Source organism: Sus scrofa, chromosome 6, assembly GCF_000003025.6.
Source record: "Sus scrofa isolate TJ Tabasco breed Duroc chromosome 6, Sscrofa11.1, whole genome shotgun sequence".
In the NCBI taxonomy this organism is placed as follows: domain Eukaryota; kingdom Metazoa; phylum Chordata; class Mammalia; order Artiodactyla; family Suidae; genus Sus; species Sus scrofa.
In genome coordinates, this window is record NC_010448.4 from 127,771,103 (window position 1) to 127,892,998 (window position 121,896).

Below are 121,896 nucleotides of genomic sequence, written 5' to 3' on the forward strand. Positions count from 1 at the left end.
GTGTTTTTCTTTTCATTTTTTGTGAATATAATGTTTGGTTTTGATTTCTGGTTGCCCTGTTTTTAAGTATGTTAACTCTTCCTATAATTGTGTGTTTTAGCTTGATAGTCCTATAGGTTCAAACACTTCATTACCATACTAAAATTTTTAAAAAAATAAAAAGAAAATTTAAAAAATAATCTATTTATTTCCTTACTTCCCTTGTCCACATTGTGTGATTTTGATGTCTCTTTTTTCTTTTTAATTTTATTTTGTTTTAAGCATGTGCATGATTAGATCTGTATGCTGGCTTATTTGAGTGACTGCTCTATGATTATGGTTTCCTCCATCCTAGTTCTTCCTCTTACTTTTTTTTTATTTAGAGAAGCCCTTTCAATATTTCTTTTAGAATGTGTTTTGTATTGCTGTATTCTTTTAGCTCTTGTTTGTTGGAAAAAAAATTTATTTCCCCTTCTATTTCCAATGATATTCTTGCTTGATAGAGTATTCTAGGTTGCAAATTTTTTTCCTTTCAGTGCTTTAACTATCTCTTACCATTCCCTCCTTGCCTGTAGTGTTTCTGTAGAGAAATCAGATGATAGCCATATGGGGATTCCCTTATAAGCAACTTTTTACTTTTCTCTTGCTGCCTTTAGGATCCTCTCTTTATCATTAACTTTTTCCATTTTTTATTATAGTGTGTCTTGGTGTGGGTCTATTGGGGTTCAACTTGTTTGGGGCCCTCTGTGCTTCCTGTATCTTGAAATCAGTATCCTTTAGATTTGGGAAGTTTCCAATGATAATTTCTTAAAATATATTTTCCATCCCCTTATCGTTTTCTACTCCTTCTGGAACTCCTATTATGCATAGATTGGCCCACTTTGTATTATCCCATAGGTCTCTTATATTGCTTTCATGTTTTTTCATTTGATTTTCTGTCTGCTGTCCTGTTTGGGTGATTTTCATTATTCTATCTTCCATATCACTAATTTGTTCTTCTGCATTATTCATTCTGGATTTTACTGCCCTTAGTTCAGTTTGTATCTCTGCAAATGAATTTTCTAGTTTTTCTTGATTCCTCCTTATATTTTCTAGTTCCTTTCTGAGGGAGTCTGCACTACTGTTCATATCTTCTCTTAATTCCTTCAGTATTTTCACTATCTCCCTTTGAACTCCACGTCTGTCAGACTGCAGAGTTCTGTTTCATTGTTGACTGCTTTAGGTGAGTTCTCCTGTTGGTTTAACTGGGAGTGGTTTCTGAGCTTATTCATCTTGCTTGTTATTTTCTTTTTCTTAGTGGGGGTGTTCTCCCTGTGGCCAGGCAGTGTCTGCCCTGTCACTGCTATGGAGTGTTTCCTGAGAGCTGGTGGTGTTGGCCAGTCTTCTTTGAGGCAGGGGGTTATTTCCTGAGGGTGGGAGGGGCTAGCAGGGTCACTCTGAAGCAAAGGAGGACTTCCTGAGGGCAGGCAGGACTGGCAGGTCTACACCACAATGGATGCAGACTTCCTGTGGCCAGATAGAGCTTGCTCTGGCATTTCTGGGCTGTGGAGGTCTTCCAGGGGGCAGGCACTGGATGGCTGCTCTGTGTGAATGCAGCACCTCCCAAGGGTGGGAGCAGATGGCTGGGCCCCTGGGAGACAAAGGGGCACTTCCCCAGGGCAGCCAGAACTGGCAGGACCACCCCACAATGGAGGCAAATTTCCCTCAGCCAGGCAGAGCTTGCTCTGGCATTTCTGGGCTACAGAGTTCTTCCAGGGGGCTGGCAGTGCTGGTGCTGCTCCAGGAGGGTGTAGCCCCTCCAGAGGACAGGCAGGCAAGGGCAGGGAGAGGTGGTTGGCTACTGAAAGTGGTGAAGCCAGCCCTCCTGGATGGCAGGTGGCCTCAGGTCAGGCTTGTGGGGGGGTAGGGGGAGGGGGGATGCACTGAGAAGCACTTCTCTCTGCTAGCTGGCAGGCAAGCATGCTCACTGTAGCACAAGGAGTTTTCTGTTGTGGCCTACCACTCCTCCTCTCCCCTCCTCAACACTGGCTCCTCATCTCTCCTGTGGATCCAGCTCTTCTCCCAGGTTCCCTCTGTTGTGGCTTTCCACTCCCCAGCCCTTAGCATATTGCTCACTCCATCTGCAACACACTGCTTCCTAATCCCTCAGGCTGTCTCCGCACAGCCAACCCAAGCCAGTTCCCAGGGACTAACCTCCAGAGCCAAGGTCTCAGTGCCCAGCTCCCACCTGAGCATCTCAGTTTTTGATGACTCTGCCAGTAGTTCAGATGATGTGTTTGGCTTTCACTCTGCTTTTCATATCTCAGACCTACTGCTGTGCTCTTCTTGGCACCTGGAGATCCCTCCAACTCGGTTGATCTTTCTGTCAATTAAGTGACTTTTCAGGGTGTCAGTTCCCTTTCTCCTTCACAGTTCCCTTTTGGGAGCACCTGTCCAGTCCCAATTCCCCTTCTCTCACTCTCCTCTTTTCTCTTGTTTTACCCAGTTATGTCACGAGATTCTTGCAGTTATTGGAAGTTTAAGTTCTTCTGCCAATGTTTACTTGCTGTTCTGTGTGAGTCATTTAACACGTAGATATGGGGGGGTTGTTGTGTTTGTGGGAGAGGGTGAGTGCATCCCCCTACTCTTCTGACATCCTGCCTTCCTCTCTACAATAAGATTTGCAAAAAGAAGAATTTTTATGCCCATTCTGAATTCTCCACAAAGGGAACATGTTGGGAGTGGGTTTCAAGTTAGGGAAACCCTCAGCAAACAACCAGGGCACAGATAGCCTTACACAGTACCGGGGCACTGTGGCCCTTGGTCAGGAGAGGCTTAGGTGGGAAAAAGGCAAGGATTGCTCTCCACAGCAAATGCACATTGGGGTCATGTCCCTTCACAGAGTAGAATCTATATTGCAAGGAGGAAGCTCCCAGCTTCTTGCATTGTGGAGTAGGTGAGATTGCCATCAAGGGCTGAGTGCCATAGCTCACTAAGTGCTGATTTCCTCATTTGTGACTAGAAGGCATTTTCATGGGAAATCAGGCATCTCCACAAAGGAGAACATGTAGGGAGAAGGTTTAAAGCTAGGGAAGCCCCCTGCAAACAAGTAGAGTACAAGGAGCATTGGGATATACAGCTGCTCTTTCACTATAGTTGTAGGATAGGCCTAGGTGAGAAAAAGGCAAGGATTGCTTTCCAGAGCAAATGCACATTAGGACTGCTGTTCTTTTATATAGTATACAGTCTGCAGTGCCTGGAGGAAGCTCCCAGCTTCTTGTTTTGTGGAGTTTGTGAGATTGCCCTCAGGTGGGAAAAAGGCAAGGGTTGCTATCCAGTGCAAACTACCATTGAGGCTTGTGTCCGTTCACTGAGTACAATATACTTTGCAAGTAGGAAGCTTCCAGCATCTTATTTTTTGGAGTTGGTGAGATTGCCATCAGGTAACTTTGGCCTTTGCTGCTAGGTGCTGCTCTTCCCCAGTTGTGAAAAGAAGGCATTTTCATGCCAAATCAGATTTCTGCACAAGGAGAATGCCTTTTGAGTGGTTTTTAAGCTACTGAAGCCCCCTGACACAGGCAATGCACACAGGGCATTTGTCAATTTGGGGGCTCATTGGCCCTTGGTATAATACAAGCCCAGGTGGGCAAAAGGCAAGTGTTGCCCTCTGCAGCAAACCACTATTGGGACTGGTGTGCATTGACTAAGTACAATATACTTTGTGAGTAGGAAGCTTCCAGTATCTTGTTTTCTGGATATGGTAAGATTGCCATCAGGAGATTATTGCCCCTGATCACAAGGTGCTGAGGCAGGACCATCCACACAGGAAATCTCCCTGCCATCCCCAACCCCAGGTGGCCTCGTGATGGGACTTAGTGCTGTCTGTCAGTGGTACCATCTTGTCTGAAGACAAGGCTTAGTAAGACCACAGCCCTAAATGTCCAAGGCCACAGAGAATTATGCTATATTCTCTGACCCCTAAAAGCACATTGTGAGCCAAGCTGCCCAGCACACCTCCTGCTCTCCCACAGGTCCTGAGAATCCATTGCCATAGTAATGCCCAGAGACCCCACCACTGATCCACTGGCCTAGACAGTCTCCCCTTGGCAGATGAGTGTGTGTTTTAATGCCAGGCACTTGGGGGAGGGGTTGTTGCAGAAACCACAAAAAAAACATGGCAGCAGAAGGAGACAAATGGCACTAGGAGATATGGAAAAGCAAGGTTTATTCAGCACTGGTGCAGGCTCAGAGGAGTCACCTCCAGAGTCTGAGCACCAGGTCTTTGTTCTCAGCAACTTTTATACATTACAGGGTCTTGTTTTTCCATGTAAGCATCCCGGACCTCCCCCCTTCCCCAAGCAGACAGTGTACCTCCCTAAGAAACTAAGCAAGTGAGGTTACAGAAGCAGAATGGATAAGCAATGCTGGGAACACCATTAGCCAGGTGGCTGGCTTGGACATAGGGTGCATAATTGCTACATTATAACGAGAATGGTAGTACCAGGTGAGCAGAGCTGAAAAGGCTTGGAGCTGCCTTTTAGCCAAGAGGGGATTGTTCCTTAATTAAAACTCTTATTTCATTCCCCCCTATTGATGTTGAGATCACCCTTCAGAGATCATCATCAGTCATTACCTGTTGGTAACCTCTGATAAGTAGCAGGTGGGAGGCTATTTTTTTAACCATGGTTTTTATAAAACCTTTTATAATATTTACCAGGAGAGGTATAAGGTAGGGAATAAGTAGGCACCCTGAAAGTATGACCATGATTATTCCTACCATTGTCTTACTTCCTCTCAACCAAGAGAACCGAACCATCCACCAAAGAGACTGTCTGTGTCCCATCTCTTCCAAGTTTGTACAGGCACAGGGGCAATTTCAGTCATGTGGTCAGCAATTTCATCTATCACTTTTGTGGTGGCATCTATTTGTAGACAACAATTACTCAAGTTACATTTTTTACAAACCCCTCCTTCAGAAGCAAGTAAATAATCCAAGGCCAAGTGGTTTGGGTAGATGACATTGTGCATTTTAGTTTGCTGTTGGGCTAATAAATCAGGGCTCTGGCAGTGTCATTTGATATAAGTTCCAAAACTGCCTATAGTCTGATGATGTGGTTCAGCATATAGATAGGGGTGCGATATCCCCCAAAGCCATCTTCTGAACAGGTGGCAGGCCCATTATATTGAATCCATTCTGGGGGCCATTCATCATCTTTCCAGCCTCCAATCTGGAGAGCCCTCTGGTCTCTTTGAGTGCCTTGTGCCCTATATATAGGAATGCCCGGTTGCTCCTCCAGTGACAGTGGGAGCAGGAAGAAGGATGGTCCAATTATTTCCAGTACACATGCCCTGGCCTAGTTGGGGGGGGGGGGCGGGGGTACAGAATATGCTGTTTTTCCACAAATCCAATATAATCCCTTTGGTGCCCGCCATTGGACATCAACACTGATATCATCCCATGTCTGCCAGAGGTGGGAAAAATTAGACAAGGGATTAGGCTTGGGCTTTGAGAGGTTAGAGGATGACCACCAATGAGTCTTTGGGGCAGTTAGGTTATAAAACCTTAGGGCTAAACATGTTATGCTTCTGACTGAGACATTGAACTGTCCTCCCTGCCTCACAAGACAATTTCTCCCTATAATAGCTGTTCTAAGGAACCACACCCTACTGGCATGTTGGGGGTATGCAGTCTCATTATGAGGCTCTAATGGATTCAGTGCCCTGGCTTGTCAAGGCCAGTGGTCTCCTGTGTTAGTTCCCCTGCATGCATAATAAGAGGAGACCTTGAGAGTCTGTGCAATAGTTTCTGCCAGGGCCAAAAACAAGTTCTTAGATGTGGCCAGAATGGGAGGTGGGGTGTTCTTTTTCTCTTCATAAAAGGAATGAAATACCCCATGAGAGGCAGCTTGGAGCATAAGCCTGACTCTCTGGAAATGTAACAGAGCTCCAGGGTCAAGGCCTCTTCCATTAATGCAAATGCTTATTTTGAAACCCTCCTTCCATTTGGGCTCACTGGAATTGTAAATAGTGAAGTTAACTGGGTTACAAATTTTAGTCTGACAGTCTGGAGGGACTGTACTCTTTTGAAGGACAGCTGTTGTGTCTCCTTTATCCCAGGTTGCCCAGGTTACACAGCTCCAGTAAGTGCATTCCTGGCAACCAATCCAGGTGGTCCCCCAGCACATATATTTATCTTGGGGCCTATGTTCTTTTTCCCATGATGGGCTTCCACATGGTCTGGTAGAAGTCCATGACCCATTCATAGCTTCACAGGCAACTCAGGGTTGGTAATTTGGGTCTGATTAATCAGTTGCCCTGATTTGTGTGAGCACCGGACCTCGAACCATTCCTCAGTTGGTGAGTATCGTGGATCAAAGCAAGTATATTGGTCTCCCCGTTGACAGACAAAATAAGTGGTCCTGTTGTGAGTACAACTTGCTTGAATTTCTCTGGGACAGGAGTAAAGCAAAGTCCATGTAACCCCCTGATCTGATCAGGTCACTCAAATGCATGGGTCACATGAGGAAATGGATCCTGGCAGGGCCAAGGGGACCAGATTAATAGCAACAGGCAGCAAACATACATGTTGGATATAAGATAACCGTATATAATAGTAAGAGAGTCTCTTGTGGAAGATAAGGCAGTTTATTTTACTGGGCAGCCAATTCCTTAAGCTTCAGCTGTGCATTGACTGACCAGCCTCCAGTGTGGTCAGAGCAGGGCTGTGAGATCATTGTCTCCTCCTCTGTATTGTCAGGCATAGAGGTATCTCTGGATCAAGGGCAGTCTCCCATTCTCCTCAGTCATCAGCTGGGCCAGCCAGGTTAACTCTGGAATGATGGATACAAGCATCTATTCCTGTTACTTTGAGAGCAGTGGGGGTGGTTAGAATTACAGTATAGAGGCCCTTCCATACCAGCCTTAAAGACTCCTTTTTCCAGTCCTTTATCCACACCTGGTCCCCTGGCTTGTGGGGGTGTACTGTTATGCCTAAAGACACAGGTATTCTGTCTGTGTATCTGAGAGATAGTGAGCCCCAGTCCTTGTAATTATTTATGTAACCCCAAGTCTCCCAACTCCCTGATGTTTCCTCTTAGATTGATTAGCTGATATGGCGTCCCATATAAGATTTCAAATGGCGAGAATCCTATTCCCGCTCAGGGTGAGCATCTCACTTTTATGAGGGCCACCGGCAACATGTCTATCCAGGGCAAGCCAGGTTCCTGACATAATTTTGCCAGTGTCTGTTTAAGGGTCCGGTTCATGCATTCTACTTTCCCTAAACTTTGAGGGCAATAAGTAGAATGTAATTTCCATTGGATCTGTAAGGCTTTTGTCACCTGTTGTACTGTCTTGGCCACAAAATGCCAGTTCATTATCTGACCCGATGGTCAGAGGCATTCCATATCTGGGAATGATGTCTATCAGGAGTGCCTTGATTACTTCCCTTGCCTTTTCAGTTTGGGTAGGGAAGGCTTCTACCTATCCTGAAGACATACAGATAAAAACCAGTAAGTATTTGTACCCCTTCCTTGGGATGACTTTAGTAAATTTCACTTCCACATCTTCAAATGGGGGTGGTCCACAGTGTTGCATCCAGTTGGTCTGCTGGGCCCCTGGTGAGCATTATTCTGCAAACAGGTTATGCATCTTTGGGAGACAGAGGAGCAGAGTGAGGGAAGATGTGCAGTGAGATAGTACCAGCCCAGTAAGACCTCTAAGGTAGTTTTGCCCATGTGGGTTAACTTGTATTGTTAGTGGACTAGTTTGTAGGCTAGCTGTTCTGGAATATAAGCCTGGTGGTCCCGTGTGACCCACCATCCCATTTTAGTTTTGGTTCCTCCTTCCTCCCTTATCCATTTTTCCTCTTCTGGAGACTATTTGGGGATAACTGGCACTTCTGGGGACAGCAAGACCTTAGGTTTGTCTAGCTGTTGTCTCCGGGCTGCTTGTCTGGCAGCTGCATCAGCGCTATGGTTTCCTTTTACCACTGGGTTGCCTCCCTTTTGGTGGCCTTTACAGTGGATGACTGCAGCTTTTTTAGGCTCCTGTACTGTCTCTAGGAGCTTTAAGTTTTCAGCCTGGTTTTCAATCCCTTTTCCTTCATCAGTTAGAAGTCCTCTTTCCTTACATAAGGGCTCCATGGACATGTAAAGTTGCAAAGGCATACCATGAGTCGGTATAGATATTAACTCACTGGTCTCGGCTGAGCTCCAACACTCTGATCAAGGCCCATAATTCTGCTCTCTGTTCTAGCCAGCCTTGAGGAAGCACCTCTGTTTCTTTTTAAGTCAGATACCACAGCATCTTCTGCCAATCTTTTTCCATTCTCCATAAAGCTGCTGCCTTCAGTCTGTAAAACCAGGTCAGGATTTTGGAGTGGTTTATCAGTTAAGTCAGGGCTTCTGGAAAACACTTCATCTAGTACCTCTAAGCAGCTATGGTCTGGGGGCCTTGCTTCATCTGGCAGAAAAGTGGCTGTGTTCAGAGTTTGTACAACCTCCAGTTTTACTCATGGATTTTTACATAGTAACACTTGATACTGAGTCATTCGTGTATGCGTGAACCAGTGGTGGCCCCTAGTGTCCATTAGGGTTACAGCTGAGTGCAGGACTTTTAACATTGAGGTTTTGTCCCAGAGTTAACTTGTCAGTCTCTCTTATGAACAAACAAGGTGGTAGTTGCCGGCACTCAGAGGCAGGGAGGCCATCTGGCCGCAACTGAGTCAATTTCTTTAGACAGATATGCCACTGGCCTCTGCCAAGGCCCAAATTCTTGAGTTAGGACTCCCAAAGCCATCCCATTTTTCTCATGAACAAAGAGGTTAATTGTCTGGTTACATCAGGAAGCCCTAAGGCTGGAGCCTCAGTGAGTTTGGTATTAATGGTCTGAAATGCTGCCTCCTGGCTTGGTCCCCATTCAAGGGGAGCCTTTTCTTCCCCTTTTAGAGCCTCATACAGAGGCCTGGCCAAGTCTGAAAACCCAGGGATCCATATCTGGCAGATTCCTTCTGCCCCTAGGAACTCATGAACCTTCCAGCAGGTGGTAGGAACAGGAATGGCACAAACTGCCTGTTTTCTTTCAGTCCCCAGCACTCATTGGCCCTGTATGATGTTAGAGCCCAGATACTTGACTTGCTTTTTACAGATTTGTGCCTTTTTTTTTTTTTTTTTTTATACCCAATACCCTGCCTCCATTAGTAGGGAAAGGAGAGCTCTTGTTCCCTCCAGGCACTGAGCCTGCATGGTGTTAGCTAGTAAGAGGTCATCAATGTACTGTAGCAAAACACAGGCCAGTTTTTGTCCAGGAAATTCAGCCAGGTCAGTGGCTAGGGCACCACTAAAAAGAGTGGGAGAGTTTTTAAATCCTTGTGGGAGTGTCCTCCAGGTGAGCTGTTCCTTTGTCCCTGTAGGTGGATTTTCCCATTCAAAGGTAAACAAGGGCTGACTGGAAGGTGCCACCCAGAGGCAGAAAAAGGCATCTTTTAGGTCCAGGCAAGTAGACGCAGCAGTGGAAGGGATCAGCCCCAGCAGGGTATAAGAGTTAGGGACCGACGGGTGTAACATGACTTTTGCTTCATTTATGGCTCTCAAGTCCTGAACTGGGCAGTAGTCTTGTGTTCCTGGTTCTCTTACAGGCAGTAAAGGGGTGTTTTGGGGTGACTTTTTTTTTGTCTTTTTGTCTTTTTGCCATTTTTAGGGCCCTTCCTGCAGCATATGGAGGTTCCCAAGCTAGGGGTCTAATCAGAGCTGTAGCCACCAGCCTACACCAGAGCCACAGCATTGCAGGATCCAAGCTGTATCTGCAATCTACACAACAGCTCATGGCAACACCGGATGCTTAATCCACTGAGTGAGGCCAGGGATCAAACCCCCAACCTCATGGTTCCTAGTCAGATTCATTAACCACTGAGCCATGATGGGAACTCTGAGATTGACATTTTATTAACAGTCCCTGCTGAGGCAACCTGTCCAGGTGAACCTGGATTCCCAGTCAATCTTCTCTGGGAATTGAGTACCACCGTAGATTTACCAGTGAGCTCCGGGTTTTAGATCAATCAAGATAGGAGTGTGGCATTTTGCCAGTCCTGGTGGGTTCCCTTCAGCCCAAACCAATGGGTATTTAGTCTCTAGTTCTGGGGAAATGGTCCCCATTCCTGAGGGGGAAGAGTACAGGCACCAGTCCTCTTCTTAAAGCAAGAGCTATGATTAACGGAGAGGGGGATTCTGTTAATTTGAGTGGATTAGGGCAGACCCATTAGTGGAAAAGGAAATGTGTGCCCTCATTTTAGCCAGCAGGTCTCTTCCTATCAAGGTAACTGGGCAGCCAGGCAGGTAAAGAAATTCATGTATTACTTCATGGCCTCCTAATTGGCATCGCCAAACCACAGAAGGGCCTGTGTGTTTGGACACCTATGGCCCCAGTGGCGGTGGTTTCTTTCCCCAAGAGGGGAACTACAGGTTGCGTGACCACAGAAAGTTTGGCACCTGTGTCTACCATAAAGTCTATGGGGTGGCCGCCTACTTGAATTCTGACCATAGGCTCTCAGGGGCCCAGTTGGAGAGAGCCTGATCCCCCTAATCAGACTCTGCTAGGCAGATCAGGTTGGTGCTGAATGGCTAGGTGGGGCCTTGGTCCTTTTCTTGGGATGGTTGGGGCATTCATTTTTCCAATGTCCCTTTTCTTTGTAGTAAGCACATTGACCATGTTCCAGGGGGCTCCTTTTCACTGGCCTTGGGCCTTGTCCCCTACAGGGTGGTCCCGCTGGGGGGCACCGATTTTGTCAGGGCAGCCACCAGAAGTGTGCTTTTTGTTTCATTCTCTTTTCTGCATCATGGCGGGCCACCTGGTCTCAGTTAATAAAAACCTTGTTGGCTATTTCAAACAGTTCAGTGGCATTCTTTCCTGCAGATCCTTCTAATTTCTGTAGCTCTTTACAGATATCTGATTGGGCTTGTCCCATAAATGCAGCATTTAACATCAGTTGGTTTTGGGGGGCCTTGGGATCAAAAGGGATGTAGATTTGAAAAACCTCATGTAGTCTCTCATAGAATTTGGCCAGGCTATCAGTTGGCTCTTGTAGTATTTCAGTGGTCTTACCCATATTAATAGGCCTTTTAGCCCCAGCTTTTGCCCCCTGTAGGAAGGCCTACTGGTACCTCTCTAGGGTACAATTCCCTTTTTCAGTGTTGTAGTCCCAATGGCAGTTTTCCTCTGGGAAGGCTTCCCTTACCCAGTTTGCCAATTCTACGCAACTCCCAGGGGCACTGGCCTGAAGCCATTTCTGGGCTTCTGTTACAATTTACCAGCACTCTTCAGTGCCAAGCAGAGCAAAAAGGAGTCATTGGCACTATCCAGATGGGACAGTGTATCTGGAAAATGAATTCTAAGAGGTCAATCAGCACCTGGGGCTTTTCAGAATACGAGGGAGTATGGCGTATCCAGTTAAGGAGATTGGTGGTGGAAAAGAGCTGGTAATAAAAAATTGGTCCCCCCTCTTGTATGGTGCCATCAGGGGTGATTTGCTGTGGTGCTCATGTCTCCCATAAGGGCATTTGTAATGGTGGAGTGGCTGCTCCCTGAGCTGACTGGGGCCGCCTGCTCATTGGTTCTGGTGAATCTGGCTGTGGGGGTGATATCGCCTCAGGAACTTCAGGAGAAGGTGGAGGAGGAGAAAAAAAAAGTGGTGAGCTATCTGGCATCTGGGGACTTTCAGCCCCCAGAGGTGGGGAAAACAGCACCTCGGGAAGTGGCATAGTTTTCCCCTTGAAAAATAGGTGGCACCTTTTCTCGAGACAAGGTTTTCTTCTTGGACTGGGCCACTAGCACCCTATACTGCCCCTGGCCTGTGACACAGAACCAAACCATGGGGGCCTCAAATGGGCAATTTGCAACCATTTGTCAATATGTGGAATTGGTCTGGGTGTCCAGGGTCTCCTGTTATAACATTATATACTGCTCCAACTGTGAACACATCTAAGGTCCCTTCCAGAGGCCATCCAACACCAAAGGAGGGCCACTCTAGGGTACAGAGGGTACATAGTTTTCCAGGACTCGGTTAAACACCATGATCTCTAGAAAATCCTTTCTTAAAATTCTTAACCATACACTCTAAGACAGTGGGCTTGGAAGCTGATTTACCCATTGTGTGAAGTCCCACCCTGTGCCAGTGATGCAAGACAAACAGCAAGGACAAGGCCCCAGGGAAGAGTCACTTCATCTGCCTGACCGTTCCCCCAGAGGGGATATTTCAGGTGCCTCTTAGCTTTGGTGGGACTGTATAAACCCCAACATCAGGATCCCTCCAAAGAGGGCCACCATATGCCATATGAGGGTTGCCATGGAATGGCAGGTTCAGACTCACTCTGGCTCTGTAGTCTGAAGACAGTGGAACATGGATGCTTATTCTCCCCAGTCACTCACACCACACACACACACACACACACACACACACACACACACACACACCAGAATTGACAAGCCTCCTGATCCCAAGGGAACAAATCCTGACCTGAGTAACCCTTTGGTCACTGAGAGGTGACCAGTCTCTCCTTCCACCATATGGCAGGTCCTGACTTGGGCAGATGTCCCCAGGGCACTCACCAGTCCAACATCCTGTCCTGGAACCTATTTCCACTCTCCTTCTGAGTCCGGTCAGGAAGAGGTGTGAGCCAAGGCCAGCATGGCCCCAGTGAGGGTCTGGATCTGGCAAATGGCCAGTGCTCGATATCCGCTATCCACCTGTAACCAGGCCGGCGACCATGGCCTCCCCAGCGATGGTGGCACAAGAGCCCAGCTTGGTTGTCAGCTTCCTGGCCAACGCACAAAAATGTTGCAGAAACCACAAAAAACGTAGCAGCAGAAGGAGACAAATGGCACTAGGAGATATGGAAAAGCAAGGTTTATTCAGCACTGGTGCAGGCTCAGAGGAGTCACCTCCAGAGTCTGAGGACCAGGTCTTTGTTTTCAACAACTTTTATACATTACAGGGTCTTGTTTTTCCATGTAAGCATCCTGGACCTCCCCCCTTCCTGGAGCAGACAGTGTTCCTCCCTAAGACACTGAGAAAACAAGGTTACAGAAGCAGAATGGATAAGCAATGCTGGGAACAGGATTAGAAGGGCTGCTGGCTTGAACATAGGGTGCATAGTTGCTACATTATTACAAGGATGGTAGTATGAGGCAAGGAGAGATGAAAAGGCTTGGAGCAGTCTTTTAGCCAAGAGGGGGTTGTTTATTAGTTAAACTCTTATTTCAGGGACAGGTGTCTGAACCCACAAAGCAAGGTGGGGTCAGAGCCAGGAGTGGTGCTGCCATCCATTTAAAAGAAGACCAGGGGGTCAGTGCTGAAGGGTCTCTGAGGGTCAGTACAGATGGCAATGTGGCTACAGCTCCAGGGCTGACCCCAAACCTCCCAACTGCAAGCGGCTGTAGGAGCCCTTGCCTGCTTCTTTGGGGTCTCCAGGAGGCTTCCGGCCTCACTTTTAGGGTTTCAGAGGCTCTGTGAAGGAGACAGAGCACTTCCCTTGCCGCTGCAATCCTGCTATCAGGCAGCACGCCAGGCCTGGGGCAAGGTACTGCAACACTGTGATACCGCAACACTGTGATGGAGGCCCTGGGTGCACAAAGGTGTGAGCAGAGCCCCCGATTACTGCAAAATCAAAATTCTCCTGAGCAGCATGTCTGGAGTGAGTCAGGTGACCACAGGGACTGAGTGTGCAGATGCCCCCCAGGTGCCGGACATCGCACGGCGCCTGCCTCAGCCATCAGCTGTCTGGAGGAGAGACCTTTGGAACCGCGTGGAGGATGGGCGGAAGCGTTGGTTCTAGCAAACAGCTTCCAGGGTCCTTCTGTGCGGTGGCAGCCGCATGTTGCTTGGAGACAGTGCTAAGCCAGGCAGGGGCCCCGGCTGGTGGTGGGGACAGGCTGCAAGCGCCAGCCTGTGGGAGAACAGCGCGTCCTCGGGGAGGGTGCGGGTGGGGCCGGGTACGCAAAAGCCATCGCTTCCTTTCCACGGAGGCTGGTGTTTGGCTCTGCCAGTCGATTTTTTTCCTTGAAGCTCATATGATTAAATCAAGACCCACATAATTAGTTATGGATTTCATGACTGGGATTTCAAGTATCGAATTCACAAAGACATTTGGCAACAGCATCGGAAGCTGGTGACAAAGCTTCCACTGCAAGTGGGCACAGACACACACGTTGAGTTTGCCAGCTTGGACTGGAGCAAGAGCTTGGCTCCTCCTGAGCTGTGCAGGCAGGTTTTCCAGGGAGATGGGTAGAGCCAACCCGTGGGCTGTCTGTCCTTCCTCCTCTGTGGGGCCTGGTGTGTGGATGCACAGGAACGGTCTGCTCGCAGCTTCATAGCTGCAGCACCTTTGCCTCTGTTGAGTCGAACCGGAGTTCCACCCATACCTGATTCAGACGGCGTCACCGACTTTAGAGTGACTTGAGAGTGACTTTAGCTGGAGTGAATGCATTTTGCACATGAGGACATGCATTTGGGGAGGGGGCCGGGGACAGAGGGCTACCATCTGAATGCTGTGTCCCTACAATTCAGGTGCTAAAGCCTAACCCCCAGTGTGTTAGGAGCAGGTTCTTTGGGGTGGTGAGGTCCTGAGCATGAGCCCTCACAATGGGATTAGTGGCCTTATAACCGAGACCCCCACCCCAGGCTCCCCATGCCTTCCTTCACATGAGGAAGGTGAGAGGTGCCATCTCTGAACCAGGGGGCCCATCGGCACCTGGATCCTGGACGTCTAGCTCCAGAGCTGTGAGGAATTGTTTCTGCTCCGACAGCAGCACAAATGGGCAAAGGACCCCTGATCATGGGACCTGGGCCTCTCTGCCCAGCTCTTGGGGGCAGCGTTTCTATGATGGCACAGCATCCAGGGATAGGCACCGGGGCTGGCAGGCAACTGGGCATTTTGGCACATGACCACCGCTTCATCCCAAGGAGCTCCAGTCCCCACCCAGCAGGACAGATGGCTTCCCTATGGAAAGGCAACTTGTGGCCTCTGTGTTCCATTATCACGTGCATTTGAGCGGCTGGCAGTGCTGACCCAGTGGCCACAGGCCCAGTGGAACTAAAAGGAGGAAGGAAAGATGCAAAGTGTTCAGCAGCCTCTGCCAGCACAGCCACCCCCCGGGCTGGAGGGTGGGCCCTCATGATCCAAGGATCTGTTTTCAGAGGTCCTGGGAGCCTCTGTTCCCAGATCCTCTGTACCCCCTATTAAGTCTCCCTCTCCCAGCCCCTGGCACCACTGATCTTTCTACTTGCTCAGTAGTTGTGCCTTTTCCAGAATGTCCCATAGTTGGAATCCTTTTCAGACTGGTTTCTTTCTCTTAGTAATATGCATTTAAGTTTCCTCTGTGTTTTTTCATGGCTCCTAGCTCATTTCTTTTTTAGCCTTGAATAATATTCCATTGCCTGAATGTACCATAGCACATTATTTGCCCTCCATCATTGACTGGAGGACATCCTGACTGCATCTGAGTTTGGCAATTATGAATAAAGCTGCTAAAAGCATTTCTGTGCAGGTCCGTGTGTGAACATAAGCTTTCAGTTCCCTTGGATAAATACCAAGGAGTTTGATTGCTGGATTGTCTGGTAAGAGTATGTTTAGTTTTTCAAGAAACCACCAAACCCTCTTCCAAAGTGGCTTCACCATTTTGCTTTCCCACCAGCAATGCTGAGAGTTCCTGTGGCTCCACATCCCTTCACCTCCACAGCCAGCGCTTCTGCCCAGAATTGCTAGAAGTTAGTGCCCCTCTCTTCTGAGTGGTCCCTCCTCTCAGCGTGCCCTGGGCAAGCCACTGTGAATGGGGACAGTCCTCTGAGAACATCACTGTCCCTCCCCCACTGTCCTCCTGGCGCCACCTGAGGTGGAAGATTGGGAGCTGCCTGCGTCCCCCGCATTTCCATCATCTGGGAGAACCGTTAGGTGGGCTCAGTTTGGTGCAGAGCAGGGAGAAAACAGTCACTAAAGCTCAGATCCCGTCCCAGGACATGGCCACCCAGGTCCCTCCCCCACCTGCCTCCCGCCCAGAGGTCTGTCCCTCTGCTGCCCACCTGCCTAAAGAATCTGCCACCCAGAGTGGTTTCCTCATTGTAAACCTCATGCTTGTTCTTTACGGAAATCTTGGCAGATGCAGAGCCATACACAGAACAAAGTGCAAATAAACTGAGAGGTAATTACTGGAGCCAGATGGGTTTCCGCCTCTGTTCTGATGCCTCCTTGGGAAACAGTAGAAGCACCAGGAACCATCTTATAGCCACTTGGTTCCTGTAACATCATTGCACTGCGTGAAGTAAGTGAGACAAAAAGACAAATACTAAAGCTGTGTGATTCCATTTACACAAGGCACTTAGAGTAGAATCACAGAGTCAGAAACTAGATGGTGGGCGCCTGAGGTGCCAGCAGTACAGGGGCCGCCATGACATCCATGTGGAGGGGTCTGAGTCCCCAGGGACTGGGCCCATGAGGTTGAGCAGAGAGGGCAGCTTCTCGGTGGGACCTAGCTTGCCCTCTCTGCTGGTACTAACAAAACCAAGGAAAAGATCTGCTCCATGCCAGACCATGCCAGTCACTGCAGCTGGCCAGTCCATAAACTCGCTGATGAGAACACAGCAGCCAGCTGGTCCGTAACCAACTCGCTGATGAGAGCTCGGGCTGGTGCAAAGGTTGAGCAACGCATCTCAGAACAAGGCCTTAGAGCCAGCACAGTTGTCCTGGAAGCCACAAGACTTTAACATGCACTAGGCCAGAAGAATGCTGCCCAGAGGGGAACCTCCCCAGCCCTAGAGCTTCACCTCAGGCCCAGATGGTCACCTCTGATCTCTCGCTAGTGGGCGCCACCCACTCCTTCCACCCCTCTCAGTCCCCCTGTGTATCCAAATCTGGATGTGTCAGAGGCAGGTTCTGCAAAGCTGTTTTAGCCAAACAAATCATCCACATCAATGCCAGGAACAGCACCCACCCCAGGTTAGAAACCACCTGGGGTGTCCTGGCAGCCCCCTCCTCTCACTAACACTGAGAACAGGACCCCACAACTACCACTGCTGCATTCACCAAGTGCCCACCAAGGGGGAGGCTGGGGCATCCATGGCTGAGGGGCTCCAAAGCCCAGCCTCCACACTCTGATCCATGGTGACGTGGCGGCCATGTGCCAAAACCTTAACTGTATTAAGTCTGCAAAAGGATCACTGGTGAGAAAGGGAAATCAAACTGATCTGAATTTACGCCAAAAAAAAAGCACAAAATTGAATTTTATGTAATTAAACTCACTTGTAGCAGAGACTGCAGAGTCACTTCAAGAATCCCTTTTGAAAGCCAGGGCTCGGAAGAAAGGAACCTTCCCCACTGTCCCCCACCCCCAGCACAACAAATGCATCGGCCCTCCATCCATAAGCCTGGTGTCAATGTGGGGACCCCGGACAGGGAGAAGTCGCAGCCCATGCCAGCTCCTAGAAACTGCCCCCTGAATGACTCTTAGCAGATATTCACTTCAAGGACCAAAGGGACTCGAATCTTCTTGCCACAACGCACCATGACTTTCTAATGAACGGAACGCCTCCAGCTCGGGTTTATGAAACTTCAACCCTATGATCAGAGTCCGAACCCAAAACAGAGCTCAGACAGCACAGTCCTCAAATTATCACCTGAGGGCCTGGTGGTGATGACAGCTTGAAGAAGACAATGTGAGCTGCTCACCACAACCACCACAATCACTGAGCCCAAACAAGGCCTGACACCCCTTCCTTCCGGGAAGTGCTCCCAGTGGGAACCCTACGGAGACAACTCCCACATGAAGCACGATGCAACCACCGCTTTCTGCAGCGGAGGAGCCGCCCCATTCAGGAAGGCATCAGGGGTCCAGAAAAGCAGCAAGTGAAACTCCTCAGGGGCAGAGAACAGGTGTAGACCAGACCCCTGAGACTGTGGTGGGGGGAAACTTGGAAACACAAAGTTATGCAACTTGATTATAGTTCTAGGGTTAGGAAAAGGCAGGACCAAATAAACATGTTTTGAATGAGTAACTCAAGGGTGTTTCCTCAAAAGTTCCTAATAATTACAATAAGGCATTGTCATCAGTTAGCATGAATGTGTTACAAGTAAATTCTAGCACAAGGAGTTAATTTGCCCAATTCCATGGTGTGTTTGGCAAACAGCACTTTGCCACATCAGAGAATAAGATCCTAGAGGTCAGTGCCTCCAAGGCCGCCACTGCACATTGACTGCTGCGGGCCCCCCACCCCGCCGACCCAGGGGGAAAGACAACGTTCCCCAAAAAGGGAAAAATCCAAGAGGAAATGATTGGAGGAGCTGAGTCAGGGGGAGAGAGGACAGATCATCGCCAGTACCCAGTCCCCAGAGTCTGCTCCTGCCTGTGTGAAATCAGCTCTTTCAGGAGCTGGGTTTACCACCTAACTATGGTCAAAATACCTAAAATTCTAGGAAAATATGCCAACAGGATCACCTGGTCCTTTCCAAAGTGGCATATCAGCAAGGAAGGCAAAAGAACCCTGCAAGCAATTTAACAGTATTTACTACATATCTCAGTCAGAAAGAGGAAGGCCAAGTGTGTGATGAGATCAAGAGGAAGACAAGCCCCAGAGATGCCATCTGTGTTTCCATGGTGATGGCGTGGCTTTGTGTCCTGGGCTTAAGATGGAGTCACTACCTCTATGGCCTCGAGCAACTGAACTAGAATCGCCAGCTAGATCTGAGCCTGTCAATTCACTCAGGCTACAACTTTCACTGCAAATCAAGTCACAAGGTCTTCCTAAAAAAATAGGCGTTGTGAGTTTAACTCACCCTAAGCAACCTCAATTCGTGCATTTATCACTAACAGATTCCCCTAAGGAAAGTCCCTGAGTGGCAGGGCGGGTACCCACCTGGCAGGAGAGCAAGGCCAAGGGAGCAGGAGCAAGGACTCCCGAGACAGGACACCTGGGAGCAGCTCCCACCCAGGGCAAAGGAGCAGAGAGATAGCCCAGTCACCACTGCTTCTGAAAAGGAGTTAATCATCCTTCCACTCTAGCAAATTCCGGGCTGCCAGATTCACACCTAAGCAGCTCAGGGAGCTTAGGGAATACAAAGGGTAGAAAAACTAAAAGCTGCTACTTCTCTTTCCAACCAAGATGGAATAACAGGGACAGACCTAGTCTCACAAACAACCACAACATGGGCAAAACTTATGAAGTTTTGGACCCAAAAAATGGGCGAAATATGTCTGTAGAACACTGGACACTGGATGGTCCTGGAGGCCAGTGATGTCTGAGAGATGGCAAATGGAAGTAAGTCCCAAACTGATCCAGGTTATGACCTGAGAGAGTTCCCAGGATTTGGGATAGGAAGTGGGAAACCACGGCCGAACTGGACAGACCCCTGGGTGAAGGAGCTTCGTGGGAGGGCGGGAAGCTGGAGTTTGCAGGTGGGAGCGCTGGAGGAGGGCTGCCTGGGAGGCTGGGGACCCACAGAACCTCCCTCGAGTCCTCAGCTAAGCACCGACCAGGGAGGGTACCAAGAGGAGTTGCAGTAACAGTGCCCAGCCAGGAGCAGTGCCCTCCGACAAGCCAGCCTGGGAAACCTCCAAATTCAGGCATCAGGCAGAGCACGGGGTGATGGTGCCACTGTCGAGGGGAGAAATTAGCCCAGACTGGGCACTGCTCTGCTTCCACCCAACTCTTCTTAAAGCAAGATCTAAAAAGATCAGTTTCCAAGTGACTTAACTGCATTCCAGAACAAAGCTCAAGAGTATTTATAGGCCGCCCAAAAATATCCATCACCCAGCACAGTAAAATTCACACTGTCTGACATCCAATCAAAGGTGACCATTGGAAACAGTACTGCATGGGTGAATATATATGATTTTTTCTTACAATTTAAATCTCATTAAAAGAAGTGATTATTTAAACAAAATAAGAACAATGTGGAGTTCCCATTGTGGCTCAGTGGTTAACGAATCTGACTAGGAACCATGAGGTTGCGGGTTCGATCCCTGGCCTTGCTCAGTGGGTTAAGGATCTGGCATTGCTCTGAGCTGTGGTGTAGGTCACAGATGCGACTCGGATCCTGCGTTGCTGTGGCTGTGGCTGTGGCATAGGCCGGGAGGCTACATCTTCAATTAGACCCCTAGCCTGGGAACCTCCATATGCCGAGGGAGCGGCCCTAGAAAAGGCAGAAAGACCAAAAAAAAAAAAAAGAACAATGTAATGTGGGGTTTTAGCACACTTAAATACATGACTACAATTACACTAAGGTAAGTAGGGGATAAACAAAAGTATACAAGGTTCACAGATTCATAGTAGGAAATCTCACTTGAGGGTAAACTAAGGTAAGTTAAAGATGAATGCTATAGCCCTATAGCAATGTCCACCAACAAGTGAATGGATAAAGAAAATGCAGGAGGAATTCCCATTGTGGTTCAGTGATTAGGGAACCTGTCTAGCAACCATGAGGACACGGGTTTGATCCCTGGCCTCGCTCAGTGTGTTAAGGATGCAGTGTTGCAGTGAGTTGTGGTGTAGGTTGCAGACGCGTCTCTGGTCCTGTGTTGCTGTGTCTGTGGTGTATGCTGGCGGATACTGCTCCAATTTGAATCCTAGCCAGGGAACCTCCATATGTTACAAGTGCAGCCCTGAAAAGACAAAAGACAAAAAAAAATTAAAAATATAAAAATAAAATGCAGTGCATATGCAAAATGGAATACCATTCAACAATAAAAAGACAATTAACCCAATCCAAAAAACCCAAATAGATATTTCTCCAAAGACACCACACAAATAGCCAACAAACATGTGATGCCTGGGTGCAGCCTGTACCCCGACACGAGGTAATGCCATTGCCCAACCTCACCCAGCCAAGCCTCCTCGGGGCAGGAACAGGGGCCTCCAGGGCCTCTGCACACCACACCCCCGGCCATCCCCAGAGAGGAAGCAGGGGTTGGGGGCCCACAGTGGAGGAGAGCAGAGCCTCCTGGACAGCCATGCCCTCAGTGCATCCCTGGCATGCTGACCTGGGACCAGGCAAGCCCAGAGCAGCACCCATAGGCTCCTGAACACCAGCTTCTACCACCTGACCCTCCACCCGGCCGCTATCCAGAGGCCAAGAGAAGGAGCAGGAGAGCTGCTGGGATGCACACTTCACAGGTCCCTCTCCTGAGACACAGTGCAGGTCCTAGCGGTCATAAAGCAGGCATCACTTGGAATTCCTGGGAGAGTGGAGGAAGCAAACACCCCTTTTGAATGTATGTGATTTACAACAATAAAAAGACAAATGACCCAATTAAAAAACCCAGATAGACATTTCTCCAAAGAAGCCACACAAATAGCCAACAAGCATGTGAAAAGACGCTCGACATCACTGATCATAAGGGGAACACAAGTCAAAACCACAGTGAGATATCACTTCACAGCTACTATGATGGCAGAAATAAAAAGACAATAAAAAGTTTTGGTGGGCATGGGGAGAAATTGGAAACTTCGTACACAGCTGGTAGGAATGTAAAATGGTTGCAGCCACAGTCGGGCAGTTCCTCAAGTGATTAAGCATGGAGTTACCATGTGGCCCAGCCACTCCACTCCTAGAGAAATGCTCAAAAAAATGGAACACATATACCCACATAAACACTTCACGTGAAGAGTCACAGCAGTACTACTGACAACAGCCAAAAGGCAGAAACAACCCAAATGTCCATCAATGGACGAATGGATGAACAAAAGGTGGTCCGTCCAGACAATGGCACATTACTCCGCCTTAAAAAGGAATGAAGCCCTGACACCAGCTACGGCATGGATGAACCTTGAAAATGCTGTGCTCAGTGAAAGAAGCCAGAGCAAGAGGCACATGTTGTATTATTCCCTTGCATGAAGTGTTCAGAACAGGCAAAACAGACAGAAAGTAGATTAGCGGTGGCCAGGGCTTGGGGTAAGGGAGAAATTGGCCGCTATGGGGTCTCTTTCAGAGGCGATGCAAATGTTCTGTAGTTAGAGTGTGGTGATGACTACAGGACAGTGTGCAGGTACTAAAAACCACTGAATTGCACAATTTCAAATGGTGTAGATGGATCATTTTATGTGACCTTTATCTCAATTCAAAAAATTTTTGGAGCTCCTGCTGTGGTACAGTGGGTTAAGAATCTGACTGCAGTGGCTCAGATCTGCATGGATGGCGTGGGTTCGATCCCCAGCCCTGTGCATCCTACCTCCTGCAGTGGCTGGTGGGGAGTGGGGAGGGGTGGGACTGGACCTCCTTCTAGCCCCAGGAGTGGTACCTCAGTCAGGTTTCTGAGCCCAGAACCCCACGTAGACCCTACTGTGACAGCACCCCCGGCACCGACAGGCAGTTCCTTTCTTCCTGGGTGCTCGTGAGAGCTGAGGCTTAGACAGTTGTGAGTTTCTGTAATTCTTGCTTTGATGTTTGGGTTCTGGGCAAAGGTACTGGCCCACTGGGGGCCTTGGAGTCTGAGGTCCCTGGGAACTCATGGGCTGTGGTCAATGAGTGCAAGGGTAGCCCCTGCACAGGGTTTCGGGGCACTGCAGAGAGAGCGGCCTAGCCTTTGGGCCCTGGGTCCTGTGCCTCCCCAGGCCCCAAGACACCTCCTCGGTCATGGGTCACCTGCTGGAGGTGGCTTGTATGGCATCAGTCGTGGGCCTATTGTTCTTCACAAGGCCCGTGAGGGAAACCACCCCTCACCACCAGGGTCCCCGGGCAGGACAGATGCTCCCCCGCCCTGGATCACCATCTCAGGGGTCCTGTGCAGATGGAAGTCATTGCAGACCAGTGGTGGAGCTGGGAGAACACAGGGTGAGGGTGTCTTGGCTTATTCTAGCACTAGCAGGAAGCATCCGTGGTTCTGCTCAGTACAGTCCAACTAGCAGCTCAGACCTTCATCTTCAGACAGCAATTTATCCAGTGACATTTCAGCCTGTTTGCAAGTGTGCAGAGTTCCTCCGTTTGCCATTTTCTGCCTTTTTGAAGGTGTACCAGTACACATGCTGTTTTGTTTTTTCCACAAAAGGTTTTCTCCCTAAAAACCATCTCTATCCCCCAGCCTGTCCCCTTGATCTAGGATGTTCCTTATTCTGTGTGAAGGAAGCATCCCTCTTGGGGTGGAGATGGGCAGCTGGACACTCACTTCCCTCCTGCCCTACCTCCCCCATCCTCCCTGTGATCACGGGTGGGTCCTTGCAGTGACACGGTGAAATTTGTCAGCAGTGGCAACAGTTTTGCCACTTGTTTGTTCATGTCAAAGGAGATTGAAATCTTAAAAAGAAATAAAACTGTTAAGTACACCTTTGTCACTCTGAAACCCAACTTTTCTTCCAGAAATTAAAAGTAGTTAAAACCTGAGATCTGGCTCTTCAGGAACAAGAGGTTTTGAAGGAGAGCGAAATCCTGGACTTTGAATTGCAGTGAATGCAGCTGTCATTCACAGGTGAGAGCACTTGGTGCCCAGTGACTGAGTCTGGGGACTGGGGCAGTGCCCACTGTGTCCCACTTCTGCTTTGTCCTCAGAGGGCATCCCCATGGAGGGCAGCTAAGCTGGAGAACATCTGTCCCCTTGAAGCTTAGTAAAGCACGACTGTCCTCTGTGCCTGGGGCTTGGGGCCTCCCAGCAGGGCCAGGTCCATACCCCGGGTTGGGGGGTGGGGGGGCAGACCGGCTGCCAGCCAGCAGTGCCTGGTGGGGGGCCTGGCTCCACCCTTCAGATCTGAGCCCCAGAGAGGCCGTGAGCCTGGGGCGGGCACAGCGAGTTTGTCACTTGGCCGCCCTTGCCATCCTCCCCTGGAGGAGCCTCCGTGCCCTGAGCAGCCAGGAGCCCCTGGTACCTGGTGGATGGCTGTTCTCGGCAGATGCTAGTCGTGAGCCCTGCCCTTGAGGTTTGAGTTCTTCCCTCACTTCGAGTCCCGGGAGGGTCTGTCCCCAGAGAGCTTGAGATCAGGGGAGAGAACTCACGAAGTCATCCTAAAATAGGGGGCTGGGTGACTGTGGGACATTTGCTGCACAGACAGATTTCAGAGTGAGTCTAAAAGGCAGATGTCTTCCCAGAAATAAGCTCATTGGTAACCATCAAAATGGTTTTAGGAGACAATCCCAAGAGGTGCCTTGAACTGGAGTCGATTCTGACAGGAAACCGTTGTGGCTGCATGAGTCTGGGTGCTTTGGTGTCTCAGTAGAGATGCTTGTTCTTTTGAGGTTATTCGGGACAGGTTCCCTTTTTTCAGTTTCATTCTGGTTTCTGTAGGAATTTCTATGCATTAGAGACTTAACGAAGTGGCCTGCTTTTTGTGCATTCTCCCTTGGTTTATCAGCACATTCTTTCCATTGAATGATAAGTGTTCCTGAACTCAGTGGGCTCTCCGCTGGAAACATCTGTTTCCAACATAGTTCAGTTCTAGGAATCCTGAAATATACCCCAGGTCCCTGCAGTTGTGCACAGTTGTCAGGTGAGGTGCTTTTCTCATTTCAGTAAATGGGGTGGGGGTAGGGGGGGTGGGGGCCCTGGGAACGGTCATGGAGAAATTCAAGCTTGATGACCCAGTACACGTCCTGAGACCCCTCCCCGACTTGTGCTCTGAGAGGGCAGTGACTCTGAGCATGTGGTCATAGTTTAATCCACCAGAGGGGGCTCTTCAGTCAGGCTGTGACCAGCAGTGACACGTGCTCCAAACTTTTAGGGCCACGTCTGGCGACTCTACAGCACACCCCCCCACTACCCCCTCCCTTCAGGCCCAGACCCTTGTTCTGCTGCCTGTCTCGGCCTCTCTCACCAAAAAGCTTGTCTCACCAGCACCAAGCTGCACTTGTCCTCACAGCCTGCCCTGTGCTGCTGGCGAGGACCCGACAGGCACAGGCCGGCATAGGTCAGCCCGTGTGTGAACCCAGGGTCTGAGGCAGAATCTCTTCACTTCCTTCAGGGCCTTATGGAAGCGCCTGCAGGTCTATTGGGATCACACCTCTTTGTTTTCATCCTGTTACTGCCATATGGTTATGTTTGTGTATGTTGGACTTTCACACAGAAAAGCTGTTTGCTGAATAGAGGCTCAACAGCATCACATCTGCAGGGGTTCAGGTGGAGGCAGTGAGGGTGCCGGCTGGTGTAAGCAGGGCCTGTGTGTGTGGCCCATGTACAGTTCCCTTTCCGCTCCACAGCAGCCTCCAGCAAGGAGGAGAGTATAGACTTCCTAGTTTGGGGCTGCTTTGTCCTTATCGACTGCAGGTTTGTATGAACCCACAAGCTCCGTCTGACCAGAGCAAGCACGTGTCATCCCCCCAACGCCCACCTCATGGGCATGAACACGTGTCACTGTAGTTGAGGCCTCAGACACAAGCTTGCTGGCTGGTGGGTTCAAGTATGGTATGAACTAACCAGAGGGTCCCGAGGTGGTCCCATAACCCTGAGAGGCCACCAGTTGTACCATGTCTGTCCTGCAAATGGTCTCACTCCCTTTCTTAGCCCCCTGAGACGTTGCAGTCTCAGCCCAATGCCCTCACCCATAGTCCCTGTTGCCGTGTGTGTGATGGGGCCAGTGCCCCCAGGAATCTTCAAAGTCACTTCTCAGGCCCAACAGCAGCCCACTCTGTGCTGGCGGCCGTCCTGTTTTGTGATGGCTAGACTCTGAGTGAAACAGACACACTTCCCATGGGCTTCAAGACACTGAGAAGGAACAGGTTTATCCCCGAAGCTGCTTGAAGCCCCAGCTCTGGGAGGCAGGAGGCAGATGGAGGCATGGTCCTGACACGGTTTGTGTCCGTAAGTCAGGACTGTCAACGCATTCCTGATTCTTTGCCCAAATCATGATTTTCTTTAGGGTTAACATGGTCTTACAGTCTGCAGGGCAGTTTTTTACAGTTGTCACATCCCCCAAAGTTTTAATGTCTTCTCACAGCACTGTTTTGCTAGTGAGCAATTTTATTAATGTGTATTTTCATGTTTAGGCAAACTCCTAAGACAGGCATGGAAAGGAGCTCTTCCACACAGTCTTTGCTCAGCAGTGTCTGCTCAGGGGCTGTGGTAGGAAGCAGCAAGCATGGGGGTTCAAGGGATGGGGGAGCAGGAGGACATGGGGGTGGGGGGACGGGCCAGGCTTCCTCCCCACGCCCACAGCAAATGCAGTGCTTGGACCCCTCGGGTCTCCCTTAGCAGCAGCGGGCATCTCACATCTCATAGCTGCAGGCACGTGGGCTACACATCTGGCAGCAGGAGGCTCCCTCCTCTGCACCCCTCTCTGTGTGAGTCTGGCCCAAGGGCCGCTTGCGCAAGTGTGTTCCTTACGATACACTGGCTTCCGTCCCCATTTCTGCTCCTCTCACTTTTTCTTTCACTTAACAGGACCCCAACCAGAACCTTATTGTTTGTGTCTGCCGTTTTTTGAGGTTGATAAGTTTTTGTGGTGGGATGTATAGGTTATAGCTCTAACGGAAGAAAAGCCCATCCTCGGGTGGAAACACAGCAACAAAGTTTGGAGGCAGGTGGCTAAGTGCCAGCCCTAAGGAATCAGAGACCCCATTGACAGTGTTTTTATAAGTGAAAGGAAAGCAAAGCAGGGATGACTTCTGGCCCAGCCAACAAAAGGCAGGCCCACCACCTCTCCAGCCCTATGACAGCAACAGAAGCCTCAGCAGAGCAGGAAAAGCAAGAACCTGCATCGTCAGCCTGGTGGCGGGTGGGGGAGGGCAGCAGTGAAGAGTCAGCACAGTAGTGGGTTTCCTGATCTCTGCCCTGGGCTAGCCCTTTTGTGGGGCTCTACTATCACGGGCTGGGGGTGGCCAGAGGGGACAGAGATGCTGCTGGTAATTATTTATGGCTTTTGCCCCATGGAAAGCTTTGGCCAAGCACAGCTGTCAGGGCTCGTGGTCTCTGCCTGGGAGAGGGCACCTGAGTTCTGCACATGAGCCAGCCCAAGCCCCAGGCTCACCCCGAGCACAGATGCAGAACAGATCCAAGAAAAAATCAGAGGAGTTTCTTAGCAGGTTAAGAACCCGACTAGTATCTGTGAGGATGTGGGTTCAATCCCTGGCCTTGCACAGTGGGTTAAGGATCCAGCGCTGCCACAAGTTGTGGCGTAGGTTGCAGATGCGGCTCAGATCTGGTGCTGCTGTGGCTCAGACCTAGCATTGCTGTGGCTCAGAACTGGCATTGCTGGTGGCTGCAGCTCTGATTTGACCCCTGGCTGGGAATGTCCATGTGGCACAGGTGTGTCCCTAAAAAGAAAAAAGTAATAATAAATCAGAGCCATGAGAGCTTACCCACCATGGAAACCCACCTGGGTATAGGGTGGACAGCACTGCAAAGGGGTGAGACTCATGTCACAGTCCACAGATGGGAAGACAGGACTTTCCATCTTAGCCTGACTGGGCCGGTCACCTGCAGAAACACAAAACTCTGTTCTCCAGAGCTTCTAACAGAAGTAAGAGTTAGGGTGTCCAGGACCCCACTTAAAAGTTACTCAATGTGCAAACACAGGGACTGGCAATTCCTGAGAGGGGACAGCGGGTGTCTGCCCCCAGCCCGGGCAATGGCTTATTGTACAGGTACTGCAGCAGCTTTCATGACCATGGCCGTTGGGAGAGGCACTGCCTGACAGGGTGCAGATCACAAAGAGGAAACAAATGGAAACGTCAGAACTAAAAACAGATCCACTGAAAGTCACCAGGAGGAACCTGGTGACAATGGGCAAGGAAAGACTTGACCGAACATGAAGAAAGACTTACAGAAACCACCCTGAAGAAAAGCAAGGAAACTTTCCACGCAGGGAGACCAGAGTCCCGGGGACACTTGGGTTGAAGCAGAAGTTGCATATGTGTGTCATTGAGTCAAAGAGGGAGAGATTGGTGTGCAAAAGATATTCAGAGAAATAACAGCTGAAAACTTCAAATTTGGTGAAAGATCAATTGACTGGCTTTGATGGTACAAACTAATTTGACCAGTTGCAGATGTGTTCAGAGGCGCTCGTGGTGTTCATGCTTCTTTTCCCCTGGAGTCACAGCAGGCCATAGAGAAGCCTGCATTTGGGGCTTGTCAGTGTGCAGGGAGGAAGGAAGACCCAGAGACAGGCCCAGGACAAGATTGCAGCCCTGCTTGCTTGCTCCTCACTGCAGGGTTAGCTGAGACTAGATCACACATGTCTCAAATACAAGGTGTCAGAGTTCCTGCTGTGGCACAATGGGATCCATGGCATCTCTAGAGCACTGAGACACAGGTTCGATCCCAGGCCGAGCACAATGGGTTAAGGATCCTGCATTGCTGAGCTATGGTGTAAGTTGCAAATGCGTTTCAGATCTGATCCCTGGCCCAGGAAATTCCATATGCCTCCGGGTGGCCAAAAAAAAAAATACAAGATGTCTTTACCCCTGTTTTATGAACAGCCCACATTTGCAAAATTTTGTTTTTGTGGAAGCCTGAATCTTTTCCTTTATCTTCAGCCATTTGTTTGGCCAGGTTTGCCATGGGATGCATTTCCGTTTGTGCAGCCAGGTCAGCCTCCAGTCAGTGTGGGATTGGTTCCCCCCAGGCCTGCAGCCCAGCTCTGAGAAGCAGAGACACCACAGAATCCTGCTGAGATTTGGGGCAGGTGCTCCTGGACCAGGTGGTACAGGTAAGAGATCAGGATTTACATGGGTGAACAGACTTCCTAAATTTAGGTTTCAAAAAATCTCAATGTGAAGGAATCGTGCTTTAGGAAAAAATAATTGAGACTGAAGATAATGTGTGAAAGTAGCACTGTAATATTACAATAGCGACATAGAGGCATGTGATGATTTTTCTCACTTCCCAGCATGCCTGTTCCCCACAGACCCACTGGGTCAGTCTGAGAAAGAGCAGGTGCACTGAGGGTAAAGGGATTGTGGTGAGCAGCCAGGTTGCCGGGTTGGTTGCTGTCAAAAGCTCGGAGTCTGGTAGCACAGGGGAGAGTGTTTCTCTGTCGCCGCCTCCCGGCCATCTGAGCCCTGGGGGAACAGGCAGAGTTTTTAGTGTTGTCTCTCTGAAGCTGAACATAGGGGACCACGCAGGTGTGTCACTGCTGCCTTCCATTCCCCTTTTTCTCCATCTTGGGAAAACTTCATTGGAGAAAGTGAAGTTTAAAATGTCTAGAAATGCTTCTGGTTCTATTTCATGAGAATGCAGCATGTTAGAATGACTGGGATGCTTGTTCTTCTGGCCAAGAGAGAAACGCATTTCTGTTGGTCTGAATCCCCTTTAGGAGGTATTACTTCTGTCTTAGTAGAAATTCATTGCCTAAGGCTGGAGCTTGGAATTCATGTGACTGGCCATCAGCATGATGTCCTTAAATAGGCGGTTCATTCATGCGCCCCTGTGTACCTGCCCCGTCCCATGACCCCAAGAGCCTCCACCCACTGCATCAGATTCCCTCTGCAGGTAAAATAAGAGTCGCGGAGGAAGAAAGTGCTAGAATGGGCTGAGATGAGGCCATGCCCCCCACCCCAATAGCCCGGGCAGGGGTTGGACCCCTGGGCTGCCTGGACCTGCACTGCCCTTGCCTCTGCACTCCCCACAACTGCCCCACTGTTCTCACCCCAGGCACGCAGTTTCCATCTCTCTCGCCTCCCTGCTTCCAAAGGTCAGGACCCACCTTTCTCGGCTGCCTCACCTCCATAGGTCAAAAGAATGGTTCACGATCCTCCACCTTCCAAGCAAATGGATGGAGACATTTCCAAGAGCATCTTATGCCATTCACATTTGCCCTTTTATCTGAGAGATTTCAGTACTTTAGCAAAAAGTGAATTTTGTATTTCTCTTCACATACTCACTTTTAGATTCTTCCTTCAGATTTTAAAATATTTATATTGGCATTTTAAAAGTAACCTTCCTAAGTTAATCGCGCATTACAGATTAGTGTATTTCAGAAAGCGCAGTTACCTTTTGTCTGCCACGGAAAGACAGAGTCACTCTCAGGCTGAACTTGGGCATGAGTGGCGGCAGGAGAGAGCATGTGTGAGCAGGCTTCAGCCAAGGTCACATCCCAGTGCCACAGGTGGCTTCTCTGCAGGTCACAGTGGGAACCCCCAAGCCTGTTGCCCAAGAGCCCTGTGCCCCCACCCAGACAGGTGCTGATGCTCAGGAGTGAGCCTTTTGTGGGGCGCCCTATGTGCAGCCCAGTCTGGGGTCGCTCCCCAGCCTCTGAGCTGCCAGATTGTGTGCTTTGGGAAGATTTTAAATAGCCAGCTTTTTTAATACCTTTTATTCCCTTGAAGAGAGTGGATGCAGAGTGAAAGGATGGCCTTCAGTATTTTCAGAGCAAAATTTAATGAAATAATCAAAATAGACTAAGTAGAGCCAACTAAATGCACCACCGATTGCAAATGCCAATAGTTTGTTAAAATTAATAAAATGAGGTGCTTTTCATTAAACGCCTTTAGCTTAGCCCAAGAGGATGTGTTACTGGTAAAGCTCGTGACCACCTAACGATGAATTAGCTGTTGGCTGAAATATTTCTCTACTTGAACACTGAGGTCAGTGTGCAGGCATCCATTCTGCACTGCACATCAAGAGACTAGAAATTGGAGACAGTGGTTCAGCGATGTTGCCTTTGGCCTAAGCACCCTGGGTGTGGCTGGTGGTTCTCGGTCAGAGCTGCTCTGTATTGGGGGGGTGTCCCCTAATTTAATTGTGGGGTAAAAACCGGCTGGTCCTAAGATGCAGTGCTTTGCTGCAGGTGTCCTACCATCTGGCACACCTCCCTGCACAGGGAAGTGGCCTGGTAGAGCCACATGGAGGAAGGAGGGGCTGCACAGAGCACACCTAGTGCTGCGGGCACAGGAGGACAACGAGGGTACCCCGCCTGGCTGCCCTGGGTCCGGCACCTCACAGGAGCCTCCTGACCTGGGGTCCCGTTAGAAATGGGTGGCTTGTAGGAAGAAGTTAAAATTCTCAGGAGTTAAGTCCATCTCACAGCCTTCCTTTGCGTATTTTCTGAATTTGATGTATTTCCTAAATTTCACATTGAACCACTGGGACATAATGACTGCTTAAACATGAAAAGTTCAAAAAACCCAAGAGCCCTAGTCCCTCCTGCATCCCGGAGAGAGAGCCTTTTTTTTTTTTTTTTTTTTTTTTTTTTTTTGGTCTTTTCTTGCACATGGCAGCCCTGGCTGCACCACTGTCATCAGGCCCCCTCCCAGGGTGTTGGGTGGAATCCTTCCTTGACACACATGTGCCCTGCATGTTTGGTGGCAGTCACTTTTGCTCAGTTGTCCAGGGACAAGAGTGCCACTTAGTTTTGCTGGGAGACCTTCATCTCCTGCTGCAGCTGGCTGTTGAGATGCTCTAGAGCACACAGGGCCCTTCATCCTTCCCCGGGTCCACGATCCGGGCGGCTCACCGGGAGCCATGTGTTCAGGGTCGAGGAGAACACAGCATTGTGGACCCCACCCCAGAGGGCCACCCCTGGGTCAGATGTGGTGTAGAGAGTAGGTCCCAAGTGGTCACCATCCTCTGACCTGCCAGCCACCTGCCCAGGGTCCATCTCTGCCAGGGCAGCTCAAAACTCGGGGAAGCATGTCATCACAGATATGGTAAAGGACAGCCAGTAGCCAGGTGAAGGGACCAGAGCAGCAGCTGCCCCCACCCTCGTCCCCCCCGACAAGGATGCTCACCTGCCTTAGGCTCTGGGGCTTCCAGGGAGGCTTCCTGGAGAACAGAGTGGGGTTCAGAGTCCAGGCTTCTCTTCACAGCCAGTCTTGCAGTGACCAGCCCCATCCAGGGTCCACACAGAGTCACCTTGTTAGAGCAAAGATGCTCCCGTCACCCAGGCACTTCCATGGAAACTGGGAGCTCCATGCTGAGAACCAGGGATGGAGCCCAGCAAACTCAGCCAACTGCTTCATGCGCACAGACACTCCATGATAAGTAAAACATGCTAATGACCTAGTTTGAGGCCACAGACAAGCCCCTTGCTGCAGGGCCGGGGTCTCAGTGTGTCCTCTCTCTTTCCCTTCCAGGGAACGGGACCGGGATGCCACTGTGTCCTCCCTCTGTCCCTTCCTGGGAACAGGGCTGGAATGTCACTGAGTCCTCTCTCTGTTCCTTCCCGGGAAGGTGCTGTCAGGCCTGTCCTCCTCTCTGGCACTCTCTGCACTTGGTGCCCCATTCTTGGTTGCGGCATCAGGTGTCACCAGGGCCCTCCTGTCCCAAGCCCCCTCCTGTCCCAGCCTCCCTCACTTGGCATGACCTGAAACATTCAGGCCTGAGGTCCATCGGGGAAAAGAGGGGCAGGCACCGCAGATGGAGCTGGGGCTCCCCATGCAGCAGCTTCCCCCCAGGCTCTGCTGCTCCTTGAGCTTAAGCAGTTAGCGAGCGTGCCCTGCTTGTTCAGCATGAAACCCACCATGCACTGCAGGCGGAGCCCCCATTAAGGTCGTGCAGCTGAGAAGCAGCTGTTGGGTGCTCTGTGTGGCCTGTCCTGGCCAAGGTGGGCACGCAGGAGGGAACAGTCCAGGCCAGGCCGCCGGCTCTTCCCATTGTCCACCCCAGGCACCTTGTCCATACCCCTTTACCTACAGTCCCTGTACTGCAGTTTTTCATGGAAGTGGGGCCTGTGCTGAAGTCTGCAGTAGTTTCATCTCCCGGGAGGGAACGTGGTGTGTGCTCTTCAGGAAGGTAGCCTGTCTGTAAGTGTTCTGACTCTCAGTCCTTTGTCAGGTGGATGACATCCTAGGAGAAAACAGCGATGACAGTAGCAGTGAGAAAAGCCAGAGGTTCAGAGGATCTGGAGCCAGGACCCAGGCCTTGGGAGCCCAAGGCCCTGAGGGCCCAGAAAGGGCACATGCTAAAGTCAGCACCACTCAGCAAGAGGCATGTAGCAAATGGCCAAGGTCCCAGGTGAGGCAGGCAGTCATGGGCCCAGGTGATGTGGGCAGTTTTGTCCCTCAGGTCCCAAGGCATGGCTCCACTGTCCTATGGCCCTGCCTGCCAGGAAAGGCCTCCCTTCTGTCTGGTGACCTGGGGACTTACATCTCGTCCTTGGAGTTGTGAGGTGTTGGGCTGACCACACGAGCTGTGGGCTGGTTTTCCTATGACCCATTTACTCCTGGGACAGGTGTCTTTCATGGGGCCAGGCTCACCTGGGTGCAGGCTGTCCTGACCACCACCATCAGGAGGAGCCTGTAGAAATGTGTCCCAGATATTTAGCTCCAGAGCTGTGCACCCTCTCTCAGCTGCACAGATGGACTGGGCGTCCTTGAACCTTGGTGGGTTTCTGCTTGCAGCAGGCACTGCCCTGTAACCAGTGTCTCCTTCCTTGACCTGCTGAATCAGTTCAGGACCTGCTGGTCTGACTCATCGTAAGCTGTCCTGGAGGTGACTAAATGACATTTTTGGAAAGTGTAGCTTTCTCAGGCAGTCCAGTTACAAAACAAAGTCGGGCCCCAGATGGAGGAAGGATATTGTCACTGTTGCACTTGGAAGAGGTTTGCGGAGGAAGTACATGGATTGCAGTGTATGGCTGAGTAGGAGGCACAGCAGCACAGGCCCAGGAAGCGGTTTGCTCTGCACCCCAGTCCTGTTTGCATGCTGTTCAGTTATCCCGACTCTGCTGGGTGACAACAAGCCTTGCATGAGTGTCTGACATCGCTGTGTCTTCATCTCTGTGCAGGGGCCTGAGGGATCTCTCTAAGGAGCTGCCCCAGAGCCCCAGGTGAGCTGCGTCACTGAGACTGCAGGAGACGTATTGAGCCCACGGGGTCTGCCCCCTTCCTGCTGTGGGCGAACCACCAGCTTGTCTTTCCTGGATTATCTTCCTACAGATGAAGCAGAGCAGGAAGACCTCTTTGTGGGGGCCTGGTGCCGCCATCAGGACCAGAGCCTGGGTTAGCATGCAGACATCCCCATTTCAGCACTGCATGGTGGCAGATGTCTGGCTCAGAGTCGGGTGTGGAGAGCCCGCAGCCAGGAGCTGGGGTAGAATGGCAGGGCTCAGGAGGCCCCACCCCGACTCCTCGCCCTCCTTCTGTGGCCCGTCGTGGTTGACTCTCAGTCTGCCTCGGCCCCAGGCCCCTGGGCCTCCCCTGCCTGCGTCCGACCCAGAGGACCAGAGCCGATCCCCCACATGCCCTCCACCTGGCAGTGATGGAGCCCCTGTCTGGGAAATCAGTGAATGTGGTTTCTGGTTGTATTTTATTCTCGTCAGTGGACGCTAGAACGGGAAATGTGGTTTCATACAGTAGCATTTTAATTTTAAATGAAGTGCAAACATTTAGGGGTTTTTGTTTCTTGCCTCAGGAACATCCCAGTGTCATGGGCTCTCCCACATGGGTATGGAGGCGCCTTCCTGCTGGGGCTCGGCTGCTCACAGCAGCCTCAACAGCACACCCTGCTGGTCCCACGGCCAAGCTGTTGTACTGAATCGTAATGTCACTTCAGCTTGAAAGTGGCTTTTAGTGGAGGGAGGATAGCTGGGTTTTAACTCGTCCACCAAGAACTGACTCACTCTTCTTTCAGATGGACAAACACCAAATGCCTGTTTCATACACAGCAGCTCGAGGGGCCTTCCCGTTCCTTGAGGCAAACGCCCAAGTACAAAACCAAATGTACTTTTGAAAAGGCATTTGCCCAGACAGGGTGCCTCCGAGCGTTTAAGACTCTCCACCACCACTTGCAGGCCACCAAGACCAGGTGTAGATGCCACCTGAGGTCTCGTGGAGGGTGGGGCTTGGCTGGCAGGAGCCACCTTCAAATTTAACAGCCAGCTCTTCCTTCACCACGGACTGTTCTCTCAGTGCTAAAGAATTTCAGACTTGGCCCTGTTACCCATTCCATCTGCCACCCTGATAAACAAGGAAAGTCACGCCACTTTTAAAGGCTTAATTCCTGACCTGCATCCCAGGCTCCCACCCCCCAGGCCTTCGCAGGTGAGCAGGCAGCATGACCCCACAGGTGAGCAGGCGGCATGACCCCGCAGGGGCACCAGGAACTCGCATCGGTTTGGCCCTGATGGGTGGCAGACGCACCAGGACATGTGGAAGTGTGCCCTGTGTTGTTGGGTGGTTGGCCTGGGCAGGGCTCTCATGTATACTGAGGAGGTTTGTCCTTCCCAGAAGTAGAGGAAACCAGGCCCTGTCTGCAAGGAGAGAGCCCCTGGCGGCTCTCCACCTTCACGAGGTTGCGACCACCATCAGACATGGGGTGGGGTGGAATGTGGATGAGGCATCTGCACTGCCAGCAGCCAACTCCGGGACCCAAGTACTTGGCTTAGGTTGTATGTGCTGCTATGCAACTGTTTGCGGGTGTGCGGCGGCCTCCTGCACACAACAGCCTCACTTCCCAGCTGCACTTCCTTGTACACCCATGGCCTCTTGTCCGTCTATGCATCTAACCTCTTGTGGCCGAGGGTGCCCTGGTGACAACCCTAGTGCCTCCGTCCTTCACATGTGCCAGTTCATTCCCCGGATGCATTTCTGTTCATCCCCAGATGCATTTTTGAATGCAGACTTGCTAGCAGAGGCATTTGTACCTTTAACCTGACAGGTGCTTCAAGCTGCCCTCTCTCCTGGAGAAGCCTCACTGGCCTGCCCTTCCACCACACCATGCTCTGTGACAGTGTCTGGCCAGGGCACCTTGTAGATAAAAAGTGCGTTGTTCCACGTGCCTATCCCTCCCTGTGGGCTGGATCTGGAAGCCAGGAAGCCAGGAAGCCAATCAGTCACTAAACACATGGCAGCAACAGACCCTGGGCAGAGAGAGCCCATGGCCCAGGGTTGCTACAGCGTAGTAACTAAAATGTCCAGTTTCCAGCAAAAAGAATCATGAGATGTACAGAGAGACAGAAGGAGGATCCACTCACAGGATAGAGACCAGAGCAGCTGCCCATTAGGGCGACTGGACAGTGAAAGAGGAGACTTCAGAGGAGCCACAGGAAGCTGCAGGACCAAAGGAGCATGTGGCCCGGGTCCCTTCAGAAGTGTCGGGGAGGGGAGGGGGGGCACCAGGACAGGGCCTGCACATGGCAGCGCTGCTGGAGGAGGCGAAGAAAGGCTCCAGACTCATCCCGGAGCTGTGTGCCTTCCAGCCGGGTCGTCTGGTGCAGGCACTGAGGCCCTGGAAGCCGCCATACGAAAACCCAGCAAACACGAGAGCTGTCCACAGGTACAGAAGCCCAAACAGCCAGGAACCGTATACCTGGCAAAACCAGCCATCCGCAATGGGGGCGCAGCTCGGATGGGACCCGGGGCATAGTGAGCCCACACACAGGAGGTGCTGAAGTACATCCACCAGCCCCAAGCAGGGGGCCCAGAGGGCGTGAGCACCCATGAACCCAGTTATCTGCTTCGCTCAGTTGGGAGGCTGAGGACACATGTGCGCTTGCCCATCAGCTTATGACCACCTGCACGTGCTGACCTCATGGGGCGGGGGTTGACCAGGGGCCGGTGTGACCAGAACTGGGATGTGCCCGTGGCCTCTTTTGACCCCTGTTAGAGCATCCCTTTAAAAGAATGAAATCCCAAAACGTAACAATTTCCACGGAGGTTTGTCTTGTTGATGATGCAACACATGTTACAGTTGTAGCTCCGGAAGCAGTTTCCGGTGTAACCCCAGGCCAAGTGCTTCCTGAGCTTCAGCCAGGCTAGGATGCGCTTGGGTGACCAACACAGAGAACACAGGGAGAAAGGACAGAGGGACCGCAAGACAAAGGCATGAACGGATCAGGTGGCCAGGCGTGGATCTGAGCACCCTTATACGGCAGAGCCCAGAAAGGAGGAAATCTACGTGCTCGTGTTTCCATCCGTGTCCTTGCTTTATTCCACATTGAATTTGAGATGATTTTCAAGCCTTAAATTTTCTCCAGATTAAATCTGTCAGCATTTCTCTAGGGAACTGTGCAGTTGGTTGTGAAAACAAAATACAAATATTGCCTGTTCTGCTGAGAGGAACGGAAGCTGGTATCAATTATAGACATTTATTAACCATGACTTGCAGCTATTTCCAGTTTTTGAGGTAATTTTTAATTAGTAAACCAACACTTCAGCAAAGTGCCTAGTCAAGCTCCTTGTCATTCATCAAAGAAGTTCTGAGGTCCACGTTCTCAGGATCGGACAATGCCCATGTGGCTGCAGCTGTTTTCTCACTGATCCCACTCTCAGGCCGCTGGGCCTGGTGGGCAGGTCCCGGATCCCCTCCTCACCACCTATGCATTAATGGAGGTCTCCCTGGGGCTTGGCTTTGGGGGTCCTGACACCCACCCAAAGAATTTTACGGGGTCTGAGGGCCAGCGCATGTGCAGCCCGCCCTCTCCCCAGGGGCTGCAGTGTGACAAGGGCTGCAAACCCAGTTCAGGAGGTTTATTGACAAATCGCCCTAAGCCACCCTCCCAGGGTCCCTCACCTTCATCCCAGGTCCACCTATACCTCTTGCCTGGGGACCACAGACACCCTCCTATCCCACCCCCAAGGACCGTAGACCCCCCAACATCCCCTGAAGACTGAAGACTACCCCCCACCCCCACTCCAGAGACTGCAGAACCCCTGACCCCCTTCAGAGACCACAGACCCTTCCCATGGCCCCAGGACTACAGAGCCCCCTACACCTCCCCAGAGGACCACAGACTCCCTGGGCTTCCTGGTCTGAGCCCCGGGTCACACCCAAGCCACTGTGATCAGGCCCAAAGCTTCTTGGGGTGTGTGAGGGTCTCTGTGCACGGACACTACCCTACCCCACCGCCACCCATCACAGGTACATGGAGTTGGAAGGGATGTTTCCAGGGCGCTGCGTGAGCATCTGTCCAGTAGGTGGCAGGCATGTGCGCCTGTTAACGGTGATTGAGTCCAGCCCTGTGGCCTCACACCCACATCCTCTTGGTCCTGGGAAGGTGGAGCTGGGGAAGAGGGACTGGGGAGTGTGTATGCCATGGCGCCTGGGTTCTCAACCTTAGCACCCGGCTCTCGGTTGCACCAGGCGCAGGTCTCAGTGCATGTGCTTTTCCTGCAGAGGTCACAAGAGGAAGCTGAATGATGAGGATGCTGCCAGCAAGTCCAGCAGGGCATCCAGCTGTGAGGACGAGGAGGGCAGCTCAAAAGCAGATGAGATGGCAGCTGCACTGGAGGCCAAGCTCTGCGACCTCATGTGACCACTGAGCAGCAGGTGACTCACCTCCGTCTGCCCTCGATGGGGCCACCTCTTCTCTGCTTCTGTTTTGCAAAATTCCCCCTACAGAAACACATTATTTTGTAGAAATAGGTGTTTTTAGAAGTTGTACTACAGGAAAGCCTACTTTTTACAGGACAGTGTCGTGGGGAGTGTGGGCCATGCCAAAGATCCTTGCTGAGCTCAGCAGAGCTACACAGGAAGGCTGGAATTGGTGGTTTGTTATTAGGCAGAGAGGGGTGTGGGTTGTTTTTTCCCTCTAAAGACCACAGACTGTTATTTAGAGTGAAGATTGGGGACCTGGAAAGACGTAGGAACCTGGCACCTTCCATGACCCGTGCTTTTTCACGACTAAAGTATGAAAGCTGAGCACAGCACGAACATTCTGAGAGCAGCGCCGTGACCACCAGGTCCCTGCAGTTCCAAGGGTGACCTGGCAGCACCAGGCCCACAGGACGAAGGGCATGGCCTGTGCTAAAGCCTTTGGCTCCTGTGCGAGATCAGATGTAAAGTTTTGTATATGTATTTCATATGTGACCCACAAATGAAAGATTTTTCTTTCATTTAATAAAAGTGCTTTTTGTAAGCCTCCTCTGCTGTGTTCCCTCTGCACCATGTGGAGCCGCCAGGCAAGCTCCCTGTCGGATCGCATAGCACAGAAGGCCTGTCTGAAGATCCCTGGGTGGATCACAGGGCCTTGCAATTTAAACGGGGAGAAGCAATCTGCTCAGAGCCAGTCCACAGCCCTGAACTCCTCACTGGGGTGGGTGGGGTGGTTTCGCAAGCTTGCACCAGAGCTTCAGGCATGCAAAGGATCGGTGTTATTTCGAATTATTAGGTTAATGAAAATTAGGTCTGATACACTCAGGGAAAACCAAAGGCAATTCTAATCATAGGAGTTCACCACCGGCAAGGCCTGAAATGAGGGTCCCCACATACGCCAGCCAGCCAGCTGGGCACATGTTATTCTGAGACCCCTGGGCACTAGCCTTGGGCTGTGGCACCCAGGGGGAGGTAACGCCTTTGCCCAAGGCGGCCCTCAGATCTGGAGTCCAAGGTGTGCCCATGCCCTGTGGAGAAGGGACCCCAGCTGGGGCTGAGGTTGGGGCTGGGGTGTCAACCAGCAGATGTTGTCTGTGACCCACGCTGGACACGCTGTTGTGCTTGCTTAGCACATGCAGGTCACACGAACTCCCTTCCAGACACACGCACACATACGTGTGCCCATGCATGTGTGGGCACCATGTGCGCACAAGCACACGCACTTACACGCCACAGCCCCGGAGTTGACTGGTGTCTCATTCACACAAGAGGCAGGTCCCTGAGGGCACAAACTGCTAACACCTCTGAGGGCCCTCTGAGTCCTGGCACCGAGCCCAAGCGGAATAATCCAAATTGAAAGCAAAGCCCTCTAAGGGCCTGGCCTTTGCATCTGAGCTCCGCTCAGCAACACGAGTTGACAAGGTCACCATGTGACGTGTCACTTGAGAGACTACAGAGAGTTCCACAGCATTTTCTGGGCAGCTGGTCCCTGGCCCTCCCACCTCTCCAGAGACAACAGTGTTCCAGAAAAGTCAGCCTGGATCTGCAGATGAAGACGTCCTGGCCTCCTGCTGGTGATGTCGGGGGGCCTGAAGTTCATACCGGTATGATCAATGGTCAAGACCCATCTGGCTCGTGCCAAGTGGCACGAGGGGCCCCCCGATGGGCTGGGTCTCCCCCCTGCAAAGAGGTCCCCATGAAGTCTGGGTTCCTTGAAGTCCTGAGGCCCTGACCTGCTCGTCTGGCACAGGGCGGTCGGTGTCTGCTACCTCAGAGCCCTCGGGGCCTCAGCCTCTTCCCTTCCTCCCTGCAGATGCTCCCCATCCTAGGGCAGGGTTGCTGGGGCACCACACCCCACACGCACCACCCATGGGTGACACTGAGCAGGTCCTGTCCAGCTGCATCCCTGGGGGTGGAACTACTAGTCCAAGACCTGGGAGCATCGTCTTGCTGCCAAGAAAGTGGCCAAGGCACTGGCGGGGGCAGGCAGACAGCTAGGCCGCCCAGTTGCCAGGCTTTCCAGAGTTCTGACCTGCACGGCACCCAGCAGGTCCTACCAGGCTCAGTGAGGGGGGCTTGTGGGACAGAGTGGAGGGCACAGCCCAGGCCCCCCAAGCAGAGTGCTTCACAGATTCTCCGTGTCCGCTTGATCAGAAGTCAGGGCAGGTGCATGTCTGGGGCTCCCTGTCCCCAGTCAGGGCTCAGAACAATGATGTCCCTCTTTCATCTTTGTCCCCACCACACAGACCAGCAGCGGGAACAGCGACATCACACCAGAGTTTTATTCTGAGAGCGACGAGTGGCGGCTCTGTTCACTTCCGTGACACTGCTCCATCCCTTATAAACCCTGCAGCCCACATGCTGAAGCAGATCTTTGAAGCCATGGGACCTCGAGGCCAAACGAACCCTCCAGCCTCTCTGCCAGGGGTTCCACCGACTCAGTGTGGCTCTTCTCGGGTTTCCTGGAGTTCAGGCCTCGCTGCAAGTCCTGCTTGAATGCACAGTCCTGCGCCAGGAGGCCAGGTTGGCCGGGGTTGGGACTGTGGTCAGACCTGTGGACCACTCGGTTTTTAAAAGTATATTGGGGGAGGGTTCTGCGACCTTCAATTACCCCATCATTGAGCTTCAGCCCTAATTTTAGCATTTGTTGATGATCTTACAACAATTACTGGTGTGGTTTTTGCCAAATAGTGGGGCCTAGAGGTATGGCTCCATCAGGCCTCCTGAGGCCCCTCTTTCTGCCTGCCTGAGGTCTGGGCACACAGGGTGGACCCAGGGCTGCAGCTGGGCTATCAGCCTGTCCCCTCAGCACCATACACACTAGAAAGAGACACCACTGATCTCCAGCCCTTGAGAGGCCCTCAGAAATACTATCCAAGTGAATGAGCAGGTTGTCGTATTTGCTTTGATCAGGAAAACTGGAATTTCACCTCCTAATATCTGAGCTACATAGATGAGGTTCTGATTTTTTGTTTGGTTGGGTTTTTACCCCATTTTACCTTGGAAAGCAGCATGGATGAATAAGCAAGCAATGTATGGCAAGATTCTGAACATCAGGCCAGGACTCTCATTCCCAAGGCAGGTCCAGCTGCCAGGGTGCTGGATGCCTAAGCGCCTCTGGAGCCACTGACACCTGCTCCAGGCAGAAGGCAGGCTGTGAGGACCACTCCCAAGTGAAAAGCTAGACCCATGGTGATGCAAAAAGGACAAAGACAGGCTGCCCCCAAAGAAAGCAAACCCTGTGAGCTATGATGAGGCACCTTTGAGGTTCTAGGATGTCCTCAGAGCCAAGAAGGACCCAGTGGTGAGGAAGGCCTCCTGGGAAATGATGGGGGTGCCAGCTTCTCACAGCCCCGGTGGAGGAATCTGCCCAAGCACCTCACTGCTGGGAAGGACAACTTGGCCGGCGTCTCCTTAGTGGCGAAGATAAAGGGGGCAGAAGGTACTTAATGAGATTAAGGTGGGATTAAAACTGAGGCCTTAGAGACCAAGATGTGTGAGGCCCGGAAAACAGGCAGCCCTGGTGGATGTCCTCCTTGGAACACAGCAGCCTTAGATGCTGGCCACTGCACAGCCAGCAGCAAGCTCTGGAAATAAAATCATCAAAGGACTAACAAGAGGGATCTTGAAACATCCCTCAGATGTGGAACGCAGGGCTGGACCAGTGCTGGGAGATGTGCACCAGACGGCATCCTGGTGCTTCTAGGGCCTCAGGCTGCATGTGCCAAGGAAACAAAGATACGCGGTGTCACTGCGGAGGAAGATCCAGTGGAGCCCGCACCCAGAGGTCAGGTCCACACTGACTGCGTCTCCCCCGTCTCTTCCTGCTGGTCCCCTCATTTCCCTACTTGGGCCCCGTCCTCTGTCTTGGCCTGAACTCTAGGCCCAATAGCCTCTCCCTGCACGGTCTCCGCCCACAGCCAATCCCCATCTCTGGTCCCCACCGAGTGAGCCTCTCATGATGTCTTGATCAGAATGACACTTCCAAAGAGACTCTCGACAGGTGTGTGGGGTCCAGGCAGCCTATGAGCTCTCCTCTTGACTGTTTCTGGGTCTCTATAGCCAGCAGGGCAGCGAGAGACCACGCTCTGGATGGGAGCCTCCCTGACTCTCCTCTGTCTGTGCCCAGCTTCCAAGAGACGCTGTTCACTCATTTCATGAGCCCATGTTTCTGCTTTGCTTCCACTAACAGTTACTCAGCTGCCCTTAGGCCCATGGCATCTTCTTTGTCACCCTGACACAGACCTTGAGTGTCCTCATTTAAGAGGCTTTGTGGGGAGTTCCTGTTGTGGCTCAATGGTAATGAAACTGACTAGTATCCTTGAGAATATGGGTTCAATCCCTCAGTGACTTAAGGATGCAGCATTGCCGTGAGCTGTGGTATAGGTCACAGACATGGCTCAGACTTGGCATTGCTGTGGCTATGGTGTAGGCCAGCAGCTACACCTCCAATTTGACCCCGGGCCAAGAACTTCTATATGCTGTAGGTGCGACCCTAAAAAAATAAAATAAATAAAAAAAAGAAAAGAAAAGAAAAAATAGGCTTTGTGGGCACAGCAGATTTATTCAGCTCAAGTTTCTCAATGGTTTTGGTGGGAAAGAAGCCACTGCCCAGCAGGCTGGGGTGAGGCAGCCCCCCTGACCCCCATGGTCTCTGCCCAACCGAGCAGCCTGTCATCCAGAACAGGGGCCCGTCCCCGTGTGAGGCTCCATGAGACCCTTACCCAGGGCACATGAGGAGAAACGAAAACCTGACGCCTGTCTCCGGAAGAACCATATAAGGGATTCCTGACCTCTGTTTAAAAACATCAATGTTAACTGGGTTATATTAGAGATAAAATGTTAAAAACATGCTGAAGACAAGATAATGCCTAAATCTATGGTTTATTTCTATATATGTGCACATAACATATTTAGCAGTAGTTTTTCATTTCTGCAACAGAAAGAGAATAAACAGGAAACCCACACGCGTATGAACTTAACTTTTGTTTGCATCTATTCCACTATAAACACATATGTGCAGCGAGAGGGGCACCTGGCCCAGCAGCACACGGAGGCCAGGCCCCATGTCCTGGGGGCTGAAAGTGGGTGCCAGTCAGACCCTCTCGGCTGCTCTGGTCATTCCACCTGCCCAGGCGTTGGTGGAAACTGGGCCCTAGAAGTGGGCTGAGGCTTGGATTTCATCTCTCGTCTGTGGGCTGCACCAGCCCGCACAGCAGCTCATGCCAACAACATGCTCTGGACATACCTGTTAGATGGCACCATGACGGCTGAGCGGAGGACATAACAGGACGGCCCTCCCAGGGCACAAAGAGCTCTCACCCTCTGAATGAGCTCCCTGCTCCCATGAGCACTGACCTGCTGACCTCAGGGTCCCAAGGAACACAGGTCTGACTTTTGTGGCCAGGACAACCAACATGCAGGACAGTCAGGACAGCAGGTATGTGTTGCCATGGTTTGGGCTTGGCTCCATCCAAACTCGGCCCACCATGTCCATGAGGCAGGAGAAGGGGTGGATTACGGGGGCAATTCCCGGAATGAAAACCAGGCTGAGCAGAGTACATGTGATGCAGACACATGCCAGGTCTCATCCTGGGAAGCAGGTCAGCTGGCCGATGGGGCCTCTGCAGATAGGGTAGCTTCTGTGGGGAGAGGGCTTCTCCCAGGGGAGGTGGCTATGGCACAGGCCAGGCTGGCAAGGTGAGACCACGTCAGCATGGGGGGCCATGCAGCTGCCCATGGGGACCAGGTGGTGGGCTCTTTACTATGTAAGTGGGCAAAAACTGAGAACCCCATAGTGACAGCAAACTCCTCTTTTGAACGTTGGTCCACGATGTATTTATAGGGGGACGTGAAGGGATCGCCTGCCAAGAACTGTACACAGGTGCAGCTGCAGACATGGTGAAGTCTCCAGCCAGGTGTGGCTGAGGGGCTGTCCCGCTGACCCCCTCCTGCCATTTAACTGGGGGAGAAGGGCGTCCTATACCAGGACCTCATTTGTCACTTAAAAATTCCAAGTCTCTGAAGCTGCTGAAAATTCATATGGCATTTTCAGCAGTTAAAGAAGGTGGCTTTCTTATTTATCCATATGTGTAACAAATATTGATTTGGTCCTGGTCAGGACACTTGGCACTGGACACAACAGCCGTGAGGTGAGGCAGACAGTCTCTGGGACCATGTTCTATGGGACAAACCATCTAGCAGCCATCACTCAGCAGCCCAGCCTGTGGTGGGTGCTGAGGGGCAGCCGTGGGAGAGGTCTCCGTCTGCCCTGGGGGACCCTGTCCCATCTCCCACCTCCTGCCACCAGTGTCTGCAGCTGCCACTGGGTCAGTCCCCTTTGACATCTGGCAGGACTGCCTCTTCCTACCTGCTCACAGGTTAAAATGTGCCACACAGGACCTGAGGGCAGCTGCAGATGGACCTCTCACTGGCCTTAACTGTGAACCTGGTTGTAAAAGTTGAAATTCGAGCAGGGAGGTGGGGGAGAGGCATGCTCAGACAGGGGCTGGAGGGGGCCCCATGAGAGCGGGGCTGGACTCAGCATGGTGGGGGGCGGCTGCCTAGAGGGTCAGGTGCAGCGCACATCGGGGCACCCCAGAGGAGGGGCTCTGCAGGGATGCATCCTCCTCTCAAGAGCTCAGGTGTGGTGGGTAGACCCTTTCATGTAACGTGGCCAGGTCACGCATGGAAACAACCAGCTGGAAGATGAGGTTGTGGCCAGGTCTGGGAAAGGCTGTGCTATCCACTGAGCCCCTCACCTTCTGTCTGAGCTCAGGTTCTAGGGTCACCATGTCTCCCTTTATAGGATTCTCCTCCAGAGCCACTCACAGTGGGACCGGGGCAGACCTCCGCCTGGCACTGGGAGAGTGTTGAGATGCTCAGGGGCTGGTTCATAGCATTTGCGACCTGCTACCTACTACGCGCTGGAAATACTCCCACTTGGGGCTAGTTTCTGACCCAACACAAGTGACTCTGAGGAGTCAGCAGTGGGGACTGATGTGTTTTGTTTGATGCATTTATTTCACAGTCAGGTCATGAAAGTTAATTTTCATAGCGGCCCCACCACAAGGTCCAGCTGTGTTTGCCCTACACAGACTCTAAAGAGCAAAGCTTCTTCAGCAGCGTTGCTCTGCTGCCTGTTGGGTGAGTTGTGCTCTGCTCTGCTGGTCCCTTTATAGCCTCTTAAAAGCCTTCCTTCTTTTCACAGCATCAAATAAATGCAGAGCTCATCAGACTTCTGAGACAGGGAGGCCAAACTTCTGGAACTTGATTGCACACGGATGAATGGCCTGGGGTCTCCAAAGGGAGGCAGGGCCTGCATCCCGGCACTGTCCGACAGGCTCCGGGGTGCTGGCTGCCCTGCGTAGACCACACTGCCGGCAGCCACAACCCACTCCTTTAAGACAAGCTTCCCCCAAATCAGGCTGCTAGTTGCCTCGATTCAGCTTACCTTTCTTTCTACCAACTTATCACAGGTTTTCACCTGTCTTCAGTGCATACATAGTTAGCACTGCAGTGATAAGAAACCTCTGCAGTGATAAGAAATCCTTCTGTAAACAGACTCCCCCAGGAATATTTAGCTGTGTAATTACGCAGCATGAGATCTGCACCCGTCAGGGCAGAGTGACCTCTGGGGCTCTGAGCCTACAGACGCTTGCTCTCCAAGGTCTCATCCCCAGAGCCACAATCTTGGGCAATTTACGAGCTGCTGCGCTGCCCAGATCATTCAGGAACAGCTGTAATTACTCTTGAATCTTGCTGGCCTTTCTGGACCCTCTTCTCACAATCACTGCAAGGCAAGGGACTGGTCTGTGGTTTAGCAAACAGGCAATGTCCCTGTTCTGGGGCTGAGTACACCACCCCCTGGCTGAACACCATGCACAGACCTGAACTGCCTTAGGCCCGGTTTGCAAATGAAGCCGAGTCCTGGCTCTTCCTGCGCCCCTGCTAGTGCTCCCCCCAGGTCCACCAGATCCATCCTGGCCCGAGGTCCGAGCGATGCAGCCTCCCCACCAACTCTCCTGGATGGGTCTCCCTGCATGCAGCCCCCTGGGCCCACACTAACGCCTCATCAGTCTGACCTGCCCCTCCCAGGCTCTGCGGGGTCCTGCCTCACACCATCCAAGTACGCTCTGTCCACTGGGGAGCCAGGCCCCCACCCTCCCCTTGGTCTCCTTGCAGATGAGGGCAGAACTGACCACTGCAACCTCTGTCTCAGAAATCTCAGCTAGAGATACATGTCAGGGTCACGCTCCAGGGAAGCCTTGGCGACATAAGATCAGCCCCTGCCACGTTCTTGTGTGATGGCAGGTGGACCCCTGGGCACAGCTGCTGTTGTAATGAAGATAAGGCTGCTAGGTTTTAAATTATGCGTTGGTTATATTTGGAAAGAGTGCAGGGTACAATTCATAATGAGAGATCTTTCTCCTCCGTGTGTGTTTCATAACAACATTTGTCTTCCACAAGACCCGGAATTACTCTTAAACCAGTGGGCTGTTGCATTTCCTTCTAAAATCTAAATTTTCAGTTTTATAACTTGGCCAGAGTCCAATTTGACAAAAAAGAAAAATTTCAAGCTAGCAGCATTTGGTATTTTTTCTCTCAAGAGCAACTGTTTCTCTAATTGCTCGGCTGTCTCGGAGCCCCTGCAAGCGCTGTTTCAGGAAGACTCGCCGGAGCTTTCAATCAACGCCCTGCACCGATTTGAAAAGCTGTGGGGTGTCTTTTTATTTTGGGTTCTGGTAATCTCTGGCTCGTGGGTGTTGAGGGATAGGGAATTTTCCAGTCACTCCGCAGCAAGTACAGCAGGGTAACATCCAAACACCGGCCTCTGCCTTTCAAGCTTCTGCAGGGCCTGGACAGTTTCCAGAACTGCATACTGATCAAGGGACGGGGTCACCCACAGGGTGGCCCCATTGCTGTTGACCCTGAAGTAGCCACTGAATCAGTCCTGGCATGCAGCACAGGGCCCAGCTCAGGATGGCTCAGAAAACCACCTTCGAGAGAATAAACAGGGGCAGATGAGTGTTCATGGTCAACCTGAACAAAGCAACGATTTCCCAGAAACGCCGTCATGTGTTGGGCAACCCGGTTTTAGCGTCACCCTGGGCTAGGCCGTCTGCAGGGGGACAGACTGGACTCTGAACCCTCCACTGGGCTCTATCTCTTCCAGCCTCAGTCTCTCCACCTGTAATATGACCCGAGTCCCTGCCCCAGAGGTCACTCACCACCGTGCAAAGCTGCTGCAGGACCTGGGATGGCCGGGGGAGCCGGATGCCCGGGGCTGTGTCTGATACCTGAGAGCTGCCAGCTGAGCCCAAGCAGGGGACGAAACACCTGCTCCCCACGGCCCAGCAGAGCAGGCCACGTGCAGTGACACACATGCCTTTGCATGAAGCCAGTGTCCCCAGGGCCCCCCCACTGGCTGCCAGTGCATAGCTGTTCTGTCTGGAGCCAGACAGGGAGTAAGGGAGGCTCCGGCTGAGAGCGGGTGGATACATTTAGAAAGACTTTTTGATATTCTTCAAATTGGTCTTTCCCAAAAGCTACTTCCATCAACACTTGTTATCTTACTTTCGAACCAGGACAATTTGATAGCCAAAGAAAATTTGGAACCCGCGTTCTTGCCTGTTATCAAGGAAGATTTTTACTTACAAGTAGTTCACAAGTCATTCCATTCCCAGTAATTCTATTCCCCATTTCTGATAACCTGGTAATTCTATTCCCCATTTCTGATAACAAGTGGGAAAGGGCACACCCTCAGGGGAAGGAGAGGGAAGGGTGGCCTGCGAAGGGAGATTTAAAGAGCAGCAAAAACAGCCTGCAACTAACCTAAGGGTAATTTGCCTCCCTCCAAAGAAGTCTTGCCCAACGCAGGGCTTGCCTCTTCTGTTTGTGTCATCACTGAGTGGTGATGGCACATTGATGACATCATGGGACAGCATCTCCCAGGATGTGGGCCCACAGCCCGCCCCTTAGACCACCAGTCCAGCTGCCCTCAGAGGCTGCAGGAGATGAGACCTGGCCCATCCTGTCCACGAGGGTCCCAGAGCCAGACCACTGTTCCTTCCTGCAGACGTGGCTCCCCTGTGGTCACTGCACTCCAGATGCCTGGGGCCCACTGGGCTCTGTCCTGTCACCTCCTAAAATGACCCTTCTCACTCTTCATCCAAATACAGAGCCCACCCTGGATGTGCCCCTCCAGTGCCCCCGTGGGGAGGGCTGGGGTGAGACGCCAAGGGTGAGAGAAAATTCCAGGGGCCAGTGACAGCATTTTCTCATTCTCTGATGGTGTCCCTCCCACCTGCGAGTTTGGAGGGCACCATCCACAGAAGTCCACCCTCACATAGGATGCAAGTTCACAGAAAACTGTCACACTCGAGGTTGGGCTTTGTCCCAGAGAAAAGGACACAGACAGGACAGGTGAGGGAGATTTGGAAGAACCCGGGGGGCACCAACCTTGGCCTCCAGGGTCCCTGTCCATAATCAGTGCGTGGCAGAGTGAGTCACCCAGGGCGGCTCCACAAGCTGGTGCCCACACTTCTGTGGGCTCTGCAGGGGGCGTCCCTGGTTGGCGGCTTGGCATCCTGAGCTGAACCCTTCCCTGAAGGAGGAGGGCGCACCAACTCTCCCCACAGAGAGGGGAGGGGCTTGCTCTCTGCACCTCCATAACCATCTGCAGCCCAACAGCAGGGGGCACAGAGTCAGTCAGGTCTTTCTGCTGCCAGCAAAGAACATTGTAGCAACTCTGCTCTCCCAGGTTGACTGTAAAGAAAACAAGTTTTTGTTTTGTTTTGTTTTCTGTGGACTGTACTTTTTTAGACCATGCTCACCCACTCATGTCCAGCCACTGCCTCTGAGAGCAAAGGCTGGAGGCCGAGCCAGATGCCCCAGCCCTGCAGCACCTGGGTTTCAGCACAGCCCTGCCAGGCTGTCAAAATGCAGTGCTGCCTAGCTGTATCACCATGCTAACAGATATAGGGCCAGGTAGCAGCTCCTCCCCCACCCTCAAGGAAAAGGACAATTCGTTCTGGGAACACCTGGACCCAGTTGACACCCTGTCAGGAGGCCATGGGGACTTGGTGCAATGATGTGAATTCAGTGGCCGGTCCACAGAGTCCTCATGACCATTCACACCCTGTGGAGGCCCTAGAAACGCCAGTGCAGGGAAGCAAGGCCAAGTCACCTAGCCCCTGTGGCACCAAGAACAGCCCTTCCTGGGTCCAAGCAGCATCCAATGAGCATTTTAAAGACAGTGGCACATCTGACCCCGAACCACCCATCTCTTTGGACACCAGGAGGCAAGGATCAGGAGGAGCCTCACTCCCAGGTTTTATTCCTCAGGGAGTTGTTGCCTCATAACTGGGGCAAAGGCAACAGTGCTCAGTACTTTCGCAGAGTGTGGAACAAGGGGCACAGGACCGTCAGAAATCATCAGGGATCCTCAGAAAGATGTGGACGTGCAGAGCGAGGTACATCCAGAAAATAGGCCAGAGCAGAGTCAGCAAACTGAGTGCGAGCACAGGCGCTAGGAGTGGAAGCAGCACAATAACCAACGGAGTTTCCAGAATTAACGCCCTTCCCTTCCACACCTCTGCCCAATAAAGGATTTTGGAAATGAAGCCATCACTGCATCACTGCTTGTAAACTCAAAGGCTGTTGTTCTTGCCTTAAGGAGATTTGTGCCTAGAAAGGCACCTGCTCTCCCGGGGACCGGGGCAGCAGATGCTGTTCCCCATCGTGGGGGAAAGACACTAGACCAATACCTGCCTGTGACAATGGGGAATGCATCCCAACAGCCTGAAGGCCTGCACCATCACACCTGTCTATCTGCTCATCTCACCTACCTGCACCACCACACCTACCTGCACATCACACTTGTCTATCGGCACATCACAACTGACACTTATCACAAATCTGTCTACCCTACAAGAGCAGAAGTTTCTTGGTCACAGGCATCCTCGGCATCACAATCAACAGGCACAGACTGACACAGAGGGGGTAATTTAGGAAAGTTCATCAACAAGAACCAAAAATTCAACAGAGGGCTATGTCCACACACACCAGCCAGTGTTTCTCTTGCATATCCGATGGTCAAGTCCATAGGAAATGGGAGCATCCCAGGTAAGAGAGTCACTGTGGGTAAAGGACATATGAACTGGGCTTGCAGGTGGCTGAGCAGAAGAGGCATCGCATGCGTCCCACACGCCTGGGATGGCAGCGTCTTCCAGGGTGCTAGGCTGGCAACCACTGGGCGCTGCAGGTACTCTGACAGGAGCAGCACCTGCTCCCCACCAGGCCTTGTGCCAGCTGCCCCCACTTCAAACACTGGCTCCACTCTAGATCCCACAGCAGGGATTGAGAGGACTCAGATGATTTCATCCACAGCCACACGGACTAGATGGGTAAAGTGCTGGCAGATACGTCTTATGAAAAATTGTGATAGAGTGAGTACTATTTAGCCTGGAGAAGGGAGAAGACAGGCTGCATTCGTCACCTGTAGTGTGTCTATTTTTAGCCCCTGCATGTCCCATCTTTGAGGACTGGGGCTTCGGAGGGCTGTTGGGGGCAAAGAGTAGCCAGGAGGGGGCACGGGGCCATTCCTGATGTGGCCACACATTCTGTCCCTACTTTCTCCTGTGGTCATTTTCATTCATTGCAATCAACAGTCAGCCCTGAACCATGAGAATAAATGAGGTTTTGCCTTTTCTATTCCTTTAAATTTTATCTGAGACATCATTCAACTTTGCTCACCTGTAATGAGAGCAGGACAGATGAGAGTTAGTTCAAGTGGCCTGTAACCCATTTCATCTCTAAAATGGCGATTTCCTTTTTTTTAGTCCAACAGAGGCTTCTGGACAGGGGTGCTGTGTCCTGCAGTGGCTCCCACCTGGGGTGGTCTGGCCATCCCTCCCAGAAACTTTTGGCAACATCTGAAAAGTTTGGGTCACACCAGGGGCAAGGGCACTGCATCTCGTGGGTGGGGGCACAGGACGCCTTGTGGGGACCCTCCCCGACACCACGGGAGTGAGGCCCTAGGTCCCTCGGGCACCACTGTCCCCTGCCCAGCCTCCTCTTAGAGGCGCTCCTCCTCCCCACAACCCAACTTGGTTTGTCACAAGTTCATGCCTCTGGACACAGTGACCTGGTCCAGGTGGACGCATGACCTGAGCTAAGCCACTCAGATCCCTCCTGGGAGCATTGCCAGAACTGTCTCTTCACTTGGACCTCATGAGCCTCAGCTGCTTGCAGTGGCTGTTGAGAACAGATCAGAGAGGACAGGTGCACCAGGACACTTTGGCTGAGGCCACATTCGAACCTCGGGTCAGGTCCTCCTGAGGCTGGCTCCCAGCTGGATGGAGCCTTAGTGCCGCCAGCAGCTGGTCAGTCCATTGACTTATGTGACAAATATGTCCAGTAAAGCTCGAACTACAAAAATAAAACAGAAAATCCTTCATTATTTAACGGCACTCTGGGGAATGGGGGTGGGAAGTGTTTGGCCAAGCCCATAACCCCCTCATCTGCTTTGAGGCTGAAGTGCGATTCCCTCAGAATGAGTTTTCTTTCCTTCTTCCTTTTGAATGGGAGGCAGTCAAATACATTAGGTTTAGCGTTTCATCTCTCTCGGTTGTTCTATGGTTGAAAATAATCTTTTCGATCCTTAGTATTTTACCAAATTGTAAAGAATCTCTTTGCAGAGCAGGGCTAGGCTTTCCCAAGTAAACCTTTCTGGGTGAATCACAGGTTTTCCAGGTTAAAGCACAGAGGTCAGGCATGATGGCTTCTCAGAGGTGTGACTTCCTACTGTTTATGGTTCTGAAAGTTACCCAGGTTTTTTGTAGGAAATATGAAAAATTCATAAAAGTGAAAACCGCTCAAACCCACAAGTGAGGGCACAGCATGCAGAGTCTGCGTCTCCATCCTCTGGCCTCTGGCGCATTTGAACCAACCTGTGTCACCATCAGTGCAACATGATGCAGCGTCACATCCTGCCCCAACCTAAGCCTTCATCTGCTGATCTGTCAGGACAGTGGCCACGATGTGGGACGTCTGAGAGGCCAAAGCAAGTTCCACGTGCAGGGACCCAGGACAATGTGAGGCTGACATAATTTCCTGTTTTCCAGAACCTTGGACGTACTGCCTATGTAAACATTCTTAGACCCTCAACTACCCCATCTCCAACTTACTTCCTTCAGAGAGTTGCGACGGTTTTGCTTTTTTGTTTTCATGGTCATGCCCGTGGCACATGGAACTTCCCAGGCCAAGGGCTGAATCCAAGCCCCAGCTACAACCCTCGAGGCAGATGCAGTAACTTGGGATCCTTTAACCCACTTCACTGGGTTGGGGATCAAACATGCACCCCGCAGCAACCCAAGCCGCTGCAGTCAGATCCTTAACCAGCTGTACCATGGCGGGAACTCCTTCAGAGAGATTTTTACAACAGAATGACTGGGACAGTTGGAAAAGATCATCTCACATAATAAGGAAAAGCAGCATCTTTTAAGTTTGCATTCTTTAATTATAAGCAAACTTGAACATGTTTTCCAAATGTTTGTTGATATTTTTATTTTTTGTCACTTTCATTTTAGTCCCTTGGGAAGGAACCATGCTTAGATATTCTCAGAAAGCAAATGCAGAAAGAAAACATCCCTGAGCCCTGAGCAGTTGACACATGAGGCCTCGGGGCCTCAGTGACAATCTCTGCAGAAGAGGTGAGCTGTGTCCCTGCCCCCATTCCCCCATCCCCTTATCCCAATGTCTCTACCGCACCTTCAGAGAGGACAAGGGACAGGGAAGGGCCTCCTGCTAGAAGGGTCCTCTCTCCCCAAATGCGACTCTAGGTGCCCATCAAGCCAGTCAAAGGACATTAGGGGTGGGGCCTGCTATTTCCAGAAATTCTCACTGCAGATCTGTCTGCTTTCAGAAGGTGGCCCTTCTGATCACTGGGGCTGTTTTACTAATTTTCAGTGCAAACAGTCGGGGTGGAGAGCCCCCACCTCAGCTCTCAGAGAAGCTAGGAGTTGGGCCACCAGCATCCAGGCCACAGCCAGGAGCCCATCCAGCAGAGAGGGCACCTGCAAACAAGAGTCCCTCAGGCCAGTACAGGGAAACTCACTCTTTAGGCAGCCAGAGGGTCCTCCTTGGCTCTGGGTGACATCCCATTTCACAGACTGAATTCTCCCCAAAGGCTGACCCCAACCTCACAGGCTCCACAGCTGCAGCCAAGCTGCCCCCATGCCTGCCTGCTGCTCCTCGTCCACAAGGCCTGCCGCCCACCGATGCCAGTGCTGCAAACTCAGCCCACAGGCTGGCTTTGTGGCCTCTCGTGCAGCATTTCTGCCAAAGCTCTTCTTTCCAGTGAAGAGAAGCCTCCCAGACCAGCCCCAGGTTCACCCAGCACCCAGAAGATTTCTCCCTGGGGCATTTGACACCATCTCATGGTGTCTTTTCATCTCCTTCTGTCCCATGGGCACCATCAAACGTCATACTTAGATCAAACAGAGGCCTGTGGGAGGAAGGGAGGGTGGGGGCATGGGGGGATGGTTCCTGATCTCCCATCCACCAACCTCCCAGAGACACAGTGAGACCTCCCAACAGGCAACTCCAAGATGAAGAAGACAGTTTAGCTGATCAGTCTTGCCTCCCCTGCCCCTGGCCTAAACTAATTTTTCAAGTTAGTTGTGTTTGTGTAAGAAATACAGCCTGCTTGCCAACAAGATGTAAAAGTAACCATTTTCTTCGGAAAAAAACTGTTATCATCATGGTAAATGACGGCAGCCTCCTGTTCAACCTGGGCCTGGCCCACACACCCAAACAGTAGAGCCCCCTCCCCAGAAGCAGGGGAGTCAGTCCATCATCATCCATCTGGCTCTTCCATTGTGGGGTCCACCTGGGGCCACCTAGGTACTAAGGAACCTAGATACTTAGGAACTTAAAGCATATTTAAAGGCTGAGCCAAGATGGGTCAAGCCCTGTGTGTTAAGGCTCTTCCCATCTCGGATTTTGCTCCCTAAGATCCCCCATGCACTACTGCTTAGTACCATTTTTTTTGCTGGGTTTGATGCTCATTTGAGGGTGCGGGGCCCAGTAGGCCTGGCCCCCAGGAGTGTGAATGTATCTGCTGAACTGGATGGAGTGAGGCCTGTCCCAAGGTACTTGAATGACCGAGGGCTCTACTCACAAAGACGGGGGGGCGGGGGGGGGGGATTTCTCTTCAGAAAGTCACCGGTGCCAAATCATTCAGGAAGCAAAGCAAGTCCCAATCATCCAAAACCTTACTCAGTATGCGACACAGGATTCAGCAATTCAAATAATTTGAAATGTTATTACATCAAATTTGAGGCTGTTTCCAAGAAGCATGACACAAGCAGAACAATGTTAAATTCATAAGCACAAAGTCGATGGAAGCAACAAAAGCCTGCTGCATTCCACTGTGAGTTTAAATTAAATGATGAGCCACTCCTGAAGAAATATTACGGGGCTCACTGGATCACGAATATTTCATAAGCACAAAAGCAATAATGAGAAGAGTTACATGAATTGCCCGTTGAGGCCCAGATTCTGAAGTTCACAGACCAAAAGCAGCACAGCCAGGATCCAGGGCCGGGACCATGAGTGTGGTCTGCTCGCCAGGATGAGAGGACCTAGTCTCAGGAAGTGCCATGGGCTTGAAGAACCTCAAATGTAAGACCCTGCCTTGCCGGAAAAGCTGGTCGCTTACCTGTCGCAGGAACCCACAGCTGTCTTTAATCAGAGCTCACCTGAAAGTTACTCGCCTTTGACGCCTTTGACCTGAGACACAAGATTAGAATGTGCACACATTTCTGAAGGACATCTGCTTCCTGAGTGAAAGGCCGTCCTATTCGTGAACCTCCGGGACGACGTGCCTGCACTGCAGTCGATGGCTTCCCCATGTGCAGCCCAGATGAGGATGAGGCAGCAGAAGGAGAAAAAGCAGAGCTGAGGAGCTTGGGCGGAGGATGAAAGGGGCAGACAGAGGGGGAGATCTGAAGCGACTCAAAGGAGCCGGTGCTCCTGTGATGGGGGCTCTTTGATCCCTCAGCCGGCAATGAGTAGACAAAGGGGAGGTTTGGGGAGCACAGAGCCCAGGACATGTGCAGTGGCTGCCACATGACCAAGCCCAAATGCTCCAGAGAAATCAAAGTCAGGGAACAGAAGGACTTCAGGTAGCAGCTGAGTGAATCCTGAGAGGCAGGCCATGATTTGGGTGGGAAGAACCCCAGACAGGAAAGGGACTGTGACAGTGTCAGAAACAGACTCCTTCTGGAAGAGGAGACAAAGTGAAAAAGCCAAGATCAGAGAGACAGACAAATGCAAGAATGCAAGCGTCTGGAAGGCAGACAGACCCAGGAGCAAATGAGATGTCAGCAGAAGGGAGCTCTGCACCTTGAACCCAGAGGGACAGATGGACTGATGGACAGACAGTCACCAGGGGACAGGCCTCCTTTGTGTGGGAGGTGAAAGTGCGTTATCATTGACCGTGATGGTTATACAACTCTGTGAACATTCTAGAATCCACTGAATCACACACTTTAAGGGGATGAATTGTATAGTATCTAAATTCTTTCTCAATAAAGCTGTTATCAAAAAAAGAGAGATAGAGAGAATATACCACCTTGTTTTGAAAAGGAGACAATAAATGAAAATTCCTAAAAATTATAGGTAAAAAATTATAGATAAATTATAGGTAAAAATTATAGGAAAATTCATAATTTGGAAAATATTGGTAAAGAAAGTAATTAGATACCTATATTTGTAATAGTATTCATTCCTTTTCTCACTCATGCGTTCACAGTAAACAGTTACTATCACATACTTGGCTGCCAGGCCCTCTGCCCGTGCTAAAGATAAGGAAATTTCATTTTGTTTTGTTTTGGTTTTGTTTTGTTTTTTTGTATGTGTGTTTTTTGCCTTTTCTAGGGCCGCACCCACGGCATATGGAGGTTCCCAGACTAGGGGTCTAATCCGAGCTGTAGCTGCCAAGCCTACGCCAGAGCCACAGCAACGCGGGATCCGAGCCGCGTCTGCAACCTACACCACAGCTCATGGCAACACCACATCCTTAACCCACTGAGCAAGGCCAGAGATCAAACCCACAACCTCATGGTTCCTAGTCAGATTTGTTAACCACTGAGCCACTATGGGAACTCCTAAAGATAAGGAAATTTTTTTTAAAATACCCCTGCACAAAGGGCTTACTGTCTGCTAAGATCAAGAGATAAATAAATGCGTAAGCAAACTTTTTGCTTCTTTAAATGAAGTTTCAACTACATTCACAGCAAGAATTTTCCACTAATAACATACCAGTCAGTATTTACCAATTTGTTAACTGTAGTTAAGAAAGGAGGTTAAGATATACCTCTAAAATTGTTTGGGCAGAAGTATTTTATAATAGTGACAAACTGGAGAAAACACAGACGTCACATAACAGAGTTTCAGTTAAAGTACGGTACCAGCCACAAGACGGAATCCTGTGCAATCATTTAAAATGATGTTGGAGCCTGGAAAACATTGAAGACATTCATTTCCTGTTAAATCCAGTGAAAATCCAGGAGATACTGTGATGCTATTTTTGTATAGAAACAAACAAAAAATACATTCTTCCGTTTTAAAAGTCCAAAATGTTAGCAGTGAGATCCTGCTCTGTAGCACTGGGAACTATGTTTAGTCACTTATGATGAAGCATGATAATGTGAGAAAAAAGAATGTATACATGTATGTGTAACTGGGTCACCATGCTGTACAGTAGAAAGAAAAATAATTTCCTGGGGAAATAAAAACAATTTTTAAATAAATAAAAGTCCACAATGTTTTGGTATCAAAATAAGTCTCAAATAGTAACAGTGATAAAGTCTAAATGAAGGAGATGGGGATACAGGAATTTCTTACTTTCTCCTTTGTATTTTTCGCAGAAGGTTTACTAATTGTCTACAGTGAGGCAATTATGTTCCAAAATCATTTTGCAAATGTTTGCTCATTTCCTAAAACAGAAGCTATACAAAAATGCAAATGCATTAACCAGCAATGATGGGTCTACTGGGAATGATGGTACCAGCTTCTTCAACCCTGGCCCTAAGTCCCTATCCTTGTGGACAATCAGCAATGCATTTCTCAAATACCAGTAGCAATGGGATCCCTGGATATGTGGCCACCAAAGGGTCTAACACCCCCAGCATTAGCTCCATATTGATGCTGCCTAACTGTGATTTCAAAACGATCAGACATACAGAGTGAAACGGGTCACTCAGCCCAGACTCTGCCAGAGGGCTGCCTGATACCTGAAGATAAAATGTGTCCATTGTGGGTATTCTTTCATATAAGCCAATTCCCTCTCTCTATAACCAAGCAATTAGTTCTGCATGTCTGGAGCCAGGAGGGGATGGATTCATTGCTTCTGCATATCACCACTGAGAGCTGGAAACAAAGTGCACCCTGCAGGGGCAGCAAGGGTGGAGCTGAGTCTGGAAATTGCTCTACCCCCCTCACCCAGGAAGGACAAGGGTCTGGGGAATATTTAGCCTGAGAAATCATGCATACCACCCACAATCATACTCATGTAAATAAAACTACCAGCTGCTGGGCATTTGCTGGGTGTCAGGCCCTGCTAAGAGCTTTCCATGAGTTGTCTCATTTGCTTATCTCTTAGTGTTTCTCAGGGGTGGGGCCTTCTCTGTTAAAAGGGGTCCTCTGGTTCTGTCTCAGAAGCTACAAATATCCAGGGGTGAGGGGAATCCCTCCCCGCAACAGATTCTGCTCAACCGAGGGAAGACTGCTAACTGATAAAGCTGAGCAAAACAGGGGACAGACTGGCACTCAGATGTCATCACTTCCTGTGGGAGAGGTGGCCTTTTCAGGACAGGGGTGGCCAGGCCTTTCCCTCTCTGATATTCAAAGAATATTTCTGGGAGTTCTGTTGTGGCTCATGGGTAATCAACCTGACTAGAATCTGTGAGGACGCGGGATCAATCCCTGGCCTCGATCAATGGGTTTAAGGATCCGGGGTTGCCGTGACCTGTGGGGTAGGTTGCAGACACAGCTCAGATCTGGTGTTGCTGTGGCTGTGATGTAGGCCGGCAGCTACAGGTCTGATTCCACCCCAAGCCTGGGAACTTCTATATACTGCAAGTAAGGCCCTGAAAAATAAATAAATAAATAAATATTTTTTTTAAAGACACTCCCCCCCCCAAAAAAAAAGAGTGTTTCTGAGGGAAAAAACCTTTCCAAGGTCTCGGTGCTCAGGCTCAATCTGGAGAGGAACACCTCCATCCTGTGAATGCAAATGATGAAACAGCCCTCACAGAGGCTGTCAGTAATCCTAGACGCACCCTTCAGGTGTGCAAGGGGCAGTGCTGTCCCAGAAAAGCAGGGTCTCAGGTGACCTGGCTAGAGTTTCCAGACCCTCCTCCCGGCTCGTGCGCCCGCGCGCGCGCGTGGAGCGCCCCGCCCGCCCCTCTGCTGGAAGGGCCGCTGTGGGGTGTGGTTGGGGCAGGAGGATTGGGAGGGTCTGTGCCTCTGGAGCTGCCGCTGTATGTGTTTGCAAGTGTTTGCGAGTGAGCGCGTGTGCCAGTCGCGTCGGTGGGCGCGGTGCGCAAATCCCGGCCAGCGCTGTGCGCCCGGGAGAGTTCGCTCTGAGTACACACGCCCCTGAGCTCCCGGTTCCCGCCCTGCAGCCGCGCCCGGGGTCCGCTCGCCCTAGGGACCAGAGGCCAGGCGCGAGGGGGCGCCGCGCCACCGTAGCCAGGCGGATTGCTGAGGCCGGGCCGGGCCGGGGGCGGCGCGCGGGGCGGTGCCGGACTCCGCGGGCTGCGGGCTCCGGAGACGCCGCGCTCCGCCCCGAGGAGGCCGCCGGCTGGGCAAGCAGAGCGGCAGCCCGCGGAGTCCAGCCCCGAGGTAAAGTTATGCGCGGTGGGGCGGAAGATCTACCCGGGAGGGTCCCGGGGTGCGGGGATTCTGCAACCGAGGATCCCGATGCAAGAGCGGGGGCGGGAGGGTTCTACACCCGTGGGTCCCCAGCAGGAGCAGGGACAGGAGAATCTACGCCGGAGGGTCCCGAGGCCAGAGAGGAAACTGGGTGCGGGCGCGGCGTGGGGAGAGGTCTACAATGCAGCCTCTCGGGATCGTAGCGGGGACCGAGGGTCTACCCCGTAAGGTCCTGATGCAGGAGAAAGGGCGTGAGGGGCGCAGGGGTCTGTACCCGAGCGTCTGCGGCGGGAGCAGGGAAGGAGGGACGCAGGTACCTGTCCCGAAGAGGCAGTAGCCCTGCGCGCGTAGTCTCTACTCCAGTGCTGGGAGGGGTGGGAGCAAAGGAGATTCCAGAAGAACATTTAGGTGCCCCTATCCCCCACCCCCTCCGCCATCGGGGGCGGGGCGAGGATGGGCACCGCCCCTAGCCCCCAGCCAGGCTCCGAGTTCCCTGGGGGACCGGCACCCTGCCGGAGGCGCGCTAGGGTTCCGACTGCTTCGTGCGCTTTCATGGAGGTCCGAGCGGCGGTGGCCTGGTCCCGGCTGCCGCCCCGTCTGTCCGCGTCGAATCTGCAGGAGCCCAGGTAAGAGGAAAGACAGGTGCGGCAAAGCGGCATCCGCGACCTGTGAAGTGTGACCTGGGCGGGAGATAAGAGTGGGTGCACCTGACTTGGGTGACCAGGAATCTCCCAGGCGCCCACCCTGGCTGGCCGTGGGCGCATCCGGTTCCGCGAAGAGGGGGCGGGACGTGGGAGAGTCTTGGGCGCGCGGGTGTCCTTTCCTCTCCCCTTCCTGCCGCCCCTCCCAAGCTCAGGGGACGTCGCCGCCTGTACACATCAGTGCATGCAGACTAGCGTTGCACAGACACACACACACACACACACACTCGCAAACATGCTCGCGCGGCAGCCCTCCCAGCCTTGCCTTCTCTGGCCAGGCCATGATCTGAATCCTGGAGAGGGAGCCCCGCGAGCAGCCTGGAATTCTGCAAACGCGGAGCCCAAGCGCGTCCTGCGCCCTCCTCCCACCGCTCGAGCCGAGTCTAGGGGGCTCCCACACTCGCCCGCTCATCTCAGGTTGGGCGCTGGGGCTGGGGGAGCAGAGGGCAGCCCAGCGTCTGGTCAGGGGCCGGGGGAATGAGGTGGGCGGGTGCTCAAGGGGTCCTGGGCTTCGGCAGGGATGACCAGGACTTCCAGAAGGGCAAGCTGGGGTCTCTCTGAGCCCCTGGAAGTCCCCCAAACCACAGAGTGGCTGGGCCAGCGCCTGCCGTGGCATGTTTATACTTCAGAGGTTTTCGATGACCAGTGCAGCTCCCTCCCAGCCCACCTCCTTCTTTCTGGTTTCTGGCTCTTCAGCCAGGGCTCTCTGGTCATGGACTCCCTTTGTCACCTTTGTCACCTCATCTGGAGCCGGATTTGCACTGGGATGGATTTTACTTGGCCTTTGTAATTCCCATTCTCCTCCCTCTCCTGGGGCTGCACAGACACTAGTTTCCTGAGTTCTGGACTCAAGGCCAAGGTTTGGAGCAAGTGGCTATTGTAAATGGACCTTGATTGGTGCATGTGGCAGTGACTCTGCTGGGAGGCACCCCCCCCCACCAGGAGGTGGCAGTGGCAGGCTCCTTCACCTCCCCAGCCCTGCTCAGGGGCAGTTGCTGAGGGGTCAGTTAGGTAAACTGAGATGAGATGGGAGACTCAGAGACTCCATCTCTGCTGAGCAATCCAGAGCAGGTCCCAAAAACCTCAGGAAGATTTAAGCGGAAGATGGCATTCACTCCTCTCACCCTCCTCTCTAGGACTGTGCAGGTCTGCAGCTGGCCTCCAAAGGTTTTGTGACATGCCCGGTTTGTCAATGGATGACATCACTCTGGCTTCTCTTAAACTGAGTTACAGGAAGCGTTGTGGGTTGGGGGCTGGAATCCACTTTGCTTACCAGCCACACACATAGTAAGGATTGCATAGTACTGCCCGCAAAAGACGAGTATTGGGGACAGGTTATGGGAACAGTTCTCAGGTTCCTTCCAAGGCCAGTGGCAAAGTGTTCTGATCGCTTTTGTCTTACAATTTGTGTATTCCACTTTGCAAAAGTTTTTTTTTAATACACAGAGATTTCCATAATTTAAGAAAAATTGGGTGTTTTTGTAGGCATGAGAGAAAGGGAGGGAAGCTAGTTCTTGGCTGGCACTGAGGCCTGCGCATGCCAGATGCTCAGAAATATGTGCTGGTTGATTCATTGTTTGAGTTTAATTAAGAGTTTCTAGCCAGGATATGGCTGAGAGCTGCATTATCATAATTACAGGTGTATATACCATGATTAATAGGTCACATGGAACACATAGGTTGGTAGGAAATGTTAAAATGTTGGGTTTCGCCCTGGCAAAAGCAGGTGGCATCTCTGTCCCAAGGATTTGGCAGCTGGACTGCGGGCAGCCTCCCTGGCCTGCCGCCCCAACCATGACAGGCTCCAGCTACTCTTCCCCCAGGCCCCAGGAAGGCAGGGCGGCTGAGGGGTATTGGCAGAGGCGGGGGGCGGGGGGCTTCACTTCTGCAGCGCTTGGATGTGAAGAGATGGGAGTGAAAGGGAGCAGAGAAGGTGGTACCAGGATGTGTGGGAGCTGGGGGTCAGAGGAGCCAGGAGAGGGGCGCTGGGGGTGGGGAGGCTTTCCATGTGAGATGGGTCCAGGGGGTCCGAGAACAGCCATGTGTGTGGATCTGAGTGCCAGAATACTGATAGGCGATTTCATGAGGAACAGGGACATTTAGGATGAGCCATGGCACCCCCTCAAGAGGCCGCTTATGGTCAGACAGCGGACAGGTTACCCAGAGCCTTGTGCCGTTAACGCATCAAAGAAGGATCAGGTGTGTGTCACTGTGATGGCAGATACGTGTGTCCTGGGGCTCCTGGGCTGTGAGTCGGTGGGCATCGTCAGCGACTGCTGTTTTAGTTTCTGATTCCTCCTATGTCAGGTGGGAAGGCAGCACTGAACCACATCTTAACTCTGACTTTCAGCAGAGAAACTTGTTTCATAAAAGGTTGTCAAGGAGTTCCCGTCGTGTGCCGTGGTTAATGAATCCGACTAGGAACCATGAGGTTGAGGGTTCGAGCCCTGGCCTTGCTCAGTGGGTTAAGAATCGGGCGTTGCCATGAGCTGTGGTGTAGGTGGCAGACGCGGCTCGGATCCCACGTTGCTGTGGCTCTGGTGTAGGCTGGTGGCTACAGCTGCGATTGGACCCCTAGCCTGGGAACCTCCATAGGCCGAGGGAGTGGCCCTAGAAAAGGCAAAAAAGACCCCCAAAATAAATAAATAAATAAATAAAAATAAAATAAAAGGTTGTCAATAATACATTCACTCAAAATGAAACACCCAGTATTTTAATTTGATTGTGTTTTTTAGAAGACAAATTGAAATGTCATGTATAAATAGTACAGAAGACCTTTACTTTGCTTTTTAAATTAATGAAGCTAAGACAGTGAGAGCAAACTGTGCAGGCCAAGGGTATACGGTCCCCCTGGCCCTGAGGCCCAGCTGCTCCTGAGGGGCCCAGGCTCTGCACCACCCAACCCCCCCCACACACACACACCCCAGCCCTGGACAGGCCTCTCAGGATTTAGCATTCTCTCCCTTGGCCTCACTGGGCACCTGCCCTCCTGGCCAAGCCTGCTCTGCCCGCGTCCCCAGCTCTGCTTGGCCTCCCTTGAGAAGGAAGCAGGCAAGTTCCAGTGGCGGCCAGGGCCCTGGACCGCAGTTCCCAGAATTTAATGACCTTCCAGGATATTTTTAACCTTCTCAGATATTTAAATGACGGAGTTAAATCTTAGATTAGACTTGAGAAGTTGGGCACATGAAAGTCAAGGCCAGATGATGGCCCAGCAGATCCTCAGAAACCCTCAGGCTGATCTGAAAGTTGCAGAGGTGTTTACAAAATTCTAGCTTGAAGAGGCAAATTTATTTTTGTGAAGGATGAGCCTTTTCCAGTAGAAGAGGCTGTGACCTCTGTGTTTCTGAATCAGTCCTCACTGGCCTGCGGCCACCCGGCCTCAGCAGGACTCAGTGGGGGTCGTGTGTGTGTGGGCAGAGGGTCTGCCTGGCTGACGTGGTTTCCAGGGGCCCCTGTGCTCCATCTGGGTGTCTCCACACGTCCTTCACCCTTCCCACCATCAGGGAAGGGGGTCTGCCCCAGTGACCCTCACCACTGCAAAGGTGGGAAATGCTTGCTTGTGAGTTGTGCATCTCTGCAGCAGGAGCAGAACAGAAAGCGTCAGCATTTCAGCATCACAGGTGTGGTTCCCTGTGTTCTGGTCACAACCATGGGAAGGCCCTACCCAGGCTGCGTGTCTGGGACCCAGATCGTCTCTCAGCACCCGCCGGCCAGACCCTCACACAGGGAGGTCGAGGCCTGGCAGTGGGCGCTGACTCAGAGCCCTGTCCCTTGCTGAGAAAGCCCCTGGAAGGCTCCCCACCCGAGTCGTCTACCTCAACTCGGGTTCAAGCTCGGCCGGCCATCTCCGTGAGCACAGTCTGAGCCAAGCGACCCAGCCGAGCAGACTTCAGATCATCTCCCTAAAGAAACAGGTAGGAAGCAGGTTCCCCTTCTGTTTCCTTTCTTCTTTGGAGGAGTGGAAGAAGCATGTAGATTAACATGGGGGAGAAAATGCATCACAAGTTTTAAACCCATTATGTTTTATTTAACATTATAGCAATTAATGCAATGGCACGAAATGCTTCAGTGAAATAAAGTACATTAAAAATGAATGCCCATTATGTAGATGAGCTACTTAGTTGTAGGGAGGGGAGTGGAGTCTTCCTCTCATCCTCCGTGATATGTGGTTGTGATGCTGTGATGTTATTAGGCCCTATCTTAGGCGTCTCCTCTCTGGAGCATTTAGCTAATTCACAGTTACTTCAAGAAAATGACAGTTTCTAACTAATGAACAACGTTCCTTGACTCTTTTTTTCTATGAAAAAAAAAAAAACATCTTTTAGGTGAGGAAATACAGGGAACATGTACTGTTGGCTTCTTGATACTCACCAAATCAGAAATAGAAAATTTCTAGAGTCTCAATAAGATACAGAGCTGTGCTAGGCAGCACTCATGGTAAATAGGAGGTTCTTACCTCTGAGAATCGTGAAGTATTGTTTTAATAAGAAACCTCCAACTGAGGGGGGCTTGTCACACAGGAACTGCCTGGGCTCCAGTCCCGAGATACACCTACATCCAGGCCTGGTGCTTCCACTGGAGGCAGAGCTACGATGGACGACCCAGCGGGTGGGGAAGTCACACAGCCCAGCCCCGGCCTGCCCTGCTCTGCAGGTCGGCAGGTGGGTCATGTCTGGGCTGACACCCTTTTATGTGAAGAGATTGTTTCACATCAAAGGAACCATGACCAAAAGAAACTGACTCTGAGCCCAAGGAACAAGTGGGAAGTTTGTGGTTCCAGATACAAAACATGCAGGTAAAAGTGCTTTTCCTTCACAATGAAAGAAGCACATTTTTATCATAGAAAACTTGAAAACATGGATTAAAGAGAAGCATAGGCTGTAGTTCCCCTTGTGGCACAGCAGAAAAAAATCTGATTAGGAACCATGAGGTGGTGGGTTCGATCCCTGGCCTCGCTCAGTGGGTTAAGGATCCGGCGTTGCCATGAGTTGGGGTAGAGGTTGCAGACTCGGCTCAGATCCTGCATTGCTGTGGCAGTGGCATAGGCCAGCAGCTGTAGCTCCGATTTGACCCCTAGCCTGGGAAAGAAAAAGAGAGAAGCATAGGCTTAAGGGAAATCTTGTATAATTCCACCACCTGGGGGAAGGTCTACTCATTTGTGAGGATATTGCCTTCTATCTATTTCCGAGTTTACACACAGAGTTGCCACACACATTCACACAAAGAGCACAAACGTAGACGGTCACATAAGCACTTGGTATTATTTTGTGTCTTTACATTTTCACTTGTTTTATTGAATGTGTTTGTTTCCTTCTGTTGGCCACGTGCATTGTTTCTAATTTTTCAGTGTTCTCTAATAGACATCTTTATAGCTAAGTCTTAAACAAACTTTGCATTTGGCCAAACACATGGCTTAGGCTTTTGATGCAAACTGCCACGTTGTCTCCCAGGAAAGCTGTGTTCCCTCCACGTCCTCTCTGTGCTCAGCGCCTCTCAAATCAACACTCTGATCTCTTCACATTCCCAAAGTCAAAAGTGTCTTTTGTTGGCAAGGTCACATGTAGCCCTTACTAAACACTCGTGTGGGAGAGAGTGTGGGTTGGGACATGTGCTCCTGGCCCTGCTCCTGGCTTCTGTGTCCCAGTGTGTCCCTGAGGGTCCAACGACAGGAAAGGCCTGGTTTCTGTGTGTGTTTTACAGAGATCTTGGCTGCTCTGTTATCCTGTTAGTCTCCCAGGAAGGTTGCTTTTTTCACCCATCACCTTTTTCTTCTGCCCTGTTTCTCTGTGCCAACGTCATTTGACCCGTTTTGGGTGAGGACCTCATCCCAGGCCACTGCTTGCCTCCATGATTCCGTTAGGATTTGTCTCCAGCCCTGCAAGGGTCCACCGGGCCGTGGAGGCACGTGGTCACCCGGCCTCTGGCCTTGGCAGCAGCACGGCTTAGTCTGCGGCCATAGGGCTGGGCCTTAGGGCAGCAGCCATTTCTGAGCATTGCCAGTGAGTTGCTTCTGAGCTAAATCATCAGATAATATATCTCAACCTCCTGAAATCTGGAGTCTAGTTGTCAGGGAGGAGGAGACGGGTTGATGCTCTACACATGTGCACATACATACACACACTACACACAGGTACTCACCCACATGCACACACGTGTGCAACATGCACACAGTACTACACAGTGTACTCACCCACATGCACACACACGTGCACAAGCCTGGTGTGCAGAGGAGACCCTCAGAAAAGTTGGGCCACCTGGCCTGAGTGGAGCCCAGGGCAGGGAGTCTGGGCCAGACGGTCCTGGGAACTTCCATATGCCGCAGGTGCAGCCCTAAAAAGAAAAAAAAAAAAGTGAAACTATAAGACTTCTAGAAAAAATAGGAGAGAATCAAGAGAATCATCTGGTTGTAGGGTCAGGCAAGGACTTAGACTCGACACCAAAAGTGTGATCCATAAAAGGGAGACTTGATAAATCGGACCTCATCACAAACAAAAATGGCTTTTCCGAAGACCCTCCTAAGAGCATGGAAGGAAAAGCTACAGAATGGCAGACACTATTTGCAAACCACACATTCACTAAAGGACCAACATCTGCACCATATAAAGAATTCTCAAAATTCAATAGCCAACAACAAGTAACAACAGCAACAACAACACAACCAAAAAAAGTTCACTTAAAAGTGAGCCGAACAAGGGGGAGGGGGTGGGAGTGGGATGGACTGGGAATTTGAGCTTAATAGATGCATACTATTGCCTTTGGAATAGATAAGCAATGATCCTGCTGTATAGCACTGGAAACTATATCTAGTCACGGTGGAGCATGATAATGTGAGAAAAAAGAATGTGTATGTGTATGTGTGACTGGGTCACCCTGCTGTACGGTAGAATATTGACAGAACACTGTAAACAAGCTATAATGGAAAAAAATAAGAATAAAAAAAAAGTGAGCAAAACATATGAACAGCTATCTTCCCAAAGAGGATATACAGATGGTAAATAAGCACATGAAAAGATGTTCCACGTCATTAGCCATTAGAGAAACGCAAATTAAAACCACAAAAAGATATCACTGCACGTTTATCCGAAATGGCTAGAATGAAAACTAGACACCAAATGCTGACAAGGATGCAGAGAAATGATCTCTCATACCTCGCTGGTGGGAATGTAAAATGGTACAAATGTTATGGAAATTTGTTTGGCAGTTTCTTATAAAATCAATTAGGCAACGGCAGTCTGACCCAGCAGTTACACTCCTGGGCATTTAGCCCGGAGAAATGACAGCTTACATTCACATAAAAACCTGTACACAACAATTTATAGCAGTTCTGCTTGTAATAGTCAAAAACTGGAAACAACCCAGGTTCTCTCTACGGTGAATGGTTAGACTGTGGTCCCTCCACACCAGAAATACTACTCGCAGTTTAAGAAAAAGAGAGAGCTATCGATACACCCAGCTGTTTGGATGAATCTCCAGAGAATTTGCTGAGTGAAAAAAAAAAAAAATAAAACACTTTTTACAGTGAAAATCTATGTATGTGATATTAATATACTTTAAAACATATTTATTTGGGACCTGAGGAAGGCTTCTCAGTAGAAAATGGTGCTCTTTGCAGCATTCATAGAATGGTGTCTAACTGTAAATTAATATTAAAATCATGTCCAACAACAGGGAAACGTCAAAGTGAGTGATGGCCTGCCCTCCAGATGAGGTCTTCCACATGGCATCCATTAGTAACTCACAGACAGGGTAAAGAAGTAGGGGAGGTTAGGTGTGACTTCTAGTGGCCTCAAAAAAAAAAAATCCAACACTAGGAGTTCCCTTTGTGGCTCAGTGGGTTAAGGACCTGACCAGTATCCATGAGGATGCAGTTTGATCCCTGGCCTTGCTCAGTCAGTTAAGGATCGGTGTTGTGGTGAACTATGGTGTGGGTTGCAGATGTGACTTGGATCTGGCATTCCTATGGCTATGGCATAGGCTGGCAGCTGCAGCTCTGATTAGACCCCTAGCCTGGGAACTTCCATATGCTGCAAGTGCTGACGCTAAAAAAAAAAAAAAAAAAAAAAAAAAAAAAATCCAATACTATATTTCAGCTGGATTCCCAACATCACAGAGAGAACCACAATTTGGCAAAAATGTGGGCCTTTCTTTAGAGCCCCCATCCCACCCAGCCAGTCAGCACAGACCCTAGACTTCTTAAAAGGCTTGCTCAGCTTCCCTGTTTTATGGTCAGATGCACCCAGGGCGGGAAGAGGAAAACTTTGGACTCTGAGAACACTGGATCTTTTGTGTTGCCCCTGTGGCATCCTTGCTGCAGGTGTCCATCCATCCATCTCCCTCCACCTGTGCACCTCGCCCACCTGGGCACCCCTGCCCCTGCAGATGTCCACGGCCAGCAAGTGAATTCAGCCAACCATGGAAGGAAGGGAGTGGGGAACCCCCAGATCTATGCTGCTTGTCAGTGGTGACAGGATTAAAGATGTCTCTTCCTTTTATCTTTTTTCTTATCTTTAGGGCCACACCCATGGCATATGGAAGCTCCCAGGCTGGGGGTCAAATCGGAGCTGCAGCTGCTGACCTACACCACAGCCACAGCAATGCCAGATCCTTAACCCACTGAGCGGGGCCAGGGATCGAACCCAAGTCCTCATTGATACTAGTTGGGTTCTAAACTCTCTGAACCACAACAGGACTCCCCTAGAAATGTTTTCTGAGGCCTGAAGTCACAGCAGCCCATACTGGAATCATTGAAAGGCTCATGGTGGAGTGTCCTCAGAGACCCTAATCATGGGGGATGCGGGGTTGCTCCCAGCAGTAGTTAAGGCATCACCTCTGTGACATGTGATGCTGAGCCAGCCCTGGGGGTTGAGGCGCAGCTCGGTCTGCAGCTTCCTATGTCCCAAGACAGAGAAGCATCAGGGAGGCTTGAGCAGGCCTTCACTGTGATCGTTTTCAGGGTGAACTGGCCTGGGTCAGCAGAGGTGGGCATCTGGCAGCCTGGGGGGCTGTAAAGAGCCAAGGTCTGGCTTGGCTCCTGGGTCACCAGTGCCATGGTGCGACCTCAGAGCCCAGACCCAGGGCAGAAGTTCATTGAATATGTGCATATTGTCTGCAAATACTCCAGAGGTGAAGGAAGCAAAATAAGAGCAGAGAGGTCACAGCCATGGCAAAGGAGGGGTGGGGGTCATACTAGGAGGCCAGGGGCCAAGGCCACACACCCACAGGACACTGCCATGGGAGGGGCCTGCTGAGGGATGCCGGTCCGACAGTGCCCAGCACCTGCAGCTGACAGCAGCACGCACAGCTCATCCCTGGTTCTCACGGGCACCTGCCCTAAGTCAGGACACAGCCTCGCTGTCCTTGAAGCCTCCCTGGCAGCCATTCAGGGACAGCTGGGACTCAGGTCTCAGCACTGGGAGCTGATGGGGGAGGGCTCCTCCACCCTCCACCCCACATCCTATCACGCACAGGCCCAGCAGTCAGGTGTCGTCTGCAAGAGCTGCAGTTTACAGACGGCTCAGAGCTCAACTCAGGGGCAGTCAGGCCCACGCAGCTAGCAGTTTGATTTAGGGGCTGCCCCCTGGATAGAACATGGCACCAGCGTTTCAGCTGTTTTAAACAGTACCATCATGGCATTAACGTTCACCGAGTTGTGCAACCATCACCACCATTTCCAAAATGTTTTCATCACCCCGAACAGAGACTGTGTACCCATTAAACAGTAGCCCCCTACTTACCCCTCCCCCAGCCCCTGCTAACTTCTGATCTACCTTTTGTTTATATGGGTTTGCCACTTCTAGACGTTTCATACAACGTTGATCCTTTTGCGTCTGACTTATTTTGCTCAGCATGGTGTTTTCAAGACCATCCGTGTTGTAGCAGGTGTCAACGCTTCATTTCCCTCTGTGGCTGAGGAAGATCCCCTTGCATGGATGGACCAATTTGTCTGTCCGTTCACCTGGATGTTTGCTCCCATCTTCCAGCTACTGTGCATAATGCTGCTGTGAACACCTGTGGAAGCTGCTGCTTTCCATTTTTTTGGTATATACTTAGGAGCGGAATTGCTGGTAATTCCAGCATGGTAATTCAATGTTTACTTTTTTGAGGCCCTATCAAACTGTTTTCCACAGAGTTGGCACCACTTTCTGTTCCCACCAGCAGTGTACTTGGTCCCCGTTTCTCCATATTCCTGTCAACACTTGTTCTTTCTGACAACAGACATCCCAGCCCTTGCCATTTTGGTTGGCATGTCTCCAGTGTTTGTTGGCTGTTTGCCTTCTTTGGAGAAATGTCTATTCAAGTCCTTTGCCCATTTTTTGTTGTTTAGTTGTAGAATTCTTTATATAATCTTGATATTAAACCCTTATCAGATATGTGATTTGTAACTATTTTCTCCAGTTCTATGGGTTTTTTCACTCTATTGATAATGCCTTTCAATACACAGAAGTCTAATTTTAATCAAGTCTAGTTGGTCTATTATTTATTTATTTATTTATTTATTTATTTATTTATTCGTCTTTTTGCTATTTCTTTGGGCCACTCCCACGGCATATGGAGGTTCCCAGGCTAGGGGTCAAATTGGAGCTGTAACCATCGGCCTACGCCAGAGCCACAGCAACGCGGGATCCGAGCCGCGTCTGCAACCTACACCACAGCTCACGGCAACGCCGGATCGTTAACCCACTGAGCAAGGCAGGGAGCGAACCCACAACCTCATGGTTCCTAGTCGGATTCGTTAACCACTGCACCACAATGGGAACTCCTGGTCTATTATTTATTTATTTGTTTATTTATTTTGCTTTTTGGGCTGAACCAGTGGCATGTGGAAGTTTCCAGGCTAGGACACTAGAGTTGCAGGCCTACCCCACAGCCACAGCAGTGAAGGATCCGAACCTTGTCTGTGGCCTACACCACAGTTCACAGCAATGCTGGATCCTTGACCTACTGACCAAGACCAGGGATCAAATCGATATCCTCATGGATACTAGTCAGATTCGTTACCGCTGAGCCACAACAGGAACTCCTGGGTTGGTCTATTTTTTAACTTTGTTGTGTATGTTTTCAGTGTTGTATCCATTGCCAAATTCAAGGTCTTGAATATTTGACCCTGTTTTTTCCTAAATTTTATGATTTTTAGCTCTTAAACTTAGATCATTGATCCATTTTGAGTTGTTTTCTATATGGCGTGAAGTAAAGGTTCAAGTTCACCATTTTGCATGTGGCTGCCCAGTGTTCCTGCTATCATTTGTTGACTAGACTGCCCTCTCCACCTCGAGTGGCCTTGGCACCCTTTTCTCAAATCAGCCAAGGGTTTATTTCTGGGCTCTTCCTCACATCCCATGTGTCTGTCCACACACCAGGACCGCACACGTAATGACTGTCGTTTTGTGATGTGTTGAGATTGAGAGGTGTGAGACCCACCAACTTTGTTCTTTTACAAGGTTGTCTTGGCTGTTCAGAGTCCCTGTGTTCCATATGAATTTTAGGACAGGTTTTTCATTTTTGCAAAATGTGTCATTAGGTTTTGATAGGCCATCCTAGTGGGCTGAGCATGCTGGCAGATTCTGCCTTTTAGGAAATCCCGGCACCAATATTTTGGGAGAGAGTGTGAAGGCTTCAGTAAAACTTGTCAAACTCAGACTCAAGGCACTTTTCATTCTGGTGCCTTAGGGTTTAAGCAGAAAAGGTTAGAGTTTTTATTTGAACTATTTTACATTTATAGAAAAGCTGCAAAATTAGCTCAGTTTTCCTACATCCCCTCTCCCAACTTCCCCCTCATGTTACCATCGTACGTGATAACACAGTGAAACCAGGAAACCAGCTCTGGTCCTGCACGTTAACTGGGTGGAAGCCCCCTCAGATGCCCCCAGTTCCCACGGAGGTTCTCTGCCAGGATGCTTTCAGAGCCACACCACGGCTGCTCCGTGCTTCTGCAACATGTCTCCCATCTGTCTTTGCCTCAGAGATGCTGACACTTCAGAAGGGTGTTCTCAGCCTGTGACAATCTACCCACCTGACACAGCCTTTCATGCATGGCTCTTGTATGTCACTGCACAGCCATCAAATGCTGTTTCTCACAGCTTCTCAGGCTAGTTCCTATCACCTTCTCACCACCCCCGCCCCTGTGAGGCTGCTGTACACATGCCATACCTGTTACTGTTTCCTGTGCCACTTGAGTTTTGTTTCATCCGTGACGGGAACGTGGAGCATGTGGCCCCGGAAGGGGCCAATCTTCCTGAGTGTCACCTGCCCAATCCACAGACATCTGTGTGCTCTTTACGCCTCACCTAATGCAGAGTTTGCCTACTCTACAGGTGCCTTTGGCCGTTCATCCTGGAAACCACTCCAGGTTCAGGTTTAGGTTAGGTACTTCTCGACATGGAGACCTTCCTGGTTCTGCTGCAGCTGCCGCGCCCCCACTGTGTGAACCACGGTGTATTCCGTCTCTCTCCTCCGCATGGCCGTTGGGTTGTGTGTGATGTTTCGCAGTTGCAAACAATGGTGCACTGACTCACCTCTGCAGGTGTGTGTTTATATTTCCTGGGGGTTGACTCCCAGAAGTAGGACGGCATTTGTGTAAAGTGCTCAGGTGTGCCAATTCCCTCTGGGGGCGGGACCAGGCTCACTCCTATGGTGGAGTGTGGTTTTCCTCACAGCCAGGCCAACACTGGGTGTTGTTGGGTTTTCAGATTTTTGCTAGTCTTGTGGGTGAGAAATGATATCTCAGTGCATCTTAACTTGTACATCTCTAATGATAAGTGTGTGTGAACATTTCTCCTGTACAATGGAAGGCAATTTTTAGCTCTTTTTTTTTTTTCATGCTTGCCTGTTCATGGTGTTTTTTTCCATCTTTTGTGGGGTTTTTGGTCCTTTATCTCCCAGTTTTTAAAGAGTTCTTTATATTTAGTTTTCTCTTCATAGCTTTTCTTTTTCAAGCTGGCCCTGACTATTCTTGCATGAATGAACTTCAGTGTTAATGGGTTTAACTGCCCTGGAGGTGCCCTGCTCCCTCTGACAGGTCCCAGTACATGGGGTTGGCTGGTGTCAGGGGCTCCCTGGAGAAGCCAGACGCTGTGGTCCCCACTCTAACACCACCAGTGACTCACACATGAGTCTACACCAAAAGTCAAGTTATGTGTATTACATTCTGTTGCAGAAGGTATGGATGATTAATCACTTGCTTAATAAAATTGATTTGAAAAAGAAATTACCAATTAAGAATTGTCATGATTCAAAAGTAAAAATTCAATTATCTGGAAAGTTTGCTTTGGTATATGTTCACTTTCTGTCTAGGTAACTGAGATTTGCTGTCTGGTGCCTGCGAGGAGGCCAACTGCTCTTACCAGGGGAACTAGGGTCCTGCTGGTCTTCTCTGGGGACATGGTGGAGGCCTCAGGTCTCCTCCTTCTGGGGACCAGCTTGGGGACACGCAGAGAGCCCAGGGCTGGAGCTGGAGCTGGAGCGTGGAGAGTCTGGGGCTGTCTGCGCCAGCTCTGTGCCTCCTAGCTGCAGCCCCTATTCACTGGGTGGGGGGTACGGGTCCATGCAGGGACCACCCCTGCACCCTTGCATGACCAGCAGAGGGTGGGAGGGTAGCTGCTGTGATCATGAGAACTTCAAGCCATCTCCTTTCTGTTCCCTGCATTTCAGTAGAACTTTCCTGTAAAGACATCTGCTCCGGGGTCGGTGTCCAGGGCCAGGCTAGACTAGAGGGATGGCCTCTTAGGTCTGAAAGAGCCCTGGGGCCCACGGAGGGCTCAGCTCTACCAGAGGACCTGGGGATGCCAGTCGCTTAGGACAGCAGCTCTCAAACTTCTCAGTCTTAGGAATCATTTAGGCCACATTGGAGAGCTCTTTTGATGTAGGTTTAGAAATCGAGGTGCAGGGACAAGCCTGCAGGGGTTGGGCTTGAGCACTGCCCTGGGTCCCTTGACTCACTGAGGGGAAGGCCTGAGAGTCGTCAGGGGCAAGAGTGCACTGGGTGGATTTTGGAAATGCAGCAAAGAAACAGGAGGTGTTAACACCTCCCTCCCTCCGGATCCTGATCTGTTTCCTCCAGACCGCAGGCCCCCAAACACGCCTCACAAGGGGCTGCCCCAGCTCCAAGCACTTGATGAGCGGGGGCCCCTCCATAGAGAGGCTATCTCTTCTCCAGGCGCCAGCTGTGAACAGCTATTTAAGAGGAAAAATGGATTTAACAGACATTTGCACACAAATGTACTAATTATAATCCTCTTACCTATACATTGAGACAGATTTAGCAGTTACAATTGTACTGGAACGTAATATTTTTAAAACTCGGCATCAAGGCATGCGCGATGTACTTAAACCCACAAGGAAATACGAGCTGAGATTCTGCCTGTAAGACCGTCATTGGTCCTGTGACTCGTGTCACCAAGTCCAGGGCCTGCGTGAGCCCAGTGGCGTGGGTCACCTAGAGGGACCTTGGGGCTTACGTGGGGTCAGCTGGGCCCTAGGCAGCCGAGGTGGTGGGCAGGTGGCCTGAGTCACAGTGACTCCTTGGCTTCTGCCCTGTGGCTCTGTCAACCCAGAGGCTGCCAGCTTACAGGAGGGTTGCTTACGGGGAGGGTCAGCGGCTCAGGGGGCGGGGCTAGGGCGTGAGGGTGTGGCTAGGGTCCTGGAGCCGGAAGTCAGGCGTGGGAGCTGGGAGCTGGGGGCTGGGGGGCTGGGGGCTGGGGGTGGGGGCAGTGGGCAGAGCACAAAGAGGGCATGTTCCAGGAGGACACAATGTCCTGTCACTGGGTGCTCTGTGGAGCACAGGGCAGGGCACGGTGAATTGTTCCTGCACCGATTAGAGGGAGCCCAGGGCGGGGGGTGGTCTTGGAAGAGGGAATAATGGGCAGTTGGAGGGAGAGCCCAGGATACAAGCTGGCCCCCAAAAGAATCCTTTCTCCCTAAAGCAAGAAAGACTCTTCAGCGGCCAAGAGGAGAGGCCCTGTGCTGGAGCCTAGAGGTAACAGCGCTTACGTTTATAGCTTGACACCCTCGAGTGTCTAACTCGCTGATGAGACAGAGAGGAGATAAGAAAAAGGACACATTCTGAAAAGCTATTATATTTGCATTTATCTTGTCAAAACCCTGCACTTAGCGAGGCAGTACATTTTGTAGACAGAGTGAGAAAACTGGGGAAAATTACAATAACCATCACGATGTAATTTAGTTGGTAATTGGAACAAATACAAGGGTTTCCCTGAAATAGAAGTTCTTAACCTGGGACCATGGGTCCATCTGACCTTGGCAGATTTCAAAGGGTCCTTGGAACCCTGGACTGTGTATTTTATGAGGAAGTGAATTGTGTCTCCTGAATTCTCCAAGACGTCCATGACCCAACCAAGGTCAAGAAGCCGCGCCCTAAAAGAGGGATTGACTTGTCGTTTCAGGGGTTGGAGAAGCACCAACAGAGGGCTCCTGAGCTGGCACCAGCTGAAAGGGGCCCCTGGGATGAGCCCCGACGAGGGGAAACCGGCCAAGGGTAAGAGGGTCTTGTGTTGTGGCCCAGCCACCGCTGGGAGAAGAGGTGTCTGAATTAAACGGTCGCCTAAAGAATTGCAACATTGGACCCCTGAAAACACAGCAATTTCTAGGATGGAGGCTGCAGCTGTGGGGAGAAAGCCACTGGGGTGAACTGGCTTCCAAGAGGGGAGGGGGGCACCTTAGATGCCCTTCCCTGCAGGACAGCTCCTTGGAAAGAGACAGAGACAGGTGGGGGACAGAGGGACGTGGCCATGAGTAAAGAGTTGGGTGATGGCCAAATAATGAACTTGGGGCCCCAAAGAGCCTGTATCTACCATCCACTCCCTTCCTTGTCCCTCGGGGCCTAAGGCTCCAGCCAGCCTCATCCTCCCAGGGGCACAAAGGTCAGGGAGGTGTTTGTTCTAAGAGGTCTCATCTCAGGACCCAGACTGAAGGCTAAGCAGGTGGTCTAGGGTGCTAACCCCCTTGGGCGGAAACTGTAACCACCAGCCGCACCTGCCCCAGGTGTCCCCCAGCTGTTCCGTGTCCCTCCTCTGCCCCAGGTATCTCCCACCTGCTCCCAGGTGTTCCTCACCTGCTCCCAGGTATCCACAGGTCCTCCAGGTATTCCTCACCTGCCCAAGATGTCCCTCACCTGCCTGGGTCTCTCTCCTCTTCAGACCTTGCTGCTACTTCCCTCTTCCGTCTTCTCACTCGTTCTTGCTTTTTTGCAAAATACCACAGTTCTCTTCTTTTCTGTTCTTATCCGTTATTTAGGGACCTGAGTCTGGAAGAGGCTAGAGATCATCTCATCCACTCTTTTGATTCACCAACTATACCCTGAGATGGGCATTTAAAGGAACTTTTAAGTAGCTATCCCTGGGCACCAGCCTTGAGGACTGGATCCTGTCTTCTGGCTCAGGCCTGGGTTTCCCACCTACGTAAAAGAATCTGCTGTGCATAGCACTTGGCAGGCTTATGAGACTTTCACACATTTAGATACTGTGTTTTCAAAGAAATGCCCTCCCGGGCATGGTTCTCCTCATCAGCGCTCTGGCCTGAAGTGTGGAGGCGATGAGCATGTGCTGACCCTCCAGGAGCTGGATGGTCCTGTCTCAGGGCTGTCCTGCCGCTCAGCACATCCCATCTGCTTGAGGGGGGAGGTAAAGTCTTAAAACTTGGCAGTGAAGGAGGGTGTGTAACTCGTCTTGGTGTTTCTCAAGCTTGTACCTAATTGAGGCTCTTACCTAAGTCTCTCCTGCTACATTTGGATGTGACTTAACGGTTGTTGGGAATTTCAGCTGTGAGTCTAACTGGTTTCAACGCCCACGTTGTCAGTGGTGTTTGCAAAGTGAAAAATTAGTAACTATGAGTTTATAGAACAAACCCAAATCTGTGGCCACAATAGTGTAAAGGAAACAAACTTCCACAAGAATGTCTCACTGATGGACAAGAGCTGAGCAGTTCAAAAGTGCCGTATAAATGAGTGAGTAGTGGATAGGTCAGGTCAATGTCAATGTCCAAAAAAAAAAAAAAAAAAAGAGTAATTTGGCCCATTTGGTCAAGACCGGCGTGTAGGTTCTGAGTGACAGCTGTGACTGGAAATAGCACAAAGCCAGGTGCACACACACAAAGCTGAGTCCTTGGCCTGGGCCCTCTATCCAAGGGTGTGCCAGCCTTTGTCTAAGAGCAGTTGGTAGAGGCCAGGAAGGGACAGGAAAGTGGGGAGGGGGGGACCCACAGCCGTGGTCCAGGATGTGAATATCCAGCACAGAAAGGCCACAGCAGTGGGACCAGGGAGCCGGCATCAGAGGCCTGTGCCTTATGGGGCTGAGGGGCAGTGAGTTAAGGCAACAAGGTATGGCTGCACGGTGGGGCTTTTATCTCAAAACCTTCATGTTAAGGCATAGGGTGTAAGGTCCCCTGCCAGGCACCTGCTGTACTCTATGGATTAAAATGTGAATCTCATTCAAAAACACCTGGTCAGAAACACCCAGATAAATGGCTGACCAAAATATCTGGGGATCCCACAGCCAGTCCAGTTGACACATAAAATAAGCCATTGCACAAGCATAAACAATGGTAATGTTTCCATAAATGAAAATGGAGGCTGTGTGTTCTTTTGCATTCTGCTTTGTGAGGAGGGAAGTAACATCATCAGAATGATTTTTTGTTGGTTTGGGTGGAGGTTTTTTGGACAGAGGGACTGGTTTTTTTCTAATTCTTTTTAGGTGAAAAACTCCAAACAGACAGAAAAGTTGAAAGAGTAGTACAGCGTGGAAGTACAGCCATGTGTGAAATGTGTGTGTGTTCATAAATATATGAAATAGATGAACCATTTGGAAGAAGTTTACAGAAATAAAGACAATTATCCATGACTAGTTTAGCATGCATCTCCTAAAAATAAGGTCATTCTCTTTCACAACCAAAGTCCATTCTAACACCTTGCTCTGAATCTGTGTGTTGTTGGGTTTTTGGATAAAAGTTGAATCAAGGTATATACACATCACATGGTTGCTGTGCCACTTGATCTCCTTCACTCTAGACTCTGGAACACCCCACCCACCTCTTAGTGTTGTCATCGACGCCGAAGGTCCTAGGGTCTCCATCCCCCACATTCTTTGGCCCTGGATGGGGCCTGGGCATCTGACTGGAGCTTGTACTTGACCCTCACAGCAGCCAAAGTCCCTGACATCAGGATGGCTGCTACGTGTCACTACTGGAGGAAGGGGCTGCTTAAGGAGTAAAGTCATTGCAGGAGGAACACCTGTTTGTAAAGCCCCTCCCCCATCCCAGGGACCTGGTAGCCAGCGCTGTGCTATATCCCGTCCTCCCTTGGTCGAAAGTGTTTTTCCCTCCCTTCCTCTCTTGACAGCTGTGTAGACTCACGAACTTCGACTTACTCGTGTTGTCAGTAAGTCCAGTCACTGTGTGTAGCCTTTCCAAGTCTACACGCTCGCCTGCGTCTCTGACAAATGCCCTTTCACACAGCGGCTCTGCTTTGCTTTCTGGCACAAGGTGTCCTGTCTCACCTTGGACTTGGCCTGCCTCCCTTTGGAAATCAGCCACTTCTAGAGAGAAACGGGTCCTAGCTGGGACCACCTGGTTCCTAGGGGTTACGTGCATTTCCAGTAGAAAGGAAGACATCTAGCTGTCTGAACCTGGAGTTCCCCTCGTGGTTCAGTGGTAAAGAACCTGGCTAGTATTCAGGAGAATGCAGGTTTGATCCCTGGCCCTGCTCAGCAGATTAAGGATCGGCGTTGCTGTGGCTGTGGTGTAAGCCGGCAGCTAAAGCTCAATTCGAGCCCTAGCCTGGAAACGACCATATGCCATGGGTGTGGCCCTGAAAAGACACACACATGCGCGCGCACACACACACACACACACACACGCCCCAGCTGTCTGAACCATTCTTCTGAGCAGATGGAATGTTTCTTATTCAGTAGAACTATCTGGGCTTCATAAACACCTAGAGGTAAATTAGCCCTTGTCCAGGCTTTTTGATCTCAAATCCCTAAGAGGCAGAGGTTGAACCGAGGGGTCTGAGTGAGAACTTGCACGTTATTGCCAAGGGTCTGGGTATAGGAGGTGGGGATTTCACAGCTGTGAGTAGCGTCCACAGGCTGCTGGAGTCGAGGACAGATGTTCCCTGAGAATCGGGTGGAATGTAGGTGAAGACTGCTATTACAATTCTGAGTCATCCTGCAGAGACTGGAGCCACGTTCAATAACTATTATTCTACCAATAATTTTAGAAAAATATCTGTTTAGAAATCAGGGTCAATGGACACCCAAAACATCTGACTGTTTGCATGTTTATATTTAGAAACAGTTTCCAAAAACTTTGGAAGATGCTGAATGGCTTCAGTATGAACACCCTAGATGCTCAGTACATCTCATTTAAGTAAATTGGGTAAAAATCTTAGAGGAAAAAAAACACATTGGTTTTATTTTGTTGAACTGGCAGAATTTCTATAAAATGATCTTTTTTTTTTTTTTTTTTTTTTGTCTTTTTAGGGCCACACCCGCAACATATGGAAGTTCCCAGGCTAGTGGTCCAATTGGAGCTGCAGCTACCAGCCTACACCACAGCCTCAGCAACACCAGATCTGAGCCACATCTGCGACCTACACCACAGCCCATGGCAATGCCAGATCCTTAACCCACTGAGAGAGGCCAGAGATCAAACCTGCATCCTCATGGATACTAGTTGGGTTCATTACTGCTGAGCCACAATGGGAACTCCCTAAAATGATTTTATTATAAATCGCAAGATTAGCAAATATTTTGTAGCTTGCTTTCAGAAACTTGGAGGCTTCCAGTTCTAGGAGGATGGTGTAGATGCCCTTTCCTCTGTCCCTCCCATGAGTACAACTAAAATCCCTGGGTGTCAGATGTAAAACAAACATGAGAAGATCCGGAAGCTGGAGGGAAAAGGCAGACAGCCAGGGCTGGACTCAAGAAACCCCACCATGGGGAGTTCCTGGATTTTCTATGTGCTGCAAAGTTCCAACTAGGAGCTGGAGAAGCCGATGGCCCAGAGGCACGGAGGGAATCAGACAGCAATGCCCCCTCCCAGAAAGGCCAGGAGAGGAGCATCCTCACCGGGGGAGCACCTGTGGGCAGTACTCACTCCAGCCAAGCAGTGAAGCCCCACCCCAGCAAAGGGCGAGTGGGTTCCCCAGGCCTCCACCTCCAGGGCTGGATGGAGTCAGCCTGCCTCCTATGGGGGTGATGTCCATGACTCCCACCAGTTCCCAAGGGTCAGCAGAGTCCAGGTGGGGAAGCTGCCAGATGAGATGACACCTTGCCCTCACCTGCCGGGTCAGAGTCACAGGAAGCCAGCAGGAGGTTTAAATAAGAGCCAGGCTCTTAACACAATACCCTGAGTGTCCAAGCTTTGTTAGAAAATCAGTGATCATAGAGAGAACCAGAACGATTTCAAAACAAATGAGAAAGGACAGTCAATAGACACCAACACCAAGATGACAGAGGTCTTAGAATTACTGGGCAAAGACTTTTAAAGCAGCCATTGTAAAAACACTTCAGTGAGCAATTACAAACACACTTGAAACACATGGAAAGATAGTCTTACAGAGAGTGAGAAAGTTTCAGGGAAGGAACAGAAGACATCAAGAAGAACAGAAGGGACATTTTAGAACCAAAATGTATGAAAAGTGAAATGAAAAGCTCAGTGGATGGAATCAAGGGCAGATGGAGAGAGAGATGAAAGAATCAGTGGCTGGAAGATTGAACTCGGAAATTGTCCCATCTGAGCAGAGAGAGAAAATAGACCAAAAACGGAACAGAGCCTCGGGGACCTGAGGGATTAACAAGATCCAGCATTCATGCCAGCAGAGTCCTGCGAGGGGAGGGGAGAGTAGCTGGGCTGAAAAGTGCTTGAAGAAATAATGACTTAAAACTTCTCAAATTTGGCAATAGAATATAAATCTAAAGATTTAAGAAGTGAATGAGTTCTAAATAGTGTAAACCACAAAAGCTCCATGCCAACTCGTCCTAATCAAACTTCTGAGAACTAAAGAGAATGTAAAATCTTGAAGGCGGAGAGAAAAGACACCTTCCTTACTGGGGGCAGTGGCTTTCTCATCAGAAACCGTGGAGGCCAGAGGGTATGAAATGTGTTTGTGGTGTTAAAAGAGAAAACCTGTAACTCAGAATCTAAAAGGCAGCAAAAACTATCCTTGACGAATGAAGGTGAAATCAGAACTCTCTTAGATGGAGGAAAACTAAGAGTGTGTCCCCAGCAGACCTGCTCTTAAATATTAGCAAATTGGAATTTCCCTGAAGAGAAAGGAAACCGTAAAAGAAGGAATCTTGAAGCATCAGGGAGGGACAACATAGCAAACAAAAATAGGAGTAAATGCGATAGACTTTTCTTCTCCTCTTGAGTTTTCTAAAATATGTTTGATGGTGGGAAGAAAATTTTATAACACTTTCTGATATGATTCTAAACATATGTAGGGGAATTATTTAAGACAGTTATAAATGGGGCATGATATAGGTATGTAAAGAAAAGTTAGGGGTCCCACTTCTCTCAAACTGGTAAAGCAGCACCACCAGTAGACGGTGATAAGTTCTGTGTATATGACGCAACACCTAAAGCAACTACTAAGTACACACAAAAATGCTGTGGATGAGTCAAGATCGAATCCTTTTGTTTTGTTTTGTTTTCTCTTTTTAGGGCCATAACCATGGCATGTGGAAGTTTCCACGCTAGAGGTCGAATCAGAGCTGTAGCTGCCGGCCTATACCACAGCCACAGCATGCCAGATCCAAGTCATGTTTGCTACCTACACCACAGCTCACGGCAACACTGGATCCCTAACCCACTTGAGCAAAGCCGGAGATTGAACCCACATCCTCATGGATACTAGTCAGGTTCATTGCAGCTGAGCCACAACAGGAACACCCTCAAGACTGAATTCTAAAGTATATTCAAGCAATCCACAAGGAGACAGGAAAAATAAAACAGAACTGAAGAACCGAGAACAGAAAACAAAAAATAAGATTGGAGATTATATCAATAATTACATTATTACATATCAATAATTCTATTACAATCAATAATTACATTGATTGTTACAAATGGTATAAACAAAACTAATGCCAATTAAAAGGCAGAGATTGACAAAATAGATGTAAAAAGATGACCCATTTATATGTTTATCTATAAGAAAGTCACTTCAAATTTAACGATAGAAGCAGGTTGAAAGTAAAAAGAATAAGATATATCATGCAAAAGAAAGTTTTAGTCTTTGATAAAATAGGTAAGGGGCAAATAAAATTGTCAGAATAATAGGAATGTTATATAATAATAAAGGATAGATGCACTAAGAAGACAAAGCAATCCTAAATGTGTGCGTGCCACACAGCAGAGCCGCACAGCATGTGACGAGTGACAGGGTTGAAAGCAAGTTTGAGGTTTAGCACAATTCCTATCAAAATCCCAGTGCAGGAGTTCCCGTCATGGCTCGGTGGTTAATGAATCTGACTAGGAACCATAAGGTTGCAGGTTCGATCCCTGGCCTTGCTCAGTGGGTTAAGGATCCCGCATTGCCGTGAGCTGTGGTGTAGGTTGCAGACATGGCTCGGATCCCATGTTGCTGTGGCTCTGGCATGTGTAGGCCGGCGGCTACAGCTCCGATTTGACCCCTAGCCCGGAAACCTCCCTATGCCGTGGGAGTGGCCCAAGAAATGGCAAAAAGACAGAAAAAAAAAAAAATCCCAGTGCAATATTTTGTAACGATAGACAAAATTATTCTAAAATTTATATGGAAAGGCAAAGGAACTCGAAGAGGTAATAAAACTATTTGGGGAAGAAATAAAGTGGAAGAAATTGGTCCACTCACTTTTGAGACTTGTTAAATGGCTATTATCATAAAGCTATTATGGTTGGAGAAACATCTACAAAGATCAAGGGAACAAAATAGAAAACCCAGAGTCAGATCCACACAAATATGCTCAGCTGGCCTGTGAGCCCAGTTTATGAACTCTTCATGAAACCTCAAAAGAGAACCAGTGGGGGGAAGAAAGTTTTTTCACCAAATGGTGCTGGAACAATTAGATGTCCACAAGCTAAAAAAGTGAACCTTGACCAAAGTCCTCACATCATACGAAAATTAACTCAAAATAGAGCACAGACTCAAATTTAACATGTGAAACTATACACTTTAGAAAATTTTTGGGATGTTGGATCAGGCACATCATTCTTGATACCAAAAGCACAGTCAGAAAAAAAAAAAAAGAAATGGTAAATTAGGTTTTATCAAAAGTAAAAGCTTTTGCTGCTCTGGGTATTTTTCCTGGGGTGGGAGGAACCTCTGAAGAAATGTTTATAGCAGCCTAGCACATAAGAGCCAAATCCTGGACCTAACCCAGATGTCCATCACCCTGTGAGTAGTTAAACAGCTGTGAGCATCCACGCCATGAATCCTGCAGTGCACCCTTGATTCGCAACAAGCCAGTGCGTCTTCAGCGAATCATGTGGAGTGAAAAGAGCCAGTCATAAAAGGTTACCTCAGGGAGTTCCCGTCGTGGCGCAGTGGTTAACGAATCCGGCTAGGAACCATGAGGTTGCGGGTTCGGTCCCTGCCCTTGCTCAGTGGGTTAACGATCCGGCGTTGCCGTGAGCTGTGGTGTAGGTTGCAGACACGGCTCGGATCCTGCGTTACTGTGGCTCTGGCGTAGGCTGGTGGCTACGGCTCCAATTAGACCCCTAGCCTGGGAACCTCCATATGCCATGGGAGTGGCCCAAAGAAATAGCAAAAAGACAAAAAAAAAAAAAAAAAAGTTACCTCACTGTGTGGGTGCCTTTATACATCACTCTTGGGATGACGGGAGCGTCTGCACAGAGCACAGACCAGGGGTTGCAGGTTAGGTTTGGGGGTTGGGCTGGGAGGGGTGGAGATGGGGGGGTTGCCTTGGGGATGGATGCTGTGTCTGGACTATATCAGTGTCAGCATCCTGGCTACAGTTCTGCCAGATGCTGCCACTGGACAAATTGGGCAAAGGGATCTCTACAATCTCAAAATTGAAATTTTAATTTTAAAAAACCTTTGGGGCAATTATATGCAGCTCTGCTATATACAGCGTGCCTTCTGGAGAAGAGGTATTAGTTACCAAATTTTTACGTGTCTTGGAGATTTAGAGATCAGATGTGGTTCTCATAAATCATAACTGAAAATAATCATCAATCTTTCTGTCAACAGCATGGCTAAAAATAGATAGAATTAGCAAGGTTTTGGTTCTCTTCACATATACACTTTAGAAGCCTTTTGTAATTTGTGCAACTTTGGCATATAGAAAGTAAATGGATTTCAGCACAAAATAGTCGAACACATATGAGTTTAACAATCAGAAAGAAATTATTGGAATGATCCTAATAGTACTTACCTTTAAGACTGTGAAATCTCCTAAGAATCATGAATTGTTTAAAATTAGTTCTTTACCTTTGGCTCTTTGTTTTTAAGCCATAGATAATTTTCATCTTAATTCATATGATGTTTGTCTGGGTGGGACAGTAAAAATGGAGTAACAACAAACACAGTGGCTCACCAGATACAACCTGTGTTCTCTTTATTGTCAGGAGGTTAGCTGGGTTTTGGTTTTAAACCAGCTGGTCACAGTGGTTGGTGGGAGAAAAGCATTTCTCATTCAGATCACTTTTCCACCTTGCCACATGGCCTGCTTTTTGTGTTCATCTCAAAGGTTAAGCGATTTGACTCTAAAGCAGAGTGAGGATCTGGAAAGAGAGGAGACAAAGTGAGAGATCGCAGTAGTCTTTGTGGAAGGTCTGAGTCATGGACCCCTTGTCCCACAAACTCCAGGGCAGCTGACTTCAAGAAGGGGTAAGAAGGTGGCCTGTGAGCCCAGTTTATGGGAACTGGAAGCAAAGCTGCAGGAGGGAATTTCTCACTGGGTTAATTATCTTGCAACATTTACGGTGTGAAATAATGTTTTAGACTCTAAAGCCAAGATCAAATGCCCACTTTTTGGCGGTAGCCCCCAGCCCCCAGGGCACTCAGGGAACCTGGTCCTCACAGCTGGGTCATGTCCACCAGCATCTAAATGGTCTCTGACTTTTGTTGCTTCTTTCCTGGCTCAGATGCTTTAACAAGCTGTTTACTTGCTAAGACTGGTGGGTTGGGACGGGATCTCTGACCCTCAGGCTGGGTAACCAGGTGGAGCATCCTGCGCCCTGGAGGGGCTAAGCTGCAGACCCCTCGCAGCCCTTGTGCACAAGGTGCTGCATGTCCCTGGGGGCCCTGGTCCAGAGAAGCCCCTGAGCCTATCATGTGAAGTCCAGGGGGCCTTGTGTGCCTTGACACCCCTAGCTACTACCAGGGGTGCCCCACAGAAAACCTGAGCAGTTCTAACGCTGAGGTGTAAATGTCTTAGACCTCAGCAGCTGCTCCTCATCACGTTTCCCAGGAAGCCTCTGTGATACCAGGCAAGGACAAGGGCCAAGGGGTCAGGATAAATGTAGGTTCCCTCCTGGGCCAGACATGGGCTGGGCCTCATGACAAGTGGGGGCTGCAGCCGGGGGTCTTCATCTCGGGTCTGGCCTTGTGTGCACTCCAGCCAGGGGAGGTGGAGTTACTTGGTCTGGAACCTACAATGAGCTGGACAGAAGCGAGGGGGTGGATGGCCAGCCCAGCTCTGGGCCCAGTTTTGAATTCGGGTCCTCAGAACCACCTGCATGTGTGTACACGTGAGTGCACCTGTGCGTGCATGTGTGTGTGTGTGCACTCATGCACACAGATGTGGGCTGATGTTGGAGGGACAGCGAGCATTGCTGTTGGAAGGGCCTTGTGCCCAGGAGCCTCCCGCAGGATGTGTGGCTGCCTGGGTCCGGCCAGCCCGGCCGGCAGCCCCTCCTCCTCCAGCATGGGCTGTGAGCAACCAAGTGCAGGGTCCAAGCTCTTCCCCTTCCATCTCCCAAGAGTCCTTAGTCATGTTTCCTAAGTGGGCCTGCATTTCAGGTGAGGAAATAAAGATCTTCCTAATGTCCTACCATGAAATGCTGCTCCTCAGCCCTGGTCTCTGGTGGGCAGGCTGTGAAGCCGCTCAGGGATCCTTGGGGCAGGGGGTGTTCTCTTCCTCCACAGCCCCCAGCCTTTCCCTCTGCTCCTCTTGGCTCGCACACTTCTCGAGGTTTATTCTGGAATCTGGCTGTCAGAGCTAACAGCATGTCTGCCGCCCAAAGAGCCTCCTGTCTGCCTGACAAATTGATGGGCTCTGACCTGCATGGGTGAGAAGGTGGCTGGCAGGTCAGAAACTGGGTGTTGTGCGTGCCCAGCTGTGGTATTGGGGGACAGCAGTAAGTCCTGTGAAAGACCTAGCAAAGCAGCAAGATAGTGCCATTGCCATTTCTCTCCATAGCAGGAAATGGAAGGTTCCATTCTTGCATTACAGCACCTGGCCCAGGGGAGGCATTAAATAATCATTAGTTGAGTGAGTAAAAGAATGACTCAAAATGTGTTAGCATTCTCTTTTAGACAATTTCCCCTGTTTTCATGAAGTTCCAGGAACTCATGGGCTCTGGATGCAGAGCTGGCCTAACAATTCCCACGGTCCAAGTTCAGATCCCTCCAGAGAGATCCTCAGACAGAGTCTCCAAAGCAAGTAGATGCTGGGGAAGTGACTCCAGGAAAACCAGCCTGGGGTCAGGAGTGACTCAGAGAAGGAGAAGCAGCATCCACAGTGTGGCCCCTCCTGGGGGCTGGGGGCCCTGGGTGCCATCACTGCTGTGAGAGCTCCCCTGGTGGTGCATGAAGGCACCAGTTTCCCTGGCCTGTGCTGAGCAGGCAGGTGGATGCTGGTCCAGCAAAGAGGTGCTGACAGCAGGCCTGGGGGTGGTGGGAACCATGGATGTGGTGAACCCAACAGCATGGCTCCATCGGCCCAGGGGTCTCATTTCAAAGGTCACCGTCTCCAAGTAGAAATCTGTCCCCTTGTTCAAGGGAAGAAATTTCTCCTAGAGAAGAATACTTCCCTTTTGGTGACACCCAACACTTTAACTCTACTAAAGAAGTTTTAGTCCAGTCCTTAATGATTTTAAGCCTAAATACAAATTAGTAAATTCAGTTACAGAATAAATATTTCCCTAGCTGTGGGCTGGCCTTCTGATATTTGAGACCCCATTCACATCTTGTGTTTTCTCTCCTTATTTTCATTTACACCATCCACTGACGCACTGCCCCTGCCCCAGGCCGGGGAGAGGCATCTCCAATGGCACCCACGTTCCCACCAGTTCTCTGCTGCCCAAGGCTCCAAGTGCCAGGGGTGCCCTTGGGGCAGGGCCTGATGGAAACACGGGGTGATGGGAAGACACCTCTCCTCCTTGAGCAGAGAGGCCGGAAGGAGCAGACCAGGCCACTGGCCTTTCCGCTGTGACCAAGTCCAGCCCCAGTTACCAACTGTTTCAGGGACTTGAGCCGAAACAGTGCAGCCTAGGGAGCGAGAGGGAGGTTGTGCTGGACATGGTGCTGGTGCTGTCTTCCCCAAAAGGAGAAAGACAAAAGCATCCTTACTTCCTGAGCCAAAAAACCAAGTCCTACTGTACACATTCCTGTTAAGAACCAAAGCCTCCAGATTTGCCAGTAAAGCACCAGGCATGGCCTCTCCTCCATCCTATTTATCACTCTGAGCTTCTGCAGTGCCATATCTTCCATCTTTACCACATGTCTTTGCTTGGTGTATTTTTGCCTCTTCTTCTGAGACTCCTACTAAGAGTGTGCATAATTTTGCTTTCTTCTCTGAATGTGTCATGTTCTGTGATTCTGCCTTATGTGGACCCCTTTGGAGGGCTCCTGGGAGAGAGTACCTCAACCCAACCCAACCTCACACAGCCTGTCAACCTGACCCAACCTGACCCAGCCTGGCCTCAACTTCACCCAACATGACCTTAACCTGTTCAAACCTGACTTCAGCCTGACCCAACCTGACCTCAACTTGACACAATTTGACCTCAGCCTGACCCAGTTTGACCTTAACCTGATCTCAACCTCACCCAACCTGACCCTGACCTGACCAAATCTGACTTCAACCTGACCATAACTTGACCCAACCTGACCTCAGCCTGACCCAACTCGACTTCAATCTGACCCAACTTGACCTTAGCCTGACCCAGCATGACCTTAACCTGTCCGCAGTTTGACCAAACCTGACTTCAGCCTGACCCAACCTGACCTCAACCTGTCCCCGCATGACCTTAACCTGGCCCAACCTGACCTTCCCCACTTTCAGTCTCCTCTGTTCACTCCTAGAAGATTTCTTATTCAGATCCTCTTGGTCTTTTTGGTAATGTCTCTCTTTCCTCTGGTGTTTGTAATTCCTTCCTTCATGTCTTTGTTTTTGATAATCCCATTATCTTAAGTGCCTGGGAGCCTGACTCTATTATTCCTATGTCTGCTGGTATTTGCTCATGTGGGATTTTGCCTTGTGATTTTATAATTTCAGTTTGTAAATTCATCTCCTTTGAGGCTTCAGATGTGCAAGCCTGTGAGTTCGTCCCTCCAAACCAGTTGTGCCGTTGGCATTTGGGGCTGGGTCTGCCCCTTTCTGGGGCTCTTCTGCACATGCGCCATAGGGTTTCATAAGACCCCTGGCTTCTTCCCTCCAGGTGCCAGTCGCACCCAGTCATGACAACCAAAATTATCTCAGGCCTTGCCAAGTACCCTGGCAGCAGAGTGGCCCAGTTGATTACGTGCATGGTCCCAGCACAAATTTCTGAGCTGTGAGTTTCAGAGACAGGTCTCAACTTCAAACCTATTGTGCAGGTTGGCTTTTAAAATACATAGTCCCATTTTTAATGTAGAGCCAGGCAGAGAAATCTTATAATCTTATCCTCATGGGCAGGTTTTTTTTTTTTTTTCCTAGCTTACCCTTTCACTAGGGTATAGGGGCCAATATCCTGCTTCCTGTGGCGCTAGTTCCAACTCTTCACCTCCTGCGTAATGGTTTACCAGTTTACTACCCATCGACAATGAACCAGTCTGAGAAACCCCACATCCTTGACAATAAAGTGTGTCATCAAACTTCCTCACCTATTTGAGATGTTTATTTTTGCTGTTATGAATGAAGTAGAGCATATTTTCATAGGTTTAAGGGCTATTTTTTTTCCTTACCGTAAATTATCTGACAGTGTATACTAAGTTGTCGGTCTTTTTCTTAAAATCCACAAATGGCACTTAAATGCCTCTCATGCTTCATGCAGCAGATGGGGACACACTTCAGGGCTCTGGGCAGTGACTGTTGGTCTTATAAGATAGAATTTGACTTAAAAACACTTTTGGAGTTTCCCAGTGGCTTAGTGGGTTAAGGATCTGGCACTGTCACTGCGGCCACTTGGGTTCAATCCCTGACCTGGGAACTTCTGAAGACGGAACCCCAAAAAAAACCACTTTGAAAGTAATGTATATGTTTATATTTGTAAATGTATATTCTGGGGGAAGAAAACCCTCCACAATGAGAGTTGTAGGATCTAGCCAATTACCCAGTTATTTTAATGATTAAAATCCCTACCTACAAAGATTTGGAGCACACATCGGATTTTGCTACCAAAATCTGTCCTGCAGATATGTGCTTGGCTCCGTGGGGTTACCAGTGGAGGAACCAAGCCCTGTACAGGTGAGATGGTTTTGAGGCTCCATGCTGGTCATACCATCAGGGTATCCCAGGCTGAAGCCCCACTGACCCTGCACTTCCATGGGGAGGACATGGGAAGCCCCCTCGGGTGCAGGCACACCTCTGCCTCAGCCCTGGGGCTGGCCTGTGCCTCATCTCTCAGCCCTGTGTACCCTGCTCCCAGGAGAGGCGGATCCCAGTCCAGTGGCCTCCAGGACAGGGCAGCTGTGAGCCCTGCGCATCCCAGAACCCAGACTCCTCCATCAGAGGAAGCAGCTCAGAAGATCTCTGCAACCAGCCCCCAAGACCTAAACAGCTAATTGCTTAGAAGTGAAATAAGGCCATCTCGGGCAGAAGGGGTCCAGTAGCAGATCCTGCTGATCTGTGCAGAGTGAATGGTGGCTGTGGCGTTTCAGCACACACATGAAGCTGAATCCCAAGTCATGCAGCGAACCACGGTCCCCTGTTCTTTGATAGCTTCTTCCTTCCCACCCTTCACTGCAGTTCCATCACCAAAGGCAAGAAAGCCTCAAACTCCTGTGAGCTGCGTTGCAGCCCTGCCTGCTGGTTCTCCCCCACCTCACCCCTCCTTCTATTTGATCCCCCCAAAACCCCAGGGTCAGGTGGCCATCTGGGTGTCCCCTGGGTGGTAGTAAAACTGACACCCCTAACAGCCTGAACCTAGCCAGAAAAGATTGGGACTTGAACTTACATGCTGGGACTTGAACCCAGCCTAAAGCCAGATTGGGACGTAAACCCACGGTTTTAAATTAGAATCACTCACCCTGTGTCTGGGCTCACTAAGTTTCAGGTTCTTTATGACTCCACGCAGAAGGAATTCAGTGAGAAAATGATAGGCAAGAAACAGATTTATTAGGATAGAACGCTTGTGAGAGATGCAAGGAGACAGGCAAGGAAGCTTCTGCCCAGAAGATACGGTGGGCCTCGGTTTTATCCTCCAAGGGGAGTGGGGGTTGGAAAAGCCCGCCTCTTCCTTTCTGGGAGTACTAGCTCCTCTTCAGTATCCTGTATCCGGTAAGGTGTGGTAAGGTGTGTATTCAAATCAGCTGAAGGGTGGTCTTCAAACTCTTGCCCTTGGTCTGAATCTGAATGCAGGCCTCACCCCATCCCTCACCCAATGACCTGAGGCAATTCCTGCACCTCCACTAGTTAAGCAAGCCTGCCTCATTCTGATGGTTTTCTTGAACTTACAGTGGCCTCCCAACATCCCCCAGGTTTCCCTCTTTATCTATGATCCCCTATTGGGACTTCAACTACCTGTGCCTACTCTACCCCTATCAGTAGGTCAAAGCTTTGCCTGCAATGCTTAGAGCATCAGGTTGCTAACAACAACAAAAGGTCTTGATCTTGGCAGCTGAGTAAGTTTCTCAGGCTTCAGTGCACTAAAGGTGCTCATTACAGGCATAGAACTAGATTTCACCCCAAGCCCAATACTCAGAGAATTGTCTGTATTTTTAAAAAATTGAGATGAACTTCAGATAACATATTTACATTTTAACCATTTTAATGTGTACAATTCAGTGTTTTTAGGATTTTAACCATCACCACTATCTAATTCCAGAGCTTTCTCACAAGCATGAAGGAATCCCTGTGCCCCTAATTGGTCACTCCCTCCCCAGCTCTCCCCCCAGCCCCTGGCAGCCGCTAACCTACTTTCTGTCTGTGCAGATTTGCCTGCTCTGGACATTTCCTATAAATGGAATCACACACTATGTGCCCTTTGTGTTCAGCATCTTCCACTTACATCATGTTTTCAAGGTCCATCCGTCCTTCAATCAGTGTCAGTACTTTGTTCCTTTTTGTGGCTGAGTTGTATCCCAGGATATAGATGGAGCACATTTTGCTTGTCTGTTGGTCAGGTGACAGACAGTTGGACTGTTCCCACATTCTGGCTACTGTAAATAATGCTGCTGTGAATATTCACTCACACATGCTTGCATGTACCTACGTTTTCATTTCTCTAGGGTGTATACATTGCTGGATCACAGGGTAAGTCTATGTTTAACTTTGTGTAGAGCTGCCAGACATCTTCTGTAGCAACTGCGCTGTTTTATATTCCCCAGCAGTGTATGGGGGTCCAGACTTCTCCACACCCTCTCCACTCTCCTTTTTCCATTTGTTTGCTCATAACCAAGCTAATGGATGTAAAGTGGTATCAAGTAGCTTTGATTAGCGTTTCCCTGATGACCAATCACACTGAGCATCTTTTCAAGTGTTTATTAGCTGTTTTCCCATCTTTTTTGGAGAAGTCCTCCAAGTTCTCTGCCCACATTTTAATTGGGTTGTTTGTTTGTTTTCGAGCTGTAGGGCCTCTTTATATTTTCTGGACACTAAACCCTTATCAGATACATGATTTGCAAATTTTCCCTGATCTTGTGAGTTGTCGTTTCATTCTTTTAATAAGGTCCCTTTAAAGCACAAAAGAGTTTAATTCTGATGACGTGTAGTTTTCTTTGGTGCTTATATTTTTGTTGATCCGCTCCAGGATCATGCAGACTTACTGCTGTGTGCTCTTGACATCAGACTCTTCCCTTCCCAGGGTTTGCTGTTGTTTCAGTGGTTTTTCAACAAATTATACAAAGTCTGTATGTTTTGTCTTGTTTGGCCACTGATATCTCTGTTCCATTAGCTCAATGGTCAGCAAATTATTGGACAGAGGTTCTCAAATGACTGGAACAAAACCAAAACTAAACCAGTCTTTGCAGATGGGTCAAGTGTGTTGGGCACCTTCAGCAGCAGCCAGGCCCATCCCTCAGCCTCCCCCTTTCACCTCCTGCTAGTGCTGGGCTTGAAGGTCAACCAGGGAGTGAGGGCAGGGCCTTGTCAGGTCTTTCCTGAGAGTGGCATTCTAGATTTCCAGAAATTTGTTGGTGCTTTTCCAAGGCCTTATTGCCCAAAGCATCTCATTCCAGCCGTTTCTCCTAAGCATTCTGGTTAGTCTGTTGTTTGCCCCAACAACATTTTTCTATTGCTTCAGCAAACATTTTCCCGTTGTTTCAACAAACTGCACAGATAGCCACTTCAGCATTGTGAGAGTTCTGTGTTCAGGGAGGGTAAGCAGGGCTTCTGAGCGCAACTTCAGGGATGCACCAGAAGGGCCCAAATAATGGTTACAATTCCCCCTGCATCAGATGCCCTCTCCTTCTTCCAGTACCAGTCGTGGTACCAGGAATGCAGGCAGTTAGTCTCAAGGCTACCGCTGAGCTGGGAAGCAGGTTAAAATACTAAGAGCTCACTGTTGTTACCACAATTCAGCTGTTTTTTCTTATGTTTTCCCCAGGCTGCTGCTAGCCTTTGATTAGTGTCCAGCGTTCCAAAAAAGTTGATTCTGATTTTTTTTTTTAACCACTTTTCTCAATGCTTTAATGGGGGCGGGTATTTGGAGGTCCTTACCATGCAGTTTTCCAGTTACTCAGAACATTAAGTTTAGGGCCAGTTTTGGAGGTCCCCTCGATATTTCTGATGCTGTCAGCCCTCAGTCCAGACTTTGGGAACACAGAACTGGAATTGCACCACTTCTCCCTCCAGATCACTGCCTACTGGTGTCCAAGACACGCTCCCTCATAAAAGGGACCTGCCTGAAAAACTGTCTGGTTCTTTGGAGTTTATGTCCCCGGATTGGTATTGTCTGGTTTTCTCTGCTCTTGCCACTACTGGTAAGGGTCTCTGCTACCGTGCAGAGAAGTGCCTGGTGCCAAATCACTGACCCCATGGTGTTAACAAGCAAAGGGGAGGAACACTGTGGGCCCCAGATTTGGAGGAGGAATTAAAGCAGCCGTCAGCAGTAAAGAAAAAAGAGCCTGTGGAGGACAAAGTCATCAGTGTTGCTGGTGGACCCTCTTTCCTGTGATTCCTGAGTCAGTGACTCTGTTTCCAAACAGATACACAGACCTAAAGGGGTGACCCAGCACTGGGCAGGGAAGGAACATAAAATGCAATTGTGTTTAAATATGCTGTAAACTTAGAATGTCCACATTCAGGTCAAAAATAATTTTGCCTCATTAACATATTTTGTGATATGTCCTTTTAACAAGTGCTGAGTAACCAATACCTTTAGGAATCTTGGTTGCTGGGTATGCACATGCTATGACAAGATAACTCATTAAAAAGAAAAAAATAGGATTCTTTTGTGAGTTTCTTGATCCCTGGCCATAGAATAAAACAAGTGATCGTTTGTATAATAAACTCACCTGGAATCTCACCTTTCCCTCCTTTATATATTTAGAGCAATGACTTAATTAGGCTGTGGGGCCATAGATCCCTTTGAGATCTGAGGATCCTCTGTTAGAAAAAAGTGCACATGCACAAAAGTTTACATCCAGTGTTAGAAGGTGCATAGATCCCTGAAGACTCTCCCTGGACCACAAATAAAGAATTGGCTCAGAGAATCCAGGCAAACTGGAGCACACGAGCTTCTCCACATCGGCTCCTCCCAGCCCCAGCTGTGCAGCAAAATTATCCGAAAGCTTTTTTTTTTTTTTTAATTATTATTATTAGGTTGTATTTTTTTTTCAGGGCTGCACTCATGGCATATGGATGTCCCCAGGCTAGGGATAGAATCTGAGCTGCAGCTGCCAGCTTAAGCCACGGCTCACAGCAACGCTGGATCCTTAACCCACTGAGTATGGCCAAGGATCAAATCCGCATCCTCATGGATACTAGTTGGGTTCATTACCTCTGAGCCACAGTGGGAACTCCTATTAGGCAGTTTCTGTTGCCTGACTTTTTTCTGATATATAGATCATATTTTACTGTTGTTTTTTTTTGTTGTTTGTTTGGGGGTTTTTTTGTTTGTTTTACCTACCCTATGATTTTTTTATTTTTTACTCTTTTGGCTGCACCCATGGCATTCGGAAGTTCCTGAGCCAGGGATCAAACCCATACCATGGCAGTGACCTGAGCCACAGCAATGAGGACTCTGGATCCTTAACTGCTAGGCCACAGGGAATTCCCTGAAAGCTTTTAAACAGTAAAACAAAAGCTTTTTAAAACTATGGACATTTTTTAAAGTGCATAAAAGCAGAGAAAAAGTATAATGAACCCTAGTGTTGCCATCACCCAGCTCCAGCAGCTGTGAAACTCAGGAGAAAGATCTGCTGAATGAAGACCCAAACACCATTTCCTGTGAATACCTGACTATAGATCTCTAAGGGACAGAAACTTCCCCCTGGTCTTCACAGGGGCAGTACTCCTCTCATGCCTTTAAAAAGCCCTTAAACTCACAGACAGTGCAGGGACCCTCTCATTTACTCGTCAATCTATGTTGCTTCCCTCTAAAGGAATACAAGCAGTGTGCAGCCTGTTTCTGGCAGTTTGGCTGATGCTTCTAAGGCTCTTTCAGGTGTGTGGCCGCCCCCTCCCCCGACCCTTACGTGTTAATGAGCAGTAACCCCTGTGCCCTAGCCTTGAACCACATCTCCTGAGGCAGCATCGCTAGTGCGGTCTTCCCTTGCCCCTTGTCCCGCGGCCCATGCATTGCCTGCTTCCTTTAACAGAAAAATAATGCGGCTCCTACCTCTCTAGGGTCTGCTGGAAAGCTTGAGGGCTTATCTGTTTGGATCATCTATAGGCGCCAGTTATGCGAGAGAGAAGCATCAAACGGACAGGCCAGACTGAGCCCTTAGTTGGCTCCGTCCCCAGGCCCACGGGTCATGGGCGTGGGCGGGAGTATTCCCAGCTCCACCTTTGAGGCCTAATGCATGCTCCGTTCCTTTGCAGGCCCAGCCTCCTGACCCCGGGCCAGCGCATGGGGCCATGGCCCTGCTCCCTGGGCACGCGGAGCCCCGGGGTCCCGAGCCCCTGGGTGGCGGCGGGGCCCGCGCCCGGCACGTCATCATCAACGTGGGCGGCTGCAGGGTGCGCCTGGCCTGGGCCGCGCTGGCGCGCTGTCCCCTCGCACGCCTCGAGCGCCTGCGGGCCTGCCGCGGCCACGACGAGCTGCTGCGCGTGTGCGACGACTACGACGTGAGCCGCGACGAGTTCTTTTTCGACCGCAGCCCGTGCGCCTTCCGCGCCATCGTGGCGCTGCTGCGCGCCGGCAAGCTGAGGCTGCTGCGCGGCCCCTGCGCCCTGGCCTTCCGCGACGAGCTGGCCTACTGGGGCATCGACGAGGCGCACCTGGAGCGCTGCTGTCTGCGCCGCCTGCGCCGCCGCGAGGAGGAAGCGGCCGAGGCGCGTGCGGGGCCTGCGGGGCGCATGGCGCCTGGGAGCCCGGGCAGCGCCCTAGGGCCCGGCGGGCGGCTGGCGCGCGGCCGGCGGCGCCTTCGCGACGTGGTGGACAACCCGCACTCGGGACCGGCCGGCAAGCTCTTCGCCTGCGTGTCCGTGACCTTCGTGGCCGTCACGGCGGTCGGCCTCTGCCTCAGCACCATGCCGGACATCCGTGCGGAGGAGGAGCGGGTGAGCGCGGGCCGGGCGGGACGGCAGGGGTGGGGCCGCAGTGGGGCTTGGATGAGCGGCCAAGGGCCGGGGGAGGGCGTGGTGGAGCCACTGGGATGCCAGGCGGGGTAGCAAGGGCCTAGGACCAGACTTGAGGCCTGGGTCTGGGAGCTACTGGGCCGAGGGAGCGCACCCTTGCTGGTTGAAAGCATAGCCCCAGGCACACCTTCATCCACTCGGGTTAAGTTGGCCTGGAGTGGGGCCCCTGAGCAAGGCCGACGCACCAGGCTGCCTGCTGTGCACCCACCACAGAGGCTCCAGATTGAATCGGCTCCAGCCAATTTCAAGAACTCAGCGAGGCCGCCTGGTCAGCAGGCCTTCCCTGACAGCCACCCTGGAAGCTTGGACAACTTGGAGCTCAGGGTAGAGAGTTTGTGTTCTAACCTCAAGTCCCACCATCCTGGCCCTAAGGGATGTGACCTCGGAATTCCTCTAGGCACGCAGCTCAGGGCTGGCTTTGCAGAGGTGCTGGGGCTGATCTGTGAGCAAATGCTGTACTTCTAGTGCAGTTTGTCCTGGGAGGATGCGAGCAGAAGTGGTATCCTCAGATTAGAATGGCACCCCAAGTTTATCAGCGTTTTGTGCCCAGTTTGGAACATCTGGGAAATATCCAGGGCAGGCCCCAAGTATGTTGTCTGGGTAGGGGTTAGGAGATAGGAGGGTGCTACAGAATTGTAGTCTGAATTTTCTTGCACATGGAGGTGGTGGGGGGGCATCCTGCCTGCCCCTCCCCACACAATGCCCAGCTCCCCCAGCTCATTCAGCCCCTCACTGAAAGCCCCTCTGCATCCTGAGGGCTGTGCCCTACCGGAGCCCACCTGATGCAGTTAGCTCACTATTCAGAGACAGTGAAAAGCTTGTCCTCCAGGAATACTAGCTATGATCAGGCTTGACCACCAGCATGTTGAGCCTGCCTGCAGATTAAATTAAATGTAAATTTTAGGAAATGGATTTGGCTTCCTTCATTGTCTGGCTGTCTGATTCCTGAGCCATCATTTCCAGTTGTCTTAACTAGGCCCAGTTTTGGATTCTGCTTCTAAAAAGACACTGTGTTTGGATGTTCTCAGTAGCAATAACCATACCATCTGAGAAGGGAAATCCTTCCTTTTTAAGGCCGAGTAGCATTCCCTTGTACACACCGCCTCACTTTGTTTATCCATCATCCATCAGTGGACACTGGTTGCTTCCTCCTTTTGGCTGTTATGAACAATGCTGCTATGGACACGGTGTACAAATATCCTGAGTCCCTGCTCTCAGCTCTTTGGGGTATATCCCAGGAGTGGACTTGTTGGATCCTGTGGTGAATCTGTGTTTGCCTTTTTGGGGAGCCTGCCTGCTTACTGCCCTGTGCCTACACCCCTGATGTTCTGACCAAGGAGGTTTCCTGGCACGAGGCATCAGGGTTGGAGGACAGGAAAGAGAAAAACTTGGAAGCCCTCATTATTTTGTTTGTTGGTATTTTTCTAGTAGAATCTAGCTTGAAGTTCATAGAGTTAAAGCGTTATCTGTATGTGATCTCCGTTTTTTTTTTTTTTTTTTTTTTTTTTTTTGCCATTTCTTGGGCTGCTCCCGTGGCATATGGAGGTTCCCAGGCTAGGGGTTTAATCGGAGCTGTAGCCACCGGCCTATGCCAGAGCCACAGCAACGCAGGATCTGAGCCGCGTCTGTGACCTACACCACAGCTCACAGCAACGCCGGATCCTTAACCCGCTGAGCAAGGGCAAGGATCGAACCCGCAACCTCATGGTTCCTGGTCGGATTCGTTAACCACTGCGCCACAACAGGATCTCCTGATCTCCGATTTTTATTAAGTAGCTAAATAATTTCTTTTTAAAATTTCAAGTATTATTTTGAAACGCATCCTCTGAGAGTCACACACCAACAGTTCCTTAGGCCTCAATTCATGTCCCCCACCAGTAACAAGCAGAGGTGCTACTCTAGGAGTTCTTGTCGTGGCTCAGTGGTTAACGAATCTGACTAGGAACCATGAGGCTGCGGGTTCGATCCCTGGCCTCGCTCAGTGGGTTAAGGATCCAGTGTTGCCGTGAGCTGTGGTGTAGGTCGCAAACGTGGCTCGGATCCCGCATTGCTGTGGCTCTGGCGTAGGCCAGCGGCTACAGCTCCGATTTGACCCCTAGCCTGGGAACCTCCATATGCTGCAGGAGCGGCCCAAGAAATGGCAAAAAGACAAAAAAAAAAAAAAAAAGAGGTGCTACTCTAGTACACCCACATTCTAGTTGACATTCCCACTAAATACACCCAACTTTCTTCTAGAATCAAGAGGGGAGCGGGGGTGTCCGTGGGGATTAGAGGTGAGCGGTGGCAGCTCCCTTCCATCAGTCTGCCTGTGACAGTCTCTTCGGCTTTGGCAGCATTGGTGGTTGTGGTTATTTTTGTGTTGGTGCAGAAAAGCATAAAGGGAGAAAAAAGCTTGTTATCCTCCATCATTCAGGGAATCAGAGGAAAGTGACTCTGCGGTTCCTGCTGCTGATCCATGACACGTTCCCTGAAGGAGCGGGGCCCCTCCTGGGCGGGTGTGGAAGGAAGCCTGGGGCTGCCTGAGGTAGGGAACCCACTACACAGAGACTCCAGCTCTTGCCCCTGGGTGCGTCCCACTGTCAGTGTCATGGCATCTCTAACTGGCACACGGAGACCACTTCCCTGCCCCATGATAGACTCTGCAGCCAGACTGGCCAGGTCCCATCCAGCTGGTGACTCAGCCTGGGTCCGAGGCTGCTAGAGAGCTGGGCAGAGTGCCTGGAGCTCCATGTGGCCATGCAGGCACCATGGCCATGCCCTCAGCAAGGTGCTGGCTGTGTGTTCCTTGTGGCCTGTCCTCCCCCAGAAGCCAGGCCCCTGCTGTCCAGGGCAGTCATCTGGTGCCTAATAGGCCCCTTTGCCCGGAGTCATGGTAGCAGCCCTTCCCGGGTGAGCTGCTGCCCACACATTGTAACTGGTGAGAACGGCGCTCTGCTTCTCAGTGTCTGTAGGAAGAGTGGCAGTAAAGCATACTTGTGGGAGGAATGTGGAGGACATTCTGCTAAGGGAACAAGCCAACCAGAAGGCTGATAGGACAGATCCTGTCTGATCCACTCACATAGGCAACCGGTCTGTGGAGACAGAGTGCGCGGGCGGTGCCTGGGGCTGGGGGCAGCTGGTGTCTAAGGGGTGCAGAGCTTCAGATGCAGAAGATAAACGGGTTCTGGAGACAGTGGTGGTGACAGTGGTGCAACCGTGTGCACCTGCCCACTGCCACCGCCCTGTGTGCTTAATGGCAGTGGGCTCTGTGTTAGGTGTTTTTCACACATGTATGGTGTTGCCGGTGGACCCCAGGACTCTGTTTACAAATGTCTGTCCGTCCATCGGGCCTTTTGGCTCTGGACCAACTCTCAAACCCCTCCTCATGCTTAGTGAACGTGGCTGCCCTGGGAAGGCTGTGGGGCACACAGCCTCCTCCTCACTCCTGCCTCCCTCCCTGCCTGTCAAGATGACTTGGCTACTCTGTGGGCCCTTGGTGTCAGTGTCGCTAAGGGCCATGACACCAGTTGGCCCCAGGGGTCCCCAGGAGGGTCTGAGAGGAGGACGAGGGGTGGGTTTAGCCTCCATGTGTGTCCCGTTTGACCTCCAGGGCCTCTAAGATCCATACCCCCACTCTGGCTCCTTTGGGTCAGGGCAGGAGCTCCACCCAGGCCCCTAAAACCTGTGGACCTGAGGGTACCCATGGGAGTGGTTAGGCCTGGCTCTCTGAGTGCTGCTTCCTATGGGCCTTGATTTTGGTTTGGCTTTTTGGTTTTTTGTTTTTGCTTTTTTTTTTAGGGCCGCACCTACAGCATATGGAAGTTCCCAGGCTAGGAACTGAATTGGAGCTACAGCTGCCGGCCTACATCACAGCCACAGCAGTGCAGGATCCAAACCGTATCTGTCACCTACACCACAGCTCATGGCAATACTAGATCCCCGACCCACTAAGCGAGGCTAGGATTGAACCTGCATCCTCATGGATAGTAGTCACATTTGTTTCTGCTGAGCCACAATGGGAACTCCCTTGTGGGCCTTGAAAGTTGTGGCCTAGTGTTTGCTCCCTGCTGCCCCATCCCCACCCCCATCACCATGGTTCCCCTCCCCCAGGTGAGCTCTGACAACCCTGTGATGACACCAGCCTAGTAACCAGGCAACATAGCCAGAGGCCAGGGGACCAGGACCTGGACATCTTCCAGGCTCACATGCTGACCATGGTCATAAAAACACTTGAGGGTGAGACTCCTGCCACATGTGCCCAGGTCCCCATCCAGGTGGAGGCCACATCGGCCTCCTGCCTGCAAGGTGAAGCCATGAGCCCCCACAGTGCCCAGCCCTCGAGGGTCAGCTGTCCTCACACATCCAGGTCACATTCCTGATCTCAGGTCCAGCAGACACAAGATATTTGTCTTCTCATTCAGGGTTTCCTAGGGTACGAAACTCCAGGTGCCTTGAGAGCAGGTCACTGCAGAATCTCCAGGCACGGACACTGGCTTGGAGATGAAGTCATGATGGGCCTGCTGTGGCCGTCTCAGGTGTTTACTGGGTCAAGAGCCCAAAGAAAAAGGACCCAGGGCTGCCCAGCCCCCAGCCCCCTTACCTGTTGTCCCCCAGCTGAACACCACCCCAGGGGGCAATGGCTGCTCTTGGCCCCTACCAAGAGCACCTGGCCCATGGCAGGAACATCCACACGGGAAGGCTCCCTGCTATCCCCAACCCCAGGTGGCCTCGTGGTGGGCCTTAGCACCGGCTATCAGTGACCCCATCTTGTCTGCAGACAAGGCTTAGTAAGACCACAGCCCTAAACATTCAAGGCCTCAGAGCGTTATGCTGTATTCTCTGACCCCAAAAGCACATTCTGAGCCAAACTGTGCCCAGCACACTGCCTGCTCTCCCACAGGTTCTGAGAATCCATTGCCATAGTAATGCCCAGAGACCCCACTGCTGATCCACCAGCTTAGACAGTCTCCCCTTGGCAGATGAGTGTGTGTTTTAATGCCACTTGCTTGGGGGGAGGGGGAAAGTGTCTGAGCCCACAAAGAAAGCTGGGGTCAGAGCCAGGAGTGGTGCTACAACCCACGTAAAAGGGGACCTGGGGTCAGTGCTGAAAGGTCGCCTCCAAGGGCCAACAAATGCAGATGGCGAGGTGGCTCCAGATCCAGGGCTGACCCCAAACCTCCCAACTGCAAGCGGCTGTAGGAGCCCCGCAAGTCCCTTTGCGGCTCTCTAGTGGGCCTCTGGCCTCACTATTAAGGTTTTAAGAGGCTCTGTGAAGGAGACAGAGTACTTCCCTTGCCGCCCCAACCCTGCTGTCAGGCAGCATGCCAGGCCTGGGGCAGGGGCACCACAAAACTTTGTCAACGCAATGGAGGCCCCAGGTGTACGCAAGTGTGAGCAGAGCCCCCAATTACTGCAAAATCAAAATTCTCCTGAGCAGCATGTCTGGAGTGAGTCAGGTGACCACAGGGACTGAGTGTGCAGATGCCCCCCAGGTGCCGGACATCGCACGGCGCCTGCCTCAGCCATCAGCTGTCTGGAGGAGAGACCTTTGGAACCGCGTGGAGGATGGGCGGAAGCGTTGGTTCTAGCAAACAGCTTCCAGGGTCCTTCTGTGCGGTGGCAGCCGCATGTTGCTTGGAGACAGTGCTAAGCCAGGCAGGGGCCCCGGCTGGTGGTGGGGACAGGCTGCAAGCGCCAGCCTGTGGGAGAACAGCGCGTCCTCGGGGAGGGTGCGGGTGGGGCCGGGTACGCAAAAGCCATCGCTTCCTTTCCACGGAGGCTGGTGTTTGGCTCTGCCAGTCGATTTTTTTCCTTGAAGCTCATATGATTAAATCAAGACCCACATAATTAGTTATGGATTTCATGACTGGGATTTCAAGTATCGAATTCACAAAGACATTTGGCAACAGCATCGGAAGCTGGTGACAAAGCTTCCACTGCAAGTGGGCACAGACACACACGTTGAGTTTGCCAGCTTGGACTGGAGCAAGAGCTTGGCTCCTCCTGAGCTGTGCAGGCAGGTTTTCCAGGGAGATGGGCAGAGCCAACCCGTGGGCTGTCTGTCCTTCCTCCTCTCTGGGGCCTGGTGTGTGGATGCACAGGAACGGTCTGCTCGCAGCTTCATAGCTGCAGCACCTTTGCCTCTGTTGAGTCGAACCGGAGTTCCACCCATACCTGATTCAGACGGCGTCACCGACTTTAGTGACTTGAGAGTGACTTTAGCTGGAGTGAATGCATTTTGCACATGAGGACATGCATTTGGGGAGGGGGCCGGGGACAGAGTGCTACCATCTGAATGCTGTGTCCCTACAATTCAGGTGCTAAAGCCTAACCCCCAGTGTGTTAGGAGCAGGTTCTTTGGGGTGGTGAGGTCCTGAGCATGAGCCCTCACAATGGGATTAGTGGCCTTATAACCGAGACCCCCACCCCAGGCTCCCCATGCCTTCCTTCACATGAGGAAGGTGAGAGGTGCCATCTCTGAACCAGGGGGCCCATCGGCACCTGGATCCTGGACGTCTAGCTCCAGAGCTGTGAGGAATTGTTTCTGCTCCGACAGCAGCACAAATGGGCAAAGGACCCCTGATCATGGGACCTGGGCCTCTCTGCCCAGCTCTTGGGGGCAGCGTTTCTATGATGGCACAGCATCCAGGGATAGGCACCGGGGCTGGCAGGCAACTGGGCATTTTGGCACATGACCACCGCTTCATCCCAAGGAGCTCCAGTCCCCACCCAGCAGGACAGATGGCTTCCCTATGGAAAGGCAACTTGTGGCCTCTGTGTTCCATTATCACGTGCATTTGAGCGGCTGGCAGTGCTGACCCAGTGGCCACAGGCCCAGTGGAACTAAAAGGAGGAAGGAAAGATGCAAAGTGTTCAGCAGCCTCTGCCAGCACAGCCACCCCCCGGGCTGGAGGGTGGGCCCTCATGATCCAAGGATCTGTTTTCAGAGGTCCTGGGAGCCTCTGTTCCCAGGTCCTCTGTACCCCCTATTAAGTCTCCCTCTCCCAGCCCCTGGCACCACTGATCTTTCTACTTGCTCAGTAGTTGTGCCTTTTCCAGAATGTCCCATAGTTGGAATCCTTTTCAGACTGGTTTCTTTCTCTTAGTAATATGCATTTAAGGTTTCTCTGTCTTTTCCTGGCTCCTAGCTCATTTCTTAGCCTTGAATAATATTCCATTGCCTGAATGTACCATAGCACATTATTTGCCCTCCATCATTGACTGGAGGACATCCTGATTGCATCTGAGTTTGGCAATTATGAATAAAGCTGCTAAAAGCATTTCTGTGCAGGTCCGTGTGTGAACATAAGCTTTCAGTTCCCTTGGATAAATACCAAGGAGTTTGATTGCTGGATTGTCTGGTAAGAGTATGTTTAGTTTTTCAAGAAACCACCAAACCCTCTTCCAAAGTGGCTTTACCATTTTGCTTTCCCACCAGCAATGCTGAGAGTTCCTGTGGCTCCACATCCCACCAGCATTTGGGGTCAATCTTCTGGAGCTTGGCCTTTCTAATAGGGCTGTTGTGCAATCTCATTGTTTTTATTTGCATTTCCCTGATGACAGGTGATATGGAACATCTTTTCATATGCTTAGTTGCCATCCATGTATCTTCTTTTCTCCCATATTTATTGTGAGAACCTGCTTGAGCTCCTGGAGGTAATTTTCACAATATTGAGGGTGCCCCCCCATGATGGGGCCCTCACCCCCAGGACATATAACTTTCATACTGTTCACACTGAGCCTCCAGCAATTTAAGTCACAGTTCAGGTTTTGCTACCCAGCAATGGTTCCCCTGGCGGTTTCAGGTCTGCCCAGTAAAACAGACTCCCTGTGTTCACCTGTCTGTCTGTCTCTCTGATCTTGGGGGCACTGGTTTGCCCCTCAGCCTCGCTTCCAGATTTTTCGGTCTGTACGGCTTTTTGGTTGCTATAAGGAGGGAGTGTCGAGTGCCAAGCTCCTTATGTGCAAAGCTGGAAACTTGGTCCCAAGATTCTTTTTGTCATAATCTCGCCAAGATTTGGTTCCTTCTCTGTCACCAGAAGAGGAAACGGTATTGGTTAAGTTCTGACTTACAGGCAGACAGGGGCACCCACCTCAGCTCCTGTGCTGACTGCTCCACACCTCACAGCACTTACAGCTCCTTTCTGAGCCCCAGTTACCTCATCTGTCATATGCAGCTACTTCACAGCTGCTAAGGGTCGGTTGAGCTTAAATGCCCATAAATCACTTTGGACAGTGCCTTGCATACAGAAGTAGGTGACAGTTTTTTACCCTTCTACAAACAAGATGCTAAAACTTGCAGGACACAGAGTGGCATGGCCAGGAGACTGCCATCCAGTCACTGGCTCTTCTCCAGACATTGGCTTCTGTAAATGAGGCAGCGGGAATTGGTCTGTAGAGGTCGAGGGGAGGCCAGTCCAAAGGGGCAGCTGGAGAGTCAGACCACCAGCCCCCGGTGGCCATCAGCAGGTGCTCCACTCCACCCAGGCCAGTGGCTGGGGCCACCTCCACCTCCATAGCCAGCGCTTCTGCCCAGAATGCCAGAAATCAGTGCTCTTGCTTTCTGAGTTGTTTGAGTTCCCCCACCCCAAGAAGCCACTGTGAATGGGGGTCCCTCTGAGAACAGCACTGTCCCTCCCCCACTGTCCCTCCTGGTGCCAGGGGCATGGTGGGGTGCAGTTGGGAGCTGCCTGCATCCCTAGCAGTTTCCTGCATCTGGGAGAACCGTTAGGTGGGCTCAGCTTAGTGCAGAGCTGGGAGAAAACAGTCACTAAAGCTCAGATCCCATCCCAGGACATGGCCAGCCAGGCCCCTCCCCCACCTGCCTCCCGCCCAGAGGCCTGTCCCTCTGCTGCCCACCTGCCTGAAGAATCTGCCACCCAGAGTGTTTTCCTCATCATAAACCTCATGCTTGCTCTTTACAGAAAACTTGGCAGATACAGAGCCATACACAGGACAAAGTGAAAATATACTGCGAGGTAATTACCAGAGCCTGGGTGGGTTTCCTGCCTCTGTCCTGATGCCTCCTTGGGAAACGGTAGAAGCAGCAGGAACAGTCTTAATGCCCCTTGGTTCCTATAACAGCGTAACATCTAAGCTGTGAGTTACTTTGTAGTGTGTGTCCCCTCCCTGCTGCCCTTGTTTCCAGCCCTTCGCTGTCACCAGCCCTGCTGGAGTGAACACTTGTTCACAGATTCTGCACACTCATCCCCTCGGATGCAGTCCTCAGCTGTTCGCATCCAGCAGGCTGCCCCCAGTGAGGCCTGGCAATTCATTCCTTCAAGAGCTCGAGTCCCCAGACCACTGGGCCTGGCCAATGCCGAGTGACCTGATAACAATTTGCCTGGCTCTTAAGAAAAGCCGTCTCCTGCTTTTTACATGTGAACTCACTCACTGGGAGGCCAACTGAGCGGCCAGCATCTCCCGTCTTCACCTGGCATTGGTACTTCCAAGGATTTCTGTTCTTCTCATCCACCTGCTTTGGGTTGTTTGTTGTCATTATTGCAAGTGCATTATGGACATTTCTGCAGCACGGTCACATGCAGCTGCAGCTTCCTGAGGCAGAGGAATGCCGCCACCACATCCTCCCCACTCGCCTGCCCCCTGTCCTCACTCACACCTCCTTGCATCTTCTGAGACCTTTCTCCCAGGGACCTCTGCTGCTCTCCCCTGGGTGCCACCACTTTACAGACGTGCCCAGATTGTCCGAGTCACCTTCCCATCCCTTCTGTGCACCTGTTTCCAGATGAACCAATGCAATGCTCAGCTGCATTTCCCTCTCCACTCAGGTGTCTGCCCTCCTGCCCTTGCATCCCACAATGGGCACAGCACACAGCTATCGAGGGTGCTGTTGGATTTCAGCTTTTGATTTGGAGAGACGTGAGTGATGATAAAAGAGGGGCGGGAGAGCAGGCGAAGGCACCTGGCCCACGTGTTAGCGCTCTTTCCAGAATCTCCCTGAGACCCAAGAGGACCAGCTAGACCCCAAGGCCAAAGCTGCTTCCACACTCAGCAGGGAAGCCACGCGGCCCCAGCACAGGTGACCACACAGGTGGCCCCAAACCATGTTCACAGACCACAGCCACAGCAATGCCGGATCCTTAACCCACTGAGCAAGGCCAGGGACGGGACCCGCATCCTCATGGATACTAGTCAGGTTCATAACTCGCTGAACTACAATGGGAACTCCCATGTTAGCCTTGTTTTTTGTTTTTTGGGTTTTTTTTTTTTTTTTTTTTTTTTTTTTTTTTGTCTTTTCTAGGGCTGCACCTGAAGCATATGGAGGTTCCCAGGCTAGGGGTCTAATCAGAGCTGTAGCCGCCGGCCTACACCAGAGCCACAGACAGCAGGATCCAAGCCACGTCTTCAACCTACATCACAGCTCAGGGCAACGCTGGATCCCTAACCCACTGAGAAAGGTCAGGAATCGAACCTGCAACCTCATGGCTCCTAGTCAGATTCGTTAACCGAGCCACAACAGGAACTCCAAGCCTTGTTCTTAATTGTACTTGAACAGGAACTGCAAGTGTTACCAGATCCACTTAAATCCTACATCCAGCTGGAATTCTCCTACCCAAGAGCTCCTGAGTGCCCGTGACTTCCTTGTATCCACAGGATTGTGCAGCCTCCCCCACGACCTCCAATGGGAGCCTTTTGTACATGATCTGTACTGATTATCTAATTGGCCTTATTATTTTCAGATCAAATGAAAACCTAAGGTAATTAGCTGAAAAAAGTATTATAAATAGGTGACTTTGTTAAAATAAATATGCAAAAGATTAGTCACTTTTCTGCATACTATCAGTAATAGCAAATTTGATGGAAAAACTATTCTGGTCACTGTAATACAAAAACATGAAATGCCTAGAAATAATCTTAGCAAGAAAAGTTCATTATCTCAGAAAAAAAAACCATGTGACTCAACCAAGAGACATAAAAATGACTGAATAGAGAAAACTGTTATGTTCCTGAAAACTACTCCTAGAATTCATTATCGGGGGGGGGGGGGAAATCACTCCCAAAATTAATATATAAATTCGTTACACTCTTAACAAAATCCCAGTGGGTATTTTTGGAACCTCATAAAATCGTGTTAAAAACCTACAGAACTACATATGGAGAACTAGCCTGTCAACTCTGGAGAATAAGAAAAACATGCAAGAGGAGATCCACCCCCATATCAATGACGTTTTACTGTGTAACTGCCTCTAACCTGTGGGATCAGTGTCCACTGTTCATTGCTAGGGACGGTGTGTGTCCTTTGGGCCAAAGCAGCTGGCTCGTCTGTGAGCCATCAGCAGGGCTTGCTGGCACCTGGATCCTGCCTGGAACGCCTAGGGGTCTGCTCCCTTCCTGCAGGAGGCTTCCTAGCCATTGTGCACGGTGCAGGGAGCTCCAGCCTCTTTGCAAAGCTCTGCTCTGGCCCATGTGCCCACATCTTGTTGGCCAAACTGGATCTCATGGCTAGCCTCATGGGAGTCTTTCCAGGGTCAGTAAGGAAGCCAGAAACTGCAAAGGAAAAGAAGTATTTGACAACCTAAAAATTAACGATTAATGAAAATTGCTGCCCACCAAATTTAAACAGTGAAAGAACAAAAGCCTAAGAAGAAAAGTGCAATATCTATGACAAAAGGCCAATATCTTTAATAGATAAGACATTCAAACAAATGAAAAAGAAAATAATAGTGTAGGAAGGAGGGCTGAGATTAGAAGACAAGCAGTTGTCAGCAACACAGGAAAAGATGTTTGCTTTGTGATTAGACAGGTGCATGTAAACAATTAGGTGTCTTACCCATTCACAAAGCTGGAATAATTGACCACATCCCTTGTTCAGGAGTGTTTGGACAGGAGCCCACTCACATATGGTCGAAGGGGGTCTGCAGGTGGTGTGGACATATGTACCCAGGTGTCCACTCTGCTCACCAGATAACTCAGGAAATCCACTCCTGGGAGTTTATCCCAAGAGTTAACTGACCGTGTGTGTTTTAGACGTTCTCTGAAGCTTTGTTCATGACAGTAAACAAATTTGAAAGCATAAATGTGCTACTACAGAAACTCCAACCAGACTAGACTCTTTTGCACTTCTTAAACATTTGTTTGCATATGTATTTTTGTTTATTTTTTTTCTCAAAAGCAGTTTTCAGCTTGCACAGCCAAAGACAGTGTAGGGGGAGGCAAGACATCATGAATGCCAGGAGGGTACCAGGGTGGGCGGCATGGGGTGGGAGCCTGTGGCCCAGGAGCAGGGAGAGGCTGTCAGGGTACTAACAGGTGGATGCTAACGGTGAAAAGGTGAGAGGCTTAAATGCACGCAAGGCTGCAAGACATGCTCACCCTGAAAAGTGACAGACCCAGAGCAGTTGAGGTCTGTGTACGTCTGTGTTCCGTCAGTGCCCGTTGAGGGAGCCCATCTGGCCTGGCGTGGGGCTTCCCCAGCAACCAGCTGAGAAGTGCAAAAAGGGATGAGAAAATCAACTTCAGAATGCTTTCCCACTTCTGTAGATGCCTATATCACACTAGGATGAAAGTGACTTAACGTGGATCATTTACTCTGGTTCAGAACACAAGAGCAAACAGGAAGGGAGGCCTTAGAGTCATGTACGGTCACCTCCAGTCATTAGCTACTGCACATCCACCTTCTACCCCTGGTTGGGTTGACCATGAGGTTGGATTGTGGGTGTGGGAGTCATACTTGGGCCCGCCGAGGCAGAGTTCACTGGGGGGACAGGAACCCAGACCTCTGTGTTAACAGCACTGCAGCAGTTCTGCGCACACCCCCATTTAGGCACCCCAAGAGTGCAGAGCAGGCCAGCCAGGAGGCTGACATCATGGACCCAGAGTTCCACCTGCCTGGGCTTGGAAGGATTGGATCTTCACTCACAAACTTGCCCCAGGGTTGTCTGTTCAGTGTTGGCCATGGCCATGGGTCCTTGAGAAAACCTTGGCTGGTCCTGTGGGTCCAGCTGGTGAAGTGGGTGATGTGAGGTGCCCCCTGCCCTGGGCCCCTGGGTCTGTGCATTTGGCTATGGACGGATGTTCGGATGTATTAGTGGTGGCAGGCGGGGGGGTGCTTGCCCCAAAAATATCACCTCGTACTGAACCCAGTTAGAAAGCAGCACAGCAGCCCGAGCACCAGGGCCCTTCCTGGTCAGCACCAGGAACTGGAAAGCATCACAGGACAAGCAGCAGCATGTTGGCACTGGGCAAAGGACCCTGCCAGCTCTCACCATCTCTGCCCTCATGAAGAAGCTACAACTGGAACCCACTGTCCACATAGGTATGATCAGATTGCTGCTGCCAGAGGTTCCAGGGAGATTCCCACAACCATCCCACAGGGGCGTCATCTGCACAGACAGTGACGAGAAGAGAACGCGCGTTTCCCTTGGAAAGAGCATGTGGCCTGGGCCACGGGAGGTGCCCTCAGGAACAACAGCTAAAATCGGTGGATAAATGAAGAACTTTTGGTGCCGTTGTCTGTGCCTCAAATAGAAGTCAGGTTCAGGCCGGGACCTGCTCTCTCCTTGTCCTCACGCTTGGGCTTAATCTCCAAAGTGTAATGGCACGTGGTTTAAAAGAAGCAGCAGGCTCCTTGGCAGAACTAATGCCACTAAATTTTTGATGCTCTGAGATGAGAACAAAGCTGGGGATGGAAGCTGCCTGGACCAGGCCTCTTCTGAACCTTCCAGGGCCACTGGCCACCCCACAGCCTCTGTCACTGAGGGCACTTGGCTGGTGCGTCTGCTTATTTTTCACTAGAAAATCAAAACAGGGTCACTGCCAAGTGAGGGCCATGCTGTGGAGGCTGTGCTTTCCAAGAATGGTTCCGAAACCACTTCATTTCCAAATCCCCCTGCTGTCTAAGCAGTCTGATGTCCCCTGTGCCCCTCCTGCCCATGGCGGGCATGACACATCCCACTGCTTAGACCCCAAGGGCCACAGGCAGGACAGGGTGCAAGGGAGACCAGCTGAGCTCCCCCCAGCCCACCGCAAGCTTCTGGCCACCTGCCCCTGGGAGCAAGGTCCAGGGCTGCAGCCCAAAGATCTGCCAGAGCTGTTGAGGGAGAAGCTGCCGTGTCCCCACCTCAAGCCCCCATCCCTCAGGATGCCCTCAGCCACCCCCTCCCAGGCACCCTTGGAGGACCTTAGCTCCCAAAGTGGGGAGTCCCACCTGCGCGTCAGGCCCTCGGGAGGCTGCAGCCCCATGGTTCACCTGCAGAGCCCACGGACACATGGCTTTCAGAAGCACCCTGGGTCCCCAAAGGAAGACGTGTAAGGAAAGGAAGGGAGCTTGGAGGAAACAGAAAACCTCACGAGCAGCACCAACAGCCTGGAGGCTGAGCAGAAGGGCCGCTTCCACAGTCAGAGCAAGAGAAGCCTCAAGACAAAGCTGGGCTGGGAGATCCACATGGAGGCCCATCTGCAAGAGATGGAGACAGAAGGTGGGAGTCGGAAGGTTGGTCCAAGAGAAAAACCTTCACTGGCAGGAGCTCCAGGATGAGCAGATGGGGAGGAGGGTTTGAGACCCCCGGTGTCTGAGACCCAAGGACTTGGGTACAGGCTGCCCGGGCAGCAGGCATCTGGGCCTCTTCAGTGAAAAACACCTGAAAGCTTCCTCGAGAGACAGAAACATGAGATTGCCTGTGACAGGTGAACAGTTACCGGGGGCTGCACCTCAGGGCAAGAACCCTGGGGGGACTCAGGGTGAGAACTGGGGACTCAGGACAGACATCTGGGAGGGACCCAGGAGGCCCTGCTGGCTGTGTTTGGGTTCTGACCTCCACCAGCACACGACTCCCTTGAGTTTGGAAACACTCTGAGAGATTTACGCACTCTGCCGTGTCAGTGTTAGACTTCAGCAGCAGCACTAAAGCCTTGGGCATAACAGCGCTGCCCCTGCAAGACTCTGAATGGGAATGACCCGCCCCCTCATCCACATCAGGCCAGGGTAACAAGCCCAGAGGTGTGGACTTTCCAGACACGCACAGGCCCAAAGCTATATCCACTGTGCACCTTCCTTAGGGAGCCCACTGGGTGGTCTGCTTCAGCATCATAATGGAGTAACAGGGTGTCAGCTAGAAGGAGCCCATCAGGGAGTAGCCGGGAGCTGCTACAGACCCCAGCAGGGGCAGGGTCCCTGGAGCAAAGAGGACCAATGGATGGAAATGCACACCATGATTCATGGCAAGCTAAGCAGTTTTAGAGCAGAGCCATAAAACTTGAGGAAAAACAAAACACTTTTTGAGGGAACATGTAGTGCAATGTAGACCACAAGCTGGCTCAGCAGCAAGGAGTCTCCACATCACCTTAGTTACTGCAGACCTTACCTCCAAACGTGACAGCACTTCTAGAGGAAAGGGACCATGGCGTGGTGGGGTGTAGGAGAGAACCAGGTCCTCAGAAACACAAAGTCACAGAAATGTATACAGTTGATACATCAATAAATAGCTAGGTAAGTATATTGTTTAAAAATAGGGAACTATCGGGAAGCATACTTGAGGAATTCCCTGGTGGCTCAGCAGGTGGGTGGTACGGCATTGTCACTGCAAGGCTGGGGTTCGATCCCTGGCCCCAGAACTTCTATGTGCTGCAGGCACAGCCAAAAAAAAAAAGAGAAGGAATAATTGAAAATCCTTGACCCTGGGAGACAAGAGTAGGGTAGGAACCCTGTTTTTTCCTTTATAAATCTATTCATTTTTTTAAAGTATTATACGCATTTGGTAACTTTTGTAAAACAAAAATAAAAACATGTTCAGTCACCAAAAGTCATTCAAGAAGGAGTCAATAACCTAAATAAATTTATGCTTATTATAGAAATTTAATTCATAGTTTTAAAACTTCCAAAAAGAAAACACCAGTCCCAGGTGGTTTCTCTGATGAACTCTACCAGTGGTTTAAGGAAAAGGTAATACCAGTGCCGCACCATCTCTTCCAGAAAACAGAAGAGGATTCTTCCAACTTTATCTTGGCACCAAGCCACAGACACCACAAGGAAAAACATAACAGTGCAGTATCTCTCATAAACAGAGATGGGAATTCCAACAAAATACTAGTAAAGTGAGTATGACAATAGACAGAAAGGAGAGCACATTGTGGCAAAGTGAGTTTTCCAAGAAGCAAGCCTGATTCAAGTTCTGAAAATCAGTCAGCGTGATTCACAATGTTAACACGTCAAAGAAGAAAAGCCACCTGGTCATCTCAATAGATGTCAAAAAGCATTTGACAATATTCGATATCCATTTACGATTAAAACCAAAACTTTGAATAATCTAGAAATGGAAGGGAGTTTCTTTAACCTGCTAGAGAGCCCCCTGCAGTATGATGATGAAAATGAGGGGGGTGCTGCTTTCTCCTGGCATCCGGAATAAGGCCTGCTCTGCACCCTTCTAGAAGCCCTACCCAGTGCCATGAAGCAAGAAAAAGAAAAGGAAGGTGTACGATGAGAAAGAAAGCAATAAAACTATGAACACAAAAAACCTCGAGAAATCCACAAAAAGCTTGTAAGAACACATGAGCGTGTGCACCTTCATCACATCAGCACCCCTGGATATTCACCCAAGAGAGAGGAAACGCATGTCCGCCCAGATCTGTGCAGCATCAGCTGCCAGCTGCTTTGCAATAGCCCCAGACTGGAAAGCGCTCATGCACACGCCAGCAGATGGAGGGAAACAGGAACATCCGCACCAGTCAGTCAGCAATGAAGGGGAGCAAACTGCGATGCCCCAAACAGCCATCGGTCTCAGAGGATGCCAGGCAGGAAGAGCCAGACTAAAAGGCTACGTGTGGTGAGGTTCTGTTTACCAGGGGTCTGGAAAATGCCAAGCAATCAGTGGCTGCCTGGTCTGGGTGCCAGCGGTCTGGCTTTAAAGAGAGATGGTGATGGTGGTTATGCTCCACCCCTTGTCACTCGGCATGCACATCCTCGCTGAGCCTCTGGGCACATTTCTGATGGTCAGTCCCTACGGACTCACTTCCAAACAGGTGTGCACACCCTGTGCAGGCTTCTGAATGTGTTTGTGAGAAGTTGGTATGAATTTATACTCTGCCTACTGAGGGCTCTGGGCCCCACCAGGAACCACCCTGGGCCTGCAGGTCCTTGACCTGGAGCCGTGGCCAAGGACTCCTGGCCTGGTGGGGAGGGGGTTATATTTGTGCAGCTCCTTGGGGAACAGCTCAGCAATTTCTGGTAAACATGAAAATGTTCCCGTCTGACAGATGCTGCCATAGCCATATAGAAACGCAAGAAGTTTGTCATGTTGGTTGGGTTTTTGGTAACAGGAGATTGAAGGCAGGCACCAAGGCCCACACTTGGCTGTGTGGTGCCCAGTTGTGCAGGACGTGAAGGTGTGTGGCTGCACAGCCCAGCACCCCATGTCCACATCTGTCATCGCCCAGACCCAACACAGTGACAGAGCTGCTGGCCTGGAGGCAGTTGGCCTTTGGTTCTTGAGCCACAAGTGATGTCTTTCTTACTATTCTGGAAAGAGAAACTGAAGGGCAGGTGCCCGGGCAGCGCCTGCTGGGGCATCACACACAAACTCACAGGCTGGCACCAACCTGACCGCTTGGGAGGGCGTGGTGTCTTGCAGCCTTTCCCCAGGAAGGGTGGTTTGCCTGTGGGATCAGGCTGGCCCACTTTCTCTCCCTCCAGAAACAACCACCCTGGGATATCTGTGTCCTCCCCAAACCCCCAAGCCCAGAGCCCTCCCTTTTCACCCTGTCGGCAGATGCCCGTCCAGCCCCGATGGTCAGTCCCCAGGTGGGAGCAGAGTGACCACAAGGAGCAGACGAATGGGGCTTCCCACCTCAAGCTTGGCAGGCACAGCATAAAAGGTGCCACTCAGCCAGGGCCATGCACAGCAGCCACCTGCAGCCTGTGGCCTAGTTACCGGCAGCCCTGACACAGGGAAAGTGCAGGTGGGTGGGGGAGGGGCTTTGAAGCTGGTGGACATGCTGAACGTAGATTTACTGCTGACTGGTTTTGGCCAAAGAAGCCAGATATGTCAAATTATGATAAATCAGGGTTGTTTTCTGGGTTAAAAGTTCCAGAAATAGCTCCCTCCAATTAACCTCTGTAGCTGGTCCTTCAGGGGAAGTGTGGGGGGGTGGATTGGAGAGGGTGCCTCGCCAGCACGTTTCTTCCTGAATCCACTGGATCAGGCCTCTCCAGGCAAGTGCACTGGAGTAACTCCTTGCATAGGGCGAGGGGGCCATCTTCCCCAGACGACCCCTCCTCTCCCTGGCCACAGCCCACCCACGTGAGGGCTCGTGGGTACACTTGGCCAAGAGATGATGGGGCAGTGGTGCCCGAGAGCAGCCCAGATGAGGAGCATCAGTTTCTGGGTTGTGGGTCATGTGACCACAAGGACCCCTTGGGCTGAGGTCATCAGCCTCCTCTGAGCAAATGAGGAGGCCGGGCTGGGATGCCTCCACTGCCCAGACCTGGGTCTGGTGTCCCCCCACCCCTAGGAAGCGGGTCCCCTCCCAGCCTTCCCTCCTGCCTACATCAGTCCCTACAGCCCCTGCTGCCTCTTTCTGCCTGAATCCAGTTTTCCTGCTGGTTCCGTGATGCTGGAGCTGCTGCGCCCTAAAGGCCCAGGCCAGCAGGAGGCCCCTGCAGGTTCCCATCCAGGGCCCAGCGCCAGGGGATCAGAGGCCCAGAGCATCAGCGCAGGCAGGAGGTCCTGTAACCTCACAGGGCTGGCTGGACACAGAGCAACCCCGGGCCCCATCTCCCACTGCTCAGAGTGAGCCCCACAAGAGAATCTTAGATGGAGATGGCTGAGGGCCCTGCTCGACCACTACCACCTCTGTTCAAGGATGGACCTGCACACTTTCATTCGGGGATTTATACCAAAGCTGGGATCTCCCCAGGATCGCCTTTGTGTCTGGGGCTGCTCGGGGAGGTTGGGCACATGGCCAGTGTCTCCAGGTACCAAACAAAGAGCATGATGAATGTGGAGGCCAAGGCATTAGGCTCTTGACAGCTTATTAATGGAGAGGCCAGGGGTCTGCTCAATATACACAAATCGCCCTGGACAATGGGTGGCTGGCTGGAAAGTACAAGTTGCAGGTGTCTGGCTGCCCTGGCTTCCTTGCAGACAGGAGATAAACTGGTGCCCAGCGTGGGAGCAGCCTTTGGAGTATTCTCACCTCCACACCCTCAGGGCACTGACACTGGTGCTCCCCTCCAAAGGCCTTCTGATGACCACCTGCTCCTGGTTGGAAGCACCAGGTAGGTCCTCAGCTCCCTCCTATCTGCCAGGTGGGGGACAGTGCAAGGCCCCAGGGCTGGCCTGGCCCCTGTGCTCTCACCCTCAGCATGAGCCAGGCTGTGAGCCAGAGCAGAGAGTATGAGGGGCACCAGCTGAGCCTGGTGTGTTCTCCCAGCCTTTCCTCCAGTCCCTCAGCAGCACAGAGGTAACCTGGGGAGGGAATTGGGCTAGCTGGGCTCAGGGTCAAAGGTGAGACACGGCCTGATGGGGGCCTGCCAGCAGCTGGGCAGGGGCCCAACACCAAGATCCCCACCAGGGCCCAGCACATTTGCTGTCCCCACTCATTTTCCAAACCCAGCCAGCCATACACTCTGGGATCAATTAATAAGTCCTTTTTAAAACTAGCTTTACTGATACATAATTCACACACCATACAATTTGCCTGTTTAGAGTGTACGATTCAATGGTGGTTTTTAGTATATTTATTTGCAGGGTTGTGCAACCATCACTACCTAATCTTAGGGCATGTCCATCTCTGTAGAGAGACCCAGTGCCCTTCAGCACTCACCGCCCTGAGCAACCCCAGACTGACCTTGTCTTTGTAAATCCCCTTTCTGAATCCGTGAGAACCGAACCTTCCAGCACATGTCTCGTGTGACTAGATTCTTTCACTTCGCTCGGTCTTGAAAAGTTTGTCCACGTCATAGCAGGAATCGGTGCTTCCTTCCTTTCATGGCCCCGTAATGTCCTGTTGTACAGAGCCACCAAATGTCGCTGATCCGTTAATCAGAGGATGGATACGGAGGTTGTTTCCGTTTTTTGGCTGCTGTGAGTCATGCTGCCGTGAATGTCCACGTACAGGTTTCTGTGCATACAGGCATGTTCACTTCTCTGGGCCACATGCCCAGGGGTAGAATCGCAGGGTCAAGGGGTCCCTCTATGTTTATTCGAGGAAGAGCCAGCCTCTCCCAAAGCGACTGGACTGTTTTACGTTCCTGTCAACAGTGCACTTCTTGTCACCAACTCTCATCCTGGCTGTCCTGCTAGGTGTGAAGTGGGGTCTTCAGGTGGTTTTCATTCACATTTCCCTGATGGCTAATGGCGTTGCACCCTGGTTCATGTGCTTCTTGGCTTCTTTAGAGAATGGTCTATTCAGATCTCTTGACCTTTTCTTGTTTCTTCCTTTGCTGCTTTTTAGGGCCCCACCTGCGGCATGTAGACGTTCCCAGGCTAGGGGTAGAACTCCTTCCCTGCCCATTTCTTAATTGGGTTTTTTTTTTATTATTATTATTGAGTTGTAGGAAGTCTTTCTATATTTGAGATACAAGCACCTTATCAGGTGTGTGGTTTGTAAATATATTCTCCTATCCTGAGGACTGTCTTTTACTTTCCAGATGCTCTGTAGTAGTTGGCAATAACAAAGTACCGCAGACGGTGTGACTTAACAGCAATTTGTTTTCCCACAACTCCAGAGGCTGACGTCTAGATCCAGATGTTGACCAGCTGGCTTCTGCTGAGGTTCTTTCCTTGGCTTATAGACAGCTGTCTTCCTGGTGTCTTCACTTGATCCTTCGTGTGTGTGCATGCTCGTGTCATTACCGGTTCTTTTCTTTCTTTCTTTCTCTGTCTTTTAGGATAGCACCAGTGGCATATGTAAGTTCCCAGGCTAGGGGCTGAATCAGAGCTACAGCTGCAGGCCTACACCACAGCCACAGCAACACAGGATCCAAGCTGAGTCTACAACCTACACCACAGTTCACAGCAACACTGGATCCTTTAAACCCACTGAGCGAGGCCAGGGATCAAACCTGAATCCTCATCCTCATGGACACTAGTCGGGTTTGTTAACGCTGAGCCATGATGGGAGCTCCTATCCTATGATTTTTTATTAGACGATTAATTAATTTTAATTTTTTACTTTTTTGGCTGCACCCATGCATGTGGAAATTCTGGGAGTAGGGATCAAACCCATGCCACAGCAGTAACCTGAGTGGCTGCAGTGACAATGCCATATCCTTAATCCACTGCACCACAAGAGAACTCCTGGACAATTTAATATAAACTGGACATTTTAGGAACACTGGATACTGCCCTCCTCCACCCCTGAGTTCAAGGCTTGACGCACGCTGTTATTTGCTTGTTTGTTTAGTGATTGGTCGGATTATTTTAGTGACATCTATTCTTGCTCTGCCCCCTCCCCACCCCCACATGTGGGGGCAGACACACACACACACACAGAGTATTCAACCCTTGCCTGACTTGCTCCTCTGGGAGGCACAGCTTGGGGCTCACAATCACCTTGGAAGGACATGGGTTTTGATAGGACTTTGGTCTCTATCACAGACCAGACCCACCTTTGAAACTCTTCTAATTGTTAGTTTTTTCCGCTATTGTTTTCAACTGCCCTGGGGCATCCATTCCTCCAGAAACCAGTCCGACCAAGCTGGTTCTTTGGATGGGATATTTTCTGAGGTTAGTGCTGACATTTGTTCTGACCCCAGGAGGACCCCTCCAGCTGTCCCACACCCTAGATCTCTCCTATAAACTGGCTGCCCCAGGCTAGCTTCTGTCTTCATTAGATTCACAAATCTCTTCCCGTTTTCCTTCACTACAACCTCCACCGCTCTTGAGAGGCCCCCTACATTTGAACTTCACCACTTTCTGCTGCCCCCCCACCTCGGAAGTGATCAGGGGCATCTCTCAATCTCGGTTTCCCCCATACAACTCTGTGCCAGGGCTCTGGACCTGGGGGTGGGGCAAGCTCCTTCCTTGGTGGCTCCCAGTCTGAGCTGAGTGCTCTGCAGGGAGAGAGGAGGCAGCAAGCTGAGGTCCTCTCCGTTACCTCACCTGGCATCGAACCACCCTCACAAGCTGGGGCAAGAGCGATGTGATCCTAGTGTTCTTCGGGTAAAGCCTCCTTCCTACTGCACTGAGTGGGAGAAGGTGGCTCCTCGACTCAGCCATGCTCCCCTGGGAGTCAGCCCACTGGGGACAGGGAGCCCGGAGTTCATGGCTGCAGCCTCTAGAGTACCCCCTCACTGAGCTGGGAGTTGGAGAAGGGGTGGAGGAGTCTTGGTTCAAATAAAGACTCTCCTTTTTAAACGAGTTTTCATCAACAGATGTTTCATTTGCTTTTGTCTTTAGGGTTGTTTCCAGAGGCTTTAAATGTTTGGGGGAGGTTGCCTTTCTTTTTTTAATGATTTTTATTTTTTCCATTATAGTTGGTTTACAGCGTTCTGTCAATTTTCTACTGTACAGCAAAGTGACTCAGTCACACATACAAATATATATTCTTTTTCTCACATTATCCTCCATCATGATCCATCGCAAGTGACTAGATATAGTTCCCAGCGCTGTACAGCAGGATCTCATTGCTTATCCATTTTACTTGTTGTTTTTAAAAAAAATCTTTCAGGAGTTCCTGTCATGCAGTGGTTAATGAATCTGACTAGGAACCATGAGGTTGCGGGTTCGATCCCTGGCCTTGCTCAGTGGGTTAAGGATCCCGCATTGCTGTGAGCTGTGGTGTAGGTTGCAGATACAGCTCGGATCCCTCCTTGCTGTGGCTCTGGCATAGGCCGGGGGGGGGGGGGGGGGGGGGGGGGGGCGCTACAGCTCCGATTAGACCCCTAGGCTGGGAATCTCCATATGCTGCAGGATCGGCCCTAGAAAAGGCAAAAAGACAATAATAATAATAATAATAATTTTCGCTAGTTTCGCTGGGGAGTTGGTCAGGTGAGCTCTTGCTGTCCTGCAAGAAGTCGATCTTTAAAAAAAAAAAAAAAAAAAAAAAAAAAAAAAAAAAAACAGGGTTGGGCTTCTTTGTCTACAGCCCCTTGCCCTCAGTGGCACACGTGCATAGGTGGGTGTGGGAGGAAGGGTAGCCCGGGAGTGACATCCCCCGTCCTGGGGAACCAAGGACACAGGCCTCCCTGCCCCCAACACGTGTCCCCCTCTCCCCTCAGGGCGAGTGCTCCCCCAAGTGCCGCAACCTGTTCGTGCTGGAGACCGTGTGTGTGGCCTGGTTCTCCTTTGAGTTCCTGCTGCGCTCACTGCAGGCGGAGAGCAAGTGCGCCTTCCTGAGGACGCCGCTCAACATCATCGACATCCTGGCCATTCTGCCCTTCTACGTGTCGCTGCTCGTGGGCCTGGCGGCCCGGCCGGGCGCCGGCGGCAACAAGCTGCTGGAGCGCGCCGGGCTGGTGCTGCGCCTTTTGCGTGCGCTGCGCGTGCTCTACGTGATGCGCCTGGCGCGCCACTCGCTGGGGCTACGTTCGCTCGGCCTGACCGTGCGCCGCTGCGCGCGCGAGTTCGGGCTGCTGCTGCTCTTCCTCTGCGTGGCCATGGCGCTCTTTGCGCCGCTGGTGCACCTGGCCGAGCGCGAGCTGGGCGCGCGCCGCGACTTCTCCAGCGTGCCGGCCAGCTACTGGTGGGCGGTAATCTCCATGACCACCGTGGGCTACGGCGACATGGTGCCGCGCAGCCTCCCCGGGCAGGTGGTGGCGCTGAGCAGCATCCTTAGTGGCATCCTGCTCATGGCCTTCCCGGTCACCTCCATCTTCCACACCTTCTCGCGCTCCTACTCCGAGCTCAAGGAGCAGCAGCAGCGCGCCGCCAGCCCGGAGCCTGCTCTACGTGAGGACAGCACGCGCTCTGCCTCCGCCACTGCCACGGAGGACAGCTCACAGGGCCCAGATGGCGCTGGCCCAGGCGGGGACTCCGAGGACGGGCCGTGGGCGCAGGCAGGGCCGGCCTGACCATGGCAGCAGCTCCTCATAAGCTCCAGAAATAGAACTGCAGTCCTCGCTTCCCACCACGCAAGGAGGGGACACAGAAGACTTTGGAGGTCCAGCTTCTGTCGCCGCGCATCTAGTCAGAGTGCATGTTGTTCAACCCGCGCAGCCCGTAACTCGGCCCAGGGCAGACCCCAGACTGACTGGGGGTCAGAACCACCCTGTGCTTTGAGTAAAGAGTTTAACTCCTAGGAGCATTACCAGCCTGTGCTCCGCTTTCCTTTTAGGTCTCATCCGAGTTTTGACTCTCTGGCTAACCAAAAATAAATTCAACTAGTCCCAGAAATTCCAAGCCTGTGGCAAATGCCAGAGGGCCACACTTGTACCCAGGCCTCACCCTGACCCTCCCCTGCTCTTCAGCCAGGGCAGCCCCTGGAAGACAGTGGAGATGGGGCATCCCCAGGGGAGCAGTGGGGGAGGAGTCCCTGGGAGGGGAACAGACCCTTCCTGCTCCTCCCTTGTCACCCACAGTGGGCCATGCCCCATCAGAGGGGGCCTTCTGTAGAAGGCCACATACCTGCCAGTGACAGGGTCAGAAGTGTGACAGTGATGCTCATAGCCCCCTAGTTTCTTTAGGGGCCCCAGCCCTGTTCTCTGACCTGCCTTCCCTGGCACTATCTCCATGGGGATCTTCCTGGATCCCTCATCTGTTCTCCCCTGAAAATGCCCAGCAAATCTGAAGGCCTGCATGTCAGCCAGCCGCACACTTCCCCTGGGGTGTCTCACCCCCTCCCCCAGGTGTTCAGCCACAGGAGGTTGGTCCCCACCAAGCCTGCAGATGGGCCTGTGCTGATGCTGTGCTTGTGGATCAGCTCAGCTGGTCCTCCAGGAGAAAACTGCTTCCTCCCATGCAGGGGGGCTTGCCAGTTGTCACCACCAAGACATCCAGAAATATCCCAAGTAGTCCTCCAAGGGTTAGGTAAGCCTTGGGGTGGCCTGAGGCAGCTGTCCCCTGTCCTCCCTCTCCCCCCTTTTGCTGCAGTGGTTCTGAGGGCACCCAGGAGCCCTGCAAGATCAGAGGCCACCTCAGGTCACAGGGTAGGGAGCTGTCCACATCCTGTGCAGGGAGCGGGAGAGCGCAGACATTTCCCACCAGCAAGTGGGTCACCAGCCCCTAGCTTTCCTGTCCCCTCTCCCTACCCCCCCCACTCCACCTGACCCTCCCACAGGGCCATGGAACCTCAGACTGGTCTGGCTGTGGCCTCTGCTCCCCACCTGGGTCAGGGAGCCAGGAGCTTGCCAGGTCCCAGCCAGCCTGCTGTCTCACACATGGAAATCCACAGGGGACACACCTGCTGGGGACAATCTGTGTAACATGGGACGTCCCACTCCTTCCTTGGCTGCTTAAAGAGCTCAAAGGCACCGCAGGAGGGAGGCAGGCTTAGTTTGGAAAGTGGTTTTAACCCCTACGTGCTGTTCAGAGTGACATTCGGTGTCTGCAGACTCACAGACTCACTAACGTGGAGACACAGGGTTGTCCTCAGTTTGGCCAAAGACCCATTGCCCCAAACCAGTGGTCTACAGGACACACTTCTCTGTGCATCAGTTTCCCTATTGGTAAAACCAGATGACCCTGAAGAAACTTCTGGCAGCACAGCCCTAAGATGCAGACTCCCAGGCCCTGCCAGGCTACCTGCGTCACCCAAAAAGGTTAGTAAAGCATTTAAGGGGATGACTTGTGTCTCTGACACCCCAGGAGCCACCAAACCCCCTTACCCTCAGGGCTTCTTTCTGCACTTTCCACCCTCCGCTCTGACTGCTCCTCCCCCACCCCTGCTGACCCGTGTGCTTCAAGGAGGCCTGGGGGCCACTCAGACTGAACAGGCAGCTCCAGGACTGAACCTGCCCCAGCATCAATGCTGAGGGTCTCAAATCCCCATACTTGCTGTCAAAATAGGCCCAATCCCTGTGGCCCTTATTTTAGGGGAAAATGCATTCCCCCCTCACACACACATACACAGTTTCTTCCTGGCCAGCTGGATACTGGGCTGCGGTGCAGGAGCAGTTCAAGACCTCAGGCAGGGTTCCAACACTGTCTGCACCTTTC

General features: G+C 51.0%; 1 protein-coding gene across 2 annotated transcripts; it reads left to right on the plus strand.

Annotated features, from left to right (window-relative positions):
* KCNG2 (potassium voltage-gated channel modifier subfamily G member 2) lies at nt 58,930-120,192 on the plus strand. 2 transcript variants are annotated; one of them, XM_021096336.1, is made up of 4 exons: nt 58,930-59,019; nt 75,149-75,240; nt 95,108-95,788; nt 119,022-120,192. In XM_021096336.1, exons 3-4 carry the CDS (start codon nt 95,144-95,146, stop codon nt 119,811-119,813), a joined length of 1,437 nt encoding a protein of 478 aa, XP_020951995.1. In that variant the 5' UTR covers nt 58,930-59,019; nt 75,149-75,240; nt 95,108-95,143; the 3' UTR covers nt 119,814-120,192. The 2 variants fall into 2 exon arrangements, with proteins under 2 accessions (XP_020951995.1, XP_020951996.1); XM_021096337.1 differs by lacking the exon at nt 58,930-59,019 and adding an exon at nt 59,027-59,675.

Coding starts and splice junctions, on each gene's coding strand:
- KCNG2 (XM_021096336.1), top strand. CDS start 95,144: ATGGCCCTGCTCCCTGGGCACGCGGAGCCCCGGGGTCCCGAGCCCCTG. Junction 95,789..119,021: donor TCCGTGCGGAGGAGGAGCGG/GTGAGCGCGGGC, acceptor CTCTCCCCTCAG/GGCGAGTGCTCCCCCAAGTG.